Source organism: Drosophila novamexicana, unplaced genomic scaffold (genome assembly GCF_003285875.2).
Source record: "Drosophila novamexicana strain 15010-1031.04,08,12 unplaced genomic scaffold, DnovRS2.1 tig00002146-arrow-arrow-pilon, whole genome shotgun sequence".
In the NCBI taxonomy this organism is placed as follows: Eukaryota; Metazoa; Arthropoda; class Insecta; order Diptera; family Drosophilidae; genus Drosophila; species Drosophila novamexicana.
Window position 1 is genome coordinate 23,135 of NW_020824948.1, and position 144,179 is coordinate 167,313.

A 144,179-nucleotide genomic window follows, 5' to 3' on the forward strand; every position below is an offset into this window, starting at 1 on the left:
ATCATTTTTTCTTACCCATCGATTTTGAATTTCTTTGAATGCCAATTTTTGGTAGGGATCCCTACGAATTCAAAAAGGTATAATATTTCAAAATCCGACAATATTTACCCGAGATATTCGAAAAAAATCATCGAAAAAGTTTTGATTTTTGAACCGACCCCGAATTTGAAAAAAAACGTGATGTAAACCCTTGCTTTTTTGTCGATTTTGGTCAAATTTTAGATTTTCATGTTTTTGATGCCAATCGATAGTACTGATCCTTACGAGCTCAAAATGGTATAAAATTCCAAAATCTGACATTATTTGGCCGAGATATGCCAAAAAATCATCAAAAAAGGTTGATTTTGAAAACGAATCGGGTTTTGGTCAATCATTTTTTCTTACCCATCGATTTTGAATTTCTTTGAATGCCAATTTTTGGTAGGGATCCCTACGAATTCAAAAAGGTATAATATTTCAAAATCCGACAATATTTACCCGAGATATTCGAAAAAAATCATCGAAAAAGTTTTGGAACGTCATATCTCCGCCTGGAGTTATGTCGTTTTGGAACGTCATATCTCCCGCGGAGTTATGTCGTTTTGGAACGTCATATCTCCCGCGGAGTTATGTCGTTTTGGAACGTCATATCTCCGCGCGGAGTTATGTCGTTTTGGAACGTCATATCTCCGCGCGGAGTTATGTCGTTTCAAAACGACCTTTTCGATTTTCATATTTTTGATGCCAATCGATAGTACTGATCCTTACGAGCTCAAAATGGTATAAAATTCCAAAATCTGACATTATTTGGCCGAGATATGCCAAAAAATCATCAAAAAAGGTTGATTTTGAAAACGAATCGGTTTTTGGTCAATTATTTTTTCTTACCCATCGATTTTGAATTTCTTTGAATGCCATTTTTTGGTAGGGATCCCTACGAATTCATAAAGGTATAATATTTCAAAATCCGACAATATTTACCCGAGATATTCGAATAAAATCATCGAAAAAGTTTTGATTTTTGAACCGACCCCGAATTTGAAAAAAAACGTGATGTAACTAACCCCTTGCTTTTTTGTCGATTTTGGTCAAATTTTAGATTTTAATATTTTTGATGCCAATCGATAGTACTGATCCTTACGAGCTCAAAATGGTATAAAATTCCAAAATCTGACATTATTTGGCCGAGATATGCCAAAAAATCATCAAAAAAGGTTGATTTTGAAAACGAATCGGGTTTTGGTCAATCATTTTTTCTTACCCATCGATTTTGAATTTCTTTGAATGCCAATTTTTGGTAGGGATCCCTACGAATTCAAAAAGGTATAATATTTCAAAATCCGACAATATTTACCCGAGATATTCGAATAAAATCATCGAAAAAGTTTTGATTTTTGAACCGACCCCGAATTTGAAAAAAAACGTGATGTAACCCCTTGCTTTTTTGTCGATTTTGGTCAAATTTTAGATTTTCATATTTTTGATGCCAATCGATAGTACTGATCCTTACGAGCTCAAAATGGTATAAAATTCCAAAATCTGACATTATTTGGCCGAGATATGCCAAAAAATCATCAAAAAAGGTTGATTTTGAAAACGAATCGGGTTTTGGTCAATCATTTTTTCTTACCCATCGATTTTGAATTTCTTTGAATGCCAATTTTTGGTAGGGATCCCTACGAATTCAAAAAGGTATAATATTTCAAAATCCGACAATATTTACCCGAGATATTCGAATAAAACCATCGAAAAAGTTTTGATTTTTGAACCGACCCCGAATTTGAAAAAAAACGTGATGTAAACCCTTGCTTTTTTGTCGATTTTGGTCAAATTTTAGATTTTCATGTTTTTGATGCCAATCGATAGTACTGATCCTTACGAGCTCAAAATGGTATAAAATTCCAAAATCTGACATTATTTGGCCGAGATATGCCAAAAAATCATCAAAAAAGGTTGATTTTGAAAACGAATCGGGTTTTGGTCAATCATTTTTTCTTACCCATCGATTTTGAATTTCTTTGAATGCCAATTTTTGGTAGGGATCCCTACGAATTCAAAAAGGTATAATATTTCAAAATCCGACAATATTTACCCGAGATATTCGAAAAAAATCATCGAAAAAGTTTTGGAACGTCATATCTCCGCCTGGAGTTATGTCGTTTTGGAACGTCATATCTCCCGCGGAGTTATGTCGTTTTGGAACGTCATATCTCCGCGCGGAGTTATGTCGTTTCAAAACGACCTTTTCGATTTTCATATTTTTGATGCCAATCGATAGTACTGATCCTTACGAGCTCAAAATGGTATAAAATTCCAAAATCTGACATTATTTGTCGTAGGGAACGTCATATCTCCGCCTGGAGTTATGTCGTTTTGGAACGTCATATCTCCCGCGGAGTTATGTCGTTTTGGAACGTCATATCTCCGCGCGGAGTTATGTCGTTTCAAAACGACCTTTTCGATTTTCATATTTTTGATGCCAATCGATAGTACTGATCCTTACGAGCTCAAAATGGTATAAAATTCCAAAATCTGACATTATTTGGCCGAGATATGCCAAAAAATCATCAAAAAAGGTTGATTTTGAAAACGAATCGGTTTTTGGTCAATTATTTTTTCTTACCCATCGATTTTGAATTTCTTTGAATGCCATTTTTTGGTAGGGATCCCTACGAATTCATAAAGGTATAATATTTCAAAATCCGACAATATTTACCCGAGATATTCGAAAAAAATCATCGAAAAAGTTTTGGAACGTCATATCTCCGCCTGGAGTTATGTCGTTTTGGAACGTCATATCTCCCGCGGAGTTATGTCGTTTTGGAACGTCATATCTCCGCGCGGAGTTATGTCGTTTCAAAACGACCTTTTCGATTTTCATATTTTTGATGCCAATCGATAGTACTGATCCTTACGAGCTCAAAATGGTATAAAATTCCAAAATCTGACATTATTTGTCGTAGGGAACGTCATATCTCCGCCTGGAGTTATGTCGTTTTGGAACGTCATATCTCCCGCGGAGTTATGTCGTTTTGGAACGTCATATCTCCGCGCGGAGTTATGTCGTTTCAAAACGACCTATTCGATTTTCATATTTTTGATGCCAATCGATAGTACTGATCCTTACGAGCTCAAAATGGTATAAAATTCCAAAATCTGACATTATTTGGCCGAGATATGCCAAAAAATCATCAAAAAAGGTTGATTTTGAAAACGAATCGGTTTTTGGTCAATTATTTTTTCTTACCCATCGATTTTGAATTTCTTTGAATGCCATTTTTTGGTAGGGATCCCTACGAATTCAAAAAGGTATAATATTTCAAAATCCGACAATATTTACCCGAGATATTCGAATAAAATCATCGAAAAAGTTTTGATTTTTGAACCGACCCCGAATTTGAAAAAAAACGTGATGTAACCCCTTGCTTTTTTGTCGATTTTGGTCAAATTTTAGATTTTCATATTTTTGATGCCAATCGATAGTACTGATCCTTACGAGCTCAAAATGGTATAAAATTCCAAAATCTGACATTATTTGGCCGAGATATGCCAAAAAATCATCAAAAAAGGTTGATTTTGAAAACGAATCGGGTTTTGGTCAATCATTTTTTCTTACCCATCGATTTTGAATTTCTTTGAATGCCAATTTTTGGTAGGGATCCCTACGAATTCAAAAAGGTATAATATTTCAAAATCCGACAATATTTACCCGAGATATTCGAATAAAACCATCGAAAAAGTTTTGATTTTTGAACCGACCCCGAATTTGAAAAAAAACGTGATGTAAACCCTTGCTTTTTTGTCGATTTTGGTCAAATTTTAGATTTTCATGTTTTTGATGCCAATCGATAGTACTGATCCTTACGAGCTCAAAATGGTATAAAATTCCAAAATCTGACATTATTTGGCCGAGATATGCCAAAAAATCATCAAAAAAGGTTGATTTTGAAAACGAATCGGGTTTTGGTCAATCATTTTTTCTTACCCATCGATTTTGAATTTCTTTGAATGCCAATTTTTGGTAGGGATCCCTACGAATTCAAAAAGGTATAATATTTCAAAATCCGACAATATTTACCCGAGATATTCGAAAAAAATCATCGAAAAAGTTTTGGAACGTCATATCTCCGCCTGGAGTTATGTCGTTTTGGAACGTCATATCTCCGCCTGGAGTTATGTCGTTTTGGAACGTCATATCTCCCGCGGAGTTATGTCGTTTTGGAACGTCATATCTCCGCGCGGAGTTATGTCGTTTTGGAACGTCATATCTCCGCGCGGAGTTATGTCGTTTTGGAACGTCATATCTCCGCGCGGAGTTATGTCGTTTCAAAACGACCTTTTCGATTTTCATATTTTTGATGCCAATCGATAGTACTGATCCTTACGAGCTCAAAATGGTATAAAATTCCAAAATCTGACATTATTTGTCGTAGGGAACGTCATATCTCCGCCTGGAGTTATGTCGTTTTGGAACGTCATATCTCCCGCGGAGTTATGTCGTTTTGGAACGTCATATCTCCGCGCGGAGTTATGTCGTTTCAAAACGACCTTTTCGATTTTCATATTTTTGATGCCAATCGATAGTACTGATCCTTACGAGCTCAAAATGGTATAAAATTCCAAAATCTGACATTATTTGGCCGAGATATGCCAAAAAATCATCAAAAAAGGTTGATTTTGAAAACGAATCGGTTTTTGGTCAATTATTTTTTCTTACCCATCGATTTGGAATTTCTTTGAATGCCATTTTTTGGTAGGGATCCCTACGAATTCATAAAGGTATAATATTTCAAAATCCGACAATATTTACCCGAGATATTCGAATAAAATCATCGAAAAAGTTTTGATTTTTGAACCGACCCCGAATTTGAAAAAAAACCCCTTGCTTTTTTGTCGATTTTGGTCAAATTTTAGATTTTAATATTTTTGATGCCAATCGATAGTACTGATCCTTACGAGCTCAAAATGGTATAAAATTCCAAAATCTGACATTATTTGGCCGAGATATGCCAAAAAATCATCAAAAAAGGTTGATTTTGAAAACGAATCGGGTTTTGGTCAATCATTTTTTCTTACCCATCGATTTTGAATTTCTTTGAATGCCAATTTTTGGTAGGGATCCCTACGAATTCAAAAAGGTATAATATTTCAAAATCCGACAATATTTACCCGAGATATTCGAATAAAATCATCGAAAAAGTTTTGATTTTTGAACCGACCCCGAATTTGAAAAAAAACGTGATGTAACCCCTTGCTTTTTTGTCGATTTTGGTCAAATTTTAGATTTTCATATTTTTGATGCCAATCGATAGTACTGATCCTTACGAGCTCAAAATGGTATAAAATTCCAAAATCTGACATTATTTGGCCGAGATATGCCAAAAAATCATCAAAAAAGGTTGATTTTGAAAACGAATCGGGTTTTGGTCAATCATTTTTTCTTACCCATCGATTTTGAATTTCTTTGAATGCCAATTTTTGGTAGGGATCCCTACGAATTCAAAAAGGTATAATATTTCAAAATCCGACAATATTTACCCGAGATATTCGAATAAAACCATCGAAAAAGTTTTGATTTTTGAACCGACCCCGAATTTGAAAAAAAACGTGATGTAACCCCTTGCTTTTTTGTCGATTTTGGTCAAATTTTAGATTTTCATATTTTTGATGCCAATCGATAGTACTGATCCTTACGAGCTCAAAATGGTATAAAATTCCAAAATCTGACATTATTTGGCCGAGATATGCCAAAAAATCATCAAAAAAGGTTGATTTTGAAAACGAATCGGGTTTTGGTCAATCATTTTTTCTTACCCATCGATTTTGAATTTCTTTGAATGCCAATTTTTGGTAGGGATCCCTACGAATTCAAAAAGGTATAATATTTCAAAATCCGACAATATTTACCCGAGATATTCGAATAAAATCATCGAAAAAGTTTTGATTTTTGAACCGACCCCGAATTTGAAAAAAAACGTGATGTAACCCCTTGCTTTTTTGTCGATTTTGGTCAAATTTTAGATTTTAATATTTTTGATGCCAATCGATAGTACTGATCCTTACGAGCTCAAAATGGTATAAAATTCCAAAATCTGACATTATTTGGCCGAGATATGCCAAAAAATCATCAAAAAAGGTTGATTTTGAAAACGAATCGGGTTTTGGTCAATCATTTTTTCTTACCCATCGATTTTGAATTTCTTTGAATGCCAATTTTTGGTAGGGATCCCTACGAATTCAAAAAGGTATAATATTTCAAAATCCGACAATATTTACCCGAGATATTCGAATAAAATCATCGAAAAAGTTTTGATTTTTGAACCGACCCCGAATTTGAAAAAAAACGTGATGTAACCCCTTGCTTTTTTGTCGATTTTGGTCAAATTTTAGATTTTCATATTTTTGATGCCAATCGATAGTACTGATCCTTACGAGCTCAAAATGGTATAAAATTCCAAAATCTGACATTATTTGGCCGAGATATGCCAAAAAATCATCAAAAAAGGTTGATTTTGAAAACGAATCGGGTTTTGGTCAATCATTTTTTCTTACCCATCGATTTTGAATTTCTTTGAATGCCAATTTTTGGTAGGGATCCCTACGAATTCAAAAAGGTATAATATTTCAAAATCCGACAATATTTACCCGAGATATTCGAATAAAATCATCGAAAAAGTTTTGATTTTTGAACCGACCCCGAATTTGAAAAAAAAACGTGATGTAACCCCTTGCTTTCTTGTCGATTTTGGTCAAATTTTAGATTTTCATATTTTTGATGCCAATCGATAGTACTGATCCTTACGAGCTCAAAATGGTATAAAATTCCAAAATCTGACATTATTTGGCCGAGATATGCCAAAAAATCATCAAAAAAGGTTGATTTTGAAAACGAATCGGTTTTTGGTCAATCATTTTTTCTTACCCATCGATTTTGAATTTCTTTGAATGCCAATTTTTGGTAGGGATCCCTACGAATTCAAAAAGGTATAATATTTCAAAATCCGACAATATTTACCCGAGATATTCGAATAAAATCATCGAAAAAGTTTTGATTTTTGAACCGACCACGAATTTGAAAAAAAAACGTGATGTAACCCCTTGCTTTTTTGTCGATTTTGGTCAAATTTTAGATTTTCATATTTTTGATGCCAATCGATAGTACTGATCCTTACGAGCTCAAAATGGTATAAAATTCCAAAATCTGACATTATTTGGCCGAGATATGCCAAAAAATCATCAAAAAAGGTTGATTTTGAAAACGAATCGGGTTTTGGTCAATCATTTTTTCTTACCCATCGATTTTGAATTTCTTTGAATGCCAATTTTTGGTAGGGATCCCTACGAATTCAAAAAGGTATAATATTTCAAAATCCGACAATATTTACCCGAGATATTCGAATAAAATCATCGAAAAAGTTTTGATTTTTGAACCGACCACGAATTTGAAAAAAAAACGTGATGTAACCCCTTGCTTTTTTGTCGATTTTGGTCAAATTTTAGATTTTCATATTTTTGATGCCAATCGATAGTACTGATCCTTACGAGCTCAAAATGGTATAAAATTCCAAAATCTGACATTATTTGGCCGAGATATGCCAAAAAATCATCAAAAAAGGTTGATTTTGAAAACGAATCGGTTTTTGGTCAATCATTTTTTCTTACCCATCGATTTTGAATTTCTTTGAATGCCAATTTTTGGTAGGGATCCCTACGACTTCAAAAAGGGATAATATTTCAAAATCCGACAATATTTACCCGAGATATTCGAATAAAATCATCGAAAAAGTTTTGATTTTTGAACCGACCACGAATTTGAAAAAAAAACGTGATGTAACCCCTTGCTTTTTTGTCGATTTTGGTCAAATTTTAGATTTTCATATTTTTGATGCCAATCGATAGTACTGATCCTTACGAGCTCAAAATGGTATAAAATTCCAAAATCTGACATTATTTGGCCGAGATATGCCAAAAAATCATCAAAAAAGGTTGATTTTGAAAACGAATCGGTTTTTGGTCAATCATTTTTTCTTACCCATCGATTTTGAATTTCTTTGAATGCCAATTTTTGGTAGGGATCCCTACGAATTCAAAAAGGGATAATATTTCAAAATCCGACAATATTTACCCGAGATATTCGAAAAAAACCATCGAAAAAGTTTTGGAACGTCATATCTCCGCCTGGAGCTATGTCGTTTTGGAACGTCATATCTCCCGCGGAGTTATGTCGTTTTGGAACGTCATATCTCCGCGCGGAGTTATGTCGTTTCAAAACGACCTTTTCGATTTTCATATTTTTGATGCCAATCGATAGTACTGATCCTTACGAGCTCAAAATGGTATAAAATTCCAAAATCTGACATTATTTGGCCGAGATATGCCAAAAAATCATCAAAAAAGGTTGATTTTGAAAACGAATCGGTTTTTGGTCAATCATTTTTTCTTACCCATCGATTTTGAATTTCTTTGAATGCCAATTTTTGGTAGGGATCCCTACGAATTCAAAAAGGTATAATATTTCAAAATCCGACAATATTTACCCGGTATAACATTTCAAAATCAGACGATATTTACCCGAGATATTAAAACAACATCATCAAAAAAGTTTTTGATTTTCGGAACGACCCCGATTTTGACAAAAAACGTGATGTAACCCCTTGCTTTTTGGTCGATTTTGGTCAAAATTTAGATTTTAATATTTTTGATGCCAATCGATAGTACTGATCGTTACGAGTCTAAAATGGTATAAAATAACAAAATCGGACATTATTTGGCCGAGATATTAAAAAAAATCATCAAAAAAGGTTGACTTCACAAACGAATCGTTTTTTGGTCAACAAATTTTTTTTGGCCATCGATTTGTAATTTCTTTGAATGCCAATTGATAATAGGGATCCGTAAGAATTTAAAAAGGTATAACATTTCAAAATCAGACGATATTTACCCGAGATATTGAAACAAAATCATCAAAAAAGTTTTTGATTTTCGGAACGACCCCGATTTTGACAAAAAACGTGATGTAACCCCTTGCTTTTTGGTCGATTTTGGTCAAAATTTAGATTTTAATATTTTTGATGCCAGTCGATAGTACTGATCGTTACGAGTCGAAAATGGTATAAAATAACAAAATCGGACATTATTTGGCCGAGATATTAAAAAAAATCATCAAAAAAGGTTGACTTTACAAACGAATCGTTTTTTGGTCAACAACTTTTTTTAGGCCATGGATTTGTAATTTCTTTGAATGCCAATTGATAATAGGGATCCGTAAGAATTTAAAAAGGTATAACATTTCAAAATCAGACGATATTTACCCGAGATATTGAAACAAAATCATCAAAAAAGTTTTTGATTTTCGGAACGACCCCGATTTTGACAAAAAACGTGATGTAACCCCTTGCTTTTTGGTCGATTTTGGTCAAAATTTAGATTTTAATATTTTTGATGCCAATCGATAGTACTGATCGTTACGAGTCGAAAATTGTATAAAATAACAAAATCGGACATTATTTGGCCGAGATTGTCAAAAAAATCATCAAAAAAGTCATATCTCCGCGCGGAGTTATGTCGTTTTGGAACGTCATATCTCCGCGTGGAGTTATGTCGTTTTGGAATGTCATATCTCCGCGCGGAGTAATGTTGTTTTGGAACGAAAAATCATCAAAAAAGGTTGACTTTACAAACGAATCGATTTTTGGTCAACAACTTTTTTTAGGCCATCGAATTTTAATTTCGTTGAATGCCAATTGATAATAGGGATCCGTAAGAATTTAAAAAGGTATAACATTTCAAAATCAGACGATATTTACTCGAGATATTGAAACAAAATCATAAAAAAAGTTTTGATTTTCGGAACGACCCCGATTTTGACAAAAAACGTGATGTAACCCCTTGCTTTTTGGTCGATTTGGGTCAAAATAATTAGTCAGCTCTGATTGATGCCGGCAACATCGACTAGCTGCGGTCTCCTCTAGCCGTCCTCCTCCCTTCTGTGCATTCCGCTCCTGCAGCTGCAGGACTGACCTTGGCATTGATTTGCTCCAAATTGATTGCATGGAACTTTCACAAAACGGGGTCTCAATCATTGACGACAATATATCAAATCCTGATCAGCATTAATAGAGGATTATATAGCTTCACAGATCCTTCTCTCTACAGGAAATACGTATTTCAAGATCGACCAAAGCGGACCCCTAAGTCATATAGCTGTCATATGAATGAGGCGAGCTTAAAAGTTTTTATATAAGCCACTTTTCTCGGTCTTTCAAGATATTCCTATCGAGCTAACAACATGTTTTCTGTAAGAGAAGTCTATTCTTCAATCAATTCTATTATTAAAGATATTACGAGCTTCATTATTCTTCTAAGATTATCTATCTGGAAATCGGACTATATTATATGGTTGATATAAGAATATTCGGACCACTTATGCAAAAGTGCAGGGTAAGGGTATTTTGTGAAGGGTATTAATCGCGGTCGTAACTACGTAAATTCAGTTGTTATCGATGCCGATATTTGTTATCGATAGGTCGGCGAAAATCGATTTTAAAGCTGAAATCATCATATAAACTTGCTCGCATAATTCACATCATTTCCACAGTTTGGAATGCAATGCATGGTATCAAGAAAGTCCCACTTTGTTAAGGAAGAAAATATGTCTAGAATTCATTCATTACCAAAAAATTAATTTCATATGACATTTTTTTAAATTGTTTTATTTATTGTAAATTTTTTTTTACATTTTCGACTTGCATCATTCAAATATTTTGTTTTATGCGTTTGAATATATTTCCATAAAAAATATTAAATACTTTTTAAATTTGTTAACAATAAATGTAGAAAGAAGAAGCACGTCTGCAAACATTGGTGATTAATCGGCGGTTAAATATTTGGCATCAGCTTTCAGGCAGTTCATCAAATTCGCATTTCGCTAGTTGTTTGCTCTTGAAATCCACACGACTCGCTTAAATGCATGCCGCATGCCGCATGTCGCATGTCGCATGCCACATGCCGTACTGGCTTTGCCATCAGTCATGCATGCAAACAGGAAGACGAAGTCGAGCAACTGCAGCAGCAGGCGGATGAGCAGCAGAGGGGAGGGTACGGGAAATGGCAATCAATCAGCTGGACAAACTATTAGAGCAAAAGCTCACTTAGCCCCCGCTGCCCCGCTGCCCCGTTGCCCCGCTGCGACCCCGCTTGCAGACTCAACGAGCTGAACTGCGTAATGGAATTGTGTATTAATTTGATATACATATACATATGTATGTGAGTGTATGTGTGTGTGTGCACGTAATTTATTTAGCATTATATACCCATAAACGATTTATATAATAAATTGGCAGCCATCTAAAATTGTCGGGATTGACGATGATTTTGTATTGTCGAGCGAACTGCAGCAATTAATGTGAGATCGCTCGCGTGGGGCAGACACACGATGCGTTTGCAACATTGAAACTTTTTTATGTGGCACCCACAGATACCGCACATTGAATACCCTACCCCTCCTCCCACCCCTTGCCATGGGGCACCACACACGATTTCAAATGCGCAGTTATGAGTTTGTCCTTGCACAGGAACAACGCGACGACAAGCGAAGGTTTCCGGCAATTGCCCCAGAGCAAGAGAGCGAAACGCTGGCGTTTGTACAGCGTGCGGCGTATGGATTTGCGAATACCCTGTAATTGCCATTGGATAATAATACAAACATAAAACAAGTAAGAGGCTCAAGTCGAGAACTCCCGACTTGGGGATACCCTGAACCCTCTTCTTCCCAACATCAAATGCATATATATATTCTATACCCATTTTTAATGGGTTCAGGGTATAAAAAAACGAATTGAGCACAAAACATAAAACGATATATGCTCATACATATAAAACATGTGCATAGATATCAACATACGCTGTAATTGCACGCAGAAGAGTATATTGATTTTATTACAACAAATCAGTCGAAGCTATTTCTCTTTGGCGCTTGCTCTCTTGATTGTTCCTTGTGCTGAGCTTGTCAGTGAAGAACTGGGATCGCTCTGGCTTAACATAAAGATATAAGTCATATTAAACTTTTAAAATATAAATCCAAATATATTGCAGACTTAATCAAAGCAATAGAAATTCAGCACAAATAAAAAAAATATTATAAAATTTAAAAAAAGTTAATCAAATCAAATGAAATGGAACAAGAAAAGATAATAAAGGGAAGGAAATTTTATTTTATTTCGTCAAGAAAAACTGAACTACTATACAAATAAAAATAAAATATATAAAATATGCATAAAAAAAAAAAACATTTAAAAATAATTCCTCTAAATTTTATCGCTCACTCTCAACTTTAATAATTTATTAAATTTACACATTTTAAATTAATTGAAATTGCATAGAAAAATAAAGCCACATACTTTTAGTTGCATTACCTTTATGTTAAGGCTACAAGATCTGAAGCGTACTTGGACAGTTTTTATAGAAATTGAAAATAAATAAGATCTTTGCTTAAGCCCTGGCTTGACATGTGCTTGTTAAAGCCCATGTTAGCTGACAAGCAGTTAGTTAATCAGTTTTGATTCAGTTGTCAAATGATGACATTTTGACTGAGGCGAAAAGACGTGCTTGAATTGATCGTAAAGGCAGGCTAAGCTACCCCTTAGTCATTCCCAAGATTACATGGTATAACACAAACGCTTGCTCATGTTTGCCTTGTGCGTGTGTGTGTGTGTGTGCGTGAAATTTCATTTGAATGTGTCTCAGTGGACAAATCAAAGTTAACGAAGCTTCAGCTGCAAATCTAGCTCCGACAGCTGCTGCAGGAAAAACAACGTAGCGCAGCGCAGAAAAGCGCACACCAAAGGAAAATTGAAAAATCAGCAACGATGCGAGAAAAACAATAAGAAAAAAAAACGAGTGGACAGACATGTAACAGTGCCTGCTAAAACTATGATAGGCAGCATATTTGCTGTACTTTCACTTTTCTTCTCCTCAATTAAGTATTGACGATATTAAATCAAGTTCAAACGTGCCGAGAACTTGATTAAAGTTGCATTCTACAAAAGCCAAACTTTTTACTACAACATTGCGCCACGCCCAGCGCATTTCGATGGGCTGCAGTTGTCAGTAGAATTTGCGGCAGGTTTCAAGTTGCAAGTTGCAGATTGCAGCGACGCGAACTTCGCTTGATTTGTGTGCAGGCGCCTTCAAGGTCACGCGACGTTTTGGCGTCTGTAAAAGGGGCTGAGGGGGGAAGGAGGAGGAGGAGGAGGAGGGAGAGGGCGCCAAAAGGGTTTAGGTGTGCACTTTGCTATGCGGCATTGTAGATTGGCCATAAATTCAATGCACTTGAACCGAATGCCCCCCCTGGGCTGGGGGCAAACGTCATGGTGGTCGGGCTCGAGAGCCTGGGTCGGCTGGGTCGGCTGGCCACAGGGCGCAATGGCTCGGCGCTTAATGCTTCCTTGTCAGCAGTTTATGCGTCGTTCGGCCATTTGCACAAATTGTTTATGGCCCAAATGCCCAAGAGCCAAGAGAAGCCAAACTGCCCCATAACAATGCCACATGGCCAAAAGGCCGAACGACTTTTATGTACGGCAAGGCAAGCCACTGTCCCAGCACCTTCGAGGCATTCACATCGCATTTGGGCTGTCACTTTTTATGACAGAGTTGCCACACTTGTGAAGACTTGCTTGATTTGTGATTCGAAATCTGGTTTTAAAGCGACATTATATTTGGCTAGATGCCAAATTCCCAAATGAGCCCAGATATAAATAAAACAAAGCTTTAAAGCGTATAAAGAGAAAACAAAACAGAAATGACAGCTATAAGCACAAATTTTACATTTTACAACGTATGTTATTCAGGTGGCAAATTTACTATTTAGCCTGCAAGTCAAATTTGGTCTTCAAGAAAAACATGGCAAGAATATAAAGTTTCTGCTAAACAGCAGATTCTTTTGAGTATCATTCGGGTCGAAATCCTGACAAATATTTGAGAAAATAAAGTATAAAGTTGAAGATTCGATTAAAATTTAATAAGAAAAAAGTAAGTTCCTGGTAAACACAAAAAGGCTGTTGTTGTTTCTTTACAAGTAGGAGTCAAAAGAACATCTTTACTCGTATAACTCTTATATTATTTAAAAATGATCAAATATCAAAGAACAAGTAAATAAAAAAACACAAACACAAAATAAAATAAAAAATGCAAGATATTGCCTTTTGGAAACCAGGAACATCTCGCTTTTAGTTAGTAAGTTTATCATTACCTGAACACTTCGCAGATTTTAATGTTTTTTTTTGGGTATCATTCGGAGCGAAAACCTCACAATCAACTTTCTGTTAAACAAAAAAACATAAAAAGTCTGTGGTTAGTTCCTTAAAGGTACGGCACGTACCTTACTCAACCAAAAAAAAAAACAAAAAAAAAATACATGAAAAAAAGTAAGAGGATAAAAACGGCATGAAGAAAAATATAAATAAAGAGTAGTCTGTCCTCGACGAGGCACCGAAGCAGACTGAGCCTCAAAGCAGTTGCCAACTCGAAAGAAGACAATTGTTGGGCATGGCAACGCCTACTTTGATGTTATACAAAACTTAGAGTTGGCAATGTTGACTCTTAAGAGTATGTTGATTGCATGAGCTAAGGATGACAGAATATCGGCTGAAGAATAAGGCCTTGAAAAATATATGATAAAATCAAGTGAAAATCCTCTATATGTTAGTGCTCTACTGGAAGATACCCTGTTCAAGCTTAGCTATTGTCAAGTGGCATGGTGTTAAGCTTTTAACAGTAGAGCCGAGTGAAAAGACATGTCCTTACAGTAACAGAACTGATCGAGACGCGTAGCTTTAACAGAGTCTGTTAGCTTAACGATGAGTCAGTGTGGAGAGAGGAGAAACAGACGGTCGTCAGTTAACAGATTGTTAACCGCAAAGTGGCCAAGCTAATGGTAAATTTACCACCTGATAAACGTGCTACTTATAAGAGAAATTATATATATGCTCTTACTGCTTGCTAAATCTCTAAATGTTTGAACAGATTTAACGCATTCTTATTCTTCTTCTGTTAAGTTATTTATTTTACTTATGCGATTCACTGTAAATATTCAAAACATCTTCAAAATTACAAAAATAATTTCCTTTATATATAACAAGAGGGCTGACTCTTCATAAAATGTGAAACACATCTCAAATGAATTTTCACTTTTGGTTTGATTTTTCGAATATTTGCTTACTTTTGTGTGGAGCACGCAGAAGGAATCATCACCTACCCCATAAAGTGTATGGCATGTTATTTACAATCAAGACAATCTTCACACTCAATTTCAATACTTTAGAATGATTTGCGAAATAGTTAAAGACTGTTGCAGCGTCACGATTATAAAATAATATAGGTACGCAGCGACTTTTGCATGCTCTATGCCAAGCCAGAAGCAGGGATGAAAGGTAACTGCTGTAAATGGAAAGGGTATATCTGGGGCTCTAACTGGCCGATAAACGTTATCAGAGCCATGATTTCAACAGTTTAACTGACTGTTGCAGCAGCTACCAGAGCCTTATCTGGGAACTGACCTATGTGGCAGATAAGCCCAGCTACAGATTGTGGCTGGGCATAAATACGACGATTGTATCAATTCAAGCAACAGTCGGAAAAGGGAATCGCTGCTGGACAATATGTTTCTGGTAACAATAGCTCTGGTCGTGCTGCTGGCGTCTCTGGGCTATGTGTTCCTCGTCTGGAACTATGGGTATTGGCGTAGGCGAAAGGTGCCCGGTCCGCGACCCTCGCTTCTTACCGGCAACTATCCCAACATGTTCACAATGAAGCAACATCCTATAAAGGATCTAAATGAGATCTATTGGTAATTGTCGCGATTCTATAACCTTCCCTATAGAGGATTCTGTCTACATAGACGACTCTCTCCTTCCCCAACTGCAGCAAATACAAGCAGCAGTATGATGCCGTTGGCATTTATGCGTCCCGCTCCCCCCAGCTGTTGGTTGTCAGCCCGGAGCTGGCACATCGTGTATTCGTTACGGACTTTAAGCACTTCCACGACAACGAGATAAGCGCCTTGGTGACCGAGAAGTCCGACTTCATCTTCGCTAACAATATCTTCACAATGACCGGGGAGGGCTGGAAGGAGCGCCGCTCCGATCTAACGCCCGGTCTAACCATAAGTCGCGTAAGCCTTCTGAGCACTTTATAAATGCTTTTTCATCTGCTAGCCGTGCACTAAATCAATTCAGGTCAAAGCGGTTTACCCAGTGACCAACCAGGTGTGCAGGAGGTTGAACGAATTCATACGCAAGCAGATCCGCATTGGATCGCCGGACGGCGTCAACAGCAAGGATGTGGGTGCTACATGGTTTAAATATCGGAAAGTCCATTTATCTCAGTTTTTTACGAACAGCTCAGCCTGTGCTTCACCACCGAAATGGTCACCGATGCCGTTCTTGGCCTGAGCGCCCAGAGCTTTAGCGAGCGGCCCACGCCGGTGTTGGCAAACATAAAGGCTCTCTTCGAACAGCCCTTGTCCGTGCTGCTGAGCTTCATAGCGGTGTCCGTGATACCCTCACTGCGCCACATCATAAAGCTGCGTTTTATACCCAAGCACGTCGAGGAGTTCTTTGTGGACTTCATGCAGGCGGCGGTCGGAGCGCGCCGTGGAACGCAATCCGATCGCGTTGACTTTCTGGACTACATTCTACAGCTGGCCAAGAAGAGGAACCTGGCCGCACGACAGCTAACCGCCTACTCGATGACCTTTCTGCTGGACGGCTTTGAGACAACGGCCTCTGCGCTGGCCCACACGCTGCTGCTCCTGGGACGGGATGCCGAGGCACAGCAGCGACTGCGCGAAGAGCTGCAGGCAGAACTAAACGATGAGGGCTTTGTCGCATTCGATAAGCTGGTCGAGCTGCCCTTTCTGGATGCCTGTGTTCACGGTATGTATAGGATTACTTGCTGCTGCTGCTCTCACAATAACTCGGTCTTACAATTCCAGAGAGCCTGCGGCTATTCCCTCCACTTACGGTCTCTAACAGGCTGTGCACTCAGCCCATCGAGTTGCCCAATCGGAACGGACCCAATTTCATCATAGAGCAGGGTACCACCGTCCTTGTGCCTCACTCCTGCTTTATGCTCGACGAGGATTACTTTCCCAATGCTCATCAGTTTCAGCCCGAGCGCTTTCTGGAGCCTAATGCGGTCAAAATGTATCGTGATCGCGGCGTCTTCATGGGCTTCGGTGATGGTCCCCGCATCTGCATCGGTACGTAATGCCATCATTGACCTGTTCCCATTTCATCCAATACTCACACTCCTTGGCTGGCTGCAGGCATGCGCTTCGCTTTGGCCCAGATAAAGGCAGCTCTTGTCGAGATTATTGTCAATTTCGATGTCAAGGTCAATTCCAAGACACGCAAGGATAACATGTTTAGTCCAATTGGAATTGTGACATCCCTCGAAGGCGGCATTTGGTTGGATTTCGCCGCGCGTCAATAATCGCAATAAAGCAAGAACGAATTCTAAATGTGTTTTCCTATCAGTTCAACATAACCCTTTAAAACAATGGTACGTATAAAATAAATTCTCTCAAAAATTCTTTGAAAATGAGCTTGAAACAGATCTAGAAGCCAAATTGATCTAAATGCCAAACCATGAACAACAAGTAAGAGGCTCAAGTCGTGAGCTCCCGACTAGGGGATACCCTGAATCCTCTTCTTCCAACATCAAATGCATATATAAATTCTATTTTAGAAGCTATATGTCAAGTTTGAGGACTCTAACTCTTATTATTTACCAAAATTGCCCAAAAATACGGACGGACGGACGGACGGACGGACAGACAGACGGACATGGCTAGATCGACTCCGCTATTGATGCTGATCAAGAATATATATACTTTATGGGGTCGGAGAAGCTTCCTTCTGCCTGTTACATACATTTGGATTTTGCACAAATACAATATACCCTTATACCCATTTTTAATGGGTACAGGGTATAAAAAAAACGAATTGAGCACAAAACATAAAACGATATATGCTCATACATATAAAACATGTGCAGATATCAACATACTCTGTAATTTCACGCAGAAGAGAATATTGATTTTATTACAACAAATCAGCCGAAGCTATTTCTCTTTGGCGCTTGCTCTCTTGATTGTTCCTTGTGCTGAGCTTGTCAGTGAAGAACTGGGATCGATTTTCGCACTGACCTCGATTTTGAAAAAAAAACCTGATGTTTTGGAACGTCATATCTCCAAGCGGAATTATGTCGTTTTGGAACGTCATATCTCCAAGCGGAGTTATGTTGTTTTGGAGTTATGTCGTTTTAGAACGTCATATCTCCAAGCGGAGTAAATAATCGATGTGCGCATATATTCAAAACTGTTTGTCCTGATTGATTGATTGATACACGCTGACTGATTGACTGGTGATCAAAAATAGATATCTGAAAGTCAAAATTACGGTGTAAAATGTTTGAGAAGATATCTTTAGGTGGTTTCGGTTAACAAATATATATTTGTAACCAATTTTATTAAGGGCCACCCAACCCATCTGCAAAGGCATAGAAAACCCAATATCAATGTCTACTATTCGGTATATTCTAATAATTTTGGGTGTTCTTGAGTTCAAAACAATTTTCACTTGAGAGCCAAAGAACCAAATTGCGCATCAGCTGTAAATCTGAGCCCTGGCTTCATTCAGAGTCTAAGCGAATTTCTGCTTCTTCAGCTTGCTGAAGCCGTCGCTCTGGTTCTTGCGCTTGACTGGGCCCCAACTGGAGAAAGGTGCTGGCGTCTGTTCCCTGAGGTTGGCCTTTGCCAGCTGGCGCAGTGGAGTCACCCGACCGCAAACATTCGGGCACTGCGATTGCTGTCCGACGGCCAATCCCGGCGTTCCCAGTTGATTTTGCAGCTGCTGCTCCATGGCGAGTCTCAATCTATGCAAAGCAAGGACAAAGCGAATTTTGAGAATCTAATGCATACACAACACTTTGCAGAGGGAGAGTTCGACTACTACAAAGAGTTTTATTAAAAAAAAAAAAAAGAAAGAAAATTGTATTTCTGGAGTTGTGTTCAGTGTCGTTGCTTAATAATAAATGCTTGAGCTTCATGTGATGCTTAAGTCATGGGCTTTTAGATCCAAAAGAAGTTTCCCAACTGAAAAGATTTATGATTAGAAAAAGTAATCTCAATGAATAGAATTTATGTACATATAATATATAGATAGCAAAGTACGACAGTAGATTTATGGAAGGGGAAAAACAAGTTCGAGGACCAAACCTAAGCTGTAAAGAGATCGTGATAAGATATAGTAACAATCCATTATTTACCTCCACTTAAAGCAGCCTAAAATGCATAAAACTCAATTGATTTTGCTTCAAATATAATTGTTTCAATTTAATTCTTGAATTTAATTGTATATAATTGTTGTTTTTATAATTTCGCTTTGATATTTGTAGTATACGAGTATAATATAGTATATATATATATATTTATATGTATATAATGTTCTCGTGCCTAATCGCACATATACATCTGTGTATTTCTTTTCATATATATATATGTATAAATATGTAATTAAAAGATTTTGCCTTTGGTTTGTAAAATACAATTTGACAAATATATTTATATATATGTAGATGTATGCATATATTCGCACTTTAAATTTATATATAAGTATTTGTGTGTTTGTATTTGCCATTTTTGTAGCTTAGAAAAAAAAAACCCTTTGGTACCCTTTCTAAATTTGGAACACGTTTTTCAACAAATTTTTAGTGGGGATATTCCGCAGCCCAAGTAAACTGCTGAAACTTGAATCTGGCACACATGATCGCCTGAAGATTTTTGCCAACGGCGTTGCCACATTTTCATTTTATTTTAGTTATACAACACTGTCAAAGCAACAAGGGGGCTGCCACACAGGCAGCTTTTATGCTCGGCAAAGTTAGCCTGTGCAAGCCCACATTTGACTGTAAAAAAAAATGATGTCTAGCGTTGCCACACTGTTAGCTTAACCAAATGTTAGTGCACTTGTCAACACTCAGTTATTGAATAAAGCTCACTCAGAGCTAGGGAATACCCCTTTAGTACTTATATATATAATACATATGCTTAGCTATTAATATACAGCTCCAATGTGCCCAATAGCTGAATCATTTGTATATTCAGAGATGTTTTATAGCTTGCATTAGGTTTTTGATTTAGCTTTAGTTGCAGTTGTTGTTTAGGTTTAATTAGTTGTTCCGCATAGTTTGATCTAGACTTTAGTTGAGTTTTTACATCATACAGATACGTATCTTAAAATATGTTATGTATATATATATCTGTGACATTAGTTTATTTAGTTGGATGGGTTGTTTATTTGTTTAAAGCTTTCGTTAGTCATACTTTGGTTGTAGTTCTTGTTGTAGTTGTTGTTCTTGGTCAAAAGTTAGCTCAGTGCTTACAAATTACAATACTTAACGCGCAGTTCAGAACAGATGTAGATAAATGTATATATATAGTTATATATATAGATAGATAGCTAGATAGATAGATAAATAGTTGGTTAGGTAGAGTAAAACATCTATGCAAAAGTCAAGTAAGTAGACAACGAGAATATTAAGAGACAGCTGGTTAGCCCAGAGTTAAGTTAGTTAAGTTATATATATTTTAGGATATTTGATGCAGTACAAACTATGTAGAATTCAAATGAGCGAAAAGGGAGGCCAATTGACTCGATAGAAATGTAAAAGACTTTGCCATAAAAGAGGACAGCATAAATAGCTAAGAGGCAGGCTTCTAAGTCAACTAAGTCGTGCTATATACAAAGAGCTCCCTACTGCATTTCAATAAACGAGTATAATTATTTTTTTAATTTTATGAAACTCGAATCATTTATTCGTTGTTTTTTTTTTTTTTTTTTTTTTTTTTTTTTTTTTTTTTTTTGTATAGTTACTTTGATTTATTTGAGTCTACTTTTCGTTTCACTTGTTTCTTTTATGTGTACTTTTCCTTGAGTCTCGTTCTCGTTCATTCTATTCGTTATAGTTCCGTACTCGTTAGTTCTACTCCTTAGAGCACCGTTCTCATTCGTTCCTTTCGTTCAGTTCGTCGATGTCCTGCCTTCATTCGTTACAATCCTGTTCACGCTGTTTCTGTCCATTAGAATTCGATTCTCGTTTCGGTTTCAGTCTAGCTCGCAACATATATTCTATAACTGAACGAGAAACGAGAACTTGGTGCATATGTATGTATTTGATGAGTCATTAAATGGAACTTAAACGAACATTACAATCAGCTCGAATATGTTAATATAGATACAGTTAAAGATACTTGTAGTTGGGATATAGCAAAATATGTACTCGTATGTGGGATATATTGAGCATTTGCAAAACAACAATCGACATAAATGTTTAGCACTTAATTTCATTATTTTTCTTATAGATATATCGAAATAAACTGGTGTGTGCGAGTTGTTCTTTGGGAGACAGTTACGAGTAAAGGTAAATATAAAGAGATTCGATAGCTTTACTAGATAATAATACTATAAATTAGGTTTGATTTAAGCGCCGTAGACGCAGCGCGGTAGACAAAAGCTGATGGCTTTTACGTTTGATATCAGCTCAAAATGCATGGTAACTATTTACAATGCAGTTGCATAGCAGCGAGCTTTGTTATCGCAGCTACAGAGCTCTTTGCTTTGACACACTTCACTGAAGAGTGCGTCAATTGTTTTGGCATTGAAAATGAATAAAACCACGCTGCATCAGCAAAAAACAAGCACAAATGGGAGAGTAAGTTTGCAAACAGAGAGAGAGAGAGAGAGAGAGAGAGAGAGAGAGAGAGAGAGAGAGAGAGACAGACTGAGTAAGAGAGAGAAAGAGGTGTCGCGTTTAGTATGAGTTTAAGAACACGTTGTCAATAGTAGTTGTTGCAATTGGACAACTTCAACTGTTTCTATGTCTTCTCTTCTCTATTATGCTCTGCTCTCTATTGATACATACTCTTATTTACTTACTCTCTGACCTACACATACTTAGCTGTGCTCTCTCACACACGCCCCCAATACAAATACACACACCCACTCACATACGCTTACATTAGCCTTAACATTTGTCCTCTCTCTCTCTTTCTCTCGCTCTCTCCTGCCGGTATCTACACCTGCTCGGCGCTCTCGTCCAGCACCATCGAGTGCAGATCCATGGCGGAGCGGGTCTTCCTCGGCGGCCTCGGCATCAAATAGTGACTCGTACTGGCTCCAACAAATACCGAATTCTGGCGCGGACGAGCCACGTGCGAGACATGCGAGGCGTAGCCTGAAATGAAAGAGGTATAATACGGATTTAGAGAAGAGTTCGAAATAGATAACATTCGAAAGGGGCAAATTTGTTGTATCTAGCTCCTATAATCTTCGAGTTATGTTAAAACAAACCTTGTATCAAAATCTATATTTATCGATGCTATAAAACCCGGAGACGTTATCGAAAAATATGAATAAGCGCGTTCTGTAAATGAGAAACGAGCGCATCTTTTTCAAGGACGAACAGATGGACACACAGGGTCACGATTGCTGAGCATGTGTTGACACTTACGCACACACACGCTCTCGCACGCACACACACACACACACACACACACATAGTGGAAGACATACTCATTTGTGAAAAACAAGTTTAATATACTATTGCCAGCGAATCGTGCATCCATTTCCATTAACATTTCCATTACCCCACAACAAGCCATTTTCCCTTCGGCTACGCTCAGCCTTTTGCCATGTGCGCGTGTGTGTGTGTGTGTGTGCGTATCTCTGTGGTTGTGCGTGCGTTTCCGCAAGATTTAATTGCATAGCCATTGTCGGAGCCGGAATCGGAGTCGCAGCATCCTCGAGAGACTAGAGCCGAGAGTTGAGTCGAAGAAATGGCATTAAAACTGTATTGTTATGTGCTTCGTTTGCGCCTCGCTGCCGCCTGTCGCCACCCACACCGCCCCCCTCCCCACCTGGGGCTTAGACGCATGCAAGCAGCCCCCATTCGGCCACCCTGTTGTGCAGTTTAATTGTCTGGCAACTCATTAAAAGTCGAACAAAAATGCTGCACTTAAAGCGAGACACGCCTCGACTAGCGAGCATTAAGCATATTTATAAGCGCTTTCCCTGTTCTCTTTCTTTTTCTCTGTCTGTCTCGCTCTCGCCATTTCCCTCTCCCTCTCTCTCGCGGTGCTCGCTGAATGTGGCGCTAATGCGTAAAGCTCAAACATGTTCGTCCGGCATAAAAGTCAAGACTATTATATTCGAAAAACTACTTAAGAAGGTTGCATTTGACAGTGCTCGACTAGAAGATACCCTGTGTATGGCTTAAAAGCTAATTGCTCAAATTTAAAATATTTTAATTGCTTTTTATATCCTAAGCATAGGCCTCGACAAAAAACTATATATTACCTATACTCTATTGACTATTGTCTTGCCCTTGTGACTCTTGTCACATAATAAATTCGGTATCTCTAGGTCTTATAGTCAGTCCCTAAGTTCTTTGAGTTCGTCTAGAGCATTGCATTTCAATATTTACAGGGTGCTGCAGAAGACATGCAGTGTTGTAAAAGGACCTGAATTAGTGATGAATGAGGTACATATAAGGCAAAAAGTATGCTAGCAAGGGAATATATGCATCAAATGTAAGTACTGCAGATTAAGACAATTCACGTGTGCATGTTAGTTTATATGTGGCTGTAAAACTTTTTACAGCACTTTAAAGTTATGCTCGCAGCATTTTACAACACTGCATAAAATTAATTGCGGCTCACAGAAGATTTGTTAAGGTGCGCTGTGTTCAACACTTAACTTGAGCGTTTGTTATCTTTATTTTTCTCTCTTTTTGATCTTTAAGCTGAGCCAGATTCCACAAATTATTTATGGAAGCAGCTTTAAGAGCATGTGTACACACAAGCGTGTATTACCCGGCATTCTCTGGCTCAATTTAAATAGAGATTATTTTCCGTGCAAAATATAAAAATGTACTTCAAATAACTTGAACGTGATAAAAAAAATAAAAATATATAAGAATAATAAGTCCTTGCATGCGTTTAATTTCTTCTCACAGATTTTTTCTCATATGGATTATTCAGAATAAGTTTTTGCAAGATTTGTTGGGTCAACAATTTCGAAAAGTTTTACCATAAACTTTTTGCAAGTCAGTTCGATGCGATTAACGCGAATTTCAAGTGCAATTTATTTGCAGCGCAAAGTTTGCAACGCATTGGGACGGCGCTCGAAAGTAGGCAACAGAACATGCAGCACGAGTTGACACACACACACACACACACACACATGTAGAGGGGGTTGCCGTGTGTGTGAAGATGTTGTTCGATTTTAATTGCATTTTGCATTTGCATTTTTCGCGAATTTTTTCTTTTCGCTACAGGCGAACAAGCAAAAAAAAAAAAGCACGTAAAATGTGCAGCATGCAACATGCGGCACCAGCGGAAAGGGGGCAGAGTGCGGGGCAGCTTGCGGCGTGGCGCCAAGGACAATGCTTACCCTTTGCATAGAGGCTCGGGTTATAGGCCGCGAATTGACACGTTGGCATATTCAGATTATGATTGTGCACCATGCCCATCGACATGCGGGATACGGAGGCGCGCTGCAAAGAAGAAGAGAGAGAAAAAAATGTGGCAGGTAAGTTGAGAAAGTTGAATAAATTGTTATCAGACATTTTTGCAGAGACAAATGTTATGCAAAACAAATTAAATTTCAGCGCATCTGAAAATGTTTTCAATATCTTTTTATGACAGAAGAGTCTTTTGCCTAAATTCAAGACAACTTGTCTCTTATCTAGAGATTTTTTTGTAAATTTATAATATTACTTCACTTGTCTAATATATTTTACGATTCACGCTTCGAAGTTGGCTTCGGTTCGAGAATCTGTTTTCTTATATATTTATTAAGGTTTGTAGTTAAGCCAAAATTTAAATACGTGTTGGCCAATTCTTATTGATGCTGTCATAGGCTCAGACTATATAAAAATTATATATTTAATGAATATGTTCTTTTAAACCAAAGTAAGATTTGATCTCCTTGTTAGGCAACTGAGTCGATTCAAGGCTTGGAGCTTGAATCGGTTAGGCTTGAAATCGGTTAGCGGGATAAATTCCCATTCGTTCGTGTTTTTTTTCTTTCTACTAGGGTTATTTTTCTTAAAATATGCCTGGAATTATAATTTGGAACTTCTGTTCATATTGAAAAAATCCAAACCTTGGAGATAATACTACTTAGTATTGGATTAGCACCCCGATTGACTAACATATATCGAAGAGCCTGAAAGTCTAATAACACATTGAAACACATATTGAAAACTTTTCGATGCTCTACAGCTTTTCGTGCGTTATCTGGGAAGATCTGGTATTTTAAATGTATTTCGAACATATCTTACCTGATGCGTTTGGACCGCATCTATATCGACCAGGGGACAGGAGCTGCGATGCTGTTGCTGGAACTTGGGCTGATAGGGCTCCAGCATGCGTATCTTGCCCCAGCGATTGAAGAAGAGCATGATGGCGCCCACCCACAGGATGAGCACGAGCCCAACAATGAGCACCTCCTCGGTGCGCACTATGATCTTCGGACCTGCAATGGCAAACGAGAAGGGGCAAAATTGTAAAATGCTTTTGCTGTATGTTGGGATTTTGAATTTCTCTCAGCGCACGTAAAGCGCATAAATAACTCAAGACGACGCCGCAGATTGGAATTCAATTATCACGCGGCTGCTGCCACATTCTGTCGCCGTTGCTGAAAGCTGTCCTTGTACCTCCCCATCTTCCTTTTGGCCGTGGCAAGCCAATTGGATTACAGTTAAGACCATAAACATTCAATTACTCGTATCCTGCGCATTCTGGATACATGTGTAGCGACAAATCTTCACGGATTTGTTTTAAAGTCGTGCTTGTGCTGCGCCATTTACGATGTTCTCCTAAATCCAATAACATCGCATTACAATTTTTTTTTTAGATTTTCTCTTTGTTAAGCTATGATTTAGATTTGGATATGGCAGCGCCAGGTGCGTGTCGACCTGTAATTTTCGCAATTTGACAGCAGCAGACGTCGGCTAAGCTCTTAATTTAGCATTCAGGCAGCGCTAAATGTATGCTGGGAGGTTCACTAAGCGATCTGGTAGCGCTGGCTAAATGTCTATATAACGTGTGGCAGCTCTAGATGTGGACAGCACTGGCAGCACTGGGTGTGCGTTGGGCGGTTACTTAAGCAATCTGGTAACACCATTCGTGTGATATTTAGTTTTATATGATTTGGCAGCACCACGCGTGGTTTGATGTATGATCTTATCAGTCTGGCAACAACAGATATGGATGAATTTGTTACGTAAGTAATCTGGCAACACTAGATATTTGCAAAGTGTGTGAAGTTGGCTGCGCATCAGTGACATGAAGATAAACTGCATGTCAACGACATAATTGTTAATGTCGCTTTAAAACGGCATATCATCATGTGAAATTGTGCCGATTGTAAATCGGCGGACCTATGAAATGCAGTCGCAATGCCGTCAAAAACATCGCTCAGTGTTTTATCTACAATTAGGCACATTTCCTCTCATCTCTCTTTAACTCTCACTGCTTTGGCTACACTAGTTAAGATGGCTGCGCCTGCATTTTGTATGTTTTTTAAAGATTTAGTTAGGTTCATTAATTTCTGAAGTCAGATGCAGACGTAACATTTCCCTTAATCCCAGTCATTAGGCGCGTACCGATCAGATACGCGAATTTCCCCAACAATACGATTTTTATCCCGGCTTAAATGCGGTCGGGCATGCAGATTAATAAATTAATAGCTTTAAGTGGGATTAGTGTCATTTGAGTTCGGTTTTTTGGGTCAACTCACCCGTTTCGGGCTTTGTGCCATTTGTGGCAACGGTGGCCCCGGGGGGCTCCTCCTCCTGGCTGCTGGTTATTTCGGAGATGTATTCATCGGATGTGTTGCTGCTGCCACGTGCAGCATTTGGTGACATGGCAGCTGTTTGCTCGACCTCTACGAGAAAGTTGGTGCCGCCCTTCCAGCCGGAGCCCCACTCTGTGAATTAGTTTGCGAATTGAGTTCATCAATCGAGTGGCATGCCGCATGCCGCATGCCGCTTGTGGCATGTGGCATGTGGCATTTTGCAAGTTTCAAGAGGCATATGGCACGTGGCATCTATGCGTCATCTACTCACCTTCAGAGATGCCAGTCGAAGTGCTGGCCTCCTCGGCGCGTGCTCCCAGCTTAACAACTGCAAGTACCAATAAAAACAACGGGGAAGAACGGGTTAAATGTGTTGCAAAGACAAACGATAAACTTTCGAGTGCGGCACTCGCATGTGGCAAGTGCCAAGTGGAAAGTGGCAAGTGGCGAATGTTGACTCGGCCACTGCCAATCGACTGCCATTGATTCAGTTTACCTTGGCCAGCAGCCAAGATGAATATGCCAAAAAGTTTCTTGAAGAGCAACTAAACTTGGCCAACTTGGTCATGAGTTGTCATCAAAGAATGCTTTGGCTACGAATTTGTCATGATAGTGAACGTAAGCGAAGCAAAGATACACATAACTATCTGATATGATAGCTAACAGACTTGTCAGTGGTCGGCTAATGAGTTTGCAGAGTTTACAAAGGCAATTCCCAAATTTATTCCTTAATACTTTAACCTTGATAGCATTTTATTTTGCCAAGCTATTCAAATAATCAAACTAGCTGAAACTGTCAGTAGATAACCTTAAAGGAGCTATACTTCTTCCATCTGTAGCCCCACACTATCATAAATCCACTCTAGATTAACTTCGGTGTTTAAGGTCAGATTTTTGTAAAAATTTTAAGGATCTTTAAAATATTTAATTTTGGCAGTAATGGGAGAAGGTATTTAAAATATTCTGAATTTGTGTGTACCACATGAGAATCTATGCACATACTAAATTTGGTGTGTCTAACTCTTATCCAAAATCGGTATTTATCGAATTTAAGAAAGTAGCAGAAGACATCGATAAGAAACAGAAACAGCGATGCAATAAACAAGAATAAGTTTTAAGACTGCGAACAGAGTATTGGCTTTATTTCCGTGATAGTATCTGCATTAAACACTTGGCTCGACTTCATTCCCCCCACTCGTGTCAATAAGAAAAAAGGCAATTCAATTTCAATCATCAATTCAAGCAATAACCTGGCGCAGCCAACTTAACGCGCACAGCTGCCAAGCACGTCAAGTGCTGCCAGATCGTTGCAGCATCGCAGAGTGGCAGCGTTGCCGCACCACAGCTAATGCAATTGCAATTATAATCAAGCACAATTTAATTGTAATCCATGGCAAACTTGGCGACTCAGCGGGATTTGCTCCTCGGGTGAGCAAATTGTTTAAAATGGGGCGAGTGGGCGAGAGGCGAGTTGGCGGCGTCGGACGGACGTATAGAGTGCACTGCATCAGCACTTTTGGCGTGATTCCCCGGAGTGTTGCATGGCTTGATGCGGCCAATTCACATGTGCAACTTCATGTTGCATGCAACGTCCTTCAGCCAGAGCCCCACAAGCCGCCCTGCCTCCCCATCCCCGGCGCACAGAGCAACTGGCTGAAAATGTTTTTGCTAGCTGAGCTTGAAAAGTGCTTGTGTCAGACACCGGAGCAGGGCATACACACACATGCACACACGCACACACGCACACACACACATATGCACACATACTGATATAGTTGTTGGTGCTATGAACGCAATTTACGAATATGAGAAACTTAAGACGCAACTTTTGGCACTTGTTTAGTGCATTAAAAGTTACAGCTGAAGCAGCTAGCTGCTGGGCTGAGGGTTTGTCGGGGGGGGAGGCGAGGGGGTGGCATTACTTAGTGCCTGTTGTGAAGATGGTGATTTATGGCATAACCACAAGAGCTGGAATGCCATCAATTCAATCTCTTCAAGTAAAGTCAACCAAAAAAGACGCTAGATATGTTATATGTATATATATATTTGCTCGACTAGGTAATACCCTGTAGCCGATCTCCTGTTTATGAATTAAAATGCAAATAAAGGAATTGCCCTTCGAGCAGCTTTCACTGAAGTTCAATTTAAACATACATTTCTTTTCCAGCTATATTTTTCTATACTTTTCAAACTTGTTAAATTTAGAGGTCGTATAGTCCCTGAGTTCAACAAGGAGCAGGCTGCGATTAAGTCGACTTTTAATGTTGATGAGGAATATATCTAGTATGCATACAGTAGTTCACAGCCACGCCTTGAACCCCAAATGCCTCTTAAGTAGATGCTCGCAATTTGGTCGTTCACACATTTGATGGTGCTTTGTGCCCCCGACTCAGCTAGCCATTACCAAATACTTTAGCCCCTTTAGGCCCTTTATACCCTGTGTACCCTTGCTGAGATGCTGTCCTCGAGTAGCATTTAATTTATTTATATGCTTGCTGCTCATTTAGTTAATTTGCTTAATTTGCTTAATCTACGCCCGAAAACGAGCTAATTAACATGCACAAATTATGCGCAATTCCCGCGAGGCATCGGCTGGGTCACAAGATCAGGGAGCAAGAGAGAGAAACAGCGAGAGACCAAAACTAGACTAGACTAGACAACACACAGGCAGCAGGAGCTAAAGATAGAAACAGTGAGGGATAGGAAGACACTTTTCTGGAACTTTGCCCTGCTGGGACAATGCGAATGAGGGATTCCCTGTAATTTATGAATGAAACAGCGCATAAAAATGCAAAGAGTAGACGAAAAAAAAACGTAAATTTAGAAATAGAAAGCAAAGGAAATCGTTTAAGAAAGTAGGAGAAGAGGCTAGAAATGCGCACAGAACAATAAAAGTGAATTCGTTGGCCAAAAGGGTGAACCGGAAGGAAAGTCCAGGTAATCAGGCTGTGCGTGTGAGTATGTGTGTGTGTGTGTGTGACACCAAAGGTAAACCTGGCAATTAAATGCTCGTTAAGTCAAAACCAGCAGCAGTAGCAACAGCAGCATGTGAGCCACTCTCAAATTACTTAACGCAATTGCAGTGCAGCAGCAAAAAGAAAAGAAAGAAAGAAAAAAAAAGACACAAGTAGAAAGCGAGCCATAAAACAAGTAAAACTGAGCCAAGGCAACTAGAAGATACCTCTTAGTTAATACTTAAGGCACCCTAAGCCCATTCCCATGAGCCGCAAATATCCAAACATGCTGCTCTCTCTTTTGTTGCCCGCCTACAGACAATACTTTCTGACATAACTCGGCTCCGTGTCATGCGATTATCATGAAACTTTCGGCACTCTGAGTAAATGTGCTCAAATATACGCATACCAAAAACCGAGACTATAGCTTTTATATTTCACCTTCTAATTGACTTTGCTAGATTTATTAAGAGATTGTTAAAATCTGGAGACAAAATATGAATCTTAATATTTCTTAATGAACTATCAAAGGTAACCAGAGAATATAGAGAGAATAAAATATGATAATAAATCTTATTCAAGCCAAATATACCCATTTTCGAAGGCTACGGGGTATCGCAGAGAACAATTAAATTCTTGGCTTTTCAAATGACAAACGCGTTGTGACTGAAGCTTAAGAAATCCTGGCAATTTGCACACGTGCATGAAATTGAGGCACGCCTCCCCCACACACCCCTGGCCCACGCCCCTTTTAATCAGCGAGTATCGATACCAAAGTATCGGCGAAGATTGTTGTTTCAATTATGAGTAAATGTACTCGAGAGAACAGACAAAGCGAGAATCCATTGCCGTTTAATAATTCATAAAGAAATTACAACAAGAGCAACACACACACACACACACACACACACGCACACACGTGGGGTTTAATATAAAAGTGGGAAATAATATTGATTTTCTATGTATTGCAATAGACACACACTCACACTCGTTGGCCAGCTTCGATGGCAGACAGTTGCTTTGTAAATCAAGCAAACAAATGACACACACATCCACACACACACGCACACACACGCATACACACATGCACACACATGTGTTGTTAACTCAACATGACACATGCAAAAGCTACAATCGTGTGGGAGAAAAACAACAAATTACAACAAGAAATATGAAAAAAGACGGTGTTTCCTTTTAACCACGTCAAGCCAAGCGTGGAAATACCCTGCAATGTCTGCGGCTGTAATAGACATTATGGTCTGTTTTGGCTTATTACCAAATGAGGTCCATAATGAATTAAGATTTTAGAAAAGTTTTTAATTTAATAACATATTTCGGATTAAGTCAATTTTCACAAATCCCAACATAGCTGTAGGCATATTTATTAGATGCATTTTGAAATCTTTAAGAATTATGAAGTTTTTCTTCCCTCAACAAAGGCAATTGCTAACATGTATAAAAACGGGCTCGAACTTTTGAGTAGGAATATCTCAGCTGTGGACTCGTTTATTACTATAACTGATTTTACCAAAACATAATAAGGAATAGAAAGATGTTTTAATGAGCACACAAAAAGTGGGTTTGTTTGGGATATCTGAAAGAATACATACAGCTTTCTTTAGAATAGCAGATGGATTGAACTACAGCTAGTTTGTATATTATTAAGCAATGAACTAAGCCTTATTAACATTCATTTATACACAATAATGGAATTTGAACCAGCATCCTTTATTTTGATACCGTGGTGTGCACATACATATTTAAGTAATTTTATATATTTACACACATGCCACTATGGCCTTTAGCTTAGACAATGCTACATTCGTACGCAAACATGGGATTTAAACCGGCATCTTTCGATAGCTCATATGCCGAGGTGTGCATATATAAATTTAAATATTTGAACTAATCGAGGGGTAAGCGCGTATATATATTTTTGTATATTTACATACATGTCACGCAATTTTTACACACCTCATGTGTGTTTGCTTTTAAGTGTTACGTGAGCACTGACTAAATTATAAAACTCTTCTTTTTTTCGTCTGTGTAGTGTCGAGTTGTGCATTTCGATTTCGAGTGATTCGCCGCGATATACTCTGCAATGCAGTGCAGCTGAGCTAAGGCAACAGGGCTGCCACCCTCACAGCCCCCTCAAGAAAAGTGTTGCCTATCCACGAGGCGCATTTAGACACACATTTTAATGGGCTGGCGGCTAAAAGCAGCTGCGACAGCTACGTCAAGTGAGCCACATAAGGCGCAGAGTGCTGGCTAAGTGATCCAGAGGGGTTGCGTGGGGGGTTTCAGCTGACTAATTAAAATTGTTGCTGTTGCTGTAGAAATTTCATTTTGGTGGCAAGCACAACTGTACTTCGAGTACGGCTGACGCTTGCCACCTTGGCCTAGAGCCTAGAAAACCTCGCGGGCAATTCCCGAGAGCTGGCCGCATGCCACACTTGTCTCCGATGCGAATGCCACAAGCTGTGCCGTGCCGTGCTGTGCCAGAGCAAGTGCTTAGAGTGGCCGATTCCAAGGCAACTGGACAAATTAACGTTTAAATAGATGCCGCCTCGCGGCATATGTAACGAGCAGCTTATGCGGCACATGTGGACGCGATTTGCTGTGGCAATTCCACGCGGCCAAGCGGAAATACCAAACGGAAATACCGCCAAAAGGCGAGCGCCCCGACGCATCGATTGGCCGCCAACTTGACAGCGGGCCGGCGGAATGGCCCGCCGGATCAACAAGTGAACGCGGCGAAAGGACACGCCGGACAGCAGGATGGCTGGACAGCAGCGCAGTGCGACGCCTACCTGGCCTGAGCCAGGGCTAAGCGATTGCTTTTATGGCCCAAACGGCCGCAAGTATGTGGCCCGCGGGCCAAGGGCTGGCCCGCAAATGCGTTTCATAAAAAACACAAATATGCATATAAACAGGCAAACATTTGCAGATATCTGTCAGAAAGGTTTTATAGTTTTATAGTATTTTGCTTCGTGTGTTCTTTTTTTTTTCGTTATCAGGAAGTGCGCGCTAAAAAGCCGGAGCGAAAAAATAAACACAAACAAAACCGCGGCCAGATGTGCCTGCCCTTCGCTTCTATCTGCTATCTCAAGTCCCCTTCGGTAACCTGCTCAATGATGCCTTCGTCCTTGCCCCTTGATCGAAAACAATCGGACTTGCAACAAAAAGATAAACGAAAATCGAAAATAGAAAAAAGAAAAGTTGCATATGAAAAATCTAGCATTGGCATTCACGATTCTCGACAATTTCAACATTTCGGGCACGTTCCCAACTGAAGCAAGTGGCCCTCTTTGCATTGGCTGCGATTTCCAGTTCAAGTGTTTCGATTCTACCCCGCACAATTACGGCGGATCGGGTATAACTGGCTCAACATACCAAATACAAGGGCATCTTTAATGTGCGCGAAATGTTCAGTTAATGTTTTTTGCAGGGCATAAATACAAAATAACTGCGTTAACTAGGCAAGGCTATCCCCCAATAGATGCCAATTATGATAGTGGTGAATGCTCTTGCATTTCGTTTTACAGGGTATTTTGGAAGAAAATTAACTATGCGCACCGTATTCCAACTGAAATAAATTCCACATCGAACATAATTCCCAATTTAGAGGGTATCTTACAGCAGGCCTTAATCATACAAACAGGGTATGCTAAGATAACGCGTAGCTTGAGCTTTAAACGTGAAATGGAATGTTTATTAATAACTATAGCTGTGTACATTTGTGTTTCGAGAGGGTATCTGTATATGTAGGTTTTATATGCTTGATTTTACAGTAAAACTATTTTTGCTTTTAAAATCGGATGCACTAATTTTGCCATTCACCTAAACGATTTGCGTATGTTACCGGCTAGTGCTTACATTTTTGCAGGGTATCTTTAGGAACAACATAACATAACAACATAGTGAATCAAATTTGATTGAAGTGCAACATCCCATTTGAGAGTTAACTGTTGCTCTAGGCATTTACAGGGTATCTTGTGGCTTGATCTCCATGCCAACTGGCCGCTTGCCCCTGTCAGCGCACGTCAATGGCATGTCAATTGCTCTGCTTGCTACAAGGCTGTGAACTGCACACTGAGTGGAGCACAAATCGGACAAATCGTGCTTCGGTTCGCCATGAGCAACTCCTGCAGTTGGATAGTCCCAAATTGATGGGGAGACTAATTGACAGCGATTGCCGAAAGGAGCACTGAACTGGACTGGACTGGACTGGACTGGACTGGAATGAGATTGCGATTGCGATTCCGACTGCGATTGCAGCTGTGCCAAGTGGTTGTCCATTATATGCTGCTCCGAACTCTTCGCCCAGTTGCAAGTGCTGACAATGTAGAAATGTGTGCGAGGGGGCAGTTATACCCATTGAAATGAATGTAAAGTGGGTCTGACCACACTTGAATAACCAATAAAACAACAAACAAATAAATTGATGAATGTGTGTATATAAGAGTTGTGCATCTTTTCTATAAGAAAGGAAGCAGGCATATTCCAGACTAGTCGAGCATGCTCAGCTAGCATATACCCTGTAACTAGCTCTAGCTTGACACGATGCTGTGACTAAATAAAAATCTATGAAAATAAAAAGTAGATCTTCAAATTCCAACAAATATCATATCAAACGATTTGGGATTTATAGAGTATATACATATATACATATATACATGTTTAGTAGAAGTCATATTCAAAATTTGGTGGCTTTTATAGTTGTCGGATTCTGATAGATCCCAATACCAATCAAAATGGGTTATAAGGGTATACTGTTTTTGTGCAAATGTATGTAACAGTCGGAAGGCAGCTTCTCCGACTCCATAAAGTATATATATATTCTTGATCAGCATCTCTCAGATTATAGAATGGTATATATCTTTATTTTTAAAGCTAATTTAAAGCTATCAGCAAAATGTGTTTTAATTCGGTTGTTCCTTTGCTTGGAACTGGTTCGGTTCATAGGAGTTCCAGGCTCGAACTGGCTCCATGCAAAATCCCATTTGCCTCGTCGTCTGCTTTTTTCTTAGTTAAGCAATCCCTCAGGTTCGCGAACTCCTTTATGAACTTTGCTTTGATTATCCAGCGTCTTTTTCTTCTTCAAACTTGAAAGCATCCAGCTTGAGAACTTTTTTCTGTAAGTTCCGGACTGGCCTTTAGTCTCAATGCTGGGCTGGCAGCTGCTTCCGCTTCCGCTTGCTGCCCGGAGTGAAAGTCACGTGCTGGCCACGCAAGGCAAACAAAATTGAAGAATTAGAAAATTGGAAAGTCGGAAAATGTGCAACTGCAGCGCCAACTGCATAATAGTTTGGACAACGTGCATTGGATGCCTCGCAGCCCGAGGTCGAGGTCCGGCATCCGGTTTTTCTTTAACGCACTCGCAGATAAGCTAGGCTAGGCAAAATTAAGGGGAAAGAAACAGAAAAACCCTGAGCTGGATTCCATTTCGGATTTGGAAAATTGTCAACCGCACAAACGACTTTGTATTTGGGTCATAAATTTGGGAAAATTGTTGTGTAAATTGTTCTGGGCCGGGGGGAAATTCCAGTTGGCCGCTGCGGAAAACTGCGGGCCTGTTGCGATTGCGTGTGAAAATGCAACAATCCACATTTCCTGCCGATAGTCAAATGAGCAACGGCCAAGGGCCAATGGCCAAAGAATCGACTCGAGTCGAGTCGCAACCTTTTGACACCAGCCAAATAAATGGGCTGCACCCAAAACATCAGCGAGCGTGTGGGAAAAGTAACGCCTCAACCCTTCACCGCCGACGCGTCCTCAGCAGACGGGGCTGGCTTTGTTTAGACTCTCGAATCCAAACCATGGCCCAGTGTTTCCCAGGGCTATTTACCCAGCGCTCATCTTTTGGGAAAGTGCGCAGAGTGTGGAAGTGGGAGAGAGAAGAGGGCCGCAGGGCGAGCACAGCTCGTTTGGATTGTCCAGAGCCAAGGTTTTTCCAAAGAGCATTTCTAGCTTTCCAAGCAGCAAACGGCCAAATATGAGCAAACATTTTAATACGATTTTCAGCTCCAAAAGGAAATCAAATTGCATTAAGCAAAACTAATCTTAACGCAACAGCGAGCATAATTGTTGCTATTTTCTTTCCTCTTATAAGTTAGCAAAGGGAAAACAGCTTCTATGGCTCAAAAGCTGCCAGCAGATCTTAGTTGAGGCTTTCCCAAATTGAGTCTTTCCAAGTGCAAACTCTGCTCTTAAGAGTACTTCAAGGTCCTAGCTCGCAGCTGTCTGTGACTTCTGGAAGTTTCCAACTGCTTTTCGTGTCAGCTTTAAGACCGAAAACCTTTTCTTTAAACTATTTTCCCACTTTACATTTATTATACATTTATTTAGTTGTCTCCAGCTGCTTTTATTGTCAGCTTGAAAGTAGCTAGATATCCTTAATATGCTTGTCTTAAGCCCTTAACCAATAAATCTTCTTTCTAGTAATTTCTGTTATCGACTTATGCTACGTGCGTGTCTAATATATGTTGTAACAATTATAAAATGAAGGAAAGTCCTTAAATTTTCTTCAATTAGCATATATTTAGAGACTGGACTTTTTCAGTTAAAATCTATTTATATACTGAACTTTTCTTCAATCAAAATATATCTGACATGCAGTAATATATAATAATAATATATTTATATATATCTTTTAATCATTTACATTTCCTTCATTTTTATACAATTTTTAAATCCAAACTATATTTAACTTGTGTACTTTACTCATATGTAGAAATATAGATATAGGAGGATTATTATTATTTCAATTCCTGAATGAGTCAAATTTAGGAGTTAATGGGCCTGCTTGGCATATACTTATGATCATGTATAATAGACATAAGTTCAAAATAGTTTGAAAAATTACATTTAAAGCTTAGATTTTGACTATATCTCAAACAAAATACCAAATCTTAAGCAAGCTGGATTAGATCTAAGCTGGTTTTTTCAGCATTCAAACTTTCCCTTTTAACTAGACTCAAAGTGAAAGGCACTTAGGTATGAAAAATAGCTAGGGTATATTTTGGTTTGTGATTTGGATAGCATTGAAAGTATTTACGAATAAAATTGGGCTTGATAATAGAGTTTGATTGCCCGAAGTGAGCTCAACTTCAATTGGGCAGCCTTGAAGAGCAGGCAGAGCAGCCACAGCAGCAGCAGCAGGAGGCGCAGTCATAAGTATTTCTGGCCAAGAATAGAATCTGGTCAGGACGCACGAACTCCATTCAGAAAAATTCATGTGAAATGCGAGTCGAGAAACTGTCAATAAAATGCCTCTAAAGTTTGCCGTTGTGCATGATCGAAGCGCAGCTGTTCTCTGTCCCGTCTGATGTCCTCCCATTGTCCTGGCTGGCTGACAACTTGTCCGGCGTCAACGGCGTTTGCACAACAATGGGCCACAATCGGGCCATGGGCCAAGGTTAGGCGCAGTCGCAGCGCCGCACATGAAATCGAAATGGAATTTGGAATCGAGCTGGAGGCCAGTTTTTGGCCTGGACTCAGATTCGATTGCAGTCTGTATAAAATGTGTACAGGAAAAAAGGGGTGCCTATAAACGCGGCAAAATGGCCAAAACAAGAAGAAAAAAAGGCCAGAACTGTCCAGTTTGCGAGTCTTATGAAAATCCATAGATTTTAAAATTGAAAATCCATCAAGGGAATCCGTGCGACAAGGACAATCAAGGCACGGCTCGGGCAGGTAAACGGTAAACTGTGTGCATCATTTAAGGCCAAAAGGACACAGACACACACGTGCACGGGCTTTTGGGCCGCGTCATAAAACGGCGGATTAGCCAAAAGCGGATCAGGTAAACGCGTTAGCCAAAAATGCAAACACAAATTCCGAGAAATTCGCGAAAAACTACCTGAACCGAGTCAATGTCCAGGCTATATAAGAGTCAGCTGCCGGGCGTTTAGGCCAAACAGTTGACAAAAACGCAGCGGCGAGCAGACAACGCGAGTTACTCGAGCCATAAATATTTATCATATAGAGAACATACTTGAATTACATACATCAGAGATGGGTTGCTGTGCGAGCAGTTTAAAGTTGGATACGAATCGCAGTTTGAATGGCAGCGTCTATGCCTCAAAGCGCAGTCGCAGCAGCAGCAGCAGCGGCAGCAGCAGTTATGGCAGCAACAGCAGCGGGTTGGGCAGTTCATGCAGCACGCCGCAGCGCAACCGCAGCATTTGGAGTCGCAGTCAAACGCGACCCATTTGCGATGATTTTGCCGAGCAGCCGCTGCCGCAGCTAACCGAACTGGAGGCGGAGCACGAACTGGAGCGCTCCTGTGGCTATCATACATGCAGCAGCGACTCCTCCACGCCCAGCCAGCAGCTACAGCAGCAGCATCAGCTTTATCGCACCCAGGACATGGAGCTGGCCAACCAAAGCCAGCAAAGCAGCGGCAGCTGCAGCAGCTCCGGCGAGCTGTCACGCGGCGTGGGCAACCTGGAGTGGGAGATGTACATGATGCAGCATGCCCAGCGCATTATGCCAAAGACATCGTCGCCCATTTGCCAGCGTCGCGATGCCACATTTGAGCTGAACTCACGTTCGTATCACAAGTGGTGCAATTATTTGCAGAGCACGCCCGCCCACATGCTGCACAATGTGAGCCACATACCGGAGGCGATTGCGGGCCACTTTTGTCCCCTTGACTTTCCCGCCTTCAGCGATCTGGAGGAGATGGAGAGTGCGGCCAAGCGTTTCAAGATCGATACGAATGCGTCCGTCTATGCGGACAACTATCCGCTCCAGCAGCATCTGACGCATACCATTAGCACAGATCTGTGAGTGGGAGCAGGCGTGTGGGAGCTGAGCTGATCAGAGTCTGATGTGTGTTCGGCAACTGGACTGGGCTCCGATTGGTACGGAGTCGTCGCGGTTGGCCTCACATCACATGCGTCGACTGCTGGCTACTGGCAACAGGTTGTCAGTCAGTCGATCCATCAGGCAGTCAACTGATTGACACGACATTTATGCAACTCTTTGTAAATACTTGCCAAACAGTCGGTCAATCAGTTAAACAAACAACAAATCAATCAGACAGTGGATCAGTCAATCAAGCAGACAGTCAATCAGTTGCTCGAGTGCAGCATATTGAAAATATTTCTCAAGCAGTCGGTCAATCAATGAAGCAATCGACAACTCAATCAATCAGTCAATCAATCATGCAGCCACTCAGTTGCACGCTCACTATATAATGGAATTAGGCGGGCTAATTAGTCAATCAATCAACCAATCAATTTACCTAGCTGCATACACCAAATCAATCAATCAATCAGTCAATCAATCAACACCGAGCACTTTGTAAGTGTTTTCCTTGTAAATAATACCCAATTGCCTAGCAAAAAATATCTATATCCGATTTATTTTGTGTTTAGTCCTAAGACAAAAATTTAATTTAAACAAACACTTTTTTTTTGTCACAAAATAAAATCAAATTTTAAAAATGTATTTTAATCAAGACGAATTTATTAATTAAATAAACAAATCAAATTAAATATTGAAAGCATCAATTCTTCAACGGGCTTTTCAATTTCAAATGAATTAAAGGCACATCCAGTCCCGCCCCGAGGACACACTCTTGGGGCTGGCACTTTGTGGGCTTTCTTAATTAGTCAAAGCAAACAAATGAAAAATGGCAACAACAACACCAAGAAGAGCAACAAAAATCAGCAGCTGCTGCTGAAGCTGCTCGCATTGTTGTTATTGTGTGCGACAGGTCAAAGGTCGGCTGTCGCCTAGCGCCTGCACTTGTATTTCCGCTTGGCCAACTTCTCACAAATTCTTGGTAGCCCAAGTAGACAGTAGCTGACCCTCCCCCCCGACCCACTCAGCCCATTTTTAAAGGCAAAGAATATTAATACCAAATATGAACTTAACATTTCTTATTTTATCACTTTTCAGTTAATCTTATTCGTAATTACTTCATTCAATATTTGTATCCTTTCTAGCTCTCTCTTTTATTATATTTTTCCATGCGGTTATTCTATGCCAATCCCATGCTGTATCTCCCACACTCTTTTACTCTGATATCGCTATCTTTTTTACTCAATTCTCTAATTCTTACTCACTCCCTCTCTCCCTTTCACGCGAGTAAGCTTTGTCTTTCCCTGTATATCCTTTGATCATCTAACTCTTTCACTTCGTTTCTCTCTTTCTCCTTCTCGCTCTTACTCACCCTGGCTTTCCCAGTCTAATCTTCCATAATCTAACTCTTACACTCTCCTTCTCGCTCTCGCCCTCCCTCTCCCCCTCTCACTCTCTCTCTCTCTCTCTCTCTCTCTCTTACTCTCTTTCTCCTTCTTTCTCTATGCCTTTCAGTGCTTTCGCCTTTAACCTTATTCCTTTATACTCTTACCATGTATTTTTTGAGTTTTTCTTTTTTGCTGCCTGCTCTAAAATTGAGTTAAGTTTTGTGTAGGGTATTCGTTGTTCGACCACAACCTTATAATTATTTATTATTATTTGTTCTTTGTCCGTTTTATTTGTGGTTGCGCTTTAATTGGGTGCCCTTTAACGAAAATTCGTAATTTGGTTCAATTAATTATTGGACAAATTATAAATTGAAATGTGAATATTGCGTATTCGCCGTGTGGTCGGTATTAAATTGTTGCCTTTTTCTTCTGCATGTGTGTAGTTTCATAATGCGCATTGATTTTTGCCATTGGTCAGCTGCCCCTCCCCGCCGCCTCTAGGCCCCGCACCGCTTGCCTGCCTCCCCATGATTCGAGTATTATTCAGTTGGCTTTGTGCTGCAATCAAATCAAATCATCAAATTGAAGTGGACGCAACACAGAAATTATTGTTAACTTGCAACTTGTTAACTTGCAACTTGGTAGCATGCAACTCGCAATCGCCTTGAACTTTGCCTTCATGCAGCCAATTTCAAATATTCAAACTTGTCGCAAGAAAATAATTAAATTGATTACAATTAAAGCACTTCCCGTTAAGTTAGCGCGTGGCATGGAAAACAGAGTTGTCAGGTCGCTCAAGTATTAAGAAAACAAACCTTGCTGAGAAATTGTCTACTAGGGTAGAGTTCGAAATTGAGAACCAAGTCTGAAAAGAAAAGCAGCAAAAAAAAGGATTTCTTTCGAGTGCAGAAGATTGAATACCCTTGCAGACATGTTTATGACAGGTGTAAACTCTATTTTCTAACATACTATATGGTATAGTAAAGCTAATAATTCCAGAGTTTGGCCAGGATATCTTTGATATATATATATATATATATATATATATGTTAATATAGCATTAAGGGAAGAATGGAGAATGGAATATATATATATATATATATTCCGATCTCTCATATATAAGCTGCTGGGTAAGACTCGTAAATAACAAGTTTGTTCACGAGCTTTTGAGAAACATAAAAGTTCCCATGTCAGCTATATGTTAGTGACAAGATTAAAGCACCCTTTAAAGGGTATGTATATAGAAAAGGGTACACAAAGCTGCTTAAGTTTATTTGCGATCGAATGTTAACACAGTATTATACAGAGCTACAATCCGCGTCAAGTTGACTTTTGACCAGCTCACAGCAAACGCACGAATCTAGACAAAATTTCATTTGGCTAGCATTCAAATTGAAGGACCTGATACCATATAAGTAGATATTTCCCTGATTAGGAATATCACAATGAAGTGTTACTCTGTTATATATAGATCCTTATGCATGCATTATCACATATTTACTTAGTACAACTGAAAGCAACTAGGGCAAGCCGGACTATACATATCGCCTAATCAAACTGATATATGTATATATTTTTAATGGGCTTATAAATGTTTTCCTTTCATGTGTTGCCTGTTACGTGACACAAGTGATTATAGCTTAAGCAGGGTATTCAAAAAAATGTTGAGTGCAAAGTTCAGTAATAAATGCTCAAAATATTTTTTCCAACTTTTTTACAGAATACGAAAGCAACAATAGCACAAAAAGAAAACAGCACGACGACAATTCATTCGATTGTTCATAATTTAAAGCAAGCAATATTGATTTTGGACCCCCCACCAACCCCCTTCAATCCGCACTCAAGTTGTAGCCAGGCGTTAGCCATGTCAAGTATCTGGGGGCCCATGTCCAGGCGTCGTCGTCGTCGTCGTCGTAGTCGGCTTCTTGGCCTCATCATTGTCATCGTCATCGTTATCGTCATCGAGGGGCCAATGCTGACAGGCTGCCTTGGTTGCCCAGCTCAACAATTGACGTAGCCTTCCACTCGCCCACATTGCCCCACCCAACCCCGATCGGCCCCCAACGGAAGTGCAGCCCTGACATTGCGAGCCGTTTGCATTTTTAAGCTGCCGCCACCGCAATGACGTGACAGTGTTACCCATAATTGTGCGTCCCCCATTTGCTCAGTCAGTCAATCAGTCAGTCAGTCAGTCAGTTAGGCAGAGCGTCAATCAGTCAGAGAGTCGGCCAGTGCCTGTGACCCCTGCACAGGTGGAAAGTCGCGTTTTAAGGTTACGGCGTGGGGTCAATTGCAATTTGAGTCTCATGCTCGTACACTGAGCGAAAAGTGCGTGTTACTACTAAAATTAAAGTTTGCTACTGAATTTGAGCCAGCGACCTCTCTTCTTGATGTTTTCTTATACAAACTTTGAACAGTTTTTATCCACTTGGGTAAAATGTATACTGAGAGGCTATGAAAATTGAAAATTGCTACTGCATTTGAACCAGCGACCTCTCGCTTGCTAATTCGACGTACAGACGCCTTCTTGATAAACTTTGGCCACAGGTTTTAACTTTTTGGCCATCGAATTAATGCATAAATTAGATTGATTAATTACATTGTAAATCTATCAATTTGCCATTTCTTACACTATCTTTTGGCTCAGTGTACATTGACTTAATCGTGTCTATATGCATTGCACTTTGGTCGCTGTCAAAACGCAGAGACGGCCCTTAATCAAATGACAGCACGGGGCAAGTGCACAGTGCCCGACCACGCCCACAAGCCCTTGCAACCGCCCCCTTCCTGCCTCGAACAAACACTTGGCCGGAGACAATTGCAAATGTTGCTGTGCGGTTCGAGGGGCAATAAATTTGCACCTTGTGATCCTGCAGAGCCTGCGAGGATTATTGCAAAACTTTTTGCAAGCTCCTCGCAATCTCAATGCATGCTTTTTGCTGCTGTGACAGGGGGCGGCATGGGGGAGAGTAGGAGGGAGGCGTCGGGCTGCTCAGGGGCTAATAATATGGAATAATTTTCAGATGCGAAACGCACAATTTAACAATTTTATGTGCAGACTGCGCAACTTTTTGCTCCGAGGACACCAAATTGTTTATGTGAGTGTGACAAAAGTTTTTCACCATGTGTGTGCGGGTGTGCATGTGTGTGCGTGTGTCTGTGCGTGTGTATTCGAATGGACATGCACATAAAAATGATATAGAATTATTAACTTTCTTGGTTCCGAATTGAGCGATAAAAACAACAAAAACTGGCCCCAGGCTCGGCGCCTTTCATTGTTGGCCACTTCCGATGGCCAAAGGGGGAAGAGAAATGGCAAAGCGGGTGTGTGTGTGTGTGTGTGTGTGTGTGTGCGGGCGTGTGTGTGTGTTTGTGTGTGAGTGGTGTGTGGGTTAAAAGGACTGCATAGCTCTGTGTGCCCAGTAATAAATAGTAAATCGAGCTATTTTCTATGGAATTTATGCGAAAAATGCGTCCAAATGAAATTGAAATAAAAGCTCGAGGGCAGATACAGCCGAAGTGGGAGCGCAGGGCGGGGGCGTTTGTGTACAGGGGTGTGGCATAAACTGTATGTGACCCTACCATAGAGGTGTGGGGGCCCTTTGATATTATTTATGAGCTGTTTGTGCAATATGCAAAAACCACATAGATACAAGATATTAAATTAATTTGACAAAAATTGTTTTCAACTGAAAAAAATTATGTGGAAATAATGTAAATTGTTGCGTATATCATAAATTAACGTAAATTAGCCTTTGAATTAATCATGAATTGCAAATTAAAGCTGATTAAATACTTAAAAATATGAAGTTTAATAAGCAAATACAATCAGTGAAAATATTTGCATAATTTGAACCAGCGACTTCTCGCGTGTTGGTCGAATGCCCAGACACCTAAGCTGCGCAGGCTAATGCAAGTGTGTTTGTGCAAAAAGAAATACCAGTTTAATGCAATAAATTAAAGAATTTAAATTGTACGTTGAATTTGAACCAGCGATTTCTCGCTTGCTAGTCCGATCCCCTGGCCCAAAAGCGACGCAGGCTAATGCAAACTTGTTTGTACATAAAGTTAATCCAACTGTATACAACAAATACACGACTTAAAAATGCTTTTCGAATTTGAACCAGCGACATCTCGCTTGCTATTCCAACACTTAGATATAAAAGCTACGCTAAGCTGGCAAAGCACACTTTATGCTGCTGCCTTTCTATAAAAACGAAGTCGACTTCTACAAATAATGCAAGTTTCCGGCTCTGATGTCAGGACAAGCTCATTTATATGTATAGCTAACCGGATTGCAGTGCTTTTACATGAGTTAAAATATTCACATTTATAGTTCATTAGCTGGAGTCCTCCGGATTACGCAGAGAAGTGGCAGGCGCTGTCTCAGCTTTCAGCGGGGCCAACATGAAGGCAGGTCAGAAGTTTGCGGTCTCGGCCAGCAATGTATTTGCCCGGGCCATGCATAATTCAAGTGCTCTAATGGACGCTCGCGGGCAGACCAGAAAAAAAAGTGAGCAGAGGCAGAGTGCTGCGACACTTTAAGAGAGTGAGGGAGAGAGGAGGGAGAGGGAGAGGGAGCGAGAGTGCGAGAATTGTCAGATTAAGGCCAAGCCAAGACAATCAATTGAGCCAGGCAGAAAATAGTTTGGCTTGAGCTGAAACTGAGCTTAGGCCCAGGGCTTGGGCGGGGATCAGTAGCTGAATTAACAATGCGGCCAGATATAGGGTATAAGGCATATACAGGGTATATATGGGCATAAGCTGCTCTAATTACTAAATGCAACACTTGAGATGACACAATTGAGTGCTCTTTAAATCGGTTGGATTTAGGGGCCACTTGATCCCACTTGAATATGTCGCGTGCGCGTGAATTCTGGCCAGGATTCGGGCTGGGCCAATGCTAACCGCAGCTGAGCCAAAGCCGCAGATTAACCAGTCAACACGCACATGTGTGTGTGTGCGTCGGTGTGTGTGTGTGCGCGGTTTATAGCACTTGGAATTTTATGGAAAAACGTCGCGGGGTTTCAGTTTAATTCGCCCATCGCAAGGCGTTGGGCTTGTAATCCTTGCCAGGATTATGGCCCATGTTGCGGTTTTATATGCAGCTGTGTGGCATCTATTTCACTATTTCCCCTGCATCCAACATCTCGCCCTGGTCGCGCTCCAGCTCACAGCAGCAGCAGCAGCACAAAGTCATTTAGAGCCCTGATGAATTTATGGCCCATCTCAAGGCCTCGTTCCTTGCCGCAGGCGGGCGGCAAAAGGGGAGCAAGAGGAAGGGAAGTAGCTATACAAAGCAAAAAACGCAGACTTGGAATTTGATGTGTGCAAACAGCGGATAGCGCCAAGCTGTGCTGGCAGCTTCTCCGTTTATTGGATGGGTTCCTCATCCAAGGCGAAGACTAAACAAACCGAAACGTTTTGTGTTTAATCAAATTCAATTATGAAAAATACACAAAAATACTTAAAGGCAACATAAAACAAAATGTGGAATACACTGAGAGAAAAGCTTTGTTGCATAGAGCCTAAGGCACATATTTAATATCATATATTATACTAAACACAGAAAAAGTTTGTTATTTGTGCGATATCTGCTTTGATTTCCCCAATATCGATCGATTTTGAGAAATAGTTTCTTAGTTCTTCAAAAACCATAGAAGCTAAGCCAAGTCTTAAAAAATAATAACAAAAACTCATATGCATATGAAGTTGGTTGTCATAAATTACAAGAATCGGAGGAAAACTTCAACCATGATTAATGTGCTTATTGCTATGCTCAGACTTCAGCTTAGCTACCTTTTCGCTCAGTGTACAGACAGGTCAAGTCGTTGTTGTTGTTGTCTGTAGGCAAGTGTCTAAAAATCACATTAGATGCTGTTAACTTAAGCCAGCGGCGTTTTTCCTCAACGAGTTGTGTTTATATCTATTTTTTTTGTTGTGATTTTTGTTTGCCAGCAAATTGATTGATTGCTAGTGATGCGTGCAGCAGTTGTCCTTAACCCTGACGTAAAGAAAACAAAACTACAAATATACTATATATATACATCTATATGCGAAGTATAAGTGTGTAGATACATTTATTGAGAACCTGCCTTTGGCTTAGTTTCCTTGCGTTAACTGCGGCTGGCCAAAAACTTGTGGGTCGCTGCCAAAAGATTTCAGGCCAAATGTCTGTGTGTGTGTGTGTGTGCGTGAGTGTGTGTGGACATTATTAACTTTTGCTTACACTTGACGTTGTCTTGTAAACTTTGTTATCAGCTTCCACTTATCATTATTAAAAGGCAGGGGACGGGCTAGTTGCGCACTGTGTCAAGAGCAAATGCTGCTGCAAGGGCAGGGGCAAGGGGACTCTGCTACACCCATAACTGAAGACTCCCAACAATCAAGTATACGCTCAGGTAAAAAGAGAAGCTAGATACCAGAAAGTATGTAGTATCAGCTAAGGCTCGAGTAACTTTAACCGATTGCGAATTAAAACAATCGATCAAATCTCAGCTGAAACCAAGCCTTGCCCAACTTTGGCAATATATTTTCTTTCAAAGATTGCAAATTTGCGTTTAAGCTGTGCTCTGTTCGCTTACAAAACTTATCGAGCACATTTCGAGGACACTTTTCCCCCGAGTAAGCCTCACATCTAACTAACCGTTAAGTAGTATCTGTACCGTTACGTGTACCTGCTTTGTCTGAGAATTCACAAACAAACAAAAATAATAAAACTTTGATTTTGCATACCTTATCGCAATTCGCCGGAGGCGGCAAATCAACGACAAACAAGTGCTCGACTGTGCAAATATCTAGCAGCTAGGTCAAGGTTCAAGAAAAATCATTTTTGATTGAAATGAAATCTACAGATTTTCTTGGGACTCGAACTTTGCGCTTTGTTTGCCTGCAAATGGGCCCCATTTATCAAAAATAAAAATTTAATCTTGAAAATATATATGAATAAATTGAAAAAAATGTTATATATATCTATATATAGTTAATCAAGCTGAAGAATGTCAAAAGTTATTGATTGGAAAAGTTATGAACTCCACATTTTTGTTAAAAGTTGTGTGAGGAAAACCCTTTTGCCTCAGCTATACTTGCTTTGATAGCAGCACTTGACTAGAAATAAAACTTTATAATTCGAATTCAAATGTAAATATCTTGAATAAGGAAATGGGGGAAAAATGAAGAAAACATTTCGTGCTCCTTTTATATGGGATTTTTCACATAACTATTGCAAATACGAGAATCTCCCACTGAAAAACTCAAAACTCAATCTAGCAACAATTTAGAATACAATTGAAAATAGTTACAAATAAAACCAGAATATCAAGAAGCTGATTCTATAAATTGTTTTACCCCTGTGTGGCTGTTTAATGGTTACAGGGTATTTAAACTGAAAGTTGGCAAATTCGCTTTGTCAGCTTTGTGCCAGCCGCAGACAGAAGAACCTTCTGTGTGGCTAACAAGGGAGCTCACACACACAAACACACCCACACACACACACACACACCCACACACACACCCACACACACCCACACACTCAGAGACAGCCATACAAATAGATAGAGTGTCAACTGTTTTTTGGCCAATTGTTGCGCATGAAAAATTGCAGAGCATCAATAAACTTGAATTTTGCATGGCCCTTGGCATTGTGATGGGCAGGAGCTAGAGGTTAAAGTGCAGACCACTTGAAGAGCGTTTGTATTCCGGGAACGTCAGCCGGCAATTGATGCGTTTTTTTCTTCTTTTTTTCGGGTTTGCTCGCCACAATGGCCAAAAGGGGTACGGCGGGTGAAAGGGTTAAGCAGCGGCGGGTAAAAAATGAACTCCGTTCATAATAAACAATTTTCATGGCCTGTTTTTTATGGCCTTTACATATGTTTGGCCCAGCCCAGCGTGGCCGTAAATCATGAAAAGCAACCACAGCTATAAACGCTGCTGTCGACGCACCGCGTTCCATTCCACGACGTTCCAATTCCATTCCATTGCGTTGCGCACGGCTTAATTTAATTGCGTGCAGGCATGGAACTTGGGCGCGAACTCGTGACACGACCAGGCACGAGGGCAAAACGATTGACAGAGTGTGAGAGACGAGTGGGAATGGGAGAGAGAGAGAAAGAGAGAAACAGAGAAGACATCTCTCTCTACAGCGGCGCAATATTAGGTTTCTTCGAATCTTCAAAAGGCTTCGGATTAAGTTAAATCTGTCAAAAAGTCCCCTAAGCTTAGACAGTTATATCTTTTATGAATGCAGATATTAATTGCCCGATCGTTCATATTTTTTGTATGTAGAGGGTATTATAATTTTGTCAAGAAATGTTTAATGCATGGAAGTTGACATATCCGACCCCGTCTTTTAATCTATATCATATGTCAAATGTCTGAATTAGCCGAATATGTATGTACAAGGGTATTAAATCTTCTGCGTGCCGAAATTATCCTAACTAACTTGTTTTGATATAATATTATATATTAATGAAATTTCCTTTGTTAAATGAAAACTTGTCATTTTTAAAAGAAAAAACTCAATATGCAAGCAAGAATTTCGTCTGGCAGCTTTATAAAATAATAGAACGCTGCTGAAAAATCAGACAAATAAAAGTTATAAGCTTATGAATATTGTGCTAACAATCAAAAGCACCTATAAAAGATATGTATACATACATATGTATATACAACTAATGACATGTGAATGATATATAGAACAATTTTTAGATATTATTTAAAGGTAAGTTATTTGGGCACAATTCTCAAGTAATTGAGACAGCTCAGTTCTGGGGCTTGCGGCTCTAAGCATAGGCATAGGTTGTAAACCTAAAATGAGATTACTTTTCACGATTATTTAATTTTGTTACATTTTCGTGCGAATACTCACGAGCTGCACCCTGCGTGGGCTCTCGTGCGTGTCTTTGGGATTTATGAGCAAATCGAGTTTATCTCTAATGCATATACCGTGGGCATAAGTCGCTAAAGAGAAAGAGTGAGCCGGAGCAGGACTGTGAGAGAGAGAGACAGAGAGAGAGGGAGAGGTGGAAGACGTCCTGCAGAAGGGGCGCAGGAGTTGAGTCACAGGCGGCGCTGTTGACGCTGCGATGCCTCGTGAATTCAGTTGGGACGCAAACCAAATAAAAACAAAGGCAGACAGTGCCACCTTTGGTTCTTGTTCTTGTTGTTGCTGTTGTTGTTGCTGTTGTTATTGTTGCTGCTGCAATTTCATGTCATGTCGTGCTTTTACTTGCTGCTGCAGACACACCCCTCGCACAAAGAGGGTCCCCTTCAACAGTCCCCCCACAACCAGCTCCATGCCACACACTGTGGTCGACTTTAATTGAAAAACTTTTGCAGCCGTGTAAAACAATTCGAGAGGGCGTGTTTCAATCTAGAGGGGACAGGGTCAGAAATATTTGTGCTGTCACAGTCGTCTCATGTTTGCAGCGGTCAGTGGGAAATCAATTAGAAAATTGTGGTTTCAAAAAAAAAAAAGAAAATGCACAAAAAACTGCGCAAAATTGTCATAACATAATAAATTAATTGAAATTGACAGGCAACCAATTACCAAAATGCTTGCATGCCTGCTGCATTAATGTTGCGCATGCTTTACATGCAACATGCCGCATGCCGCATGCCGCACGCCGCATGCAACTCAATTAAACAAGTTCAAAGTTGTCTGGTAGCGAAAAATGGCAGCCGCGCAAGCCATGTCACAGCAGCTACAGCTGCATGTGGCATGCAGTCAAAATTGTATTAAAAGTTACCATTTCAATAATCAGGACTCGAGCACTCACGGCAGGGCATGACACGATGCAAACACGAATATTCAGCCAAGCAGACTGAAAGACTGGAGTTCAATTAATGACTTTCAACTGATTTCAAGATAACAAACTTATGGATCTTTTTAATGTTAACATTCTGCTTTGAGAATATATATAATAACTTATATATGCATGTGTAACAGATAAGTATATATATACATATATCTATATATATATATTACAATTGTATATCTACATATTTTCATCTGTTTTAATATCTTCTTCGCACATGCTCTTGTCTTCATGCTTTCACTCTCAGCACGGACACGCAAAAAACATGCCGCTTGTCAACACTACACTGTTGTGTTAACACTCCATGCACACCCATCTCTAGTTAAGCATCGAGCAATTTTTCATAGCATTCCAAAAGTCGACAAATTGTTGCAATAGTTGAGGCTGGTGCCGCATTTTCTCCACCTATCTCACTCTCTCTGGCGTTGCCCAACACTAGTAACCACTAGCCAAAAGTGCTCGTCACTGTCAGCTGCAACAGCAACAACAACTTTGGTTACTTTCGCAGACACTTTCACAGCTCGAAGTGGGGACAGCAGCTCGATGCGTCGGGGAGATGCTCTTTAGAGGGTTAATTTATTTTCAATTATGCCTAAAGTTTCAGAGTTTATCATTTGCATATTATGCAAGTTCCTTGAACATATTAAATACGTTTGCTTCTTCCTTATTAACCGTAAGAAAAGTCGCTTTATTCGGTCAACAAATTGTTTGAAGCGTCTTCTTACTCTACGTTTCTCTCGCCCTGTCCAACACTATCCCTCTATAAAGCATATTTCCGCACGAATTTGCTTATCATTTGCAAATTTTGAAGTTTGATTTTTACAAAGAAGAAACGTCGCTTTACTCAGAACCGTCTTCTAACTCTACTTTTCTCGCGCCCTGTCCAACACTGGAACTCTGTTAAGCATATTTCTACACGAATTATGACTAAAATGAAGTGAAAATGATTTGAGGTCTGAACGTTTATTTAATTATCAGCTCATATTTATTATACCAAGCTCAGCTAAAGTTAAGTCCAGATGAGTCGAAAAGTTGAGCACAACTCTTACCCGGAGTTTGCTGCATTTTTCCTCATGTGTGTTTTATTTGATGTTTATTTTATTTTTCTGGTTTCTGCTGGAATTCGCAAATGAATTTCCAGCTGGGCCAGCTCCCAGGCTCCATCAGCTTGCGGCAAACTGAATGATGTTGACGTTTGCTCGGGCTGCAGCCACTTCCAATTTCACACATGCTACACGGACAGCGTCCACAAATCCCATATATAGAATGAAGCGCATTGAGATTCTAGAAACAAATCATGTCTGACTGAATCATCGGAGATTTGAGTGCATTCGCTTGATGAGTGCACTCGCAACTGTTGATTCGCATTCAATCAGCCATGGTAAATTACCTTTAAATGTTAAAACGCATGCGAATTACGCATTTGCAATTGCGCATTTAAAAATTGTTGCCTAAATTAAAATATACTTTTAACAGCTGCAAATTGGCATACAAATTTTCAGTGAGGTGTGAATGGTTCCCGGTAAATGGTATGCGCATAAATTGACTTGAAATCGCAATAAAGGATTCTCATAAATATAATTCCATTTACATTCTGTGTAATTTTAAGATTTAAGCCAAAATTGACAAGCTGCCAGCGAACTCCAAAACGCAAAGAATTGTTAAAATAGTATAGAAATTGGTTGTCTCTTAGTTAAAGTAGGTCAAGCTAGGGAGAAGTAGCTGGAAATCTGACAAAGTGTTCTTTAAAGGATTCTCCCCTGTTAGAATAGAGTAGTTAGAAATAGAATAGAATTTCGATGGATGTACTTCTTAGAATGGAATAATTTGATAATTGGATGAATCCAGATGCGAAATTTGTTAACTTTAAGGATCATAGTCTCTTAGTTAGAATAGGTCTATCTTAAACATAGAACTTAAACTAAAGAACTGTTTCTGACAATACTAACTTAAAGGAAACTACTTGGCGTATCTACTTTTCATGGATGAGACTTAGGAGCTGGGTTTTCTGAATAGAGGTTACAAGGCGAAGCAAAAATATGAACTTAAATTTATGATGTATTTGCTTGTCAGGCAAACGATTAAGGAGCTAAGGCACTAACACTAGGTTTTCTGTATAGATGTCAAAAGGAGACAGCTTTATTTTAGACAAGACATATTCTTTAGGGAGGTTCATGATTGAGTTGAAGTTCTCCAAGTAAGCCACTTAATCGGATCACCCGGTTAAAACTCAGGCTGAATGTGGATATAAGTGCACAATTCATTATTGTCATTGTTTATTGCCGCAGCTGGCCATGTTGCGCCATATTCGGCGTAAAGGGTTTATAGTATGCTAGGGGTGAGAGGTATACAAATGCACAAACAAAACCAGAAACTAAAGCAAATGAAATTATGAAAAGGAGCAAGACGAAATTAGTATGGATAATTGAGAGAGTCGCAAGCAAAGGCAAATTTAAGCTAGACAAAACTTAATCGGATTAAATGTTGTATATATTGCATATGCGCGTGAAAGACATAAGTTGCATAAACAAGTGGCAACAACAGCCAAAGCCGGGCTAATGAGGGCCTTGCTGACACGCAAAAGGCCACAATTGACAGACAAAGCCGCAAACAAATGTGGAGCCGGGGCAGAGCATCAGGCGTGCCACGTCAGCAAGTGGAGCATGTGGAGCATGGAGGGCATGTGGAGAATGGTAGCTGCGGCTAATGGTAGCTGCTGCAATTCATTAACAATTAGCAGTCGGTGTCTGAAGTGGCGCCCAACTGCAGATAATTGCCACAGCTTGCAGCATGTTGTGGCAAAGGTCAGGCGGGCAGGTTTGCCAGGCGCGAACACGTGCGCTTTTATGAGGCCTTGTGGTGCGACAAAAACCAAAAGGGATTTACACAAAACCCGATTTAATGATGCCTCATAAATGGGATGCAAAGCAGGCAGCTTTTATGGCGCAACGGTCGCAATAAGATTGCATAAATCGCGTACCTGTGCGGGCAGGTAAAATGGCAACGGGCCTTAAATACAGCTGCCGCAGAGGCCACAGCACACAGAAGCTTCTCGACCGCCAGACGAGCAACACACACGCAAAGTACACACATCTATCATATATATTCGACAGAGTAGTCCAAACACAACCTCACAAGCATGGGCAATTCACACTCCGACGCCGCCAGCTCAGGTGGCAGCAACACGACGCCCAGCGGCTGTGGCTGCTGTCTGTCGCCACGCCCACAATTCAGCCAATTACTGGCCAAGCTGCGCCGCACTCTGACCCGGCATTTGCGGCCACGTAAGCGACGCGGCGGTGGCGGCGGCTTTCAGCGCGGCTGCGGCGCACGCACCGCTCTGCTGCGTCCCATGCCACGCTGCTCCTCCTTTGGCAGCTGCAGCACCCTGCTGATGCCGCCCAAGCAGCCGCAGCCAACGCAGGCGGACAACAACTATGCGCAGTGGAAGTGCATGTTCGAGCATGCGGGTGGCAAGCGTCAGTTGCCGGCCGCGCCGCGTCCGCACGACATCAGCGAGGCGCTCTCGGGGCAGACAACGCCGCGTGGCTTTCCCTCGCACACGGATGCACGTCGCTGCCCACAGCACGAGGAACTGGTGCGGCAGCAGCAGGAGCCGCCGCTCTATGAGGAGTGCGTCGTGGGCGATGTCAAGGTGCGCAGCCGTCTGAGCTTCCGTCTGCCCGGCAGCAGCCAGAGCAGCGTGCGGCGTCTGACGGCACGCCAGCGAGCCGCCCAGGCCAAGCTGGAGGAGCAGCTGCAGCGGGAGCTGTGCGATCTGGAGGAATACTATGGCGGCTTTTACTATGCCCGTCGCAACGAACGACGCATTTGATCGCATTTGTAGAAGCGAAATGGAATCCGTAATGTGATAGCATTAAAAATTCGTATTTAAGTAAATCAAAAAATGTTTTAGTTTGAATAAAATTCGAACTGAAATGTATGTAGGACAGTACAATCAAAGCGCTCAATCAATCAATCACTTGCAATAGACAGTCTGTAGTTTATATAAAACTAGCAGTTAAATAAGGAATTATACGCATGAGACAAAAGATAGTAGAGAAATGTGAAATTTGAAGTCAATCAATCAGCCAATCAATACAATTAATGACAATGTGCGAAATATACCAGAATAAAACAACCTAGACTTAGTCAATAATCTCGTATTTAACCTAAGAAATATATATGTAATTATATACAATTTGCTTTTATCAATAAATAAATCCATCAATCGGATTTGATGTATTAAAACGAAATTTGAATCATGTTCTGAATGTAGAATAGATCAAATATTATTGGGAGAAATACATTATTTCGCACGCCGTTCTACATATTCTTATAGATCGTCAACTGTCAGTCCATCAATCAATCAACATAAATGGTGGCAGTATAATAAACAAACATTTTCCATGATTTAAATCTCGAATTGACTAAATAATCAATCAGTAGGCCAATTATTATGCATATCACTTAATAATATGCAGACCATAAACAAACTCATTGATGGGTCAGTCTAAAAAATAAGCAATTAATCAATCAGTTGGTCAATCAATCAATTGATTGAAATTGATAGAATTTTCCATAAAATACTTTTTTCCATCTGATCAATGTATAATAGTCGAAATCGCCAATCAATCAATCGATAGATTTAAGTAACTTCAATCAATTAGATTGGAATGTATTAAGATACATTTCATATGGATAAAGGTCCACATTAAAACGAATGGCGGTCATTTACTGAGCGGGTAAAAAGCCAAATCCAAAATGAATACAAATTAATCCTTAGTCTGTGATGTATGAAGATGAAACTGGCTTTTATGAAATGGGACAGTAATTGGGAGCATTTGTATTTCAAGCTTTTATTTCAGTTGGGGCAACCGCCGCAGACGATTTTTTGCAGTTGGTCGAAATAGCAAACGCCCCTAAATGGGGGCAGGGTCACTGGCGGCGGCAATTAATCAGCGTCAATGAATTTGCTGCCAACTCGCAAAGCCAAAAAAAAAGTAAATAAAACTAAGCCAAAATGCAGCCAGAAATGCAACAGTCGAAAGAAAGAGAACAAAATCGTGTGGCAAGAGGCAACAAGGCAGGTCTGTCTGTGAGTGTGTGTGTGTGTGTGTGTGTGTGTGTGTGTGTGGGCGGGGGGTGTTGACGTGAGTCTGTGAGGTTTTGCAATTAGTCAGACCAACACTTTGTAATACCCTTAATAAAATGTAAGCCCTGCAGTTCTTGGGCCAGGGAGAGGGTAGCAACAGATTGCAATTTGTCAGTGAAACATTTACGAATGACGAAAATGTGGAACAGCTCGCGAGGAGATGTGAATAAACGGTAGAGATTGTAAGCGATAAGCAGTGAAAGATAGCTTTATATTTGAAAGAGGAAAAGATAAGCACTGTAAGAAAAAGAATGAAATATAGTTAAGGATAGAGAGAAAACGAGGCTGATGTATGATCAATATATGAAAAGAAATAGGCAAGAAAATGATGTAGACAGATAAAACCCTGGGAAGAAGGTACAAAAAAGAAGTAGTAACAATTAAAGAGAGGGAGATAGAAAGAGAGAGAGAGAGAAAAAGATATATACGACATGCCAACTTTGTGGCGATGCATGTAAATGTATGATGATGTAGATGTTGATATAGTTGTGATGAATGCGATGCATGTATGATGTATTTATGACTTATGTATAATGTATATATGAAGAATATATATAAATATGCATAATGTAATATGTACTTATGTCTGAGATATTCATATGTATGATGAACAAGTGACATCCAAATTACTTATGCATGAATAACCTACGTATCATATGCAATGCGTGCTTGACGTAGTTTGATATATATGTATATGGATGATGTATAAATGCTTATGTGAGATGTATGAATGATGTATGTACGATATACAAGGAGTTTTCCAGAAAATGTACTCTTTAATATCTTCGAAAATAAAGAGTATTTCAGCTTTGGCGTTAACAGTCTTTCGGTCTCTGCTGCTATTTATTTTATTTGTTTATTTTCACTTGTAATTTTTATCGGGCCTATCAATCAGCCAATTTCACAGCTCCCACCGATTTGTATTGATGATGCGTCTTTTCTATTTTGAAAATTGTTTGTTTTTCTTAGCAGCTGTCGCTGGTGATTTCAATTTGATTGAGAAGAAAAGCCAAAGAAAATGCAAAATGTGAAATTCATTCATTAAGAATTTGTGGAACAAAAATGTGGCGCTGATATGCGTCGGGCTGGTGAAGAGGTTTGAGGAGTGGGCCAAACGATTTATGAGGCTGCCAAGTGGCAGGCGAAATGCCAGAGACGACGCGCCACATAATGCAAATGCCGCAATGATATATTTGTGGCACACGCGAAAAAAAAGATGACAACAAGTTGAACGAACCGCAAAGCTGGCCACAGAATTTGGCACAAGTTCACGCAGAGAGCGAGGGGGGGGGGGGGGGGGGGGGGGGGGGGGGAGCGGAGGGAGGGAAATTGGTAGCAAATGAACTTAATCAATGGCCCAGTTAAATCACAGCTACTACCAAACAGCAGGCAACATTGCCAACATATCAGCCAAATTTATCCAAATTGTTGTTGGCCCACCCAACCTGAAGGCAACTGCCTACACCCCCCCCCTCGTCGCACATGTCATTCCATTTAGATAGTGTCCACTCAGAATGGGTTCGGACCTACTTTGAGCAAATCGATAGGCAAAGCCAAAAGCCACAAGCGACGCGTCACGTGCGCTTCGCCAGGCAAACAAAATCAACAAATGAAAACTAATAGGCAATTATAAGCAGCAAAACAGAAAGCGGAACAAAAAAAAAGAAGCAGACAGACAGACAGACGGACGGAAAGACAGAGAGACAGTCAAATGTAGCATGCAACATGCGGCAACACGCGGCGTATGAGTAACGCGTGTTTACCAAATGTCGCACTCAAACGCCGAGCAGCTAATAAGAGCAAGGCAAGCGCACAGCTGAAAACAACAATACGACTACCGTATACCCTAACAACTGCCTTATTAGCCCGGCTACTCTCCAGTTAAGCGTGGAAATTCATTAACCTAGGCTAAAGTGATATGAATTAAAGGCTAGGAATATGTTTTATAAAGCCTGTAAGACGTTTAAGAATGTGATCAAAGTAGAATAAGAAAAAGCCAAGTGCTGTTAAGAGAGACAATGCCAGAGTGTCGGTGCTCATTTAAAGGACATATTTTGGTAATTATCATTAACATGATTGTCGACTCTTATGAACAAATCACAATAGAGGCCTTCGCTGGAAGGGTATTCGGATGTGACAAGTCAACAAACAGCAAAAACAGAACGTAACGGAACAAAGCCGCTCGGATTGGCCAAGAGCCAAAAGCAAATAATATAGACCAAAAGCAGGCAGTGGGGCGAGGTGCGGGGCAGGGGGGAAAGGGCGGCGTACGCAAAAGAAGAGCAGCAGCAGAGAAAGACAAACAGCCGGCAAATACTTTTCAATTTCGGGCGCAGACTTAATGCCGCTCGCTGCAGTCGAGGCCGAGGCCAAAGCCGAGTCGCAATGAATCACAGCAAACCCCTCCCCCCACTTGCTTCACCCAAACCTACCAGCAAGGGCAATTACGCAGCGCTTAAGGGGGACCCTTGGAGGGGGGAGGATAAAACATAAATAATTACGTGCATACGTGCAGTCTGCGAGGCTGGCAACATTTCGGCTAATCAAATAAATTTGTCAGTTTATGCGCGTAGCCACATTTCACGCATTTTAAGTGGGTCGCGCGACACAGTCACCCTCCCTCACTGAGCTGGCTGTGCATGTGCTTGTATGTAAGCGAAGTTGTGGTGCATGTGTGTGTGTGTGTGTGTGAAGAGAAGTTGCTGTGTGTGTGGCTCAAGCATTAAAGAGTGCTACGATTTATGACATGCACACACACACACACAAGCCCGTACACACACACACACACACTTCGGCAAACTCTTTTTCTATTTGTAGCCTGTGAAATTTGATTTTGTTCTATTTATTAAAATTTTATATTTCAATTTATCCGCAATTTTCGCACTTTTGCTGATGACAATGCCAGCCCGCCCTTCCCCAGCTGCTCCCCGCCCACATTTGCCATTTTTCATGCCTCATTCGTGCTTGTGGTTGGCAACGTCAGACGCAGCTGCTATCGTTGGCAACGCTATCAAATCGTTTTATTTCCCTTTGACGCTTCCGCCGGCGGCCGCTTCAGTTGATGGCGACATCCCTGCCACGCCCTCGCGGCTCTTGCCCGCCGCTGTCGCTGTCTCTGCAGTCGGGCATTCGCGTCTGTTGACGCTGGCGCTGATTGTGTGCAAATGATAGCAATATGGTAACAATCTTTATGCCTCTACCTTGCGAGACAGCACCCCCGCCCCGGACGCCCATAGCTGCCCGGGTTCTCATCTCTCATCATCATCATCGCACAGCAGCCAACAATTTGCTATTACTGGCATACTCATCATCAGCATCATCATCATTGTTGGGTATGTTGATGTACACTCGCAGCTGGCAATTCAATTCCAGTGAAAAATATCTTTTAACATTGAGATTTATATTGGAGTGCTTCCAGGAACTGGTATCCACTCTATCAAGAGTGCTTGCTTGCAAATTCTACTAATCTTTTAAGTGGAATAGTAATTGGATTTCTTTTCTCGGAAACGCAATAAATCAGTTGTATTAACTAGGTGAAGGTCACAAGTTTTATTTTATTTGCCGCTGCTAGCACTGCTAACAGCTGCATAACATAGCTGACAGCTGTTGATAACAGCACATATTTGTTAACAGCTATTTAACATAGTCCGAAAATGTTTGGAACATAACAGTTTATACACATAAGAAGTACATTAAATATCAGCATACTGAAGTATACATTGTTAGTAAAAGCACGCTTAATTTAACATACAACTGTTAGTTCAAGCATAGCAGTCGCCTAACATAGCCAACAATTTAAAGTGATTGCAAGCAATTTTCAATGTCAACAACTGGTAATAAAAAGAAGCAAAAATATTTATGCACTAACATTTTTTTTTTTTTTAGCATATGTTAGTTAACAGCACATAGTTCTATCGAATTTCACCAACAAATATTTAACAATGGACAACACTAGCACACTGTGCTGCCAAAAAAAAGTCGATTGCATTTACATTTAGCACTTTAAACGTTAGTTACTAATTTTCAAGCCAGCAGCTGCTTTAGTTGGCAATAACAGCATCTCTAACGTTGCAGTGACTGTACTAACACGCTGTTAACAAGAGCTCAACGTGTGCATCCAAGATCAGGCCTTCGTTTAGTGACAAGAGATTAAAGCCATAATGTTAGTAAGAGCAGCCCAAATACAGCTGGGCAATAGACAAATTTTCTCTGACAGTACGTTAACAGAGAACTGTAAGTAAGAGCAAACATATCTTCCGTGTTCTTTGCACAGAACACTTTTTAACAGAGAATGCTAACTGTTAGTTAACAGCACGCGGACAGTTGCTGTATACCCCCGTTTTACAGGGTAACTTGAAGTCGAGCAGGCCTAATCGAAGCTAAACAACTTGATGCGTGGCGCTGTTTGTTGCTGCTATCACGATTGTTAATATGAAGAATTTTGCGCTTTCCGCTGGCCTGTCTTGGCATATATGCAAAATTGTTGCAAACAAATCATTTGCATTCGCGCCTGAGCGTGTGTGTGTGTGTGTGTGTGGGCGTGTGTAGGTTGACAGAACCGGTTCGTCATGTTATAAATTATTACAATCTGTTTTGTATGCGCACTCAGAAAAGCAAATTAGATTTTCGCCATTGCGTTACTTTCTTGAGTGAGTTTATACGCTGCCGCTCCATCCCTCGCTTTCTCTCTCTCTCTCTCTCACGCTCGCTCTCTCTCCCTCGCTGACTGCCTCTCTCTGAGATGCATATGAACTTGGCGCTTAATTAAATTTTAATGACACTGCACACAACACTAAATCATGCCACAAATCCCGCCGGATTTCGGCTGGCAGCGGCAAATTGAGATAATAAAATGCCGCATGGACACGCACAATAAATTGAAGACCACCCAAAAAGCCAGGCGCGCAGCAGCAGCTAAATATGGGGAGATGTCAGACAGTGAGGGGGGGGAGGCCCGATTGGCAAAGACTCTGCTCTGCAGTCTTGCAGCAAAGCCTACTTAAGGCGCACGGGGCGTATGCGTTACACAATTAGTTGAACCTCATTTTGGGCACACACACACACAGACACACGCGCACGCACGGCAAATGACAAAAGGATAAAAGGCATTTGCCGAAAAATAAATTAGGCAGTTCGCGGCACAACAGGGGCGGCCGGGGGCAAGGACATGGCTTGTACATAAGCTGTAAGCGTAAGTGCCAATTAAAAAGCTAACAGAAAAATATATAAAACAGGCCGGAGAAAAATGCGAAAGAAAGGACATAAGTAAATGATAATGAAAGGGCATACTAAATAAGCGCAGACAACAGCATAGCAATAAAATTAGAGGCCAGGCTCAGCCGAGGGGAAGCGGGCGTAGGGAGGGCGACAAAATGAAAGCCGACAACTGCCTTATAAAAAATACCGAATCAAGGAAATAAAAATAATTATATTCTGGAACTGAAATTTGCATTCGAAATGCCCAAAAGCTGGCTCTAAAAATAAACTGCTCGCCAAGGCTCGGTAAGGCGACAAATGTGTTCAGTAGTTAGGTGCGTCATCTGAACCAGTGCGTTGCCAGATACTGGCTCAAATCTCGGCTCCTTAGTTTTTTCTTTGCAATTTTCAATAGAAACATAACTGGCTAACTGACGAACTTTGCTATCATTTTGATTGTAACAGCAAACTACTTTTAACATTTTTTAGCTAACAGCCGCAGTTCATGTTAAGTTTGCTTGGTTTTGCGTTGCCAGATAGTTGAGCAAATAAGCTAGCACGTGAGCGGCTGCTGAAGGTAGTAAGCACGTACAGTGGCTACATATATATAGCTGATATATTATATATAAATATATATATAAATATATCATATATATCATTGCAGGCAATGCAAAGCACGTAACAACTAACGGGCTCCGCTTAGCAGCTTGCTAACAAGTATTTCAGAGATATCAAAAGTGTTAAATGCGAACTGCTAAGTCCTAGAAGAGTTAAATGTTAAACCGATATGTCGAAGAAGGTATCCAAGTTATTAATTACTTAAGTTCCGTTGGTAAAGCTACAAAATCTCAGACAACAGCTAACCATGGACTCACAACCAGCTTTTATATGTATAAACCCATATAAATCCATAACACAGTCGATTTCCGACTCGTCAATGGGATTTACGGCTTACATCTATTCTTAATTAACAAAGAATATAATATATACGAATTAAGATACTAACTAGCCTGAATTTGCCACTTGATGTGTGTCGTTAGGGCTGTTGTTCAAGGATTCTCCAATAACCCTCAAAATGTTCACAATGCATCAATTTTGGTCGCCCATTGGTGAGCTGCATTTATCATTTGCTTTTCGAGGGGCTGTTGCAGCTGCTAAAAGCCATTTCTCAGCATAATACAAACATCTATAAACGTGCCACGAGCCCGCCCCCTGCTTAGATACGCCCAGTTGAAAAACAAAGAAAATTGAAAGAAAATGTGTAGCATACTTAGCAGCGCGCTTCAACGACCAAAGTGGCATTGAAATAGAAATAACAATAACAATATAGCACGGGCAGCAAAACAAGAGTGCTTTGGCCGGGCGTGCTCGACTAGCGGACACCCTATAAAGAGAGCGAAGACGTTTTAATGATTTTAATGCAAGTATGCGGATGTATCCAAAAAGTGAAGTACTTTTTAACTGTATGTGCTCTGCGTGGAAATACATAACAAATATGTTGTAATAGCCGCGATATTTATCGATAGTTATCGATTTGAGCAATACGATATTATATATTTACTGCTGCCTGTTACAAGCACTTGCTCCGAACTAATCTACCCGATTTTTAGGCATTTGCAATGCGTACAGGGTATACAATGTAAAACAACTGCAAAACTGCTCGCCAAGCTTCTCAGAGGTCGCAGCAGGGCGAAGGCGGAAGGCACCAGGGAGGGGAGGTGCTGTAGCGGGGCAATCATTCTATTTCAAGGCAAAATGTAAATGACGCCATAATTGCAGTCATCAAATGAAGCAGCAAGCACAGCAACAACAACAACAACAACAACAGGAAGAAGGGAACGAGAAGAGAACAGCAGGTCAGAATCCCAGAGCTCAATGGCCAAAGTGTGCCCGCCCCCTTGGGCCCAGCCAGAATGCGTGCAACTAAGCGTTGCAAATCGAAGCCGCATTCACGAAACTTGCCTCATAACCATTTGATAGGCCTGCCCCAAACCACAAAACATAAGCCTTCCCCCTTTTATAGCTACCCCCCGCTCCCAACGACTTTTTCCTGCTTCACATCAATTGCGTCCGTTTTGGTTTTAGATTTGGCTGGCGCGCAACTTTTGCGGTTTTTGGGTTTTTTCTCTTTGCCCCGCTTGCCCTGCCACCTGACACTGCCACAACTCACCCACACAACCTCCCTCCCCCTACGGGCAGCCCTTTAGTGGCCCGTTGTTTTGATTGTCTGCCCAACAGATATTAAGTCAATTGTAGCCGCCGCCCCAAGAAGTATGCTACGCATATTTAATTTTATGATTTCTTTTGCGCTATAACAAAAAAGAAAGAAAAGAAAAGAAAAGAAAAGAAAAGGAGCAATCCGAATGCGTTTAAAAGACAATTCCCCCACCAAGCCCATGAATCAAAAAGGCAATGCTGCCAAGTCGACTGAGAGATGCCCTCAATCTAAGCAGATGCTGAAGGATTTTCCTTTGACGTGGCAGACCATGTGAACTCAGCTCTTTATAAAGCTATTCGAAATAAATAAAATATATAACAGACAGAAATATATCAGCAATTTTTTACAATTAATTAATTTTAATTTAATTAAAATTTGAGCTTTTTGATGCACATCTCTATGAAGATCGGACTGTGAGCTCCGAAGGTATTCAAAAAATGTTAATTAATTGAATTATTAATAGTATTTTGATTGTCTTCTGTTTCGAGTACTTTGACAATCTATATAATAAACCTTATAATACTTTATCAAATGCTCTTTATTACTTTATCAATTATTGTAATCTCCCCCTGTTTTGATAAGACAAGAAAACAACTACTTAGAAGGCTTTGAAATGTCTATAATTTCTATTTACATCAATTTGTGCTTTTTATCAACTTAGCCCTGACTTAAGGTTCAGGCTTTTGTCGAGCCCGGGAACAAATGCTCATTTTACAACGAAGCATTCGAACAGAACACAAGTTTGCAAATATAAATGATTTGAAAACTCGTTACAGTTAAAGTAAATTCGTAGAAGCCTTAGCTAACAATTTTGTTCTTGGGTTTGCAATTCTAAAAACAAGTCAAAGTGAATTTTCGATACTCGGCACAAGACATGTCGCAGCGCACACAGGAGGAGCTGCAGCGCCAGCTGGTCAAACTGGGCTGGACAATTGGACAGCAGCCGCAGTATCCCAACGCTGCCGGTGAGGTAATACCCCTGCGCCAATTGGCAACGATCACACTGCGGGAACAGTCACCGGCAAATGCCCTAAATCGCAATGGGGCCAAGCGCAAGACCCAGCCGACCGAGCTCCACAAGCCGAAGCAATAGCCGACACCCATCTGGGCTTTGGTACAAAAGGGGGACGCTTTTAAGACGCACACACAACTTTTTGAGATAAATATTCTTTGGTGACCAAATCAAGCATATGTACAACTTTTAACGGGAAAGCCAAATTAATACAAATTTTATGGAAATTTCAATCGAAAAACGTTTTCTTTAATGGGACAGCGGGTGGAGCGAGAAACTCAAAACTATTTCCAATGGGTTTAAGTATTATTTTTATAAATATCCCAAATTCACATCCACAGATCAAACCGAAAGACTTCGAGGAATTCACTTTCGCAGTCGGAAAATAAGCGGAAGCCGCTCGCATACGTTACTTTTGTGCTTATCTACTTAGGAAATTCGGCATTTCAAAACATTTATTTTCGGTAACTATCATTTATCTGAAGTTCAAAGAATGTTAATATTACTAGCTAGTTAAAAGTTCAAAGTTAATAGAAATATCTTAGACAAGCCTCAAAGGGGATCTATAGAAATCACCTTGGGAAAATGTTGAAAAAACCTTAAAAAAATAGAAGCCTTTAAGGGAATCTATAAGCAAAGAAACAAGATAAACCTTTAAGGCGATCTTTGAGAATAACCTTAGGAAAGATTTGAAAAATCATTACAAAAAACTTAAGACTACATATCATGATCTGAAAATTTGGTTATAATATGAGATACTTTTCCAATATAATGAAAATATTCCAAAACTTAAGAGCCTTAAGAAATGGGGACAAAAAAAAGAAAAGTTTATTCGAATATATACTTATCTTTACATTTTGAAGGAAAACATTTCCGAAAACTTAAGCTCATAGTTGAGGTTGTTCAAGTACCATAACTAGCCAGGATTATAGAAGGCGCGAGCTTCCGCATAGCTCAAAGGATTCGAGAGATAAAAAGGATATAAAAGTGCGTTTCATTGTTGATAAGCCTTTACTTAAATGTAGACCTTGCGGTTTTTGTTTGTTTTTGTATTTGTTTTTTTTTTTTGTTTTTTGTTTTTAGGGGCTCGCCTAATGCGCGCCGAGACGCTTGACCCAACTGGGCCGTGGCTAGGGGCGGAGGGACGAGTGGGATATATGGGCTGCCTTTTATCCTTTTGTGCGCGATGCTTTTGTGTCTCGTCCTTTATGCTATTTGGGCTTTGTGCAAAAGGTTTGCGCGTTGTTTGTTTGCCGTCTTATCGCTTATCGTTTATCGTTTATCGCCAACAGGAATTGATTTCTAAGCATGTATTCAAGCCCCAACTACAATGTGTGCGTGTGCGTGTGTGTGTCTGTGTGCGTGTGTGTGTGTCCATAATTATAAGGCCACTTTTGACTTTGTGCCTTGTGGCCAGACCTTGTAATTTGTTTAGCTCTTTGCCGTTTGTGTCTGTGGGAAAATGCGTATATGCAAATTGGAGGGCAAGTTCTGAATGGGTTGCGGCATGTGGCAAGTGGCATGTTTAGCTTACAACTTGATACGCATAACACAAATAAACAAACACATAAACTAACCCACCGACACACACACACACACACACATTGGCCTTTAACGCTTCGTTTCGCATTTATCTAAATCAAATTGATGAATGACCCAGGCACACAGTCCCGAACAAAAGTTAATGCACGTGTACGCAACCACAATTGATTTCACACACTAATTGCAAAACAATTTTGTGCTCTATTTTACAATAACTCAATCAACTATCGGGAAAATTAATTTCTTAAACTGTTTTTTATTGCAATTTGGCAGAAACAATGATAAATGCGTGCTAAGCAAGCACCTGCTGCATACTGACGACACAGACTGTGAAAATGTTGTGCTGCTTTTGTTGATCAGCTCGGGAACTAAAGAAGCTAATCCCTTGATATTTTTAATTAAATCAATATTTTCGTACATTTTTCTTGTCGATATTAACTCTTATTTGCTAAATATCGATACAAATCGATTTTGAGACAAGGATTTATCGGCATATATCGAAAGTTATAGCTATAGACGCCAAATTTGAAATATAACATCGTGTGGTAGTATACGCACATCCAGAATATATTGCAAAAAAGAACATTCTTTCCAGTTTTTATTAAAGCTTAAAGCTAAATTTGTAACTTAGTCTTAGTTGTTCGTGCGAAAAAAAAGGTGCTATACATTTTGGACACACCTTGCATTAGATATAACTAAGTAGGTATATTCCAAGTAAATATCAATATGCAAATATTTCTGGCTCGCACGATGTAAATAAACATTTACCGCAGCATCTGTATCTGTATCTGTATCTGTATCTGTATCTGTATCTGTATCTGTATCTGTATCTGTATCTGTATCTGTATCTGTATCTGTATCTGTATCTGTATCTGTATCTGTATCTGTATCTGTATCTGTATCTGTATCTGTATCTGTATCTGTATCTGTATCTGTATCTGTATCTGTATCTGTATCTGTATCTGTATCTGTATCTGTATCTGTATCTGTATCTGTATCTGTATCTGTATCTGTATCTGTATCTGTATCTGTATCTGTATCTGTAATCTGTATCTGTATCTGTTATCTGTATCTGTATCTGTATCTGTATCTGTATCTGTATCTGTATCTGTATCTGTATCTGTATCTGTATCTGTATCTGTATCTGTATCTGTATCTGTATCTGTATCTGTATCTGTATCTGTATCTGTATCTGTATCTGTATCTGTATCTATCTGTATCTGTATCTGTATCTGTATCTGTATCTGTATCTGTATCTGTATCTGTATCTGTATCTGTATCTGTATCTGTATCTGTATCTGTATCTGTATCTGTATCTGTATCTGTATCTGTATCTGTATCTGTATCGATCTGTATCTGTATCTGAATCTGTATCTGTATCTGTATCTGTATCTGTATCTGTATCTGTATCTGTATCTGTATCTGTATCTGTATCTGTATCTGTATCTGTATCGGTATCTGTATCTGTATCTGTATCTGTATCTGTATATGTATCTGTATCTGTATCTGTATGTATCTGTATCTGTATCTGTATCTGTATCTGTATCTGTATCTGTATCTGTATCTGTATCTGTATCTGTATCTGTATCTGTATCTGTATCTGTATCTGTATCTGTATCTGTATCTGTATCTGTATCTGTATCTGTATCTGTATCTGTATCTGTATCTGTATCTGTATCTGTATCTGTATCTGTATCTGTATCTGTATCTGTATCTGTATCTGTATCTGTATCTGTATCTGCATCTGTATCTGTATCTGTATAAGTTCTTGTAATTGTAACAGCACTTGAATCTGCATTTTCATTTGTATCTGTATCTGCATCTTAATTTGTATCTGTATCTGCATTTCGCACTCGTATCTGCATTTGAAGTTGCTGTTCAAAGTTGTTGTTGCAGTTGCAGTTTCAGTTGTAACGTGTTTTTCATTTCGCAAATGTACGACAAACTTTCAAGTGCTTCTTTCAGTATTTCAGCGGAGTGTGTGCGTATGTGTGTGTGTTTGTGAATGTGTTGAGTGTGTGTTAAATGTGCCTGTGGTTGCGTTAGTCCAACTGCAATTACTCGAGTGGATGGCAAAAGAAACCAAAATATTTGAGAGAACTTCAAAACTTTTAAAGCTGCGCAAATGAGAACTTGCTGAAAATAAAAAGTAATTAAGCAAACAAAACAAAAGTAACCATGGAGGTCAATTAGGTTGTTGGTACAACAATGGGGAGAAGGACAAAAGCGACTGCGCTTTAATTGACCATTGACAACAATTAAATTGATGGACTTAAAAAATCTAGAAGATTTATTAACTACTTAACTGCGATTAAAGTGACAATGGAGGACAATCAATGGGATTTGGTGAAGTATCTTAAACAGAAGGCTAAGCAGACAATATAAATTTGAAGTTCTGTTCACAAAGTTCAGAAAATACCATGTGATCCAAATGAAATGCTAAGTCAATTGATGAAATTGACTTAATGAAATTAACAATATTCAAGAAACAATTATTGGGAGAAGGATTAAAGTGAACGTAGAGATAATTTAAGAGCAAACAACGGAAAGAGTTTGGCTAGAGTTTGGTCAATCATGAAGACCATAAAAACGGCAAGACCAAACATGGCTGACCATGGAGGACACCCTGCTATATATTACATAAAAATCCAACTAAAACATGGAACCTTGTAGAACATTTCGACTTAATCAAAGAAAACTACTTCGCATGTCAATAATTATGTGGTCTTAAATTGCGCTTAGATATAAAAGTGACCATGGTGGAAAAATGACAATGAAGGGCAACGAAATTTGACAGAAATAAAGAAATGTTACTTGGTCGCAAAACAATTGGGTTCTTGAGAGAGAATCATGACATATATATATATATATAAAGCACATATATGCATATATGTACACATAAAGCACAGAAGTGACCATGGAGGACTAGCTAAGCCCAGTTTTGGAATAAAACATATGAAAGCATTCAAGTTAAATTTAATTGAACGGAATCAAATCACAGATATGCAATGGAAGTGCCAATTAAATTATAGTTCAGAGGGTTAAGTAAACTAGACATAACCTCAAATGGTTCAGAATTGTGGCCTTGAACCGAAGCCAGAACATTATCTATTTGGGCATCTAGGATAATAACACTTGAACATGAACATTCTTGTCGCCTCGTTCCGCATTGCAATTTCAGCACGATGGACATTGTTGACAGCACACACACACACACATACACACGCACGCACACACACATACGATAAACATACATTAAACCTGAGCTTACATTTGGGGCATCCATTACAGGTCAGAGGGGAGTCAGGCTGGGTGGGGGCAGGGGGCAGGGCGGCAGGACCTGTCCATTGAATTCGCCTTGTGAAATGCGATTTCTGTTCACCAAATTCGCACTGGCAAACAATGCATTTTGCGGGCCTGGCCTAAAATGTCACTAATTATACAGAGAGCAGAGAAAGAGCAAGAGAGGGAGAGAGAGGGAGGGGGGGAGGATGAAAGGTAAGCAGCTCAGCCCAGGCAGCGTGCATTGAATTCTGGCAATTTTTGTGGTTAATTTAAATGGAGCTGTGCCTGGAGCTGTGTGTGTCTGGGCGTCCATTAGAGGGAGGCGTGGCAGCTGCTTCATTTTGGTTAATTATGCATTGAGCCGCTTACCAAATTAATCCCCAGCCGAAAAGTCCCCAGAGAAAGCGAGCGCAAGAGGAGCAGAGAGGGAGAGAGGGAGAGAGCGAGAGTGGGACAGAGCAGAAGCATAACTAAAATTAATTTTGTCATAGCTTATACCCATTAAAAATGGTTGACAAAGGGCATGATAAATATTGTGTATTGTATAATAAACACAATTTACAGAGTTCTAGAAGAAGCAGCACAGCAGCTGGGTACATTTGTGCACAGGGTATTGGCCAGTATGGCAACTCTGGCTGGAGTGCGCTTTCGCGTTTTTTGATGTCAAAAAAAAAAATTGTCAAATTCAAATGTCGTTTGGCCAACTTTGCGGCCAGCTCAATAGAAACTGGGCGCAGCAGGCAACAGCCACTGGCCCAGGCTGGCAACTGGCTAACAGGTAGTTAACTCTTTCGCCTCAACTACCTGGCAACTCTGGCCCGGCGGCCAGTCTCATTAAAGGCTGTCGCCAGCTCGTTGTTTCTAATGTCCGAATGTCGTCTTGTCTGCTTGTGCTGTGGGCGTGGCTGTTGTGCTATGCCGCATGCTGTGACAATGTGCGAACAAGCCTCGCCGCGGCCCGAATGTGGGGGGGGCGGCAGTTGGTGGTGGGCGTGGGCGTGTGTGAAAGTGGGTGTAGGCGCGCAGAGACTAAGCCGCTTGTAGTCACACATTTCGCCCGCAATGCGTTTTTAATTATGATAGTCGTCGTGACACGCTGAAATCGTGCTCGGAAAGCTGACGACATATGTAAGTAGAATAATAATAATAAAAAGAAATAAGACACGCTACATTTATAGATCCTAGAACCATCGAGTATTGGAAAAAGGCTTTAAAGGGGTTTCTGCAAATTGATGCAGCAGGCAAAAGCAAGCAGAAGACAGAAAAGGTTATAAAAGTTATCGATCAGATGAACTGTTAGTAAGTCTTCCGTCGAAATACACTCGAAATTTGATAAAGCTAGAAACTAGAAATGTAATATATTATATATTTTCTTCTTATCATGTTGTTGGCGATATCTCCTTGCATTTTCATGGTATCGATAAATATCGATTTTGAGACGGGGTTTTTTTAATTAAACTCGATAGTCATAAGAGCTAAATACACCAAATTTGCTATGTGGGCGCTTGTTGAAAACGAATAATTAATTAATTGAATCCAAAATTTAAAAAATTACAAATGAATTCAACAGTTATCGTCTATCTGCATGCAGAGTCAGACCGAGTTCATACTCGATTCTTGTAAATCGATAAATATCGATATTACTTTCCAGTTTTTGTTTGCACTCATATAGCATACCTTTTGGATACCTGCTCCCGATCCAGTTATTAGCTCACATAAATGCCAAAAACTGAAGTTTTGAAATTTTTACCTTTACATAGTCGAACATTTTTATGCACTTGGCATGGGTTTCATATTTTTTTGTGTTTGCTGTCAGCTCTGCTGTCATCTGCGCCTAGTTGGGCTAGGATTCTAAGTGCTCGGAGACCCTTGAGCTGCCTTGACTTGGATTATTGAATTAATTCTAGCATGTCATGCACTAGACACACACACACACACACATGACTTCCCGGTTGTGGGTGTGTCAGGAAATTGTTAGCCTTTATTTATGGAAATGCTGGCATTTTGCAATTCAATTTGCACAGCAGCCGAGCCTCGTCAACAACAACAGAACAACAACAACAAGAGGCGTTGATTCCTGACAGATTTTGATACCCTGAACCCAACGAATGACATGGTTTTTGTATTTTTTGTGCAATATAGAGTGTCGATCTTGGAATATATATTCTCCTATATCATATGCAAAAAAGGTTATCGGTTTTTTCGATATCCATAATATCGATATATATCGGTTTTGGGAGAACGTTTCTCAAGCATAGCACAGCTAGAGTATCTGCTAGTCGATCAGAGCCGACCAGAGTAGTCTTACTTGTTATTATATGTAACCTAAAGAAGGAACAGCGGAAAAGGCTAAAATGTCTTTAAGGCTAATGCAATTAAAGCGCGTGAACAGATTTTTGCACAACGACAAAAAGCCAGAAGAAAAGCCAAAACAGAAGTACTTTATAAGGGCTAGAGGAGGGGGGTGGTGGGTTGGCAGAGGGTGGAGGGGAAGCCGGAGGGGAAGAGCAGCCACTGAACAACGAAGCGAAATGTGAAGAATGTGCACTTAAAGTAATTAAGAGGACAACGCTGAGACCAAACGAGAAATATTGCAAAATGTTTGTAGAAAAATGTGCACAAGTTGAAGCAAATATCCAGAGTGGCGGATAACTTGGGCGGCAGAGGGGATTGGGGAGTGGTGGCGGAGGGGCGGTTAAGTATGTGGAAAATGCGTGCGAAAAGCGTGTAAATAGCTCAACTAGCCAAACGTGAGGCGGAACAAAGAGAAGAGAGAGAGAGAGAGACAGACAGAGAGAGAGAGAGACAGAGAGAGAGAGAGAGAGAGACAGAGAGAGAGGGATAGGGAGAGAGGGACGTAGATTAAGAGAAAAAGCGAGTGGAAACAATAAAATGAAGTTAGGAAAATGAAAAACAGATTTATTTTATAAAGTCGAGTGAAAAAATCTGGCGATTTATCTACGACAGCAAAAAGCTGATTCTACTCTAATTTTAGCTTTAAATCAGCGTGAAAACAATAATGCGATAGTCGGGCGTGCCCGACTATGCGATACCCTGAACTTTCTTCTAATGACACCAAGTGTGGGGAGCGGGTGCCGATTGCTATTAAATTCATTTGTAGATACTATGTCATAAGCTACATGTCGAATTTGCTCAAAAAACAGGACTTCGATATCGGTTTTTATCGATTGCTTGGCAATGGGGCAAGTTATCGATTATCGGAACAAAACTTGTATTGCGCAGACACAAGGAGCATCTACGTTTAAGATATCAATTCACTAGCTCTTATAGTTTCTGTGATCCTAGACGGAAGGACGCACGAACAGACAAGCCCTGGCTAGATCGACTCGGCTATTAACGCTGATCAAAAATATATATATACTTTATGGGATCGGAGATGCTTCTCTCTGGCTGTTACACACATTTGCACAAATGTTAAGGGTATCAAAATACTTGCCAAAAGCTGAAGTAGTTCATAAAAGCGTTAAATCCTTTGTAGATCATCGGAACTTTATGAAGTATAGTCAGAATTTGTGGATAGTTTTCAAAAGTCAGGAATACTTATGTAAAGTTAAGATATGTAAACACTTATACAACACTTATACATATATATAAATACAAATATAATATTGAAAATAATTCACAGGTAGAGAGTTTTATAAAAATATGTAAGCTTTCCATTCGAAGTTTTTCCATTTCCCGGCCAGGTGAATAAGAAGCAAAGTTTAGCGTTAGGTCTCTAACCTAACCTAATAAGAGTTCGTGAATGCAATTGTTTCGCTCGCTTGTTAGGCGAATCGCTATTTAAATATCAATTAGGTGCCATTAAACAAATCAAACAAGCCCCTCGCCTAACCCCAGACCCCCTTAACACCCCACCGCCTGACTGTCGACCACAATCGCAATTGCGTGTCCGAGGCGGAGATTAGGAGCTGCATGGACAGGGGCGTGGCTGTCTCATGTGTGTGTGTGTGTGAGGCCTCATAAATAAATGAATTTCAAAACCGAATACAAAAATTCGAATGCCAAAAAAGAACTTCAAACGTTTGAGTGGAAAGTGGAGTACGCTGCACGAGGGGCAGGCTAAAGGGTAAGGGGGGAATGGGCAAGGAAAAAGGGGGCAACGGTAAATTCATGCTTCATGCTTTACAATTCTCATTTTCATTCTCATTCTCATTCTCATTTCCATTTCCATTTCCATGTTTTATTTTCCCTACCAAAACGAATGCGTGTTTTATGATATTTTTGTAAGGTACAAAATAAAATGCACGAAACGTTCAAATTTTACAACACTGCAAAAAATAAATGAAAATGAAACAAAAACAAACAAAAGCCGCCGGCAAATATGTGTGTGTGAGCCTGTGTGTGTGTGTGTGTACGACTCTGTGTGTGTGTGTGTGTGTGTGTGTGACGACACGCAAAAATTCATATTGTTTTGGCCGACGGCATTAACAATACGCAGCATAAACCAAAAACAGAACGAGAAGACAAGTGTGGATGGCAACAGGGGAGAGGGTGGAGGGTGGAGGCGGTGAAGCGTCGAGAATTAGAAAAGGGAGCAGAAGAGAGTAGACGGGAGCAGAAGGCAACTGCAAGCACAGAACTCAATTAAATATGAAACTGAAATTGAAATTTAAAACTAGAACCGAAAAACGAAATTGAATAAAGAAAACTCAGTTCAGAATGGAATAAATACGATAATAAAAAAATATGAATATAAAATTTAAAAAAAAAAAAAACAGAAGAAACGCAATTTTAACTATGCCATAAACAGAGGAGCACAGTTCGTTAAAAAAATCCAAGTATTCTAAAAGAAAAACTAAACTAAAGTCTAAATCAATTTCACAGCGCAGTTTTCTTACATAAAAAGAAATACCCCGGCATTGCCCGTGTTACGAATAACATAAATACTCTTAAAGTTCTTTAAAAATGAGTTGGAACCCGATCGGTTTTGATATCCTTGAACACGTATTCATTGAGTTCTTGTGTAGTTTGTGGAAATAAGTATAAAGCAAATCGGACAAAACAAGAACAATATTGCCGGATTTAGATGCCAAATAGATAGCATGAACTATGAGCCAAATCCAGTGAAAATCGGATGAGATTTGACCGACTTATGGGTATGGGAAATTTTGACCTATGTCTATGTAGGATAATAGCGGGTATGCCCCAAGCTTGCCGTGGCAGCAAGAAATATATACTGTAGTTAAGATGGGATGCTGGGAAATTCCACTCGTGAGCGTGGAAAATCACGTAAAACTTTTTTGTGTACGGCCTTAGGCGAAGGATAAAGCATTGTTGGATTGGCTTCAAAATTATTGTCCAAGCCCTACATAAGAAGTTAACGAATGTGTGTGGCTGCGATTTGGAAATCCCAGCCCCAAAGTTCACAATTATTAGTTTCAATTCTTAATATTACCCATAAAACTTTGAAGCTTACATAAATCATACGAAAAGAGAAATAAGTTTAAGTCCTACAAGAATAATATGCGACAAATCAATCAGAGAATTGAAAAACTTTAGGAGTTTTTCTCGTTAAGTGAATCTATAGAGAGCATAAAATATGAACTTTAATCAAAATGTGTAAAGTCAAATAAATTTGATATAGCAATTTCTCAAAATTATTAAATTTCAAAGTTCGGCGGCAGTAAATACAAAATAGACGCTGTAAACTCGTGTTTGTAGCACGCACCAAAAGGAGTTGGGGCAGGGGCAAAGCGAGCGCAAAACCAAACAAAACGAGCAGGCAGGCGTCTAGGCGGGCGTGCCCGACTGGCAGATACTCTTCCATCAAAGACCAACAAACTGTTGATAACTCAAAACAGTAACAGCTCTGCAGCGGAGGAACTTGTTGTAAGTTGTCAAGTCCGTAGCACTTATATTCAGACAAAGGGAGGACTAACGGGCGGACGGACGTACCTGGATATACTTCTGGTATCGGACACGTCTTACTTCCATGCATCATGCATTTCATAGATGAACTATATAATATACAATAATAAGGAACAATATGTATATAATAACAAATAATGTAGAATATATAAAATATAGAATAGAATAGAATAATACAAAATGAATATAGGCCCACACCCTGCTGTTCTTGAATAACTTCGGTGCTTGAAGTCCGATCGTTCTCAAATTTTCAGAACATAAAACTGGCAACGAAATCTATGCACATACCAAAGCATAAAGTCTATATATTTCAGTTATCGTGAGGCCAATGCTTCAATAAATTATAAGCCAAATTTGGCGTCTAACCGAGCTAAGCTTAAAAAACTTAACTCAAATATTGAATATAAATAGAAATATAAATATATCGAAATATATTGTGTTTCATGTGCTATACAAGTCTATATAGATAGACAATGACTAGATCGAACCTGCTCAAGAGTATATATGCTCTATATTGCAAGGGATGCCTCCTTTCGCCTGTTACATACCTATGCTCATAGTTAATAAACCCTTTTACAGCATTTTCAATGGGTATTCAGGGCATAAAATATGTATTTTCTGCGGCTTTTGTTATTGTAATTGTTGTTGTCGCTGGATTGTATGACAGAAACAAAAAAATACAAAAAAACAAAATAAAGTCGTCATGTATCATATGTGTGTGTCCTTTTTGGCGGCTAAGTGGGCCAAGGGACAGGGGCGGGGGTATGGGCAGGGGCGGAGGCAGCCACAAAAAACACAGTTGACAAATTTGAAAATATTGCAACAGGGACAGGCGTTGCGGGGCGGTAGGCGTGGCATGAACACACACACACAATTGAAAGCGGGTCTCTGCTAAATGATGATGAAGACGATGATGATGATGATGATGGGAATATGGGAAATAATGATGAGCATGATTTAGCAAGATGTTAAAAACGCTTGAAATTTTTAGCAAAAGCAGCGCAAAAATTTTGTTTATCGTTTATTTGTACACAACGAGCAGGGAGAGAGAAAGAGAAAGGAAGAAAGAGAGAGTAGATGAGAATGTTTACAAATATACAGTTAAAACAAGCTGCCAATGAACACTGCCACCCCTGCCCCTGCCCCTGCCAATACCCCTGCACCTAACCCCGCGCACCGCAACGCCGCCTTTTCGGGTTTGATTGATTTTTGCGGTTCTAATGTACAATTTTATTATTTGCACAGAACATTTGAGCATTTCGTTGCCCAATGTGAATTTATTGCTTACCCCCCCCCCCCCCCTCCCACACACCCCGCAAACGCCCCGCACACCGCCTCTGGCGCCCCTTTACCGACAATTCGCCTGGCTTTCTCGCGCTTCGGCCTCGCGCCTTGTGGCACGTGGCGTATACTTAATATTTTCTTTAACTTGTGGCTAGCTTTTAAATATGTGCTGCCTGTTGAATTGGCTAAGGGTAGAATCATGTGTTACAGCGTTAACTATTTGAGTTATATTTTGTGACTAGTGCGCTGCATAGCAGTCAGTTTTTGTCAGGTTGTGCAAGGCGCAATGACACTTGTTAAAAGTGAAAGTGTGAGAAAATACTAACGAAAGAAGTGAAAGTTTAAACATTATTGTGCTCTAATCAAATGTGGAACGAAAAAGGCACACATACATACACGCATACATGCATACATACATCCATACACACACACATATATATAAATACATACATACATACATACATACATATATACATACATACATACATACATACATACATACATACATACATGCATACATACATACATGCATACATACATACATGCATACATACATGCATACATACTTACATACATACATACATACATACAAAATTACGTACAGATATTTCAATTCAATCAATTTGGCATCTTAAACTGGCAACATTATATGTTATGTATATATGTTACATGTGTTTCCATGTTTCCACATTGTTGAAAATTCGTATAAAAAGTAGATTTTCGAATGATCGAGAGATATTAAAACGTATATAAATATTGTACAGTTATTCTGCTAGATAAACTATAACTAGATCCAGCCTCATGTGATGTCTTAGCTAAAGGGCAAAGGCGTAGATGTTACTTAAAATTTGGGCTTAACTTTATTCTATACCATATTAGTTAAAAGCTCCTTAATAATTAAAGGGTATTGAATATTCACTATACGAGTGCAACAGTTGTTTCCTGTTTGATTTGGCACCAACTTTCAGCCCGTGTCAATATGGAGCATATAAGCAGCTGTGAGTGCGAACTGTTTGAAGGGTCTTTGGGGACTTGTGATAGCGCTTACGAGACTAACCAGATAAAAAGCCCATTATTGTATGGCTGGGAACAGAAACAAAGCCAAGGTTCAAATCGTGGCCCTGAAAAGCTGGCGACAGTCAGCCAAGAGAAATCGCGTACGTACCTGTCTTAACTGGCTTAGGGCGACTGTCACGCGAAAGTAAAAGCTCCAACAGGAGCCCAGAAGAGACCAACAGGATGACAGATATACAAAAACAAAAAGGTGGAGCTGAATCAAATTTGTGTTTCTAGAGAGAGAGAAAGAGAGGGGGAGTCTGTATTCACAGAACACTGCACAAATTTTGGATACTATTATTTAGTTTCAACTATTATAGAACTATACTGGGTAAAAAATATTAAATCATTTATTTAAAATTCATTTTTAAAAGGTTTTTTCCTTTTGACAATTTTACATTATCAAGGGAATTTAATCTGCCAGCCAAGCTTAGAGCCTACACAACTCTGTGGCAAGGCGACCGGCCGCTAAGGGCATTAGAAATGAGCAACCCCTGGTTCGATGCTAGACAGATCTTTTTTCTTTGTTGTTATCTCAGCAGTCATTCGACTTCATTCATTCGTTGGATAAAAACGTACGTGCCTCTAATGTTTACTTGTACTTGAACCCAATTAGGACTAAATATAATTCCATTTTGATTTATTTTGGGTCAACCTGAACAAGTCTTAAGAAAGTTTTGTGTATATATATATATATAAGATATACGATTGAAGGTATAAGGTATAAGGTATAAGGTATAAGGTATAAGGTATAAGGTATAAGGTATAAGGTATAAGGTATAAGGTATAAGGTATAAGGTATAAGGTATAAGGTATAAGGTATAAGGTATAAGGTATAAGGTATAAGGTATAAGGTATAAGGTATAAGGTATAAGGTATAAGGTATAAGGTATAAGGTATAAGGAATAAGGAATAAGATAAATATAGGACTTTTACAAAATTAGTTCGCAATCAGATTATTATTTCATTCCTTATTAACTTCTAAAGTAAGTGATTTGAACTACTAAACAACGCAGATGCTGGTTCAACTCAACTAAAACACAAGTAAATCGTTTCGAATTGAAAGCAAAAACTTTCACTGTGTAGCTGAAGCTGTAACTGAGATCTGGCCCTCGCGAGTTCTAGTTATTGTTGTCGTTGCTGTTGCTGTTGTTGTTGTTGTTGCACCTGATTAGGTATCGCTCCATTTAACTGTCATTTGCAGGAGCAGCCCCGTCGGGCAGGTAGCTAGCTGGCTAACTGCAGCTAAGACGATTACGGCGACTTCTGCGTCAGAGACGGACGTCAAAGCCAACGTGCACAACTCTCACGGGGCTGTCTGCTCTGTGCTTGATTTGGGGGGATGTGTGTGTGCACATGTGTGTGCGCGTGTGTGTATGTGTGGGCGTCAGTTTGGGAAACGGCCGGTTACAGAAGGAAAGAACAACTCGCTCCGGTAGCTCCATTTACATAAGCATTCTGGCTGCCAGACCAGAAGACCTTCAACTGAGCACCAAATGCTTAAGAAGCAGTTTCATAAAAATTGTACCCTCTTGCCTCACGTGGCATGCGGCATGTAGCATGGGGCGCCAGGCCTGGCTGGATGCCTTTTTCAAGGAAAAATGTCGCACAATCACTTATATAAATCACAAATATAGAATTCGTCAAAGCCCGTCCAAAACATAACATTTATTGCATTCATTCGGGCGAAAACAGATAGAGCTAAAATACATTTTTAAGTTAGAAGCCAATGTGAGAGAAAAAGTGTTTGATTGTCTTCCACATATGCAATTGGAATTTTGTTTCCAGCCAAAAAAAAAAAAAAAAAAAATGCCATCATTAAGTTGTAGATATATTAATAGAGTTCTCTCTGGTTAACTGTGCGAACGACATAAACAAATAATGTCTTCAAGTAGACGTCGACATGATAAATAAATAAACGCGGAACCCGATTCGAATTCCAGGCAAGATTGTTTAGATGCAGCGCGAATATGCCAGACTAGCAGATGCCCTGTAAATATTCTCGAGTAGCTTTTAATGATTCAACTGTTTTGTAGATGTCCCTCTTCGTGCTGATCTTTCAGGAGCCTGATAAGACTCTTTGTATATATTATTATATATATTCCTGGTCAGCATCAATAGCAGAGTCGATCTAGCTATATCGGACAGACAGACCGTCTGTTCGTCCGTATGTCGATCCGAGATTATATAAGAGGTAAAGGCTGGAACTTGTAAATGTACATAGGTCCTCCAGTGCACGCACAGCTCGAGTTTTGTTTACGATAATCGATAACTTGCCCCGTTTCTACGCAATCGATAAGAATCGATATCGATATCCATCTTTTTGAGAGCTTGAGTCACCAAATTTGATAAAAGTTTCTGGAATAGTTTATACATATCAAGTATCTTTAATTTTATAACTAGCCTTCCCCCTTCTTTAGACGGAGCTCCATTTGGTTATGGAGGAAGAATGTTTATGGTATTCCCTAGTCGCAAACAGATTCCGATATTTCTGCTGCATATATGGCATATATAGAGATATCGACTAGGCTGTTGTTACTGATCAAGAATATATATCTAGACGATATACAGACCAAGTTTTCAAGCTCTCACGCTCATAGTCTCAGAGTTCGGACAATTCATGCAGCTGAGCAAATGCAGACTTGGACAAAACTAAAACTGAATTCCTAGCTACCCTCTTCAAAATTTGTATAGGGTATTCTGCTATAAAATCAAACGTAATGCCAAATGTAATGCCTGCTGTATCGAAGATAAATAATCATTTTATCAAATTATTGCAGCCGTCGGACGTGCTGCCTACTTAATGCAATAAACATTTATTTGAATTTTCTAAATCGGAACAATTTTGTTTATTTGCTCGGACACGAATGTCGATTAAGGCTGACAGATTGTTGCCAATTTATTATGTGTTTATTTTGATAAATTATTTCTGTTCATTTCTTGTGCTCTTTTTTTCATTTTCATTTTAAATGCAGTTGAAGCAAGCGAGAGAGATAGATAGTAGGAGCGAAGAGGGAGGGAAAGAGTTGGCAACATATTTCCATCAATAGTCGGACATATGTTGGCAACTCTTTTTCTGCCTCTCTCTCTCTCTTTCTTTCTCTTTCTTTTTCGTCTCGCTATCTGCCTCTATCTCTCCCCCTCTCTCCATCTATCTTTTGCGCTCTCTCCCTGTCTCCAGCTGTGGCTCTTGTTTTCGCTTTATCTTTCTCCGTTTCTCGCTCTCTTCCTCATCTGCGTTCTCTTTCTTTCTCCTTCCCCCTTGTCTCTGTCTCCTGCTATCACTCTCCCTTTCTTTCGCCCTCCATCTCTCTCACTCTTTCGCTTTCTCTAACTGTTACTCTCAGCTAATTCAATTCGTGTTTTGCAAGCACTTCACTGCACTTAAATCTCGTGCGAGCATTTCAATTGCCTGTTCTTCTTTGTGCTGCATTCTTAAACGTTTTAATGGCATTGCTATGAAATTGAAATACAGATGAAAATCAGCAAAGTGAATTGAAGGACATGCATTCTTTGCCTAACTTGCTTTTCTGCTCTCTTTGTTCGATTATTTCTTTGCTTCGCACATCCAATCCAAGGTCACTTAGCCCCCCTTTAGAATTGTAGAGTATTGTGCTTTACTGCTCATAATTTACTTGATTAGAAATTATAATCCCAAACCCATTTAGATAGAGCAATAAAAATTAATAAAATTGCTTAAGCTTCATGGGCATTAGGGCAGCGAATCAATTTTGTACTTATGGAAATGTTGCAAACAGTTTTCTCTCAGTCTCAGAGCCGCCTCTTGCAATGCCTCCAGCTATTCTAAAGGTAACTGCCAAGTAATTTCTGTACAAACATTTTTGGCGCACTTGCAAAAGTTTGATGTAATTGAACGAATCGAAAGCCACTTTAGGTCCCAATCATCATCATCATCATCATCATCTCCATCATCGTCATCGTCGTCAAGCAAGATGCCAAAAACCATTGGTCAATCAAGAGTCAGCTTATGGCTAAGTCCAACTCTTTGCCAAATCCCTGGAAAAATACTTTGCCTGGACTTGGGGCGGGAAGGGGGTGAGGGGTGAGGGGTGAGGGGGGAGGCGTTGAAGTGCCTTACAATAACTGAGCAGCTGCAGCAGCGGCGCGAGCAAAGTTTCTTCACACTTTTCACAGATTATCTTTATATAGGTACTTCCTCTCTCCATCCCCTCACACACACACACACACCCTCTCCGGTTTGCATCTCTTTTGTTGTGCGTTTTGTTATTGTTGTTCTTCCTGCTTTGCGCATTTATACGCTGTTTACAGCGGAAGAGTGAAGTAAATTGGTTTTTTCTCGCTTTGGAGAAACCATACATCAAGCTGACTGACTGATTGACTGATTGATGATCAACGCCCGGCGCAAGCCTTGAGAGCTACGAAGCTATAACTTGTAATAAAGTTAGCTAATGTCTATCTAAATGTCACGCGCAAGGGTGAAATATTCGTGGAAAACGTTTTAAAGTATTTCTTATTTTTTAAGTATTTAGTTTATGATTGGATGCTGAGTTAGAATCTCAACTCATCTTCAAGGCTCTTTATGAAAATTCATTTGAGATGTGTTTTAGACTTTACTAAAATTTAAATAAAAAGCTTGGCCCGAGAAATGGGGGATAATTTTAGCTGGTATACTATGATAAAATTGGTAATATACTAAAACTTAAACATAATAAAACTACAAGGTGTAAGCCTAAAATATGGTAATATCCGCCCAAAAGTACTTTACGATATATCCAACGATCGAACGGAACGAAATTGTTTATGCTTTAGAACTGGATCTGCCTTAAAAGTTTTTAGCCTTGATTTTAGCCAAACTACTTTCTTTTAGCACGATAGTTAGGCTAGGGAATTTATTTCAGCTATACGTATGGAATCCGCCCAAAAATGGAATCTACTAAATATGTTTAGATAAATGAAATGGTTGGGACCCAAATAAGGTACGCTCTAGGTCTAGATCTGCTAAAAATACTGATTTGCTTTAAGATTCGGCTTATAAAAGAAAATATATAGGAATTGCAGCCTTGATTTTAAACAATGAAAATAGTCAGATTAGGTAAGTGCTGCAGCTCGGCTTCTTTACGGACAACTAGTTCGATTCAAGGTAAGCCGAAAATCGCGGCTTAAGCCCGGTTTGCAGCCTTGGCAACAGAGCAGAGTATCGCGCAGTCGGGCTTTCTAGTTTGTTTATAAGCTATTTTGGTCCGGCTGCAGTTGGCCCAGCGCTGCTTCTGTGTCTTTCGCCTTTCGCCTTTCGTCTTCCGCCTTTCGTCTGTCTCCTTTTGCTGCTGCTTTCGCCTTTGTTTGGGGCAGCGTGCAGTTCTTTCGTGTGTACAGTTAGGAGCGGTAAGAGGGAAGAGAGGAGAGCGATATGTGTGTGTGTGTGTTTGTGTGGGTCTCTGCTGCATATGTGTGGGTTTATGCTTATGTTGCGTTCTTAATGTGCGAATATATTTTCTGGGAAATTTTCATATTAATAGAATTTCCCTTAATTTTTTTATCTTGTTGCCGCTGCACAATTTACACATAAACGCATGGTTATTGCAACGCTGAGTGGGGGAATCTTCCGAAACATATTTTAATTTCTTTAAGTAGTTGAGAGCGTAGAACAGCAGCAGCTGTTGCTGTCATATAATAAATAAGGCAAACGCCGCCATGTTGGACTTACCTTGGGTAAACAAGCAGAGCCGCAGGAGGCAGTGCAGCCAATGGAGTTGCGTGCCGGCAGCGCCAGGGGATTTGTAACGGTATTTGGGCCTGCTGCTCGACGCCATTGATAAGGATTTACATGTTGTGTTGTGTGCAAAGTTTGAAGTAAACACCCAACACACGCTCTAAACACAAACACAAACAAAATCACGTAAACAAAATGTTAAAAAAAAAACTATAGTTCACTCAATAAATAAAAGAAAAAACTGTCACTTGTCGTATGAATTTCTCAAATGCGCTTTACAATTAGCTGCGGCAACAACAACGTGTGTCTACTTCTGCATGTGGCCAACAGATTGAAATGCGCGCCAAAAACAGTTAACTTTGCCAATAGCTGTGCGCTCTGCGCTGTGACTGGTTCGATGCGTGCGCTGCTGTTGAACGCCTGCATGCAACTGGCTGTGCTGCTGCTGGCAATAGGACGCGTAAGTGGCTTGGCGCTCGGGCCCCAAAAACAATAGGAAACCAAAACACGCAGACCAGCGGCAACGAAAGGACAAAATACACACAAAATGGCGAAACTTAAGACAAGTAATGTGGTAACACTGGCGCTGTTAAATGCGTTTATGCGGCACTGTAAACTGCAATGTGGGAAATTGTGAAGCAAAAGCCCTTAACAGTAGAAGCGTGGGCAATTTATATTCGAATTTCTGTTAATATAAAGCTGAGATGACCGTAACAGCAGCGTTCAAAGCTTAGCGGTTTCTAAAACTGTTTAAATTTGCTTCTATGTTAACGCAAAATCGCGTCACTGCACTTTACACTGCAATTAAATAAGCTGTAAACACAAAAAGCCATATCGTATAAACATGGCGGCTGCAATTGGCAGCCAGTGGTTAGCTGCGGGTGGCAACTCCGCCTGCTTAACAGTAACAGCGACAATACACAACAGTTGTGCCACTGCTGCGTCGCAGTTTAACATAAACCTTTTGTTTACCATCGTCCAGCGCCATTTAGCCTTCAGCTCCGGAGGTGCGCACAAGCCCAACCGCTCGCTCGGCTGCTCCCAATGCACACGCTGGCCAACAACAATTGCCTGACATGCCTGCAGAAACTGGACGCTGACGGACAGGTGCCGGCAGCGCATGCCATAGACGTGGAGCTGCAGCGTCTGCTGGTGCAGCATTTGGAATGGCAGCCAACCGAATTGTCCAGCGAATGGCTGCCCCAGCAGCTGTGCACGGCCTGCCACCAGCAGCTGCTGGGCTACGAGCTGTTCCAGCAACAGGCGAACGCTTGCCGCACCGAGCTCCTGTCCATGCTGCGACAGCGGACGCGCCAGGAAGTGGCCGAGCCAACGGCCAGCGTATTCGAGATTGTGTACGAGGAGCCGGCGCCCGATGAGCAGCAGCTGCAGCCGGAGCAGCTGCTCGAAGCGGAGTGTCAGGATAACCCAACGCCGCCGCCTCCGCCGCCGGATCCAATTGATGAGCCGGCTATGGAGGAAGTGCAGCCACAGCCCATCGTGGAGCCAGGTGCACGGCGTCGCAGCAAGGGCCTGAAGAACAGCTTCAAGTGCGTGCAGTGCGGGCACAGCTTTGCGCACAGCCTGACGCTCCAGGCGCACGTGCGCAAGGTGCACGAGGGCAGCAAGCGACCCTTCCAGTGCGATCGCTGCGACAAGGCCTACAGCTTCATGGGCGGCCTCTACACGCACATCAAGGAGATACACAGCCCCCAGGAGCGCTCCTATCGCTGCGACCAGCCCGGCTGCGAGCGCGTCTACATCAGCTGCATTGCCATGCAGAAGCACAAGCGGCTCAAGCACAGCACCGCTGCCGCGCCCGCCCGCAAGTACGTGTGCGAGCAGTGCGGCGCCACATTCAACCAGACAGCGAATCTCAAGTATCATCGGCGCACCAAGCATCCCACCGCCGACGAGGCGGCGGCCAATGCGCGCGCCAGCGAGCAGCACTTTTGTGATATATGCCAGAAGCACTTTCACTCCCGCTACACGCTCAAGTATCACACGATGCAGCAGCATCAGGTGGACGGAGTGGATACGGGTGCGGGCGCGGGCACGGCGGGCGTCACGATGCACGAGTGCCAGGTGTGCGGGCGTCGTTTGGCCAAGCGTTTCATGCTCGTCCAGCACATGCTCATGCACAGCGCCGAGAAGCTGCCGTGCGAGCATTGCGGCCGTCTCTTTGCCCGCAAATTCGAGCTGGAGGCGCACATCCGGGCGGTGCATCTTAAGCTGAAGCCCTTCGGCTGCAAGTACTGCGAGGAGTCGTTCGCCTCGCGCAAAACCCAGCGCCATCACGAGTATATACACACGGGCGAGAAGCCGTATGTGTGCCAGGTGTGTGGCCAGGCGTTCCGCCAGCAGACGTGCCTCAAGAACCATGGCCGGGTGCACGAGAAGAACAAGTAGGCCGCGACCAGGCGGGCGGGAGTATTTACATAGTTTTTAGTTATATTTCCAAATATATATGACACTTAAATCTAACTGTTGGCTTTTGTGTCACCTGGCGGTGGCTCCAGCTGATGTCGCTCGCGTTCTATGTAGACGGGCAGGTCCTCCAGCGGCTTGTAGTACAGATGCACCGCCTGGGAGCCGGCCATCATGGCCAGCATGGCGCTGCCCAGAAACTTCATGTACTGGCCCCATGAAACGCCCGCGGGCATGCCTAGGCTGTCGCTGTGGGTTGCGGCTGCGCCAGGTGGTGCTGCTGCTCCTCGATGTAGTTCTTGGCCTGACGCCGCTTGAATGTGCGATCTGTGAATTGTACAGAAAGAAGTATTAGATCTTTTCTGAGGTTTCCATTGCGGCGCTGGCACTCACAGAAGTTCGTCTCGCCCACGGTCCACTTGATCATGGAGAACTCCAGCGCTGCGCCCAACACAAAGAAGAGCGGCAGGAATCTGTAGATGCCAAAGCGCCGCTTGCCGGGCCAACTGTCGAGCAGACGTCGCACCGAGCTGCTGTACAGACTCATCCGGCGATTATATAAGCAGGCCGCCTAACGGCTGCCCAGGCAAACTGCCTCCGCTAACGCTTGTGCAGTGCGTTAAAAGCAACTAATTTTGTCGGCGCTGCTGTTTGCAGCTTAGCTCTGAAACCGTTAATTTAATTTATCAATTGATTTAAAATAAATAATTTAAAAATGCGAGCTGTGTGCTTTCAACTGTCAAAATGTTTCGTTAAAACAGCTGTTTGACCAAGTGGCAACGTCGGCCACTGGTCAGTGTATTTACATGCTGTTAGTAGGCAGTGCATTTACATGCTGTTGGTACGCAGTGTATTTACATGCTGTTAGTACTTACAGGTTTAAGAAATTCTTTGCATGGCTTATTGTAGCTAAAGTAGTCTGTCTACTTATTTCAATTAGGAATTTTAATATTATTTTATTCAAAAAGACAAATCGTACCTGTCGTCCGAACAGCTGTTCAACGCAGTGGCAACATCACTGGCAGCCGTTACATGCTGTTAGCTCTTCTTGCGTTGCGCTCTGAATCTTGCGTTTACGCATTGTCTGCTGTTCATAGCAGAGGACAAGCACATTCTGCTAAGCTGCTGCATCTTGTGTTTTAATAAAACATGTTATTAGTCCTTCCTTACCCATTTTGTAGATCTGATGCTCTTTAAGATCCTTTTCCATACATCACTTCACGTTCATGCTGTGCTGCATCCATTTTGCTCAATATACTGGATTACGTACATATATCGCGCACTCTGCTGCCTTGGCACCTTACGTGCCCTGTTAAGTTTAACATGCGCTGTTAGGCTTACGTTACATTCACGTTTGTTTAGTATTTCCATTTATTCAACACGTAAACAATTTCATATTTGCAAAAGCATTTGTTTTAAACATATGCATACATAGTAAACAAAACTTCAAATATGATACACAGCCTGTTCATAGTCAACAGCAGCGGGTAAGCATGGCACACAAAATGTTTGGCATATGCCAAGTTATCGCAGTAAAAACAAGAACTATGTTGTTTTATTCCCCCACAGCGAAGTCTTTCTCGAGAAGCACTGGCGTTCGGTTGTCTCGCGCTCCGTTTGCGAATACTTTCTCGATGCACAGCGTGCCGCACCCTACGTAAGTTGCCTGCCACGTTTCCATGCATCCACGCTAAGCGCGGAGCCTTCTTCTTCTTGCAGGATGTGCCGCCTGTTATTGCCACGCCCCATTATTATCTGATCACGGTGCAGCGAGACAGCGTCTCCCTGGTGGCCGCCTGCAAGCAGGAGGTGCCGCCGCTGTTTGTCATCGAGTTTCTGCATCGCGTTGTGGACACGTTTCAGGACTATTTTAGCGACTGCTCCGAGTCTGTGATAAAGGATAACTATGTGGTCGTCTATGAGCTGCTCGACGAGATGCTCGACAACGGCTTCCCCCTGTCCACCGAGAGCAACATACTGAAGGAGCTAATCAAGCCGCCAAACATATTGCGCACCATCGCCAACACCGTCACCGGCAAGAGCAAGTGTGTCTCGATCCTCTAGGCGTTTCTTAAGAGGATAACCTAATTCATGTGCTTTTGCTTGCAGCGTTAGCACCATTCTGCCCGTGGGCCAGCTGTCGGCCATACCCTGGCGTCGCAGCGGCGTCCGCTACACCAACAACGAAGCCTATTTCGATGTCATCGAGGAGGTCGACGCCATCATTGACAAATCCGGCTCCACGGTGTTTGCTGAAATACAGGGACATGTACGTAGACAAACTAAATGTATATGTATATTGTTGCTTGACAGTTCTAATCCTGCATAATCTGTGCACACTAGATCGACTGCTGCATCAAGCTGTCCGGCATGCCCGACTTGTCGCTGTCCTTTATGAATCCGCGTCTCTTTGACGACGTCTCGTTTCATCCGTGCGTGCGCTTTAAGCGCTGGGAGGCAGAACGTCTGCTCTCCTTTATACCGCCCGATGGCAATTTTCGGCTCATGTCTTATCACATTAGCTCGCAGTCGGTGGTGGCCATACCCATCTATATACGGCACAATTTTTCAATTAAGACCGGCGAACAGGGTCGCCTGGATTTGACCATTGGGCCACGGAACACGCTCGGTCGCACGGTCGACAAGGTCAAGCTGGAGCTATCAATGCCCAAGTGCGTGCTCAACTGCGTGCTAACGCCCAATCAGGGCAAATACACGTTCGATTCGGTGAGCAAAACGCTCTCCTGGGATGTCGGACGCATCGATGTCTCCAAGCTGCCCAACATTCGCGGCTCGGTAAGCTGCAGCCAGAATCAATCGAATTGCGATTAATGTGAGTTTTGATTTTAGGTCTCCATCATGCCCGGCAGCCCAATACTTGATGCCAATCCGTCAATCAATGTGCAATTCCAAATCTCACAGCTGGCCGTCTCCGGTCTGAAGGTGAATCGCCTGGACATGTACGGCGAGAAATATAAGCCCTTCAAGGGCGTCAAATATCTAACCAAAGCGGGCAAATTCCAGGTGCGCATGTAGCTGCATGCCCCCAACAACACGCCGCGCACGGCCCTCTACTCAGCTTTAATTAAGAATAACAAAATAACAAAAACCTAAAGAACTTTAGTCTAATGTTCAACATTTGGTTATATTTGTACTGCTATTTCCATTATTATAACTTTATACTATTTTATTTTATAAACCATAAAAGCTACAAACTTGTATCCATCCTAAATGTATATATATACAACTATATGTCTAAAATGTATAAGATGGCTTTCTTATGTTATTTTTATACACTGTCCATAAAAGAGCTGAACGGTTCATATTTAGGCTGCAGAGTGTAGAAGAGATCTCTAGACCCTATAAAGCCTATATATTCTTGGCTCAGTATCAAAAGCCGTGTCGATGTGGTCACGTCCGTCTGCCTGTCTCTGTGCAAACTAATCTCTCAGTCTTATATATGTCTATATATGCCGCAAACGGGCGGATCGAACTACTATATAATATAGCTGCCACAGAAATAATTGGCTTAAATTAAGTTCTTATGTGAAGAACTTTTTACTTTCACATAATAATTAAATATACTATTTTGTAGTCTTAAATGAAATACAAGAAATTGCAGAGAGATCAAAGCAAACAATGAATCGGCTAGCAAATATTTCAATATATATGTTAAAAATAATTTAATGAACATTTTATTAGCTGGCTCGAAGGTCAAAAATGGAAGCGTCGCCAAAATCAACATTAAATAATTAAATATACATGTGCTTAATAAATTACATAAAAAATTAAATGCTAAAAGTGCAAGAAAACAAAGCAAAATATGGAAAGGTGAATGAATGTAATAAATGTGTCTAATACTATAAAAATATCAATAATAAAAAATAAAATATTGAATAAAAAATGTATTTAAAATAAGGGCAAGAAAAACATAAAATAAATATTATTTTCAATTAAAAGATTCAATATTTAAAAAATAAATAAATATTTATAAAACTTAACTAAGATTTCCCAATAATAATAAAAAATAATAGTAAAAAAAATTAAAATAATAAAAAACGTATTTAAATTTTAAATTTTGAAATTATTAAAAAAAAAAATAAATAAATAAAAAAACTATGCCCACAAAAATTGTATCTTCTTTTTAGGGGGAAGATGATTTCTTTTTTAATATTCTTTTTTTTTTAAATAACTTAACAAATTGAAGACACATTATCAGCACCTCGTATACACTGTTCGGGGGCATTTTCTTAGATATAGTCAAAAACGTGGTCTATACCCTAGAATTTGATTCAAAGATGCATAAATATATGCAAGCATACATAGACACACATACATACATACATACATACATGCATACATATATACATACATACATATATACATACATACATACATAAATATATATATATATACATACATACATACATACATACATACATACATACATACATACATACATACATACATACATACATACATACATAAATATATATATACATACATACATACATACATACATACATACATACATACATACATACATACATACATACATACAAGAAAAACAACAAAAAAAAATACCAAAAAAAAACACAAAAATAATACCAAAAAAAAAAACACCACTTCTAGCTTAGCGTGAAAAACTGCAGAGCCTACTTGAGTTCTTGAGAATCGAGGAGGAGAGCACTTGCTACAAATTCGTTTTATTTAAATTTGCAGCACAGCGATAAACCAGCTTCGTCTGCATTTTGTATTAGGGATCAAGCATGCATGCATACATATATATATATATATATATATATATATATGCATACACATACAAACATACACACACACACACACACACATACATACAAAACCACACAGGGTATCTGTCAGTCGGGCACAATTGCTTTTCTGCATTTGCTGTGATAAATGTCAAAGCAATTGCAACTGAAAAAATGTTTTAATGCAAATTTCAAGTGTTGTCTTTGTGGTCTGTGTGTTGTGTGTGTGTATGTGTGTATATGAGTGTGTGTGTGTGTGTGTGTGTGTATGTTGTGCGTCGCCATATTTAAAACTGGCTGCTAAGAATCTTGTTCGCCACTTGACGGGCAAACAAGTTGCAAGTCCGCTGCGACTGCGGCTGTGGCAACTCGGACAGTGCCTGGCAACAAACCTTAATGCCGAAGCCGAAGCCGTAGCCGTAGCCAAAACCAAAGCCAAAGCCAATAAATTTAAATGAAAATGCAAAACTTGATTTTTGATACCCTGTACCCAATTGAAAATGGTTGTGAAAAAGCGGGCATATTGCAACAAATCGAAATAGACAGCTGTGAAGCCATACAGTACATCGTACATCGTATATCGGATATAGTATATCGTATATGGTATATATATTGCGAGATCATATAGTATATATCGTATATAGTATATATATTGCGAGGTAATATAGTATTAATTGGATATCAAGGCTTATATCGTAAATAATATATCGGATATAGTATATCGTATATAGTATATATATTGCGAGGTCATATAGTATAAATAGTATATTGTTTATATCCTAAATCGGACATTGTATATACATATATGGCGAGGTCATATAGTGTTTGTTGGACACCAAAAGTCTTATATCGTATAAACTATATCGTAAATCGAATTATGTACATCGTATATCGTATATGGTGTATCGCATATGGTTTGTTGTATGTGTATTCCGGGGTTATATAGGATTAAGGATATCGTATATACGATAAACACTATATCATATATAGTTTATCGTATATCTGATCGTATATGACATATTCTTTATATCGTATATCGTTTATAGCATATCGTTTGTATATTATCGAAAATCTTAAATTTAAAAAAAAGTTTTATGCGCCTTTTTTCCTAGATTGAACTATTTACTCGGCAGCTCGAAGCTTTTTACAGGGTATCTCGTGGTCGGACACTCGCGCCTAGAGCACTCTTGTCTCGTGTCTTTTTCTTACCCTTTTGCCAACCAGGCAAGTCGCAGCGCATACACATAATGTATATGTATATAGCTATGCATATAGATTTCGTTGTACACATATTTATATATATACTGATACACTTGTATATACCCTATACATACCCTTGCATTTTTCGTTGGCAGCGGCAACCGGTTCTGGTCTGGCTCTTGGCTTCGGGTCTAGCTTGGGCCGTGCTGGCGTGCAACGGTAGCCAACAAGCGCCACCAGCGCGTAGGATACGCCTCTGAGCGAACCCAAAGCTAGACATGTTATACACACCCAGCACACACACACATACACACACATACACACACACACACACACCACCCAACACAGCGCAAACACTTCGCTTAACTTGGCCAAAATTGCGAGCGTGGGAAACGTTTTGGCTTTGGTCCAAGCAGGCGCAACAAGCTGCATGTGGCATGCCACATGCTGCGCCTGGCCTCTGGCAAGCCTGCCCCATGCGGCCCAGCTCCAGAGCAGCTCATTAGCCGCCCGCCCATTTGGGCCAAGTTTGTTGCATAAGTCTTTCGTTTAGTTCACATGAAATTTTCCATTTTCTTTTTTGTTTTTCTCTAAAAAAAAATTCTACAAAATTGTAATGGCATTTGGCAACAACTTAGTTTTGCTCTGGTAATTGATATCGGTTGATGCCATTAATATTATTATGCACATATTAATATTTATAAAGATTCCGTTCCGTACAGCCCGCAGCAATTATTCCAAAGTGTTGAGATAATTGTGTGTGAAAAAAAAATAATACAACAGAGAGAAGACAGAAAAAAGTGTTGAATAGTCATTACTCAAAAGCAGAGAGATAGAGAGAGAGGGAGAGAGGCAGTGGCAGGGGGAGGAGAGTGAGAGATAGACTGAGAGGAGAGAAATGTGAGAGAGGCAAAGGGAGAGCCAGAGAGAGAGAGAGAGAGAGAGAGCGGGACGGGGACTCGACTTATTTGAACATGACAATTGCAGAACTTAATGGATAAACTGGTTTGAGCTTAGACATTTGCAGCTTCAAGTTTTAATCAACTTTCAACTTGAAAAAGAAAAAAACTCTTCTTTAACTTGCGACATTCGCAAGAAGAAGTTAACAATTTGAGCACAGTAATTGCTTGTCAATCGGACACAGAATTATGCATTAAAACTTTTAGACAAAAAAAAAACCGATTTAAGCAAGAGAATTCTAGTCGGCAGTGCCCGACTAGTAGATGCCCTAAGCCCAGCTGGCAATACAAATATTCGAAAGCTTCTATGCTATGCTTCTTCTTACCACTATCTATGGTGGCAGCATTCTTGCTTAAATGAAGTCCGAGCTCTATGAAATTTTGAGCGCCTTAAGAAGGCATGCCAAAGGCCAAGACTTATTCTGGCTTAAAGAAAATGATGCCATATAATATGATGCCATATATATGCCAAACGCACTAATATTATACAAAATATGCTATTTATAGTTCGCTTTCTAAGCCAAAAGAATATTGTCTTCCTTTTATAAGGCTTCCCATCTAAGATTCATGAACTTAAAACAAAGACTAGCCTTCGTTCTTTAATGTCGCATTCTAATGAAGTTTTTTTTTGAAATTTCACATAATTTTCAAGTTATTGAACAATTTGTTATCATTTGGAAAATATTTGGAAAATAAAAGAAAAATTCATCTTTGAACTAGAAAATCGAAACATGTGTGCACAGACTTTTTGCAGTGTTTCGCTGGCAGGCAGATCAGATTACTTAAGCACATTTTTTGGCTAGTTAGCTTGTTAACGCCTGGCCAGGCCATACACACAGACGTGTACACACACACACACACAAACGCACAACCCAGACTCCAACCCAGTCTCCAACCCAGCCCCAGCCCAGCCCAGCCCCAGCCCCAGCCCCAGCCCCAGCCCCAGCCCCAGCCCCAGCCCCAGCCCCAGCCCCAGCCCCAGCCCCAGCCCCAGCCCCAGCCCCAGCCCCAGCCCAGCTTTTAGCCCAAGAGCCAGCTTATTGAAATCGTTTTGCTTAATGCTCCAGTTTTGTAATTGTGCTGAACAAACTGAAAACTAAACACTCGGCCGTGTGCTAAGTGCTTCTCACTAAATGCAAGTGCATGCCTCGGACATGCCACGCCCCATTGCCTATTGACACCACATCCCCCCATCCCCCCATCCCGCCAGCCGCTCAGACAGCAGACACCTGCATATTGCTGATAGATAAATGATGACTTGGGCGTGGCTTGAATGCCCTTCAATTGAAAAACTTTAAATAATAATTAATAAAAACCAAATAAATTAATGCATAAAAACATAAATATTAAATAAATAATAAACAAATGATGCATAGATAATCATAAATAAGTTATAAAAAAAAATGTTTTTAAATAAAAATTAAATAAATAATACTTAAGAAATAAATACTAGTTCTAAATAATTTAATTACTTAATTACTTATTAATTAATGTAATATATTAAAGCAATATTTTATTTGTAATTTTTGATTGATTGATTTTTTTTTTCATCCAGAGATTGTAATTCTCTAAATGTCTGAAAATTGTAAAAAGATGCGACGAATTTTAGGTTGCTTAAAAAAAGATTCTTATAAATATTAAAAAGCTAATATGACATTTTCAAGATTGAATTTCTTGGTACAAGAAAGTTTACAGTTCTCACATATTTTACGGAGTAAATAAAAATTCTTTAATTAGGAGAAAGTGCAAAGTATTGTTAAGAGAATTGGGAACTAATAAAAAATTAATAAAAATGCTTTTATATATAATATATATATTTAATATTATTTAAAGCTGGTTTTGGCGAATTTAATATTATATTATATTAAATGTAGATTATTATTAAAATTAATTTTATATTTTTTATACTTAACTTCTTGGATAACACAAGATATCTATTGAAATTTTGTCTATATCAGCGCAAGCTGATCATTAAATATATATATAAATCGATAACTGAATATAACAAGAGCAAGAGCCTAACCACATCGGACTACTATATCATATAGCTCAAGAAGCTATAGTCAAAATTAAAATCATTTCTTTTCAAGCAGATAATCTGGATCAAGTTCCAAACTTACGAGCTTCAGTCCCATCTGTAAAGCTCGTTAAGAGATTGTCTTTATACATATCTAATATCTATTACGATCTAATGGCTATGATAATTATTTATCATTTGGTCAAAGCTGATCACATTGTTAATTGACCGAGCTTTGGTAGAGTATATTGAAAATCAACAAAGCAAGCGACAACATGCATTTGTCATTAGCAACAAGGTTTCTTTTTTTTTCTGTTTCGATATCAGCTTTTTCTCTCACTGTATGCATAGCGAGTCGTGCAATTGCATTTGTTTTCAATTATAATTAATGCAACTTGTTCGCGGCACTGTGCAAATGTTTGAGCTGCAAATTGTTGCTTGTTGTCGAGGCAACAAATTGCGAGCGTCAGAGTTCTGCTTGAAAGGCAAAACCGATGCCAAAATTGAAACTGCAGCTGAAACTTGAGTCCGTTTGCCCAAAATCCAAAGTCTAATAAGCGTCTGGCCAGCTAATTAGAAACGCTGATTGTGCCCCAAACACACACACACACACACACACAGGCAGGCAGAGAGAGAGACACACACGCGGCGACTGAAACGTGGGGCTCACACGAGTCTGGACAACGGACATCCACACGCTAAATTGCAGCGACAGACGCTGCCGACGCCTCGTGTGTGCTGGGCTTTTGATACCCTATAAAACTGGCATAGATATGTGTGTGCAGCTCAGCTATAAAGTCAACTAAGCAACGTTCATTGCAGACCGAACAAATGCAGTTCAAGTTACAGAGAACTCTTCATAAATACTCTATAAGACTCTATATAGACTGAATGGAACTATTGTTAATGCCCATTTCACTGGCTGGCGTGAAAGATTAGCGGAAAGCGGTTTAACTTTTCTGAATATCATTCGTTTTTCCATGAATTTGTGATTCTTTGATGGGCGTTTCCACTTTTTCGGTTAATCGAAATGGTAAAATTCAAATTGGAGTTCGATTTTTGATCGACTTTAAATATTCATTAGAAAGTCTAAATTAAATAACTGAAAATTATAAATTAAATTAAAATAAATAATAAAATAAAATATAAAATAAATAAAAATAAATTGATTTAAATTAAATTAAGTAATACATTAGTAATACGCTTCTAGAAGTATTTTCTTGCCGCAGGGTTGGCTAACATGATTGGGCTGTGGTTTTACCAGCTTTGTCGCCTTATCGTTGCTTATAATTCTCAACTTGTTTTAGCTTTGGACTGAGTAAAAGGCCTTGCAGATCTAGAAACAATACCAAATTTTGCTGATATAATCGGGAGTTTCTTAAAGTAGCTACCCCTTGAATTTTAAGCCCCGTTCTTCTTGGTCCGAATAATCTACATTAGATTTATAAAATCTGTCCGTTTACTGGTCATACATATGACACCAACTTTCCTGGGTTAGCATTAACAAAAGTTGACTCTGATTGATTGAAACGCAAGACATCTCATTTTCCACAGCCCGATGTTTACCTAACCAAGTAAAAACAATTGGAAGTGCTCAACTAGAAGATACCCTGGTAGAAAAATACGATCTTCAGTTGTGCTTCTTCCCTTGTTGTCAACTATGGGCGCAATTATTCTAAAATAACTTCGGTACTTAAAGTCCGATCGTTGTGCAAAACCATATTCGAAAATCGATATATATCGATTTCATGGAAACGATTATTTGCAATAGACGTCAGGATTTCGCGTCTCTAATCCCTAAATTCTGTCTAAGATTGAGGGTTGCACAGATATCGACTGTGATACTGATGCTGACCAGGAATATATAGTATATATAATATAAGCGCGGAGAAGTCTTCTTCCGCCCGTCATAATATAATACGTCTAAGTCTGTCCTTAATCGAACCAATCTGTTTTCGGGGATGAAAAAAACTATTTCCGGTTGATTTCAGTTTTGCCCTTTGCTCTATATAGCCCAATATTTTGAGCTCGACTGCAAATATGGTTGATACTTAAGCGAGCCAAAAAAAGGGCAACTGGCAGTCGGGCAGTCGCGTCTTGTACTCGGCCCGTTTATGTGGCTGTTGGACGAGCTCATTAAAAACGATTGAAACTTCCGCAAGAAGATTCCGAGACGACATAGCTAAATAGCCAAATGGGCCGAGATATATATGCATATCAGGCGCATATATATGTTGTTCCATATAGCTTCAAATTAAGTTTTTGGAGCACAAAACAAAATAACGCAAATAATGTGTGAGCTCTGTCTGTACGAGGTGCATGTTTTAAAGAGGTCGTCGCACAGTGCACTTTGAATGGAATTAACGGAGGGCGAAGGGCGCGTCAGGGAGTGCGTTTTGCGGGGGAGTTGCCAAATTCCACCCGCCCCACCCCACTCCACCCCGCTCGATACTGAGTCACTTTTGCTGCTTGTGCTCATTACGCGTATGTGCGAAAGCTAACCAAATGTCCAATCTATAAACAAAAAAGCACCCAAAAAACTTCCCACATGAGGATTTCCATACAAAGTCAACGGCTGGCGATAAACATTTGCCGAATAACGAAAACAAGATAGAACACTTCTTTTTTTTCCCTGGCCCCGAGGTTGAAATACCCTTACAAGAGGCTCAGCTACTTGGCATGGATCCTCACCTCCAATTGCCTAAAAGATATCTTGCAGCCTGCGGCAAATGCACTCTGCACGTGCAAGCTGTACTTGTCCTTTCTTGCTTGTAATTCGCAACGAGTTATAGCTTTAGCAATGCTCGAGTCGTTGGCAAGCTCTGCTGCTATTGCAACTGGAATGTATTTGAAATAGAATGGAAAATAAAACAATTAGAATATATATGCTCTACAAACTGTGCACCCAAAAATATCCAACGAAACTTGAGCTAGTGCAAAGGTGGGAAGAAGGGGAAGGGGCCTTGACGAAAAAAAGGGGCCTTAGGTTGGGCTTTAGCCCATCGATAACTGCGCTATGCTAATGAATGTGTTTAGAATGGATTGATACATTTTTTTTTTTTAAATTTGATAAAATTCATGATAACGCAAACAAATATTTGTCGCCTGACCAAGTAAACAGAAAAAGAGCGAGCAATTAAATAACTGAGCGGAACGTGCAGAGGAGGGAGGAGAAAGGGAGGGAGGGAGGGTGGTAAGGGGCGGGGTGAGCAGCGTGACAAGCGAGCTTAAATTTAATTACCATTATTTAAATGATTTATTATCATAAACCAAAAACAAAATTAACACTGATTTATGAAGCTGAGCATATGTTTATACACTTACATAAGAAAATATAAATAGTTGCTGCTTCAAATTATTATCATTGTTATCATTGTTAATATTCTCATTATTGATATTATTAATATATTATATTTTTTATTATTAGTTTTTTATTATTAATATTATTAGAACATATATTATTCATAATGATATTTTCATTGTTAATATTAGTATTTTCATTAATATTATTAGAACATTATTCATAATAATATTTTCATTATTAATATTAACATTTTCATTATTAATATGATTAATATTTTCGTTGTTGATATTAATTTTATAATTTCCATTATTGATATTTATATTATTATAATTATAGTTTTAATTATCATTATCATTAGCATTAGCATTAGCATTATCATTACTATTATTATGGCTCACGTTCATCAGACACTTTTCTATTAATTTTGCTTTGGAAATTTTTAATTTTAAAAAAGAAATAAAAATCATAAATTTTGATTTAGGTTAAATATATTTAGTGCATGCTTAGTAAAAAGACAATGAAACGAATTTATATCTCATTAAAAAGCCTAATGAAATAAATGTAATCAATCAACTGTGATTTAGGCTAATTTCGCAATCAAAGATTTAAAAAATAAGAAAATTGTTCTTATGTTCAATGCCAATGGGCGAGAAATCTGTAACAGAGACGAGACGAGTATCGAAAGGTCGAAAGCCATTTCGTATATTGGATGAAGTTTGTTTTGACTTTTGCCCAACTCAAGAGCAGGTCACCGATTGCTACAAATGCCTCATCGATTGGTGCGAAGAGTTTTTGTAAACGATTTGAAGAGAAAACTTATGGACAAGCAATTCAAACGAAATTCATTGCATATAAAACTATATGAACATAAGATCTGTTAACAAAAATTAAATCCAGATACGTTTAACACCAGGTCAGACGAATACAAAGGAATTTATACATTGAGAACAATTAACGATTAATGATTAAACCAATGCCGATTCACAATCTAATTATGATTAAGCATTGCATTTCTTCAAAAACATTTCAAAAAGTCTATGGTTAGTTCTTTACAGGTATTGGTCAATTGGTTAAAGATTCGAGTTAAATCATAAATATGGTCATATTATACACACGTAAAATACAAAAAAAAATGAATACATATTTAATACGATGCGACAGTTATTCGTAAAAATAATTGTTTCAAATATTAATTACAAAAAAATTCCTTCAGTATCTTTTATAAGTACAAAAACAATTTGGAGAATCGGACCCTCTTCCCATTGCTATGGAAGGTCCATGATCAGCAGGCATTTAGCGAATTTTTGGATCTGGTACCCAAAGAATTAGCAGACTTGTAGCCCATAGCTACAAGCAAAGGTTGGAAGACTCTTAAAGACAACCAGATCTCTTCTGTGAAATGCTTTCCCCATAGTATTCATCAGGTAAAGCTTCAGATAGGTTCAACTGAGCACAAGGTCTTTTAGGCTCAGCTTTTTTCAGGCTACTCCTTAAAAAGATGAAGAAATTTCGTACAAGCCAAAATATTAATATAGTTCTAACCATAATTATTCCAATGTCCAAAAGAGGGAAAAAAAACGATTAAAATAAAAGATATAACAAAAGAAAAGCGCAGATAATAAATAGATCATTTCACCACCAAAGGTTTAAATACAATTTAATTGAATACTTTTAAGTTGTAATTCGGTCTGAATGCCGAAATTACACTTGAAAAAAAAAATGTGTTGCAAGAGTACACAATTAATGTGCTTAACGAAAATGATTTCCTTGAGTATCATTCGGGGCGAAATCCTGACAAATATTTCAAATAAATTATTTAAAAAATAACAAAAAAGTTTAAACACACAAAAAAGAAACAAAAAAAAATATATAAAAAAAAAAATTGTTCAACAAAAACAGAGAAAAAATAGGAGTCTGTCCTCGACGAGGCACGAAAACAGACTGATCCCAAAACAGTTTCTCACGCGTATTTAAGCACTTTTTGGGCATTGCAGAGCCTCCTTTGATTGAACATGAATCTTAGTGATGCCAATGTTAACTTTCAAGGGTCTGTTAAACATATCATAGAAATGTTATTTTACATATTGTACATGACATACATACTATTAATATTGTACATATGATACATATTGTACATATTGTACATAATGTACATATTATACATATTATGCATATTACACATATTATACATACTATACATATTATACATATTGTACATATTATACATATAATACATTTCATACATATTACACATATTATACATTTTGTACATATTGTACATATTATACATATTCACATATTATACATACTATACATATTATACATAGTATGTATAATATACATACATATATATACATATACATATAAGACCTATTTTACTTATTATACATACATACATACATTTCATACATATTACACATATTGTACATATTATACATACTATACATATTACACATATTATACATATTGTACATATTATACATATCATACATATTACACATATTAGACATATTTTACATTTTATACATATAATACATTTCATACATATTATACATATTACATATATTGTACATATTATACATACTATACATATTACACATATTATACATATTAAACATACTATACTATAAATGTGTGTTATTTTATTGGGGCTGTGGGCACAAAGTTCTTTCAAGTGACAGATAAATGCAATATCCATGGACTTGGGAACCCGTTGTTAAACGTTTTTGAAATTTTGAAATGACAGCAGCAACAAATTGGAATGGACAAGAGCTGGACAGCTGGACAGCTGGAAGGTCTGCGGGAAGCTGGGATCGAATCAAAGCCACAGCGACAAGTTTTGTTTACATTTCACAGCCGTATCACAAAAACATAAAAACAAATACAATAAACAAAAAAGAAAGAAAGCAAAAAAAAAAAAAACACAATAACAATAAATCTGACAGCGAACAAGCGCATGACAAAGACAAGAGACGAGCCCACAAAGAGGAAAAAAGGAACAATTGGAAAGCGAGCGAAAAAAAAGCGTTTGTTTGTTGACTTTAAATAAATAAATTGTGTCTAAATTTAAGCATAGCCACATGGAGAGCTATCATATTATGCAATTGACGACCAGCAGAGGCATCCAATGATCCATGCTGTTTCGCATTTATGCAACACGTTTAGCGTGTTTTTTTTTTTTGCCAATTTGTTGGGATTAAATTAAAATTACAATTTATTTGACATTTTGCGCGGCATTTGTTTGATTCGAATTAACCTTTTGCAATGATGCAATGCCATTCAAGGTCATTGAAAGTACTCAAAAGCATTCGCACACATAAATTCAAAGCTGACTGCAAGCCTCTTTTTTCAATCAACAAATCCATATCATGTCCTGGTGCAGCAACACTTGAAGTTTTTTCTCAATTTCTTCTTTGCTACGCATTCGTAAACGTTGCACCGTTGCTGCTGCTACTCCTCTTCCTTTCGCATCCTCAAAGCTTATAGTGACAGCACTGCATTCCAGATTGCGAGGCTTTTGTTTTTCCTTCTCTTATTTAATTTTACAAAGTAGCTTTTGGATTTTCTCAAATTCTCTTTGTTTCACATTCTTAAACGTTTCATTAAACGTTGTGTAACTGAGCTTGAGAAGATACTTTTGCTTATCCTTTATCCCTACTCCTCTTTGTGCTGTATCCTTAATCAAATCGAGGCTACATTTTCAATGATGATTACGTCTGTTTCTTGAACATTTGAACTTTTTCTTAGGCAATATCTATGGATATTTGTTTTGCAATACTCGTATTACGCACACTCGTAATACTCGTAAATTGCTTAACTCGCGGGCGATTCTCACATTCCAATTGCAATGTCTGACTTGATGTTGACCCCAACTTGCGTCCACCAAGCCCTCTCTACAGTTCGTTGTGTGCGTTCCGAGTTCCGTAACCCACTTGAATTTCGCTTTTCTGCTGCCGTAATATTTATTTATTTATTTATTTATTGAGGGCACGCCTGGACAATTGCAGCGTTTAATTCAATTTGATATGCTAATTTGCTTGAACAATCGCCAAAGACGACACACACCAAGCAGATGCAATCCCATCTGGATACGGGAGGGGCGCTCCCGCATGCTTAGCTGCAAGTTTCCATTAGACGTTATCTCATATAGAATGCACGCGGTATCAGGTTGATTTGCCAATTGTCACACTTTCTATTCTTTTCGTCATGCTTGGCAAATCGTATACCCTACACGCAGAGAGTATTTACATGCTTAAGCATTACTTCATTTATTAATGAATTATTAGTGTAGGATAAATTTGTTCGTAGTGAATGGAACTAACAACAAAACTGTATAACTCACCAGCTTGCGATTATTTTCCGATTTGGGTATTCAGTTATTCAAATTCCCAAACTCATGGATTTAAAAGTTAACAACTGAAGCCTAAACGATGGGAACTGGTTCATTGTTAATTATTTTTCACATAACAATTAACATTCGTAATGTAAACATTGACAATTAACATTACTATAACATTAACATGAGCACTTACATTAACAGTGTTACGATAGCAGAGCAAACAAACATACAAACATTCTGTTAGCTTACAGGCTCAAGAGTTGTCACATCTGTGCTACTATCAAATATATTAACTCAAATATGTTTGCCAAATTTGTTTGACCTTAGGTAAACAGCGTCAAGAAATTGTTCCCCAAATGCTGGGAACTGCCTCACATTAAAATCAAGAATAACAATTAACAGTGACAATTAACAGTGACAATTAACATTACTATAACATTAACATGAGTACTTAACTCAACATGTGTATATACACATATGGATACCCATTAGGTAATGTCTGTATATATTGTGGTAAATATGCTTGCAATTGCATTTCAGGTATTGGGTTCGCTTGGATCGTATTGTTCACAAAAATCCAACAGGAAGTTATCGTAGTGCTCGCATTACAGTTATTTCAAGTACAGTTAATTGTATCGTCACGTAAGCATATGATGTTTCGTATACGAAAAATAGATTGGTTAGATAGAAGAGAAATTGTTTTTATAGCGATATAAGAATCAGGTAGACTTGAAGAATCGTAAAGAGCAATAAGTTCGGCTGAATTTAAATCAAATCTGAGGAGTCTGGAAAAGCTTTACTAAAGATAGAAAAGTAACGAAATTATAGAAGATATATCAAGAGAAAAAAACATATATAAATATATATATATAAATGGATTCTTAGATCTCATAAGATATTCAGTATAGATCTAAAGTTCTTAATCTTGATGACAAGCTATTACCCAGAGGAGGAGTCGATCTCAGATGAGTTCTACGAACAGTGCTAAGAAAATAATGAAAGAATTCAACCAGACAATACATCTGCAAAATTTTGATACGATTCGAGCTGAACTGCATTATGTTTACACAAGTATTTGGTTGGGAATCAAGCATTGGCATACTTGCCGGCTATATCAGCCAGACAACTGAGAACTGAGAACTGAGAACTTTGGAGTAAACAAATAAAATAATATTCGAATAATGGCACGAGTGGCCCGGCTGACTGTGGCCTGTGGCGCAGTTGTCATCCGATACGATGCTGTAGGCCAACCGAATTGGGACTCCGATTTCGATATCCATTCGTTTGATAATCTCACAGATTTGTCCACTCGGGATCATGACGATCGTGCTCCAGAAATAGTTTTGCAACGTTTGACTCATTCGAACAAAATAATGCCTGAAACGTGCCTGGATGCGACTCAGTTCATTGGCATCTAGTCGAGCCGCAAGTCGAACAAGTGACAAATCTAGAGAATTATCAGCCCAACTACAACACAGTGCACGCAGGCTAAAGTAAACTTTGCACTGGGCAAACCAGTCTAGAAATGATAAACAGCTGAAAAAGTGTCAAATTCGAAGAAAAAAGTCACTGGTTCTAACTAACAGTACAGTAAACGCACGCTAAAAGGCATATTTACGAAGAGTAGAAGTTGTTGGGATTAAAGGTAATAAGTTCTTTATCTCGTGCTCGCAATAGATCAAATACGAAATACAGTACACATTCAATAAAGTGAATTAAAGAATATGTTATATATAAGAGTACAGTACGCACTTGATAAAGCGAACCAACATAAGGAGGCAAGACGATCAGAGTTCTTTGAGCCCATTAATATGAAATATCAAAAGCTACTCAAAGTATTCAATTGTTGGGGCCTTAAAGAACTGATACAGAGCACACTCACTACAGTGAACCAACGTCTATATGAGAACAAATTTATAAGAAATATAATATAAAATATTGACATAGAGCGTACTTCTGTAGCACCTCTAACTAGTTCGTGCATTGCAGCGGGTGTGCACTGTACTTGCTCTCACAGCGTAGACAAAGATTTGCTCAAGTGCCACAAACGCTCGACCTGTGCGTTGTTTCATGGTAAGCGCTGTTTGCTTTCAGAATTTATTATTATGTTTATTTTATCTATGGCCCTTGAGAGCGTATTATTAGTTTTCCATGAAAGATGCATCTTTGTTTCCTGTGAAAAGCGGGCGAAGTCCAATTCCTTTCTTGTTTTCCATGAACGAACACCTGCACTCAAATGCGGAGTTTACGAAGCGCATGCGAAAATAAGTAAGTTGATCTATGAAATTGCCCGGCATTGCGCGGTTATTGTTAACAGCCAGTCCCTTGCCTCTCCCTTTATTTTTAAAAAATGTATTATAACCATTTAGTAAAAAAAAAAGTCTTTGGCTTTGAGTTGGTGATCTTCCTCTCATATTACAGGGTATCTAAGTTTGGTCGTGCTGCAATTAATGCTGGCTTTAAGCCGGCGACCTTCCTTTCATATTACAGGGTATCTAAGTTTGGTCGTGCTGCAATTAATCCTAGTTTTGCGCTGGCGACATTCCGCTCAAATTACAGGGTATCTAAGCTTCGTCGTGCTGCAATTAATGCTGGCTTTGAGCTGGCGATCTTCCTCTCATATTACAGGGTATCTAAGCTTCGTCGTCATCAGCGACCTTCCACTCAAACTACAGGGTATCTAAGCTTCGTCGTGCCGCAATCAATGTTGGCTTTGGTCTCTCATATTACAGGGTATCTAAGCTTCATCGTGCTGCAATCAATGCTGGCTTTGAGCTGGCGATCTTCCTCTCATATTACAGGGTATCTAAGCTTCGTCGTCATCAGCGACCTTCCACTCAAACTACAGGGTATCTAAGCTTCGTCGTGCCGCAATCAATGTTGGCTTTGGTCTCTCATATTACAGGGTATCTAAGCTTCATCGTGCTGCAATCAATGCTGGCTATCTTCCTCTCATATTACAGGGTATCTAAGCTTCGTCGTCGTCGGCAACCTTCCTCTCAAATTACAGGGTATCTAAGCTTTGTCGTGCCGCAATCAATGCTGGCTTTGAGCTGGCGATCTTCCTCTCATATTACAGGGTATCTAAGCTTCGTTACGTCGCAATCTCAGCTGCCAGCTCCCTCATGCCTGCTGCTTAGATTTATGGCCCCACTCGACGTACAACTGTTTGCCCAAGGGGTCAGCGACAGGTTGCTTGGGTTCATCTGTTCTGTTTGCGCATGTGCGACTGTCGCAAAGAGGGGGGCGACAACGGAGGGGGGGGAGGTGTATTGGCAGGCGAAGCGGCAGCAGTGTGTGCTGAGATAAGATAGTATACAAATATTATTTCTTCCTGTTCTTATTTACATTTTTGTTGTTGACATTTCAGCTTGATTAAAAAATAGTATTTGCATTTGTTTTGTTTTTTTTTTTTGTTATTTTATTTTATTTCTATAAAACTTAGCTTACGGCCTGTGGCGCATTTACACACTCGATAATTCGATAAATCGATATTTTTAAAAAAATATATGTATATATATATATATATATATATCAAGCTGCGCGCACTTCTATACTTTTACGTTTTACATATATATTCATATATAGGCATATATAATTTATGTAATTTTTATATGCTTAAAAAAAAATAGATATAGAAATGCAACAAAAAATTGCTGCAAGACAATTTCAAGCTGTTTTTATTTTTTTTATACGTTTTTGTTGTTATTCAAATTCTTTGTCTTCTTTTTATAAAATATTGCTTCTGAGTCTTTCATTTTTTTCATATTTTTTTTTTATACAAAAATATGCATAAATATGATTTGTTATGTTTAATTCAAGCTGATTTGTTTTGAATAAAAAAAAAAAAAAAAAAAAACAAAAATTGCGCTAAACTAAAATGTGCTAAAAACTAACAAAATAAATGCTACAAAAGATGTTTTATATTTATATTAAATGACAAAAAAATTGGCTGGCGAAAAAATTGCTAAAAAAAAATTGTAAATTAAAAAATAATATATATATATATATATATATATATATATAGGCATATAATAATTTGAAATAATTATTATTATTTTAATATGGGCGAAAAATGTTTAGAAAATAATTATCATAAAATATGTGTGTATATATATATATATATATTGATATATATATCATTAATAATTATTTGCCTTATTATAATTATTATTGTTGCATTTGTTTATTGTTGTTGTTGTTGTTGTTGTGCTTGTTGTTGCTGGCATTTGTTTACTAGGCGTAAATTATTTATGTACTTTTGTTTTTGTTTATTATTCAAATTGTTTATAAATTTTATAAACTGCTTAATCAATGATCACAACTCTTAGCATAAATATTCATCGCAGCGTGGCATTCGCATCATAAATATATATATATATAGATATATATAATATTAATATCTATATATCTAGTAGTATAATGTGTGTGTGTGTGTTTTTCGAAAATAAAATATATGCATATAAATTGTTGTATAAAAAAAATGCTTGCACTTTGTTGTTGTTGTTGTTGTTGTTGTTGTCTTTGAAACATTTGTCAACTTGTGTCTTTTCTGCGTTGTCTTTTATCGTTATTATCTCTAGAGTTCCAGTTACGCTTTCTATAGTTTAACCGTTATAATTCTTCATGATTGTCCTTGGCTTCAAAAAACAGCTGCCTGTGCTGCGGCTTGAGGGGGAGGGTGGCAGTTGTGGGCGTGCATTGTTTGTGGGTGTGTCGTTTTGTTGTATCAGTTTTTTATATATATATATATATATTCCATTTAGCTCTTCTTCTGCGGGTTTTCAGGTGTTTTGCAATCGGTCAAAACATGTGAAACACAAGCGCTTGGCATTGCAATTCGTTGATATGTCTTAAATATTGGCCACGCCCTCTTTAATAAATCATCCTTCATTTGGCGGCGTGCAACTGCAACGAAAAGAGGCAAAACAAACGAAAAACAATAAAAATATATAGAATGAGTAAAACACATTTTCAGCGCAATAATTGCAAGAGCAGCTGTGCCACTCATGACTCTTCTGCTGAAGCGAAAAGATCTGGCGGCAAAAGATAAACAATTGTGCGTCCGGAAAAAAAAAACCTAATTAATCAATTTGAAAAACACTTGAACAAAAAAACAACAAAGTATTTGTCCTGACTCACAGACCGATTGCTGAGCAAGGCGCAGCTGTTAGCGCGTCGAGCTGGCATGCGAAAAGTCGCCAGTTCAACATTTGTATATAGTTGATCGAATCTAGTAAGAGAGTATTATAGAGGGTATATTATATCCGACCCTATAAAGTATATATATATTAAATTAAATATTAAAACAAGTCAGAGGTTCTAGTCGGGAGCTCCCGACTAGGGGATACCCTGAACCCTCTTCTTCCAACATCAAATGCATATATATATTCTATTTTAGAAGCTAAATGTCAAGTTTGGTGACTCTAGCTCTTATTATTTACCAAAATTGCCCAAAAAACAGGATATCGATATCGATTTTTATCGATTGCTTGGAAACGGAGTAAGTTATCGATTATCGGAAACAAACTCGAGCTGCGCGGGAACAAGGAGCATCTACATCTAAAATTTCTAGCTCTTATAGGTACTGGACGGAAGGACGGACAGACGGACGGCCATGGCTAGATCGACTCGGCTATTGATGCTGATCAAGAATATATATACTTTATGGGGTCGGAGTTGCTTCCTTCTGCCTGTTACATACATTTGGCTTTCGCACAAGTACAATATACCCATTTTTAATGGGTTTAGGGTATACAAAATGACAATATACGATATATATGAAAGTCTCTTAGATATTAAAATGGAATTCCATTAATATAAAGTTAATTTCTCGAGTATTGCAAAAAAAAAAAAAATTCCTTCACTTTGAGATAAATTTATATATTTTATATAATTATATAAAATATACAAAATTGTTTTTTTTTTGTGCACAGAAAAAAAAAGGAAGCAAAATCAATCAAAAGCAGACATCGTAAATTTTTAAACGAGTTGAACTAATGTTAGTTCTAATATATATCTATTTTTTTTGGTGGAGTTCTACAATTTGAACAAGCTAAGTTCTTGCTGTTCTTCTTCTTTTGCTCGTGGCATACGTATACGTAATATGTGGACGATTATTAATGGCAATTATGTGTGGCAATGCCTGTGATCTTTTGCAGCTATTGCTGGGCTGGCTTGAAGCTAATTGAAAGTAATTAATACAATTAAAAAGCAACAACAAAGAAAAAGCGAAAACAACAAAATGAGAGTCTGCGTTTGTGCAAATGAATACATTTCTGAATACATTTGTGCGTGCAACAACAACAACAACAACAACAACAACAACAACAACAACATCTATTGAGTCTCTGTTTGTGCTTTTCATGAACGTTTTCATTTTCGTTTTTCGCGTGTCAAATAAATTTTCTGAAGGCTGCCTCCATTTCTCATTCATAGAACAAAGTGAATACTCGCACGAGTACAATGAATACATTCAAACAATTCTCACATGCCTAAGCTCGCTGCCCTGATAGGGGAGTGTGGGAGGGGGGAAGCTCCATTCATTGATACCTCAAATTGACGGTCAGAGTTTATGTCAATGTATGTGATCATCATGACTCTGTCGACTGGAACTGAGGCTGGGTTCGGATCTTGGACTGGGGCTGGGGCGAATTCATGGAATCCACACGAATTATCTGCTTTTTTTTTCCTGCCTTTCCCCATAGTACACCCTATTGAAGCATTTAGAAACCTTCCGAGAGTTACATTTCGCATAAAGTCTTTTCATAAGATAACCAGATCTTACGTACACCTGCACACAACCTATCCGAACTCGGGAATTATACGAGTTAGTTGTATGAAATTTGGTACTTAGCTTTTAGTTGGCAAATTGTGTAAAATTTCATAAGAAATCTAGATTTTATTACACAGCCAGGCATGCAAATTGCAAATTGCAAACCTATCCGAACTCGGGAACTATAGGAGTTAGTTGCATGAAATTTGGTATGCAACTTTTTGTTGGCAAATTGGTTTAAATTTGATAAAAGATCCAAAATTGGTCAGACGCAAAAATCGTATTTTAACAAACTATCTGAACTCGGGAATTGTAAAAGCTAGTTGTATAACATTTGAAAAAAGGTTGCTTAAGCATTTATAACTTAACAGAAACGAGTCGGATGCTTTTAATGCCTTTTCGTGAGCCTGCATGACGTGCTAACTGACATGTCAGCAGTGTTGTCTTGCAGCAATGCTATTTAACTGCTCTACAGGGTAGCTGTTAGTCGCTAACTCGGCTCGAATGCATTTCAAGTGTTCATTTATGTGTTTCGCTTGCATTAATTGTTAATAACAAGCCTGTGTGTGTGTGTGTGTGTGTGTGCGATTGCTGAACTGCGATCGTGCGACGTGGAAAATGTGCGCTAATTACAACACTTTATCACTTATCACCATCAAGACATCAGCATCTCTTTTGTTGTTGTCGTTTTTTTTTTTTTTAGTTTTGCCGTCTTATCAACGAGGCCGGATTGCTATTTAGGGTGCCTGTCGTTTGGCTGCGAGGAAGGGGTTGGGGAACTGTTGATAAGATAAGGCGTGTCGCTCTGGCGGACGGAAGAAGCCAAATATATGTTGCCTAACTTCTAATTGGCATTGTATGTACGCACAGGGCAAAACCAACAAACCAGACCGAAGACACGGGACAAGGGGCGGGCCGGGGCGGGGCGGGGAAAGAATAAGACATACGACATGGTAAACATGCAGACACTTGAGCAACTGCTTCCAATGTCTGATTAGAGAAATATACCAAATTGAAAGCTTTAGTAGTTCTTTTTCCAAGATAAAATAGTTTAGTAGAAAGAATAAGAGTAGTTAAGAGGGATATGTACAGATTTATATGGATGTGTCTAGATCTTTCTTTGACATCAAATTATTTTGCTCTTGTATGCAAGAGAACACATACCAAGTTTCATAACTCTAGCTCTTATAGTGCCCGAGTTCTTTGAGGTCAAAAAACATGTATCTGCATTTGTATACGCCATATACGAACTTTTACTACACTGGCTTTAACATTTTTTAAGTATGGGCAGCTAATAAACAAAGTTGACAAAAATGCATGAATATTTATGTAGAAGGTTTTATGAAAAATCTGCATGACGTTGACTTAAATATAATTTAATTTGCTAACAGGGTATACAGCTAGTCGCCCCTTCAAGAAACTTCCATAGAATATGTCGCTCTGTGTCGCATCACGCGCCTATCTCTTAATATGTTTCTCTTAATTATGGAACGAACTTCTTCGGGGCAGTTGCGCCCTCGCAATTGCCCTGAACTTGCGGCAGCCGGCTGCCCCCTCCCCCCTCCCGCTGCTGAGCCCCTCATCTATGCCATTGGCTGGTCAAACCAGTTCGCATGCAGATTCAGCAGCTTTCAGCAATCAACTAAAAACAAAAGAGAAAACTAAACGAAAAAAAAAAAGACTTAAAGTGTGGAATGTAGTTTGATGAGTAAGCGAGACGGGTATACAGTGGCTCTCCAGTTGCGCATGCGTGTCGCAGTCTGTGCGGGCATCTCGCTTGCGCAAGTGCGCACAAGCGAGGCGAACGCCGACTTGAGCTGCTTGCGTTACGCTTAAATGAGCGCGTAAGACCAGCAGTGCGTGCGCGTGTGCGTGTGCGCTCGCTCTCTCTCTCTCACTCTCCCCGCTGTTAAAGATAAAGAGCACGAGCGCTCTTAAAGTTTAAGCTGTCGTTAAAAGCGCGTGGCTTATCTTTGCTTAGATTTGGAATATTTATTTGTGTATTTGTCGTTTATTGATATTGTTGTTGTTCGTGGCGCAACTGAAGTTGTTTTTGTTTTTATATATAGCCTGTTTTAAAAAATATTGACAATAATAATTACAACTAAAAATTAATGTATATATATATATCGAGCATACAAATTATACAGATCAAAAAAAAAAAAAAAAAAAAAAGAAAAGGAAGGGGTATCATAATTAAGAACTAATGTTTACTAAGAACTAAGGCTAAATGTCTTTTGCATGCCAGACGCTGTCTCACTCTAACGCCTAACTCTTATGCGTGCGCTCTCTGTAAGAGATTTACAGTTCGTAAGCTAAGAACGTATGTGCGTGGTATGTATGTGTGTGTGTGTGTGTGTGTAACTACTGCTAGTACAAATGTTGTCTGTCTGTGCGTGTGTGTGTGTAATGGGAAAGGGAAATTGGGGTTTTAAGCTCAACTTACGGCCGCTGGCACGCTGCCTGGCCTAGCACAGGGTGGCCCAGGTGCCGACTCCGACTCCAGCTCCGACTCCAACTCCAACTCCGACTCCGACTCCGATTCCGACTTAGGCCTCGAACGGCTGCTTCTGCGGACTTTGACCGTCGCCGCCCATTTCGCGATAGAGATCCCCTATCACCTCCTTGTAGATCAATGGATCGATATTCTTGCCCAGCTGATAGAGCAGGAACCAATCGCCAATGTTGCACCTGTTGGCCACCTTCTCGACCTCCTCGCTCTCGGCCAGACGGGAACGGGCGCGCAGCAACAGATGACGCAGCTTGGGTCCAACCACAACGGCAATGCGATACACCAGCGATATGCCGGACAAGATGCTCAAAATGATGAACCAGAACCAGAGGAACACATAGATCTTCTCGTTCACAATGTTCAGCGGCAGCACGCACAAGCCGTCGAACTTCTGTACGCTGCCCGACGGACCATATTTGTGGAAGGTGCATTTGGTTACCTTGGGAAAGACCTTTGCCATGGGATCGATGCGATCGTCCGGCTCCATTTCGGTAAACTTGAGCACATCGCTGCCGTACGTGCTGAACTCGCCATCCAGGAAGAAGTCCACGAAATAGATTTGCCCGATGACATTCACAAAGTTGAGAGCCTCGCACACAAAGAACCGGAACGCATAGAAATTGTGACGATTCAGATTGCCCATAAAATAATCGACCAAAATCTTCTTGCGATCGTTTTTGCAGTCATCATTCACAATGGGACTATTGAGATCCATCACCAGCATCTTGAGGCGTCCGCCCTCCCACGACTTCCACAGGTAGCGCGGCACATAGAACAGTATCGCCTGGAAGAACAGCACAAAGCACACCCACTGATAGTACTTGTGGTACTTGACCTTATCCTCGCCATCCACATGGGAGCCAACGCCCGGCTGCACCACATCGCGTCCGGTGACGCCCGTCAAGCGTTCCGGCACCGTAAACGTTGAATAGATCCAGCAATAGGTGTCCATAACGCCCAGCGGTATCTCGTCCACGATGCAATCGATCGGATCGCCAATATATTGACGCGAGGTGACCAGCAAAGAGAAGGCGATCAGGATGATGACCGTCGCCTTGTAGTGCATGCGGAAGACATTGTTATCGATGCACACCTGATCGATTTTCAGTAGGCCCTTGACGGAGCCGAATACATCAAACATTTTGCGGCTGTTTGATTGATTGACTGACTGCTGATTGAGTTGTGTTTAGTTTCGTTTCGTTTGATTTGTGTCTTTTCGTTTTGATTGATGAACTGTTCGTTTGATTGACTGACTGATTGATTGACTGATTGATTGATTGATTGTTGTGTATAGTTTGTTTTTTATTGCTGCGCTTCACACGTCACTTGTCCAACATAACGCTTGAGTTTCTGGCTCGAGAATGCACCAGGGCATATGCACACATCTGGCTGGCCGTAATGAGCCGTAACTGTTTCGTGGAGGCTCAACTCGCCGCTGCTCCGTGCTGAACTGATCTGAACGAATTCCCTCGAGTGTATTTGAGTCGACGCTCTCTGCAGCACACACACACACACACACGCGCACGCACGCACGCAAACAAACAAACAAAAAAAAGAAACGAATTGAAGAAGAAGAAGCAGCAGCAGCAGCAGAACGTGCTACAACAACAACGGGCACAACAACAACAACGGGCTTGAGCTTGAGCGTCGTGCAACGTGTGTGCGTGTGTTGTTCTGTTGTATGTTGGCCGAAAAAAAAAAAAATTACAAATCAAATAAATAAATAAATAACACTGGCGGCAATTGTTGTTGTATTTGTATTTCGTTCTGTATTTGAAACGCCGTCGCAGCAGCGGGCAGTAAGCGCACTCTTCGAATAGAAAATTCAAACTGAGCCCAAAACTTTAGAGTAACGGGCGCCGAGAGAGAGAGCGCACACAGCCCAAACGTGTACAGTGCCAGAGAGCGTGCGAGAGCAGGCAAGCTGGTCTCTTGCGCTTGAGTCGTTTGCCAACAACTGTGTGAGTGAGTGAGCGCACGAGCGCGCGCCTGAGTGAGAGTGATAGAGAGCGCGCGCGTTGTTCAGGTAAATGTTGTTGCTTGGGGTGGATCTTGTTGAGCGCGCGCCTTGAGTGCACACACACACTCACACACACAGGCACAGGCAAACACGCGCGCGCAATCACACAGCAGCAGCACTCACGCACACACATAAACACGCGCTCTGCCTTTGTCTCTGCAGTCAGACCTGTTTTTCTATGCTGCGGCTGCTGCTGCTGCTGCTGCTGCTGAGAGAGCGCAACATAAACATGATTTAGTGGAAGCTGAGACACACACACACACAAGCACAAGCACATAGCCAAGCCATGTTGGGGGGTTAGTTAAGGCAGCAGCGGGGTCAAGTGGCATTTGTCTGCTTGTAGTGGGTAGAAGCGGGGGCATGCCATGACTCAGTTGATGCCACTGCCAAATGTCGCCATTTTCTTAGCCCAGCTTGGACTTGCAACTCCGTCTGCCCGTGTGTGTGTGTGTGTGTGTGTGTGTGTAAACATGGCAATTGCTGTTGAAATGCATTTGCAGTTTTGGACTGCCAGCTGCACATCTGGCAAACGCATTTCAAACATATATGTATGTATATACCTGCCCAAAGATCAGCTAATAGGGTATTTACATTTGCCACCGAAAACTGTCAGCGGCAACTGCAGCTGACATATGCTGTTGCATTCGCATGCGGCAAAGCCCGATTTATTTGACAATTCAAATTAAAGCTAGCTGTATTCCATTTAGCTATAGAATTTCGTTCAGCTGTTCTCAGCAATTGCTCTTTCCAATAAATATCTGTCGCTAAATAACCCAAATCAAATTCCCGAACCGAAAACAAATAAACAGCAAGCAGTCTGGCAACGCAATTTGCTAACTTGCCTATTTAATTGTTGCTAAGCTGAGCTTTTAGCTGGGGACACGCAGCATGCTTTGGTGGCATAAGTGGCTTTCAAGCAGTCTGGCAACCCTGAGTTGCTGTTGTTCTAGCCTAGATAAAGCTTTAAAGTGGCCGCCTTAAATTGGGACGCACATATCCATAGCTTCTTAATAAAAAATATGCACTTTTAAGCCTTCTGGCAACCTTGTGCAGCTTTAAATTCGCCAGGATATTGCGCACATATTATAACTTTAAACACGCTGGCAACCTTATGCTGCTCAAAAGTGGGGGCACGTTTCAATTTACCGCAGTCCAAAAGCTCTAACTGAGAGCTGATCTGGCAACCTTGAATGTGATACTAAGCAAAGCAGTTCTGTTTTAAGGCTATTTTTTCGAGCCAGTTGACAGTTGTCTGCGTTTAGAAATAAAAATGGCACTTGTAGACAGTCTGGCAACGCTATGGAGCAAGAAATTACAGCTAATGCTCGTTAGGCCTTTAAGTTATGCAAATTTCAGTCTAACAACAGTCTGGCAACGCCGCAGCGCTAACTGCACCCAGCGTCAGGCTGGCCGAAAAGCAACAAAATGCAACTGCATCGCATGCCTCATAAGTGCCTCTGTATGTGTGTGTGTACAGGTATGCATGCAAGCGAGTGCCTGTGTGTGTGTGTGAAGACGAGGGCGAAGACGAAGAGTTCTCGGAACTCGTCAATTGAGTGAAATAAAGCAGAGCCCAGCTCCACTGGACTGCACAATGCACAAAGAAACAAGTTACGGACAGACACAGATACATATCTCTCTCTCTCTCTCGCTCTCGCTCCCCCCCTCTCTCTGTATGTGTGCGTGTGCTTAAGCTACAAAGAAGAAGCAGACGCAGACACACAGAAATGTGTGTTTTTTTTCTTTTTCGGGTTTTGGTATTTATATTTTATTATCGGCAACTGCTTTCACTGCATGATGTTTGCCTTCAAATTGTTATTTACCTGACGCGTCTCCCTGATAATGTGCAGTAATTACAAAACCGACAGACCTTTCCCTTACCTGCCGAGCTGACCAACTACCTGTGTGTGTGTATCTTTTACCTTTCGTTATGCTTTCAATCTATGCCATCGTTAGATACATTTAAGCGCTCAATCAATGGATTTTCCAGCTCGCCAGATACATTTTACCACTCAACACACACACACACACACACACACCTGTGGTATATAGCTGCCATGTGGATGTGGATTCGAACCGGCCGACTACCTGTTACACTCGTTTTCCGTGTCTTCTGTTAAGGTGCGAGCAGCCTTTAATCATCGGATTGTTTAGCCTGAACGTCGCTTGACCATAATTTATGGTCTCTACGAGCCGTATTACCTTAGCTTATACTATCTTAATTATAAATTAAATGCCCTTTCTCTCTCTCTCTCTCTCTCGCTCAATTGTACAAATCTTATCTATCGTAACCCCCGCTAGAAGTACTCTTTACAACCTCAGACCTAACACGCTTGCGGCTCTCAAGTGCCCCCATATCGAATCAGATCCGTTGTGTTTTATGGCCCAAATGCCAAATACAAAATATATATGCATATATACATATGTATTTACAAGCGATTTTCATAAAATGATTAAAATAAATAAAATGCCAGCTATTAAATCCCAGCGGAGCTTGAATAATTTTTACTATATATAACAATTATCGGACTCAAGAAACATAATTGCGAGAAACCCAAGCATATCAAATGGTATTTAAAAAGTAAATTCCAGTTGAAATTGTTCAAGCATAATAAAGAACCGAATTCTGGTATACACTTTAAGTATAGGGCAAAAATCCCAGGCTTATGTTCATATGGTAATTGATTCCCCTCTTTTTATACCCTGAACCGCATTTAAAGTGGGTATAAGGGTGCGTAAGCCAAATGTATGTAACAGGCAGAAGGAAGCAACTCCGACCCCATAAAGTATATATATTCTTGATCAGCATCAATAGCCGAGTCGATCTAGCCATGTCCGTCCGTCCGTCCGTCCGTCCGTCCGTCCGTCCGTCCGTCCGTCTGTATGAAGGATCTCAGAACTGATAAGAGCTAGAGACTTGAATGTAGGTGCTCCTAGTTCCCGCGCAGATCGAGTTTGTTTCCGATAATCGATAACTTACTCCGTTACCAAGCAATCGATACAAATCGATATCGATATCCTGTTTTTTGGGGAATTTTGGTAAATAATAAGAGCTAGAGTCACCAAACTTGACATATAGCTTCTTAAATAGAATATATATATGATATAGGACTTTTCTTCACGGTTTTCCCTCCAGATTAATCTGGCATTCAAATCTGAACCCCGATTTTTTAGTCGAAATTCATGTCCAAATCTTACCCCAAGATTCGTATATAGACACGGGTCAAAAATTACCACCCCCATAACTCGGTCAAATTTCATCCGATTTTCACGAAGTTTGGCTTTTTCTTCACGGTTTTCCCTCTAGATTAATCTGGCATTCAAATCTGAACACCGATTTTTTAGTCGAAATTCATGTCCAAATCTTACCCCAAGATTCGTATATAGACATGGGTCAAAAATGACCACCCCCATAACTCGGTCAAATCTCATCCGATTTTCACGAAGTTTGGCTTTTTCTTCACGGTTTTCCCTCTAGATCAATCTGGCATTCAAATCTGAACACCGATTTTTTAGTCGAAATTCATGTCCAAATCTTACCCCAAGATTCGTATATAGACATGGGTCAAAAATGACCACCCCCATAACTCGGTCAAATCTCATCCGATTTTCACGAAGTTTGGCTTTTTCTTCACGGTTTTCCCTCTAGATCAATCTGGCATTCAAATCTCGACACCGATTTTTTAGTCGAAATTCATGTCCAAATCTTACCCCAAGATTCGCATATAGACATGGGTCAAAAATGACCACCCCCATAACTCGGTCAAATCTCATCCGATTTTCACGAAGTTTGGCTTTTTCTTTATGGTTTTCCCTCTAGATTAATCTGGCATTCAAATCTCGACACCGATTTTTTAGTCGAAATTCATGTCCAAATCTTACCCCAAGATTCGTATATAGACATGGGTCAAAATTTACTACCCCCATAACTCGGCCAAATCTCATCCGATTTTCACGAAGTTTGGCTTTTTCTTCACGGTTTTCCCTCTAGATTAATCTGGCATTCAAATCTGAACACCGACTTTTTAGTCGAAATTCATGTCCAAATCTTACCCCAAGATTCGTATATAGACATGGGTCAAAAATGACCACCCCCATAACTCGGTCAAATCTCATCCGATTTTCACGAAGTTTGGCTTTTTCTCTATGGTTTTCACTCTAGATTAATCTGGCATTCAAATCTCGACACCGATTTTTTAGTCGAAATTCATGTCCAAATCTTACCCCAAGATTCGTATATAGACATGGGTCAAAAATGACCTCCCCCATAACTCGGTCAAATCTCATCCGACTTTCACGAAGTTTGGCTTTTTCTTCACGGTTTTCCCTCTAGATTAATCTGGCATTCAAATCTGAACACCGATTTTTTAGTCGAAATTCATGTCCAAATCTTACCCCAAGATTCGTATATAGACATGGGTCAAAAATGACCACCCCCATAACTCGGTCAAATCTCATCCGATTTTCACGAAGTTTGGCTTTTTCTCTATGGTTTTCACTCTAGATTAATCTGGCATTCAAATCTCGACACCGATTTTTTAGTCGAAATTCATGTCCAAATCTTACCCCAAGATTCGTATATAGACATGGGTCAAAAATGACCTCCCCCATAACTCGGTCAAATCTCATGCGACTTTCACGAAGTTTGGCTTTTTCTTCACGGTTTTCCCTCTAGATTAATCTGGCATTCAAATCTAAACACCGATTTTTTAGTCGAAATTCATGTCCAAATCTTACCCCAAGATTCGTATATAGACATGGGTCAAAAATGACCTCCCCCATAACTCGGCCAAATCTCATCCGATTTTCACGAAGTTTGGCTTTTTCTTCACGGTTTTCCCTCTAGATTAATCTGGCATTCAAATCTGAACACCGATTTTTTAGTCGAAATTCATGTCCAAATCTTACCCCAAGATTCGTATATAGACATGGGTCAAAAATGACCACCCCCATAACTCGGTCAAATCTCATCCGATTTTCACGAAGTTTGGCTTTTTCTCTATGGTTTTCACTCTAGATTAATCTGGCATTCAAATCTCGACACCGATTTTTTAGTCGAAATTCATGTCCAAATCTTACCCCAAGATTCGTATATAGACATGGGTCAAAAATGACCTCCCCCATAACTCGGTCAAATCTCATCCGACTTTCACGAAGTTTGGCTTTTTCTTCACGGTTTTCCCTCTAGATTAATCTGGCATTCAAATCTAAACACCGATTTTTTAGTCGAAATTCATGTCCAAATCTTACCCCAAGATTCGTATATAGACATGGGTCAAAAATGACCTCCCCCATAACTCGGCCAAATCTCATCCGATTTTCACGAAGTTTGGCTTTTTCTTCACGGTTTTCCCTCTAGATTAATCTGGCATTCAAATCTGAACACCGATTTTTTAGTCGAAATTCATGTCCAAATCTTACCCCAAGATTCGTATATAGACATGGGTCAAAATGTACTACCCCCATAACTCGGCCAAATCTCATCCGATTTTCACGAAGTTTGGCTTTTTCTTCACGGTTTTCCCTCTAGATTAATCTGGCATTCAAATCTCGACACCGATTTTTTAGTCGAAATTCATCTCCAAATCTTACCCTAAGATTCGTATATAGACATGGGTCAAAAATGACCTCCCCCATAACTCGGTCAAATCTCATCCGATTTTCACGAAGTTTGGCTTTTTCTTCACGGTTTTCCCTCTAGATTAATCTGGCATTCAAATCTGAACACCGATTTTTTAGTCGAAATTCATGTCCAAATCTTACCCCAAGATTCGTATATAGACATGGGTCAAAAATGACCTCACCCATAACTCGGTCAAATCTCATCCGATTTTCACGAAGTTTGGTTTTCCCTCTAGATTAATCTGGCACTCAAATCTCGACACCGATTTTTTAGTCGAAATTCATGTCCAAATCTTACCCCAAGATTCGTATATAGACTTGGGTCAAAAATGACCTCCCCCATAACTCGGTCAAATCTCATCCGATTTTCACGAAGTTTGGCTTTTTCTCTATGGTTTTCACTCTAGATTAATCTGGCATTCAAATCTCGACACCGATTTTTTAGTCGAAATTCATGTCCAAATCTTACCCCAAGATTCGTATATAGACATGGGTCAAAAATGACCTCCCCCATAACTCGGTCAAATCTCATCCGATTTTCACGAAGTTTGGCTTTTTCTTCACGGTTTTCCCTCTAGATTAATCTGGCATTCAAATCTCGGCCAAATCTCATCCGATTTTCACGAAGTTTGGCTTTTTCTTCACGGTTTTCCCTCTAGATTAATCTGGCATTCAAATCTAAACACCGATTTTTTAGTCGAAATTCATGTCCAAATCTTACCCCAAGATTCGTATATAGACATGGGTCAAAAATGACCTCCCCCATAACTCGGTCAAATCTCATCCGACTTTCACGAAGTTTGGCTTTTTCTTCACGGTTTTCCCTCTAGATTAATCTGGCATTCAAATCTAAACACCGATTTTTTAGTCGAAATTCATGTCCAAATCTTACCCCAAGATTCGTATATAGACATGGGTCAAAAATGACCACCCCCATAACTCGGCCAAATCTCATCTGATTTTCACGAAGTTTGGCTTTTTCTTCATGGTTTTCCCTCTAGATTAATCTGGCATTTAAATCTCGACACCGAATTTTTAGTCGAAATTCATGTCCAAATCTTACCCCAAGATTCGTATAAAGACATGGGTCAAAAATGACCTCACCCATAACTCGGTCAAATCTCATCCGATTTTCACGAAGTTTGGTTTTCCCTCTAGATTAATCTGGCACTCAAATCTCGACACCGATTTTTTAGTCGAAATTCATGTCCAAATCTTACCCCAAGATTCGTATATAGACTTGGGTCAAAAATGACCTCCCCCATAACTCGGTCAAATCTCATCCGATTTTCACGAAGTTTGGCTTTTTCTCTATGGTTTTCACTCTAGATTAATCTGGCATTCAAATCTCGACACCGATTTTTTAGTCGAAATTCATGTCCAAATCTTACCCCAAGATTCGTATATAGACATGGGTCAAAAATGACCTCCCCCATAACTCGGTCAAATCTCATCCGATTTTCACGAAGTTTGGCTTTTTCTTCACGGTTTTCCCTCTAGATTAATCTGGCATTCAAATCTGAACACCGATTTTTTAGTCGAAATTCATGTCCAAATCTTACCCCAAGATTCGTATATAGACATGGGTCAAAATTTACTACCCCCATAACTCGGCCAAATCTCATCCGATTTTCACGAAGTTTGGCTTTTTCTTCACGGTTTTCCCTCTAGATTAATCTGGCATTCAAATCTCGGCCAAATCTCATCCGATTTTCACGAAGTTTGGCTTTTTCTTCACGGTTTTCCCTCTAGATTAATCTGGCATTCAAATCTCGACACCGATTTTTTAGTCGAAATTCATGTCCAAATCTTACCCCAAGATTCGTATATAGACATGGGTCAAAATTTACCACCCACATTACTCGGTCAAATCTCATCCGATTTTCACGAAGTTTGGCTTTTTCTTTATGGCTTTCCCTCTAGATTAATCTGGCATTCAAATCTCGACACCGATTTTTTAGTCGAAATTCATGTCCAAATCTTACCCTAAGATTCGTATATAGACATGGGTCAAAAATGACCTCCCCCATAACTCGGTCAAATCTCATCCGATTTTCACGAAGTTTGGCTTTTTCTTTATGGTTTTCCCTCTAGATTAATCTGGCATTCAAATCTCGACACCGATTTTTTAGTCGAAATTCATGTCCAAATCTTACCCCAAGATTCGTATATAGACATGGGTCAAAATTTACTACCCCCATAACTCGGTCAAATCTCATCCGATTTTCACGAAGTTTGGCTTTTTCTTCACGGTTTTCCCTCTAGATTAATCTGGCATTCAAATCTCGACACCGATTTTTTAGTCGAAATTCATGTCCAAATCTTACCCTAAGATTCGTATATAGACATGGGTCAAAAATGACCTCCCCCATAACTCGGTCAAATCTCATCCGATTTTCACGAAGTTTGGCTTTTTCTTTATGGTTTTCCCTCTAGATTAATCTGGCATTCAAATCTCGACACCGATTTTTTAGTCGAAATTCATGTCCAAATCTTACCCCAAGATTCGTATATAGACATGGGTCAAAATTTACCACCCACATTACTCGGCCAAATCTCATCCGATTTTCACGAAGTTTGGCTTTTTCTTCATGGTTTTCCCTCTAGATTAATCTGGCATTCAAATCTCGACACCGATTTTTTAGTCGAAATTCATGTCCAAATCTTACCCTAAGATTCGTATATAGACATGGGTCAAAAATGACCTCCCCCATAACTCGGTCAAATCTCATCCGATTTTCACGAAGTTTGGCTTTTTCTTTATGGTTTTCCCTCTAGATTAATCTGGCATTCAAATCTCGACACCGATTTTTTAGTCGAAATTCATGTCCAAATCTTACCCCAAGATTCGTATATAGACATGGGTCAAAAATGACCTCCCCCATAACTCGGTCAAATCTCATCCGATTTTCACGAAGTTTGGCTTTTTCTTCACGGTTTTCCCTCTAGATTAATCTGGCATTCAAATCTCGACACCGATTTTTTAGTCGAAATTCATGTCCAAATCTTACCCCAAGATTCGTATATAGACATGGGTCAAAATTTACCACCCACATTACTCGGTCAAATCTCATCCGATTTTCACGAAGTTTGGCTTTTTCTTTATGGCTTTCCCTCTAGATTAATCTGGCATTCAAATCTCGACACCGATTTTTTAGTCGAAATTCATGTCCAAATCTTACCCTAAGATTCGTATATAGACATGGGTCAAAAATGACCTCCCCCATAACTCGGTCAAATCTCATCCGATTTTCACGAAGTTTGGCTTTTTCTTTATGGTTTTCCCTCTAGATTAATCTGGCATTCAAATCTCGACACCGATTTTTTAGTCGAAATTCATGTCCAAATCTTACCCCAAGATTCGTATATAGACATGGGTCAAAATTTACCACCCACATTACTCGGTCAAATCTCATCCGATTTTCACGAAGTTTGGCTTTTTCTTCATGGTTTTCCCTCTAGATTAATCTGGCATTCAAATCTGAACACCTATTTTTAGTCGAAATTCATGTCCAAATCTTACCCCAAGATACGTATATAGACATGGGTCAAAATTTACCACCCCCATTACTCGGCCAAATCTCATCCGATTTTCACGAAGTTTGGCTTTTTCTTCATGGTTTTCCCTCTAGATTAATCTGGCATTCAAATCTCGACACCGATTTTTTAGTCGAAATTCATGTCCAAATCTTACCCCAAGATTCGTATATAGACATGGGTCAAAATTTACCACCCACATTACTCGGCCAAATCTCATCCGATTTTCACGAAGTTTGGCTTTTTCTTCACGGTTTTCCCTCTAGATTAATCTGGCATTCAAATCTCGACACCGATTTTTTAGTCGAAATTCATGTCCAAATCTTACCCTAAGATTCGTATATAGACATGGGTCAAAAATGACCTCCCCCATAACTCGGTCAAATCTCATCCGATTTTCACGAAGTTTGGCTTTTTCTTTATGGTTTTCCCTCTAGATTAATCTGGCATTCAAATCTCGACACCGATTTTTTAGTCGAAATTCATGTCCAAATCTTACCCCAAGATTCGTATATAGACATGGGTCAAAAATGACCTCCCCCATAACTCGGTCAAATCTCATCCGATTTTCACGAAGTTTGGCTTTTTCTTCACGGTTTTCCCTCTAGATTAATCTGGCATTCAAATCTGAACACCGATTTTTTAGTCGAAATTCATGTCCAAATCTTACCCCAAGATTCGTAAATAGACATGGGTCAAAATTTACTACCCCCATAACTCGGCCAAATCTCATCCGATTTTCACGAAGTTTGGCTTTTTCTTCACGGTTTTCCCTCTAGATTAATCTGGCATTCAAATCTCGACACCGATTTTTTAGTCGAAATTCATGTCCAAATCTTACCCTAAGATTCGTATATAGACATGGGTCAAAAATGACCTCCCCCATAACTCGGTCAAATCTCATCCGATTTTCACGAAGTTTGGCTTTTTCTTTATGGTTTTCCCTCTAGATTAATCTGGCATTCAAATCTCGACACCGATTTTTTAGTCGAAATTCATGTCCAAATCTTACCCCAAGATTCGTATATAGACATGGGTCAAAATTTACCACCCACATTACTCGGCCAAATCTCATCCGATTTTCACGAAGTTTGGCTTTTTCTTCATGGTTTTCCCTCTAGATTAATCTGGCACTCAAATCTCGACAACGATTTTTTAGTCGAAATTCATGTCCAAATCTTACCCCAAGATTCGTATATAGACTTGGGTCAAAAATGACCTCCCCCATAACTCGGTCAAATCTCATCCGATTTTCACGAAGTTTGGCTTTTTCTTTATGGTTTTCCCTCTAGATTAATCTGGCATTCAAATCTCGACACCGATTTTTTAGTCGAAATTCATGTCCAAATCTTACCCCAAGATTCGTATATAGACATGGGTCAAAAATGACCTCCCCCATAACTCGGTCAAATCTCATCCGATTTTCACGAAGTTTGGCTTTTTCTTTATGGTTTTCCCTCTAGATTAATCTGGCATTCAAATCTCGACACCGATTTTTTAGTCGAAATTCATGTCCAAATCTTACCCCAAGATTCGTATATAGACATGGGTCAAAATTTACCACCCACATTACTCGGTCAAATCTCATCCGATTTTCACGAAGTTTGGCTTTTTCTTCATGGTTTTCCCTCTAGATTAATCTGGCATTCAAATCTGAACACCTATTTTTAGTCGAAATTCATGTCCAAATCTTACCCCAAGATACGTATATAGACATGGGTCAAAATTTACCACCCCCATTACTCGGCCAAATCTCATCCGATTTTCACGAAGTTTGGCTTTTTCTTCATGGTTTTCCCTCTAGATTAATCTGGCATTCAAATCTCGACACCGATTTTTTAGTCGAAATTCATGTCCAAATCTTACCCCAAGATTCGTATATAGACATGGGTCAAAATTTACCACCCACATTACTCGGCCAAATCTCATCCGATTTTCACGAAGTTTGGCTTTTTCTTCACGGTTTTCCCTCTAGATTAATCTGGCATTCAAATCTCGACACCGATTTTTTAGTCGAAATTCATGTCCAAATCTTACCCTAAGATTCGTATATAGACATGGGTCAAAAATGACCTCCCCCATAACTCGGTCAAATCTCATCCGATTTTCACGAAGTTTGGCTTTTTCTTTATGGTTTTCCCTCTAGATTAATCTGGCATTCAAATCTCGACACCGATTTTTTAGTCGAAATTCATGTCCAAATCTTACCCCAAGATTCGTATATAGACATGGGTCAAAAATGACCTCCCCCATAACTCGGTCAAATCTCATCCGATTTTCACGAAGTTTGGCTTTTTCTTCACGGTTTTCCCTCTAGATTAATCTGGCATTCAAATCTGAACACCGATTTTTTAGTCGAAATTCATGTCCAAATCTTACCCCAAGATTCGTAAATAGACATGGGTCAAAATTTACTACCCCCATAACTCGGCCAAATCTCATCCGATTTTCACGAAGTTTGGCTTTTTCTTCACGGTTTTCCCTCTAGATTAATCTGGCATTCAAATCTCGACACCGATTTTTTAGTCGAAATTCATGTCCAAATCTTACCCTAAGATTCGTATATAGACATGGGTCAAAAATGACCTCCCCCATAACTCGGTCAAATCTCATCCGATTTTCACGAAGTTTGGCTTTTTCTTTATGGTTTTCCCTCTAGATTAATCTGGCATTCAAATCTCGACACCGATTTTTTAGTCGAAATTCATGTCCAAATCTTACCCCAAGATTCGTATATAGACATGGGTCAAAATTTACCACCCACATTACTCGGCCAAATCTCATCCGATTTTCACGAAGTTTGGCTTTTTCTTCATGGTTTTCCCTCTAGATTAATCTGGCACTCAAATCTCGACAACGATTTTTTAGTCGAAATTCATGTCCAAATCTTACCCCAAGATTCGTATATAGACTTGGGTCAAAAATGACCTCCCCCATAACTCGGTCAAATCTCATCCGATTTTCACGAAGTTTGGCTTTTTCTTTATGGTTTTCCCTCTAGATTAATCTGGCATTCAAATCTCGACATCGATTTTTTAGTCGAAATTCATGTCCAAATCTTACCCCAAGATTCGTATATAGACATGGGTCAAAATTTACCACCCACATTACTCGGCCAAATCTCATCCGATTTTCACGAAGTTTGGCTTTTTCTTCATGGTTTTCCCTCTAGATTAATCTGGCATTCAAATCTCGACACCGATTTTTTAGTCGAAATTCATGTCCAAATCTTACCCCAAGATTCGTATATAGACTTGGGTCAAAATTTACCACCCACATTACTCGGCCAAATCTCATCCGATTTTCACGAAGTTTGGCTTTTTCTTCATGGTTTTCCCTCTAGATTAATCTGGCATTCAAATCTCGACACCGATTTTTTAGTCGAAATTCATGTCCAAATCTTACCCCAAGATTCGTATATAGACTTGGGTCAAAATTTACCACCCACATTACTCGGCCAAATCTCATCCGATTTTCACGAAGTTTGGCTTTTTCTTCATGGTTTTCCCTCTAGATTAATCTGGCATTCAAATCTCGACACCGATTTTTTAGTCGAAATTCATGTCCAAATCTTACCCCAAGATTCGTATATAGACATGGGTCCAAAATGACCACCCCCACAACTCGGTCAAATCTCATCCGATTTTCACGAAGTTTGGCTTTTTCTTCATGGTTTGCCCTCTAGATTAATCTGGCATTCAAATCTCGACACCGATTTTTTAGTCGAAATTCATGTCCAAATCTTACCCCAAGATTCGTATATAGGCATGGGTCAAAATTTACCACCCCCATAACTCGGCCAAATCTCATCCGATTTTCATGAAGTTTGGATTTTTATACCCTGAACCCATTAAAAGTGGGTATAAGGGTATATTGTATTTGTGCGAAAGCCAAATGTATGTAACAGGCAGAAGGAAGCAACTCCGACCCCATAAAGTATATATATTCTTGATCAGCATCAATAGCCGAGTCGATCTAGCCATGGCCGTCCGTCTGTCCGTCCGTCCGTCCGTCTGTATGAAGGATCTCAGAACTTATAAGAGCTAGAGACTTGAATGTGGGTGCTCCTAGTTCCCGCGCAGATCGAGTTTGTTTCCGATAATCGATAACTTACTCCGTTTCCAAGCAATCGATACAAATCGATATCGATATCCTGTTTTTTGGGCAATTTTGGTAAATAATAAGAGCTAGAGTCACCAAACTTGACATTTAGCTTCTAAAATAGAATATATATATGCATTTGATGTTGGAAGAAGAGGGTTCAGGGTATCCCCTAGTCGGGAGCTCCCGACTAGCACCTCTTACTTGTTTGTATATGATTGTCTTCATAATACCATTTGGTAAATAATTCATTCATTAATAACGTGTAGCTCCCTCACCCTGTACTCAAATATAGTTTAAGCCTAAGTATTATATAGTTCGGTAGAAATTTCGCTTGGAATAAGTCAGAGTGTAATTTAGGAGCTGAGAGCTGACTTTGCGATCTGCAAGATGAAAGCCAAGTTTCAATTTTGGCAAAAAAATAATTCTCATTAGCTAAAAGCAAAAGCAGGCAACAAGATAACTATCGACACTTGTCAGAACTTTTTATGCCCAAAAATAATATAAATATATATATAAATATAAGAAAAAGTTATATACATGAAAGTTCTGTGCTCCAAAAAAATATATTTAGAGCTTAGCTGAGACGCTTCTCTCACATGTTTCCAAATGCAATTAACTTAAATTAAGTTTTATTATTCAGCTTATGGAGTTTTATATTCAAAATATACCCCTACCAAATTTCCCCTCAGAGTATTCGCCGAGCTATAGCTAAAGATCCAGCCGAAGCAGCGCTCATAAGCCTATTCAAAGTCTTTCACAGGGTTTGAACCATTTAATGGATCTATTAGCTAATCATTTATAGATTCGCCAAATCAATTAATAATACTTATCCGATTGCTGCGTGCGATATTTAACATAAATATTTTGAATTAGAGACGCCTACTACAAAATCGCACACTCATAAATCGCATTAGGTACACTGCCAAACACACACACACGCACACGCACACACACACATAATTGATCATATCGTGTGTCAGTGTTGTTGTAGGCGTTTAGGGGGGGGGGGCGTGGCAGCTCGTCTATTTTGGCATAAATCAAATCAACGCCTCAAACGACTCAATTTGTGAGAAGTCTTGTTTTTTTTTCTTGTCTGTTTCGTTTTTTTTTATGCTTCGATCTCGACGTCACGAATTTCACACCAGGCCACAAAATTTTGCGAAACATCAGATAAGACGCCTCGAGCCGCAGCATAAATATTTACACAATTTGACAAAGAACTTTGGAGTCAAGCATTTAATGCTGTTGTTAATAGTTTTGTATTCGTTTCGTATGCCAAATGCGCTCTAAACATACGACAACAATCTCACGTAACTCGGCAACTATTACAGTCAGAGTGCGAAAAATTTGGCACTTGACTTTAATAATACTTGATTTTAATGAAATCAATTGGAATTGTTCATAACTTTGCATATTTCTCGAACAGTTTGCAAAACAAAAAAGGGTTTCCACAAAACACAAGCTAAGATAATAAAGAGTTCGATTCAATAGTTTGTGCCTATCCTGAGCACTTTAGATATTGATATACCCTGTAAAACGCAACAAGAATCTCAGGAACTATTAGTATTCAAGTAGTGAAATTTGGTATGAGGCTTCTCTGATACAAGAACAACAAAATTTTATGTTTTTTGTGAAGGTATAAAACTTTTCAAAGCCAGTTTAGAGCTGGGTTATAGGCTAAGCCTCATCGAACTCAGGAACTGTGTGTGTCAGTGTTGCAAAATTTCGTATGTAGATTCATAGTAGCATAATTAAATGTAATTTATTGACAAGCTTGAGCTAAAGAAACCGCAAACACATTAAATCGCAATATTAAAGATAATATAATATGACGCGTGCTAAGAAAATGCTTCCAAGCTAACTACAATAACTTGTTGTTGTTAATCAGACTTAAATTGAGCATGCCAAAAAGTTTTTTAAGCTGTGCGCATATTGAACCTATATGGAACTCAGGAACTGTAGAAGCTGGACTCTGCAAAATTGGTTTTTGGACTTTTCTGGATTATACAAAGATATTGTTCTTATAAAATCAGGAATAATGCCTGTAAGCAAGCCAAGCAAAAGTCTTACAAGTACTTTCGACTGTTTACAGGGTATCTTCAAGTCGCGCAAAGCCACACTCACACACCCATGCTTGCATTTACATGTCGCCATGCTGAGATTGCGTTTTCAGCACATGTTAATTAAAGCATGAATCAAATGTTTGTGTACGCCAGCGGGGTAAGGGGGGAGGAGATCGCGATGCCCGACGCATTTTGATGGCTTAGTCATGACGAATTCGCCGAAATGCCCGTCAGCGTCATAGTTGGCCAGGCCCCAAAGCCATTTCACGGCTGAATCCCTCTTTGGATTTAATGTCCGATGCGATACCCAATTTCCACAGTACTCCACCTGAGTCAGCGGCTAATCAGCCGAGCAGCTGGCTCAGATAAAAGATATTAAGAGCTTAGCTAAGATATATACATATATATATATATATACAGTATTTAAGCTAATCAGTTGGGCTTAATTGGCGGCACACTTGATTTCCGATGCGCCACATCAAAGCGCTGGATATCGACTTTATCGCGCCTAACGCTGTCTGCCAAAGGCCCAACTCCCCGAACCATGTCTATCGTATATGGGTTAATATAGAACTGATTATTTTTGATGACCTCACAACGGTCACGTATGCGCATGCTCTGCATGTATAATGAATATGAATAGATTGTGATGTGGCCTGTTATCTTTTTTAGAAAGTTTACCAATTTTATAGATACACAAACAAGAAGGCCCATAAGCTATTGGTTAAAAGTTCTTGAGTTTTTGGCATTTACAAAGAAATTGATAATATTTACTGCAGTTGCGGAAGTGCGGCATAAGAAGAAGAAGAAAGAAGATAGGAACTACAATTTACTAAATAAGGAATTAATTCAAATATTTATGTCTTTAGAAGGAAATTTTGTGTGTGGAGTTGAATTTGCCGAAGCTTTTTTAGTACTATTATACAGATCAGATTGAAGTAGATATAGATTAAAGTAGAAAGTCTCCCACGATGCATGTTCTATTCTATTCTATACCCTATTTATTGAAGATTATGCAAGAGATAATATCAACAATATTTCTCTAGATCTGCAGAATAATACAAAATTCTGAGATATTATTTCCATTTCGTATTTAAAGAAAAGCATCAAAACATTAAGGTATCGATTCTTATCGAAGAACAACTCAATGTTTCTTGCGTTTAATGTTTCGATATATATCGGTCGATGTCATCGATAAATGCATTAGAGACTCCCAAATCAACTTATTTAACAGGAAGAATCAACGACGTTCGGTCTGCCAACGATATTTCTTACTTTACTTAGATTGAACCCGGATATATATTTAGATATATATTTAAAAGTCAAATTTAATTAATTTGTTTATGTTTTTTAAGATCGAACACTTCTATTGTGGTATATAGGTCTTTAAGTCAGAGGTATTCATATGGGATACCTTCTTTAATAAAACTGTTAACTAAAATTGAAAAAATGACTTTCAGTATGACAAACTTTTTCTTTGGAAATATTTGTATCGAACCTAATCAAAATCGAATGTGTTTAATTCAATCGTACAGCTAATACTAAGAAAAAAGTATTCATTCTTAAAGAGAAGTTCACGAGCCTCGAGTCAGCATTTATAATTATTTATTATCACCTTTTTTTAAAGGGTTTGCACAACTGAATCATTTAAGGTTTATATAGAACTGGCTCAAGGGCAACAGCTTGATATGATGGGGAATCATTTATATGTCTGCGAATTGCAGAAGCCGGGGTCTGCCGATCTATGTATATATTTAATATATATTTATCATGTCTGTATATTGAGTAGACCATAATATTTATGCTCGTTTAACACTGCAAGCATAATAATATATCGTTCAAGTGCTTGAAGACAGACAAAATCATTTATCATACAAGTTCTCTGCACCCGACCCAAACATTTGTAGGGTAGCTCTTCCTCTAGCACAGCCAAGTAGCATATTTTGTGCGGTTTTGCGGCTCATTGCGCAAATTTTTCATCTGATATCGAAAATACTTTCACTTTTTCAGCAAAACTTGTTGCAACTGTTGCAAATTAATCGAACGCGTTCTCTTCAAATTGTTAAGCTACTTGTAATTGTATCTTGAGGTGAGTTGCGACGTGAATAGCTTTGCAAATGGATAAAAGGGGTATGATGTTGTGACAGTCGGAAGAAGGCATTCGCGACAGCTAGAGCATTAAGCTTATATATATTCCTGATCAGCTGAGGAACTGCGGAAGCAATAAATGCTAGAATCTTGAAGTTTGACATATGTATTATTCTATTTTCATTTCCCTAATATCGATAAATATCAATTTGTATATATGTTTCCTGATTAAGGGTATCTGCTAGTCCCACTCGACTAGAGCTCTCTGGCTTGTTTGCCTGTATATTTTAAATATATTTCGTCATTTTGTGCGCGCCTTGCATGAATGGTTCGCATTTCGATTTTTTTTTGTGGTTGAGCGTATTCAAATTTCACCTGTAATGCAATCTAGATGCAACAATGACAAAGACAGAGATAGATAGAGAGACAAGACGACACCAAACAATTGCTTATGACACCGATTGAGCAAGCGTCATAGTCCATCAATCAATGAACTTTGTCGCAATGAATTTTTATTGCGGAAGGGGGTGTTAGGAAGCAAAGTCACTAAAGCTGTTACGGCTAAAAAAAACCTTCATGTTATTTCATATCTGCCGCATTTTACCGGCAACCAATCAGCCAACTAAATATGTACAAATTACTAAACGCTTCTGACAAAGAGGCCACATTAGTAACCAAGCCCCGTATCTGGCGCAATCTAATCCGATAGGCTGGGACTTTAACTCTTCTTATAAAAATATACGTGCTTCGTAATACGCACGCAAATACCTTAGCTAAATACTAAAATGCTTTAGAGATAAGAGATGAAGCCGCCGACTATGATGCAGATAAGACTTTTGATTAATCAATCAAAGAAAGTGATGCAGGTAGTAGAATATTGAACTTATACAGATATAGATACAGATACAGATACAGATACAGATACAGATACAGACACAGACAGATACAGATACAGATACAGATACAGATACAGATACAGATACATCAGATACAGATACAGATAAGATACAGATACAATACAGATACAGATACAGATACAGATACAGATACAGATACATATACAGATACAGATAAGATACAGATACAGATACAGATACAGATACAGATACAGATACAGATACAGATACAGATACAGATACAGATACAGATACAGATACAGTACAGATACATATACAGATACAGATACAGATACAGATACAGATACAGATACAGATACAGATACAGATACAGATACAGATACAGATACAGATACAGATACAGATACAGATACAGATATACAGATACAGATACAGATACAGATACAGATACAGATACAGATACAGATACAGATACAGATACAGATACAGATACAGATACAGATACAGATACAGATACAGATACAGATACAGATACAGATAATACAGATACAGATACAGATACAGATACAGATACAGATACAGATACAGATACAGATACAGATACAGATACAGATACAGATACAGATACAGATACAGATACAGATACAGATACAGATACAGATACAGATACAGATACAGATACAGATACAGATACAGATACAGATACAGATACAGATACAGATACAGATACAGATACAGATACAGATACAGATACAGATACAGATACAGATACAGATACAGATACAGATACAGATACAGATACAGATACAGATACAGATACAGATACAGATACAGATACAGATACAGATACAGATACAGATACAGATACAGATACAGATACAGATACAGATACAGATACAGATACAGATACAGATACAGACAGATACAGATACAGATACAGATACAGATACAGATACAGATACAGATACAGATACAGATACAGATACAGATACAGATACAGATACAGATACAGATACAGATACAGATACAGATACAGATACAGATACAGATACAGATACAGATACAGATACAGATACAGATACAGATACAGATACAGATACAGATACAGATACAGATACAGATACAGATACAGATACAGATACAGATACAGATACAGATACAGATACAGATACAGATACAGATACAGATACAGATACAGATACAGATACAGATACAGATACAGATACAGATACAGATACAGATACAGATACAGATACAGATACAGATACAGATACAGATACAGATACAGATACAGATACAGATACAGATACAGATACAGATACAGATACAGATACAGATACAGATACAGATACAGATACAGATACAGATACAGATACAGATACAGATACAGATACAGATACAGATACAGATACAGATACAGATACAGATACAGATACAGATACAGATACAGATACAGATACAGATACAGATACAGATACAGATACAGATACAGATACAGATACAGATACAGATACAGATACAGATACAGATACAGATACAGATACAGATACAGATACAGATACAGATACAGATACAGATACAGATACAGATACAGATACAGATACAGATACAGATACAGATACAGATACAGATACAGATACAGATACAGATACAGATACGATACAGATACAGATACAGATACAGATACAGATACAGATACAGATACAGATACAGATACAGATACAGATCAGATACAGATACAGATACAGATACAGATACAGATACGATACAGATACAGATACAGATACAGATACAGAATACAGATACAGAACAGATACAGATACAGATACATCAGATCATATACAGATACAGATACAGATACAGATACGATTACGATACAGATACAGATACCGATACAGATACAGATACAGATACAGATACAGATATATACAGATACAGAGACAGATACAGATACAGATACAGATACCGATACAGATACAGGATACAGATACAGATACCGATATCAGATACAGATACAGATACAGATACAGATACAGATACAGATACAGATACAGATACAGATACAGCTACATACAGATTACAGATACAGATACAGATACAGATACAGATACAGATACAGATACATATACAGATACAGATACAGATACAGATACAGATCAATACCGATACAGATACAGATACAGATACAGATACAGATACAGATACAGATACAGATACAGATACAGATACAGATACAGATACAGATACAGATACAGATACAGATACAGATACAGATACAGATACAGATACAGATACAGATACAGATACAGATACAGATACAGATACAGATACAGATACAGATACAGATACAGATACAGATACAGATACAGATACAGATACAGATACAGATACAGATACAGATACAGATACAGATACAGATACAGATACAGATACAGATACAGATACAGATACAGATACAGATACAGATACAGATACAGATACAGATCAGATACAGATACAGATACAGATACAGATACAGATACAGATACAGATACAGATACAGATACAGATACAGATACAGATACAGATACAGATACAGATACAGATACAGATACAGATACAGATACAGATACAGATACAGATACAGATACAGATACAGATACAGATACAGATACAGATACAGATACAGATACAGATACAGATACAGATACAGATACAGATACAGATACAGATAAGATACAGATACAGATACAGATACAGATACAGATACAGATACAGATACAGATCAGATACAGATACAGATACAGATACAGATACAGATACAGATACAGATACAGATACAGATACAGATACAGATACAGATACAGATACAGATACAGATACAGATACAGATACAGATACAGATACAGATACAGATACAGATACAGATACAGATACAGATACAGATACAGATACAGATACAGATACAGATACAGATACAGATACAGATACAGATACAGATACAGATACAGATACAGATACAGATACAGATACAGATACAGATACAGATACAGATACAGATACAGATACAGATACAGATACAGATACAGATACAGATACAGATACAGATACAGATACAGATACAGATACAGATACAGATACAGATACAGATACAGATACAGATACAGATACAGATACAGATACAGATACAGATACAGATACAGATACAGATACATTTACAGATACACCTGGAAATAAGCTTAGATATATTCACAAGATAAATGAAAACTGGATACTCTATGGGTCTGTCTGAACCTACCCAACTTTTGCTTCAGCCCAATGCATGATATCTTACCAGCCGAAACAAACAAAGATAATATTATAAATAGAGATGAAGCACTCAAAGATAGTCCCAGTGAGATAAGTACTGGGTGTATATATACCATATATTTTATGTTGTCAGTGACAAGCATCTGGCAGCACTGGCCAAATATTGACTTGTCACGATTACCTGAACACATTCTAGGCAAGCGTTGACGCAGCCTTGCTGTAAATGCGACGCGGAGGAGCATGCCTCATGGCATAGTTCTTTGATTTTTGATAATGTTGTTCGCATTGCCGGCTGGCTAATTAGTTCCGTTAGCTGCCAAGATATCGCAAGTGCCCAACATGAATCAGCCATGACGCAAACGGGCGCTAGTACGAGTCACTAGGCCTCAATCGCCAGCCAAGATCAAAGGCAAGACTAGCAAACAGTTGTGCACAAAATTAAATAACAATACGAAAATTCCCCAAGACCAATCTGTGTCAGCTGCGCTCATCCAAAGTGCACTCGACAACTCGTCAATTGTCGCTGATAACAACGGCCTATAATGGGGTCACAGCCATATTTAATGTTTCGGCATGAACTTCAAGCCCCGATATTGAGAATAAAATAACGAGAGAGTGAGTATATCCTAGCAGGCCGAGGCTTCAAGGCTGAGGGACTAGACGACAGACAGAGAAACAGATGGGCATGGGCTATATCAGCTCGGCTTATCTAGAATATATATACTTTATGGAATCAGAGGTGTCTCCTTATAGGCGTTACACATTTCTCTATCTGCATCTTTATCTATATCTGTATATGTATCTGTATCTATATCTGTATCTGTATCTCTACCTCTACAGATCATTTACTGCTATTAAAACTCACATCTCTTAGCTAAAGATTTTGTCAAATATTTGTTTCCAATATTTTGTAGCAAAATTATGACGGCCCAGTTGAACGTTTGCTTCCCCATTCCTTTCCTCCTTCCAAAATGTTAGCCAGAGTTTCAAGGAATAAAGATGTATCCCAGCTCTGGGAAGTATCTAAGTCCTGCCGATAACTAGACAAACAAGCAACCAAAGAACTTTTTAGAATTGTTATGGAAAACTTTTAGCTTTTTTTTTTAAGTGAATCGAGCGCGCTTTTACTTTTGAGCAATGCTTAAACAGCCATGTTTCGAAAGCGATAATTATTGGTATATCAAAAATGGCAGAAAATATCGATAGAAAATAAGATAAACCCATTCTGCGTGTGATTAAGCTGAAAACATATTTGAAGCTTCAGGTCCCTAGCTTTGGTTCTTCTCACAGGCAGACAGAAAGACAGACAGATGGCTAGAATAACCCAGCTTGTCGTTCGTGATCAAGAATATTACTAAATTCTATATAGGATCAGCGAAACATGCTCTTCCCTTTTTTTCTCCATTTTGGGTTCTCTTCTCCCCATTGAAGGTTTAGCTTGTCCCTATTATCTTTTTGACGGACTTCCCTAAAAGCTAAAAGCTTAAGCTATTGGCGCCAACCGAGCACTGATATGGATCCATATTTATGTCGCCCACGTCGAGAGTGCAATGTCATGATAGACAATAAATGGCCAAGAGCAGAGGTGTCTGCAACAAGCATGTTGCTGTTGAGTTAAAAACGACACTCGATTAGAACCCATTGGCTAGGCAAGGAGGACACACTGTCTTGCCAATCAAAAATGTATTCTACTTCCATAAATATCGAGCACATGTCTTGAGAGGGTTTACCGACCAAAAGTTACTTGGTAGCGCTCTCTTGAGTGTGTGCTTGCCATGGGCGGAGCACCCTAGCGCTATGCGACTCAAGTATCAAGCTTAGCTACTTCAGTGGAAAGATACCCTGTTTGTAAGTTTATAAAATGAAAAATTGCATTTTTTGTGCAATTTTCTCTATTTTCATAACGAAAGAATTTTGCCAATAATTGCAAATGCTTGAACGAATTAATCTTAATAAGACGTTTGGGCATCTACATAACAATTTTGCTAGCTCTAGCTCTATTACAGTGCCTGAGATCAGTTTGATTTATTGACAAACGAGTTCAGAATAACTTCTATGTTTGTAAGCAGATCTTATTGGAGTTTCGCGAGCATATATATGGCACTCCTATGTGCATATGATTCAAAGATAAGGCTCTTACTTTAGAAGCATGTTATTCTGAACGATTTTGGACGGAAATGGGGCGAGGTATCCAAATGGATTGTAATATACCTCATCTTTTTATCCCATAAAAGCGCATGCATAACAAAACTCTTAAAGTTTTTGACCAAGTTTACAAAAAATCGATTTCTTATCGATATATTGAAAATGGTGACAAAATATCGATAAAAACTGAAAAGCTGTATATATGTATATATCTGTATATACGTCTTCAGCTCGTCGTCCTGATCAACCATATACATACATATATATATATATATTTCGGCTCGGACATGCCTCCTTTTGCCCATTTACTCAAAACCAACATACCCTAGCTCAGGCATTTTCAATGCGCTTACAGGGTATCATTATTAAACTCAATTAATGTGCTTAACTCTTTTTCTTTGTCTTTTTGTTATTTTCAGTTGAATTTATCTTATCGTTGCCTTACTTTTCGCTCCCAAGTGGCTGGCTAGGGATAGCCCCGCCCCCGCCCGCACCCCTCCTCCAGCTGCCAAGGGGTTGGTCTGCTGGCTGTTGATAAGGTCTAGCCGTACATTCGCTCGATCGGCCGGCCAAACGACGTTAAAACTTAAAAAGCCTTACAGTCCGTCAACAACAGCAACGATACGAGGAGCTGCTCGCACGAAAATAAAAAAAAAAATAAATTAATAAATAAAACATATAAATATTTTTGTTTTAAATATATTAAACCGTTCGATTATATCGCGGGCCTGATAACAAGCGCTGAACAGGGTTGGCTTTCGGCCGTAGAAAGTTAACATCATGTTGGGCACCTTCAGTTCGGTTAAGCAATACCTCAAGTTCGATATATCGCGCGTGGTTATCGATAACATTGTGTTCAAGCTACACTATCGCTGGACCTTTGTGCTGCTGCTGGTGGCAACCCTGTTGATAACCTCACGCCAATACATTGGCGAGCATATACAGTGCATATCCGATAATGTAGTCGCGCCCGTTATAAATACATTCTGCTTCTTTACGCCCACATTCACAGTGGTAAGTGTGCATTGATGGAATTTAAAGGCTTGCTCATGATCCATTCTGTGTTCCCTAAGAGACAGACTCAGTCTCAGTCTCAGTCTTAAGAACTTAATCTTCCTCGGATACAATATATTGGGTATATCGGCTCGACTCTTGCTTATCTTGTGAGCTATATTGCCAGCATTTATTTACATCTCAGTTCCATTAAGTAAACAAGTTAATTCAGCTTTTTGCCAGCCAGATTTGGCTATTAACAGAGATCAGCCGGAAATATTTGACGCTATTTAGCGTGCTTTTTGACAGCTCAGCGACAGATACTAGCTATGTTTGTTGGTCGGAAAGCTTATTTAGCTATTTTTAGCTTTTTTCTGTCTAAGATTCAGCTAGTTTTTTGCCTTCTGGCAACAAGCAAATGAACCAAATATTTGAAAGAGTTGCCTAATCGTAAGCACTTTGTGCTTGATAAAGTGCGCGCTTTAACTGATTGTGAATTATAGAGGCCACAACATAATTGTTTATCTTAAGGGTTGCCACATCTTTCGAAATAACTAAAATGCCATGCAACTGCTTGATTTAACCAAACACAGGTGCGTCACCTGAACAACACGGCGCTAGACTCCGGCTCCATTTTCCAGCCGGGCATCGGACCCTACAATCGCAAGGAGGATGTGATCAAAAGGCACGCCTACTATCAGTGGGTGCCCTTTGTGCTGTTCGGGCAGGCGCTGTGCTTCTACTTGCCGCACGCGCTCTGGAAGAAACTGGAGGGTGGACGCGTCAAGGCCTTGGTCTATGGCTTGCGCATGGTTGGGCTGACCAAGTACCTGAAGAACGATAGCATGCGTATTGGCAAACTGAATATACCCTCGATGGCGGAGGTGGAGGATCGCGTGATCAATATACGACGCACTATGATCGATCGGATGCGTCTGAATCAATCTTGGGGTGCACATTTGGTCTTTGCCGAGCTGCTCAATTTGTTGAATCTGTGCATACAAATCTATTGGACGAATCGGTTTCTTGGACGCGAGTTTCTCACGTTGGGCGTGAAGGTGCTACGCGAACGTTGGGTCGATAAAATGGATGCACTCGACGTGGTCTTTCCCAAAGTCACCAAATGCACGTTCTACAAATATGGCTCGGCTGGCTCGCTCCAAGAGCACGATACGCTCTGTGTCATGGCACTGAATATCATGAACGAGAAGATCTACACCATACTCTGGTTCTGGTATTCATTCCTGTTGGTCGTCACCATTTTGGGTCTGCTCTGGCGCCTCTTCACGCTCATCTTCTACCAGAAGTAAGTTGAAGTGCTCAATGCCATAGTCTATGTCCAGATATTGGGAGATCGTCTTTTATAGAGGACTACCATAAAGCATACATATTCTTGATCTGTATCAACTAGAACATACCAGGCCCAAGCTCTTCAAGCTTTTTAGGACCTTTGTATTATCTATAAAAATTGCGATTAAGGCTGTCTAAATTTAAGGATCCAGCTTCCAGGACTCTCAGACCTTAGTAGCCTTAGTATGTTCTAGGCTCTTCAGATCAAAGTATCTTTCACTTCAGCCACAATGTATCTGTATCTGCATATGATCCATCTAAACATATGTGCTTATGATATTCTTGTGTTTCTGTCCCTTAAGCCTTAGCTCACTGTATTCACACATATCTAGACAAATCTGTCCAGAAATCCAATTAATTGATTGTCCTTCTTTTAGCGTTACGTTCACCAAATGTGCTCTGTACTGGGCCAAGCCCGGCAAAATGGATGAATCGGATCTGAAGTCTATCATAGAGAAATGCAATTTCTCGAATTGGATGTTCCTGTTCTTTTTGCGCACCAATCTGTCCGAGTTCCTCTTCCAGAAGGTCATCTATCATTTGGCCAGCGAGTTTCCCAACGATCCGATACACGATAACGATATCAATGACTATCGAGCACGGGAACGTGAGTTGCCCAGCGGCAGTGCCCAGCAGAAGTATCCGCTTCTCGGTGGACTGGATACGGTTGATGCTCCGCTGTTGCATCATCGCGGGGCGGGGCCCGTTTTGGCAACGCCAAAATCGCCCACAGATGGCGCCACATTGCCCATTTGACGGCTGCTATTTATGTACCTTAATTAAAGCTATGTTATTAATTGTTATCGATTTCAGAAGTATTTTTTTTTATTTTTTTTTTATTTTGAATATATTTATTGTCAAGTTCTTGTGCTTCTTCTTATTGGCCTTGGCTTGGCAACCGGTTGCAAGAAATATTTCAATATTTCAATATTCAAATTAGACGAAAGCAAGAAACTGGCTCCGCTGCCAGTTTAGAAATGGAAAAAGCTCTTAAAACCGGCTAAGCTCAGCCACCCAACATTTTCGAGCCGCGTGGGCGTGGCAGCTGTAACAGTTAATCGCCCGCCTCCTTTATTTCTCAGGTATATATATATATGTATATATATATATTATTGTCAGCCGTCAAGTCTTTCGTTTGGCTTGACTTTATCTTGACTTTGGATTTGACACTCTTGACTGTGGCTTGACCCACTTTCAATTGACAGGCAGCACCGCAGGCGTGGCAAATGTGGCCAACAGCTGTGGTTTTTATTCACGGTTCAAAGATCTACCATTGGGTCATATCTCATGCTCACAATTGGGTCACGGTATTGCGTTGCGGCTCCAAATTGAATTAGTCACGTCCAACAAAACGAACCTTGTAACGCAACGCAATTACTTTCTGAAAGTGCAAGCTGCCTTAATGCCATTCCACAGATCCTAAAGCGTACCTTCATAATTATTCAAAAGCTTTGATGGAAGCTCAGTCAAATATTGTTCATAAAGTTAGCCCTGTCCTTCATCGGATATTACGCGTAATATACCGAACCCATTAACAAACCAATTATTTTCTAAAAGTACAAGCCTTCATTGAAACATAAATCAATTTTTCATACATTGGCTTGATGAGATCCTGAGATATCGTAATACACTAAAGCCATACAAAAACTTGTTCTGCAGTAAAATATCTTAGTTATGGCTTGACTGAACTTCAATAACATTTGGTTAAACTATCTATTAGATAGAATAGGCTTATGCCAAAGCCTTCCCAAAGCATAAAATCTGAGCAAATTCATAATAAGAATTTCTCTTGCATGCCATTAAAAAGATGCGTGATATATTAGTTTAATAGAACCTCAGCTACCACCGAATACTACGCGTCATGTACCGAACCAAACAAGTAACGAATCATTTTCTAAAATGGCAAGCCCTACCCAACGCAGATACGAAATATTCCATTATTTAGTTCAATAGATCCCGAGCTATCCTCAGGTACCTAGCGAAATATGCCACGCCCAGCAGCAGATTAAACGCTGTCTAAAACTAAATGCCCCAACTAAGCCGTATACCAATTTGATTCACATTCATTTCAAGAGTTCCCGAGTTATTTCGCAACAAACTACAATCTCAAATGATGTGCTTATATGGTCTCGATGTCAATTTGTTGCAGCCCCTATATAACATTTGGCGTTTGCGGCACTTGAGATTTGTGATGGAGAGAAAAATGCGTCAAAAACATGAAATAAAAAAAGATATATTCGGTTGCCATATTTGTGAACATGTAATTGCCAGTTAGTTATGACACCTGCTTAACGGGTCAGAGTCGAGCACGTCTCGATCTGACGAGCATTTGTCTGACTTCCATTTGACATTTTATTGGCCACTCGACTAAAATCTTTGCGCTTCTAAATCTTTTAAGGTGTTTGCCAATTATTCTTTTGCTTACTATTTTTTGTTTTTTGCCAACTGACGAGTGTTTGCGTTTTTATTTGCGGTCAATGCCAACGAGTTCACTTGCGTGGAGTTGAGTCTGTGGCTGCCTTCCCTGCCCCGACGCGCCCGGGCCACCTGCAGTAGCCCCTTCTTGCGGCTGTCAGTCGACATGTGTTTGCTGTCGCCTTAAGTTGTTCAGCTAATAGAAACCTGTAGAAAAAAAAAACAAAACTAGGCAGCCTAATCTGTCCGAAGATCTTATGCTCTCTTTAATTTACAAGCTTTGATGAACGCTCATTTAAATACTTTTTTTGCATTTATTTTAAAAGAGCCTTGTCTTTCATCGCATACTACGCGCAATGTACCGAACCCAATAATGAACCGATTATTTTCGAAAAGTACAAGCCTTCATTAAAACATAAATCAATTTTTCATACATTGGCTTGATAAGATCCTGAGATATCGTTATAACATATTAGCCACTTGTAGAGAACTTAGAAGCACGCATTTTTTATAGATTATTAAAGTTTGTAATATTTACAAAATTCCAGTATATATAGTTTTATTTCTCGATACCTTCTAACATTTTCATTGATAATAATAAACAATCGAAAACAAAGATCGATAAAAATTAACGATTATTACCCGGCCTTGTTCGTATTCATTTTGTTTCGTGCGGAAACACTTGAGCACATTTTCATTAAGTTCTTAGGTAGGACCTTAAAAATAGATATGAAGTCGATTGGACGAAAACTTAAACTTCGCGCAACAAAATCTTTCATCCGCATTTTCCACCAAACTTCATTAAGAACAAATCATTGATCCCCATTTCCGCCAAGCACAAATTGATTTTCCGAAAAGTGTGAAACAGCTTTCAAATGAATTCGAACAAAGATCTTTGAAAATGAGTTTGAGGCCGATCGGTTGTCGAATAAAAAAGTTGTATATAAATGTTTTTCGCGTTTTTTCCACACAATCGTCTATCGTAAAGAGTAACTACAGTCAGTCAGTCAATCAGTCAGTCAATCAATCAGACAGTCAGTCAGTGAGTCAATCAGTCAATCAGTAAGTCAATCAGTCAATCAATCAGTAATTCGGGACAAACAGTTTTATGTATAGAGATCAAGAGATGCCTAAGCATCAAAAATTATGTGAGATACGTATCAACCAGCTTCGTATTAAAATTCTTGTAAAATGTAAGAAATATTTCACAATATGTTTATATAAATAATAAATAAAATAAATAATATATTGACGAATTGACGAATTGCAACATTTAGTTGATTTACCCCGCAGAAAGCGTGTGCTGCGAATCTGTTTTGCCAGCTATTTGCACAATATCAGACTTTCGAAATGGAATCAATGCAAATACAAAATGTAAAAAAATAAAGAAAAGAGAACTGATCAGAGGTTATTATTGGATTGTTGAGGGCATTGAAATAAATAAATATGTCACATGGCGAACCACACAATAGATATATATATATATATATATATAGATATATTCTCATTCTTTTGTTGCTTTGCATATCAAGTGATTCAGTTCTTGTTTTTTTTTTTGTTCATTCCCGAAACTTCGTTGATTCGAAGTTCGAGCTAAAGTGGAATCCAACAAAATTTCAGTCAAAAGAACCAGAACAAGACCAAGAAGCAGAACAATAAATAATTGTCTACAGCTCGGCATTGTTTTGGGCAACGACTCGCCTCGCCTCGCCCCTCACATGGTGAATGACCGTTAACATTTATGTCGAGATCGTCGCCAAAGAACCAGCTTTCTGGCTTGACAGGTTTCTTCTGGCCCCCATCGAGCTTGGGCCTTTTGGGCATATCCACAAATAGCCAAAGCAAGCTGAGCAGCAACAAAAGCCAAGAGAAAACCCGAAAGAAATGGTAACAAGTGTTAAGTCTTTGTTGTGGGCGACATCTCGGCACTTTGTAAAAGAAATCTGTTAAGTTTATGGAAAAAAAAAACACAAACAAAATTTCTAACAACAAATGGCAAGCAAAAGTGTTCTAGGGTATATCTGATAAGTCAAGCTGATAAATATTTGATCTAGAGATTGACCTTTTGTGATGATGACCCCGTCGTCTACCAATGCCAAATGCAGCTCGTGCTGTGCTCTGCTTTGTCGTAGCGAAAACATAAAAAACAAGTAAGAGGTTCTAGTCGGGAGCTCCCGACTAGGGAATACCCTGAACCCTCTTCTTCCAACATCAAATTCATATATATATTCTATTTTAGAAGCTATATGTCAAGTTTGGTGACTCTAGCTCTTATTATTTACCAAAATTGCCCAAAAAACAGGATATCGATATCGAATCTTATCGATTGCTTGGAAACGGAGTAAGTTATCGATAATCGGAAACAAACTCGATCTAGGAGCATCTACATCTTAAATTTCAAGTCTCTAGCTCTTATAGGTTCTGAGATCCTTGCGTTCATACATACGGACAGACAGACGGACGGACGGACGGACGGACAGACAGACGGACATGGCTAGATCGACTCGGCTATTGATGCTGATCAAGAATATATATACTTTATGGGGTCGAAGATGCTTCCTTCTGCCTGTTACATACATTTGGCTTTCGCACAATTACAATATACCCTTATACCCATTTTTAATGGGTTCAGGGTATTAAAAACCGCATAAGATCTTAAATTGTTGGCTAGTTCTTATTGTGGATCATATTTATACTTGATCAGTATCACTATTCTATAGATATCAAACTTGTTGACTCTAGCTCTTAAAACCTAGGAGATTTGCTGAAATTACGGAATTTCGATATCGATTTTTATCGATTGCTTGGCAATGGGAAAAGTTATCGATTATCGGAAACAAACTCGTACTGCGCGGGGAATAAAAGGAACTACGTTTAAAATTCAATGCCTTTAGCTCTTCTAGATTCTGAAATCGACGGGCTTACACATACATATAGAAGGACAGACAGACAGAAGGACAGACGAATAGACGGACGGGTAGACGGACAGGCAGCGGCACATGATTAGATCAACTCGATTGTTGATGCTTATCAAAAATCTATGAACCCAATGGAGTTGGAGATGCTTCCTGCTGCCTGTTACATTCATCAGCTAAACACCAATATACCCTTTTTGTCCTTTTTAAATGGGCGCATTTCATGGCTAACAAGGGTGCAAAAAAGTACAAGCAGAAAAATAGTGTCTGTGAGATAATGCGA

General features: G+C 39.5%; 10 protein-coding genes across 10 annotated transcripts; 6 read left to right on the forward strand and 4 right to left on the reverse strand.

Annotated features, from left to right (window-relative positions):
• The first annotated feature begins 15,620 nt into the window (after positions 1–15,620).
• Positions 15,621–17,472, forward strand: LOC115768983 (probable cytochrome P450 28a5). Its single transcript, XM_030713698.1, has 6 exons — positions 15,621–15,823; positions 15,901–16,147; positions 16,212–16,316; positions 16,376–16,910; positions 16,970–17,236; positions 17,303–17,472. The coding sequence occupies exons 1-6, from the start codon at positions 15,636–15,638 to the stop codon at positions 17,467–17,469; spliced, it is 1,509 nt and encodes a 502-aa protein (XP_030569558.1). The 5' UTR covers positions 15,621–15,635; the 3' UTR covers positions 17,470–17,472.
• A 4,317-nt stretch (positions 17,473–21,789) lies between these two features.
• On the reverse strand, positions 21,790–82,566 carry LOC115768974. Its single transcript, XM_030713690.1, has 6 exons — positions 82,192–82,566; positions 27,169–27,225; positions 26,841–27,029; positions 25,381–25,574; positions 24,489–24,591; positions 21,790–22,272 (listed from the first exon to the last, which is right to left on the reverse strand). Exons 1-6 carry the CDS (start codon positions 82,295–82,297, stop codon positions 22,112–22,114), a joined length of 810 nt encoding a protein of 269 aa, XP_030569550.1. The 5' UTR covers positions 82,298–82,566; the 3' UTR covers positions 21,790–22,111.
• On the forward strand, positions 37,985–38,644 carry LOC115768980 (the record flags this gene model as incomplete). The annotated part of the gene is made up of 1 exon (XM_030713696.1): positions 37,985–38,644. A coding segment is annotated over one exon (660 nt), but the record flags the coding sequence as incomplete, so codon positions are not given.
• LOC115768975 (protein nullo) lies at positions 52,941–53,989 on the forward strand. The gene has a single exon (XM_030713691.1). It carries the CDS (start codon positions 53,005–53,007, stop codon positions 53,698–53,700), a length of 696 nt encoding a protein of 231 aa, XP_030569551.1. The 5' UTR covers positions 52,941–53,004; the 3' UTR covers positions 53,701–53,989.
• Positions 82,567–83,064: 498 nt separating the features above from the next.
• LOC115768976 (zinc finger protein 93) lies at positions 83,065–84,667 on the forward strand. The gene has a single exon (XM_030713692.1). The coding sequence runs from the start codon at positions 83,242–83,244 to the stop codon at positions 84,604–84,606; it is 1,365 nt and encodes a 454-aa protein (XP_030569552.1). The 5' UTR covers positions 83,065–83,241; the 3' UTR covers positions 84,607–84,667.
• Positions 84,663–84,881, reverse strand: LOC115768978 (uncharacterized protein C12orf73 homolog). Its single transcript, XM_030713694.1, has one exon. The coding sequence runs from the start codon at positions 84,858–84,860 to the stop codon at positions 84,678–84,680; it is 183 nt and encodes a 60-aa protein (XP_030569554.1). The 5' UTR covers positions 84,861–84,881; the 3' UTR covers positions 84,663–84,677.
• LOC115768977 (small integral membrane protein 4) lies at positions 84,772–85,375 on the reverse strand. The gene is made up of 2 exons (XM_030713693.1): positions 85,018–85,375; positions 84,772–84,951 (listed from the first exon to the last, which is right to left on the reverse strand). Exons 1-2 carry the CDS (start codon positions 85,169–85,171, stop codon positions 84,863–84,865), a joined length of 243 nt encoding a protein of 80 aa, XP_030569553.1. The 5' UTR covers positions 85,172–85,375; the 3' UTR covers positions 84,772–84,862.
• Positions 85,376–85,802: 427 nt separating this feature from the next.
• On the forward strand, positions 85,803–88,423 carry LOC115768979 (AP-3 complex subunit mu-1). Its single transcript, XM_030713695.1, has 6 exons — positions 85,803–86,111; positions 86,194–86,281; positions 86,344–86,669; positions 86,734–86,893; positions 86,968–87,420; positions 87,475–88,423. The coding sequence occupies exons 1-6, from the start codon at positions 86,077–86,079 to the stop codon at positions 87,658–87,660; spliced, it is 1,248 nt and encodes a 415-aa protein (XP_030569555.1). The 5' UTR covers positions 85,803–86,076; the 3' UTR covers positions 87,661–88,423.
• Positions 88,424–105,678: 17,255 nt separating this feature from the next.
• On the reverse strand, positions 105,679–112,053 carry LOC115768986 (innexin inx2). Its single transcript, XM_030713702.1, has 2 exons — positions 110,434–112,053; positions 105,679–106,120 (listed from the first exon to the last, which is right to left on the reverse strand). The coding sequence occupies exon 1, from the start codon at positions 111,638–111,640 to the stop codon at positions 110,537–110,539; it is 1,104 nt and encodes a 367-aa protein (XP_030569562.1). The 5' UTR covers positions 111,641–112,053; the 3' UTR covers positions 105,679–106,120; positions 110,434–110,536.
• A 24,823-nt stretch (positions 112,054–136,876) lies between these two features.
• LOC115768984 (innexin inx7) lies at positions 136,877–139,367 on the forward strand. The gene is made up of 3 exons (XM_030713699.1): positions 136,877–137,237; positions 137,810–138,522; positions 138,944–139,367. Exons 1-3 carry the CDS (start codon positions 137,004–137,006, stop codon positions 139,320–139,322), a joined length of 1,326 nt encoding a protein of 441 aa, XP_030569559.1. The 5' UTR covers positions 136,877–137,003; the 3' UTR covers positions 139,323–139,367.
• The last annotated feature ends 4,812 nt before the right edge of the window (positions 139,368–144,179 follow it).

Excerpts from the sequence above, each read along its gene's own strand:
- LOC115768983 (XM_030713698.1), top strand. The coding sequence starts at position 15,636 with ATGTTTCTGGTAACAATAGCTCTGGTCGTGCTGCTGGCGTCTCTGGGC. Across the intron at positions 16,911-16,969 it reads TCTGGATGCCTGTGTTCACG|AGAGCCTGCGGCTATTCCCT; the intron begins GTATGTATAGGA and ends TTACAATTCCAG. Across the intron at positions 17,237-17,302 it reads TGGTCCCCGCATCTGCATCG|GCATGCGCTTCGCTTTGGCC; the intron begins GTACGTAATGCC and ends GGCTGGCTGCAG.
- LOC115768975 (XM_030713691.1), top strand. The coding sequence starts at position 53,005 with ATGGGCAATTCACACTCCGACGCCGCCAGCTCAGGTGGCAGCAACACG.
- LOC115768974 (XM_030713690.1), bottom strand. The coding sequence starts at position 82,297 with ATGGCGTCGAGCAGCAGGCCCAAATACCGTTACAAATCCCCTGGCGCT. Across the intron at positions 27,030-27,168 it reads TTCGACTGGCATCTCTGAAG|AGTGGGGCTCCGGCTGGAAG; the intron begins GTGAGTAGATGA and ends ACTAATTCACAG. Across the intron at positions 24,592-25,380 it reads ATGCGGTCCAAACGCATCAG|CGCGCCTCCGTATCCCGCAT; the intron begins GTAAGATATGTT and ends TCTTCTTTGCAG.
- LOC115768976 (XM_030713692.1), top strand. The coding sequence starts at position 83,242 with ATGCACACGCTGGCCAACAACAATTGCCTGACATGCCTGCAGAAACTG.
- LOC115768978 (XM_030713694.1), bottom strand. The coding sequence starts at position 84,860 with ATGCCCGCGGGCGTTTCATGGGGCCAGTACATGAAGTTTCTGGGCAGC.
- LOC115768977 (XM_030713693.1), bottom strand. The coding sequence starts at position 85,171 with ATGAGTCTGTACAGCAGCTCGGTGCGACGTCTGCTCGACAGTTGGCCC. Across the intron at positions 84,952-85,017 it reads CGTGGGCGAGACGAACTTCT|ATCGCACATTCAAGCGGCGT; the intron begins GTGAGTGCCAGC and ends TACAATTCACAG.
- LOC115768979 (XM_030713695.1), top strand. The coding sequence starts at position 86,077 with ATGATACACAGCCTGTTCATAGTCAACAGCAGCGG. Across the intron at positions 86,282-86,343 it reads CACAGCGTGCCGCACCCTAC|GATGTGCCGCCTGTTATTGC; the intron begins GTAAGTTGCCTG and ends TTCTTCTTGCAG. Across the intron at positions 86,894-86,967 it reads TTGCTGAAATACAGGGACAT|ATCGACTGCTGCATCAAGCT; the intron begins GTACGTAGACAA and ends TGTGCACACTAG.
- LOC115768986 (XM_030713702.1), bottom strand. The coding sequence starts at position 111,640 with ATGTTTGATGTATTCGGCTCCGTCAAGGGCCTACTGAAAATCGATCAG.
- LOC115768984 (XM_030713699.1), top strand. The coding sequence starts at position 137,004 with ATGTTGGGCACCTTCAGTTCGGTTAAGCAATACCTCAAGTTCGATATA. Across the intron at positions 137,238-137,809 it reads TTACGCCCACATTCACAGTG|GTGCGTCACCTGAACAACAC; the intron begins GTAAGTGTGCAT and ends AACCAAACACAG. Across the intron at positions 138,523-138,943 it reads ACGCTCATCTTCTACCAGAA|CGTTACGTTCACCAAATGTG; the intron begins GTAAGTTGAAGT and ends TCCTTCTTTTAG.